The 122,878-nt window shown below is 40.2% G+C and overlaps 7 protein-coding genes across 9 annotated transcripts in view; 5 read left to right on the top strand and 2 right to left on the bottom strand.

The window, feature by feature from the left end:
- Nucleotides 1-3,369, top strand: part of bin2b (bridging integrator 2b) — a 13,657-nt gene extending 10,288 nt beyond the window's left edge. For 2 of the 3 annotated variants that reach the window (XM_039797341.1, XM_039797340.1), the window contains 3 exons: nucleotides 1-648; nucleotides 1,587-1,679; nucleotides 2,858-3,369. The exon at nucleotides 1-648 is cut by the window's left edge and continues 52 nt beyond it. In XM_039797341.1, coding sequence (XP_039653275.1) covers nucleotides 1-648; nucleotides 1,587-1,679; nucleotides 2,858-2,971 — 855 coding nt within the window. In that variant the 3' untranslated portion in view covers nucleotides 2,972-3,369. The remainder of the gene's footprint in view (nucleotides 649-1,586; nucleotides 1,680-2,857) is intronic. The other variant, XM_039797342.1, reaches the window with a different exon arrangement.
- A 6,740-nt stretch (nucleotides 3,370-10,109) lies between these two features.
- On the bottom strand, nucleotides 10,110-12,576 carry LOC120558218 (sensor for unfolded proteins in the ER ire1-like). Its single transcript, XM_039799179.1, has 4 exons — nucleotides 12,428-12,576; nucleotides 12,120-12,343; nucleotides 10,544-10,673; nucleotides 10,110-10,470 (listed from the first exon to the last, which is right to left on the bottom strand). The coding sequence occupies exons 1-4, from the start codon at nucleotides 12,494-12,496 to the stop codon at nucleotides 10,369-10,371; spliced, it is 525 nt and encodes a 174-aa protein (XP_039655113.1). The 5' UTR covers nucleotides 12,497-12,576; the 3' UTR covers nucleotides 10,110-10,368.
- Nucleotides 12,577-30,606: 18,030 nt separating this feature from the next.
- Nucleotides 30,607-78,465, top strand: LOC120557988 (integrin alpha-5-like). Its single transcript, XM_039798756.1, has 30 exons — nucleotides 30,607-30,952; nucleotides 40,387-40,511; nucleotides 42,642-42,742; nucleotides 44,722-44,845; nucleotides 45,441-45,502; nucleotides 45,690-45,735; nucleotides 45,885-46,010; nucleotides 48,425-48,469; nucleotides 48,760-48,803; nucleotides 48,910-48,966; nucleotides 52,235-52,287; nucleotides 53,513-53,721; nucleotides 54,642-54,833; nucleotides 54,920-54,965; nucleotides 55,055-55,168; nucleotides 57,499-57,554; nucleotides 58,150-58,307; nucleotides 59,609-59,746; nucleotides 63,326-63,393; nucleotides 67,397-67,547; nucleotides 70,542-70,634; nucleotides 71,054-71,133; nucleotides 72,244-72,324; nucleotides 72,453-72,558; nucleotides 72,926-73,084; nucleotides 73,672-73,779; nucleotides 76,003-76,116; nucleotides 76,836-76,937; nucleotides 77,041-77,163; nucleotides 77,696-78,465. Exons 1-30 carry the CDS (start codon nucleotides 30,759-30,761, stop codon nucleotides 77,777-77,779), a joined length of 3,159 nt encoding a protein of 1,052 aa, XP_039654690.1. The 5' UTR covers nucleotides 30,607-30,758; the 3' UTR covers nucleotides 77,780-78,465.
- Nucleotides 78,466-81,374: 2,909 nt separating this feature from the next.
- On the top strand, nucleotides 81,375-88,782 carry LOC120556673 (F-box only protein 2-like). Its single transcript, XM_039796318.1, has 6 exons — nucleotides 81,375-81,511; nucleotides 82,855-82,920; nucleotides 83,757-83,883; nucleotides 84,374-84,466; nucleotides 84,545-84,683; nucleotides 88,220-88,782. The coding sequence occupies exons 2-6, from the start codon at nucleotides 82,884-82,886 to the stop codon at nucleotides 88,352-88,354; spliced, it is 531 nt and encodes a 176-aa protein (XP_039652252.1). The 5' UTR covers nucleotides 81,375-81,511; nucleotides 82,855-82,883; the 3' UTR covers nucleotides 88,355-88,782.
- A 1,177-nt stretch (nucleotides 88,783-89,959) lies between these two features.
- LOC120556780 (histone H4) lies at nucleotides 89,960-90,336 on the top strand. Its single transcript, XM_039796505.1, has one exon. The coding sequence runs from the start codon at nucleotides 89,975-89,977 to the stop codon at nucleotides 90,284-90,286; it is 312 nt and encodes a 103-aa protein (XP_039652439.1). The 5' UTR covers nucleotides 89,960-89,974; the 3' UTR covers nucleotides 90,287-90,336.
- Nucleotides 90,337-109,096: 18,760 nt separating this feature from the next.
- Nucleotides 109,097-110,125, bottom strand: LOC120557508 (lectin-like). Its single transcript, XM_039797904.1, has 3 exons — nucleotides 110,011-110,125; nucleotides 109,559-109,649; nucleotides 109,097-109,470 (listed from the first exon to the last, which is right to left on the bottom strand). Exons 2-3 carry the CDS (start codon nucleotides 109,643-109,645, stop codon nucleotides 109,222-109,224), a joined length of 336 nt encoding a protein of 111 aa, XP_039653838.1. The 5' UTR covers nucleotides 109,646-109,649; nucleotides 110,011-110,125; the 3' UTR covers nucleotides 109,097-109,221.
- Nucleotides 110,126-115,246: 5,121 nt separating this feature from the next.
- On the top strand, nucleotides 115,247-116,295 carry LOC120557507 (lectin-like). The gene is made up of 3 exons (XM_039797903.1): nucleotides 115,247-115,362; nucleotides 115,721-115,811; nucleotides 115,900-116,295. Exons 2-3 carry the CDS (start codon nucleotides 115,725-115,727, stop codon nucleotides 116,146-116,148), a joined length of 336 nt encoding a protein of 111 aa, XP_039653837.1. The 5' UTR covers nucleotides 115,247-115,362; nucleotides 115,721-115,724; the 3' UTR covers nucleotides 116,149-116,295.
- The last annotated feature ends 6,583 nt before the right edge of the window (nucleotides 116,296-122,878 follow it).

Raw genomic sequence — 122,878 nt, 5'->3', positions numbered from 1 at the left:
CCTTGCAACACGGCCTTCCCAACCGACCACGTCTCCGTGCATTCTTCCACCGAAAATGGAAAAGACGCCGTTCCCTCTTCCCCCGTCAAACGAACTGAAAGCATCTCCGAAGAAACCGGCCCGCCAGAAGAAAGTAGCGTCTCATCCAAAGACGTCAACTCGTCCGACTCCGATCTCAGCTCCAGCGGCGCCAACACGCCTAAGAGGCGGTCGGTATGTGACGATGACAACAGCGACCGGAGCACAGGGAGTCAAAGTCCAGAGGAGGTGGAGGCAGCGCCAGACGCAGACGCAGACGCAGACGCTGAAGCTGAAGCTGAATTTGCGACAAACCAATCAGATGACTCCGGGGTGAGCGTACCAAAGTCAGAGGCGGGAAGTCAGGAAGTGTCCAATCCCTCGGATTCTGCAGATAGTGCCCCACAGAGTCCAGAGCAGGAGAATGTGAGTGATCCACCCTCCGAGAAGGCACAGCCCAAACCTGCACCGGTTCCTGCCCCTCGCGTCTCCTTCCACTCCAAAGATAGACCCCCCCTCTTACACGCTAAGGTGCAGGAGGAGACTGACGAGGAAGCATCAGTCAACCAGGGGACAGCTGACTCAGGCCATGACTCCAGTTCCCACAATCCACCAGACTTCCTATACAAGGTACATGCTTTTGATTTAAGGAAGACAATTCGGTAATTTAAGTTTATTAGCTTGCTTTCTGATGCTGCGATGAGAAGATCCATCTCGTGTCGTGTCTTAAAGGAGTGCTCCGCCAATTTAGCATTGCACTCCCATACTGTATAAGAGTCTGACTGATGGACTGTTGGGAGGAAAACGGGACCAAAATCAGAGATTTCGTCTTTTATTCAATGCATTATTAGTTGTCAAAACCTGCCTACGTTACCCACAATGTAAAAAATTCACTTCTTTCTAACTCCACACCCACAGATTATTTTTCATTTTCAAACTTGTAGTTTGCACAACATTTTTTCTCAAGTGCAGTAGTACTCCCCAAAACCTGTAAACACACTTTGATGTGTACGATTGGTGGAGTTCCCCTTTAAGTACAGAGCTGGAGTCAGTATGCTGGCTTAATGTAAAGACTGGCCCCCCGGGGGGGGGGGAGAGAAACAACTAGCTAGGCTAAAGTTTAACAGCTAGGCCTACCAGCACCTTTTTAAATTAAATGTTTTTTTTTGTGCATGATGATAATGATGATGATGAGCTTCTGAAATATCTGTTGATTTCTTCCTCCACTCCAAAACAAAGGATGTGAAAACCATTGCCTTTGTAGTTGCTCGCAATATTTAAAAAAACGGCTGTACTGAAAAATAGCCCATATGTGTTTTTTGTTTTTTTTCTCTGTGTATTTGTATGTATCCATATTCTCAGGGATACTGTGTCTGCAAAGACTAGTTGCTGTTGAAAATTTTATTCAATTATTTTTTTTTTTTTCAAAATCTCTGACCACCACTAACAGAATATGTTTACCTCCATTGTATCGAGTTGGATCAAATCTCAGATATCTCCAAACCTGGAAACTGTTATTTAATCCTTTAGGCAAACTGACGTTTAAAAAATTATTTTTTTTACACCAGGGGGTGGCATTAGAGAGCCATGCAGCGTCTGAAGACGGCCTGCTCCAGTTTGAACAGGGAGACATCATCCTGGTGCTTGCTGACACTCAAGAGGTTTGTGTAATTTTGATTTATTTATTTGAACAGGGACAGTGCACAAAAAACATTAATAGATGTCTTATGCCAGGTTGTAGCAAACTGCTAATTTCCGCCCGTAGTCCCTGGGCAGGTAGATGGCACATTAAAATACAAAGTATTTACAGTATACAATACAGATACATCAAATCACAAAAATCTACAGACATTATTGTCCCCCAATCCCACCCCCAAAAACACACAGTAATTCTAGCACATTAATTTACTGGTGGGAGCAAGTCAAGTGCAAATTAGTGCATGAAGTTAGCTCTGTAGAAAGAGTATTCCACTGATTTCGAGCCAAAAAGGAGAATGTGTGCGTTCTTGTACAGCCGCGCTCACTTTCCTTTGGAGCCTGCTCCTTTTTTGTGTGAACCTGAATATGTTGTTTGGACCAGTATAATGTGAGGATTTGTTTATTTTCTGTTTGAGCCATGTATGCATCCTGCTGGTGATGCACTTTTTCATCACGTCTGTGTTCTTTTTCCTTGTTGAGTGATGCATTTTTAGCAGTGTCAGTGGTCTGAAAGTAGGAAATGTTTCAGATGTTGAAATTATATCTCACCCAAACATCAGGGGCCATATTCACAAAAGGCTTTTGAGAAACTCCTAAAAAAATAAGCCGCATGTCCTTCTCAGTCCAGCTAATAAGGATCCAATCGGCTCACCAACAAATCAAAACATAAAATGCTAATTTAATTTAATTTTTACATTTTTATTTGATTCCATTTTCTATTTGAGTAGTTTTTTTTTTTTTATATTTTGATCTGATCCAATCTAGTTCCTTTTCAAGCTCGTATGTGTTGATGAATTATTATTTTTTTCTCACATTGACCGACACAGACCAGTCACATGTCAACCCACTGAGCAACAGGGTCAACCCCGTCCCCTCCCTTAGCTTTAGGGGTCCTCTCTGGCTCTCAGTAAAAGTGTCTCTCAGCAGCTTTGTGAAAGGGAACTATCTGAACTTTTAGTGCCATTCTGACTTCTAATGCTACTAAAAAGACAGTTTGTGAATACAACCCCAGAATTTATTGTCGCTCCTCTAGAAAGCAGGAAATCGCACCAAAAGTAAACACTCGTTCGCAAATTATCTGATCAGAGGGTGGATTTTGTTTCCTCAAAATCTTACATGTGTTATATGTGGTGTCTCGCAGCAGGAAGGCCTGGTGAAGGGGATCAGGGAGGAGAGCTGGAACCAGCACAGGGACCTACAAAACCACTCTGGGATCTTCTCGGAAAAACTCCTCCGGCCTGTTCAGCCAGAGTGAGGCAATAGTTGCTCCTCGGTCTGTAATTCTGTCTTCTTCCTTTGAGCAGTTGGTGACTCACGTACTTCCTTCTCTCTCACACACACACCCACACCCACACACACACACACACACACACAGAGAGGGAGTGAACCCATCTGTTGTGGGTGCAGAAGCTGTACAAACAGATGAGCACAAGTCCCACGTGGTGCATCACATGCTATGATGTTGCAACATGTGGAACAAAAGTGACTGTGCTTTAGAACGTTTTGCAAGAGATGTTTGGATTGTTAAATGTTACAGTATTTTGCTCTTTTTTGTATTTTCAAAGTCTTTCTGTGAAACACTGATGCAAAAAAATGTTTTTATGCAGATGATGCAATGATCTTGTGTCAAATTTAATAAAGTTCTAAAATAAAGAGAAGATGTGATTCTTATATGAAATTCTGCAGATGTGAATACAGCAAGGTTTAAATTGTGCCATTTATTTAGCTGATGTGGGAATTTACTAATCTAGAAGAAGTGGGTGTTGGGATTTGCATTTTGTAAATAAAGGAAATTGTTGCTGCAAGACTGCAGATAAACAGCCTGAGTTTGGGGAAAAAACTACAATGATTCACCACAATGGAATGTGAAAATATTGTCAAGACCTGGTAACGGATTGACCGTGAGGAGAAAGGCAGGCCTGTCTTGTATAAAAACATACTGAGCTGGGCCTCACTTCTAGTTTGGCAGTTCTACTGTGTGGAAATCAGAACCTAAAGTGTGTTGGAGTTTCTACATAGCACCAGATGGCCAACAGGTTGCTAATAATAGTAAATTTATTAATTTAGCAAGGGAAATTTTACTCTGTTAGAACACACATTACACCAGTGGTATAGTCTACGTGATACGCAGGTATATGCAGTATACCCACTAAGAACTCTCCAGGATTTCCATATACTCACCTAAAAATGTGCAATGCTACCCAACAACACCGTTTTGTGACAGAACTTTCACTTCAGATATTTGTGTTCACAAATGTGGGGTCGAGTAATATGACAGCAAACTAAACTAACACTGCAGAACATGCAGAGAGACTTTTCTCATCTTTCATCCTCCCTTGGCGCAGTGCAGAGTGCGTGCGTAGCGACTGGGCCCAAATGCTCCGCCTACACTAACGCCAGCATCCTCCCTTCACCGCACATTTAAGACAAATATAAGTATCCTATAGGAAAAAAATATTTATATATATATAGCCTATACATATATGTGGTACAGTGTACCCACTACATTAGACTACACCACTGCATTACGCACATGCTCAGTACCTATACATGCACATAAGGGGGCTGACACACCAGGCCGATTATCGGCTGTGGGACAGTCTGGCGAGGTCAGTGACTCAAATCTGTTCGTTGTGTCCCGTGCCGTCGTCAATCTGGGGGGCTGTCGGCGTTCATTTTGGCCGACCTGACGTGTTCAGTTGGCGGCAGGGCAGTCGGGACTCACCCGGAAACGGGGAGCGGAATGAGGTGACTAGATTCTCTCAAAATCTGACGAAAATCTTTTAAACTGACCTTTGTTGATCTGAAATGAAGACAGATTCAGCAACTGCACGGCCTATTTCTCACTTAAAATGTTTTCAGAAACATGTTTCAGGTGAACTATTTTAGTACAATATGAGATCGTACTCTGAACGGCCGCCATGACAGTCTGGCTTTGAATTTCTGGAGAAAACAAACCCATGTGACGCGTTGTGCAACATTACAGATTAGCGCCGCCTGCTGTTATAGAGATGTATTATGTCTTGTCTCCTCTCGTCTTTCTGGTCTGTTCTGTGGCAGTTTTTCGGACCTCGGGGACGCGACTGATCACATCGACGGGGTTTTCTGTCAACGGTCGCCCGCCGGCTATATGTGTCTACACCTTTAAGATGCCTTGGCAGTACCCAGTAAGTGAATAAGTAACCTTTCCAGCCAGTCCACCACCGTATTTTGGTCCACATGTTAACTTGAACCAGAGACCCTTTGGTTCCCAGCCCAACTCCCGACAGACTGAGCTACAACCACCCAATGATGCGGTAACACCAAAAGGGGGAGTTGGAGGGCAGGAAACGGATAAACGTAGCTAGAAGGCAGCTGTCTATCATGGGCTGTGATTGGCCGGTTGGGTTTAGGCTTGGGTTTGGTATGGTTACGCTTACGGTCAAAGAGCTGGGACTGTGAACACTTAACAGTCCCCCCACTTAACCAACATCACAATATCGCACAAGACTAAGACGGGTTGATGACCATTCCGGTGGCGCTTTACACCACTCGACTGTTGAGTGAACGGCATGCAGGGTGTTAGAACACCGATTATGGTTGATGGTTATTGTGGAGTCTCCTCTAGAACATATAAAAGTCCCAAGAGATCCAAGTGGTGGAAAGTATTGAAAAATACTGAAATTGGTGATGCCAATGTCCCAATGCAGCCCATGTTAAGGGAAGACACTACACCACTACTATACCTCAAAATAAAGAAATTACATGAATTCTGCATACATTATTGTCATTGCAGGTAATTGTAATTTAAGTCAACGCAAATTGGGAGATGTTGATGTCTGTGGGTATTTCAGTAAGTGCGATGAACAGCGGCAACTGCTTTTTTTTAAGGTTAAGAATGAACTTGGAACTTGGATTCTGCTGACTGAGTAGCGCATGCAGGACATATATGAAGCGTTGTAAAATAATAGCTAAGAAATAAGGACTAGGTATGGTGACTGAGAGCTAGAAACCAAGTGTGTGTGTATGTGTGTGTGTATCAAAATGTGGAGTAGAGGAATACTGTTACTAGTAGGAGTTGTACTCTGATTGAAGTATGCCATTACACAGTATGCTGGTATATGTATTACTTCTTGATGGAAAAAAAATAAATAACTTGGAATCTCAAATTTTCAACAGATTGAAACATTCGTATTCACTGATAGATATAACTGCATAGAAAACGTCAAGGATGCAAGGTGGAGGCCACTTTCTACCAATGATCTTATCTCTCATGCAGTGTTGTAATATAACGAAGTACAAATACTTTGTTACTGTACTTAAGTAGAATTTTCACGTATCTGCACTTTACTTAGTTATTTATATTTCTGGAAACTTTCACTTCTACTCCACTACTTTTCCTAAATAAAATGTATACTTTTACTTCACTACATTTCCCCGAAGCGTCTTCATTACTTGTTACTTGCAAGAAATTTTCGTACATTGGAGTGAAAGATTCTTCCTGACAAAAAAAAAGAAAAAATCAGATACTTTAACACTTTTACTCAAGTATTATTCTTAACCCTCCTGTTGTCCTCGGGTCAAATTTGACCCATTTTCTAAAAGTTTCTATATCAGAAATTTGGGTTTCTTTCAACCAAATTGTCAAAAAAGACAACGTGGATGGTTCCATACAATGCTCTTCACAAGTAAAGTAAATAATCAGTTCACTACTGTTATTAAATTTGAGTGTTTTATTTAATTTTATAGCATTTAAAAAAAAAGGAAAAGATAAAAGAACATAAAAAAGTGACAAAAATGTCAAAAAAGTGCAGAAGAAAATCGGAAAAAACTTGGAAAAAAGTGACCCAAATGTTGAAAAAACGTTTTAATTTAAAATTTTGAAAAACTAAAAGTTGTCAACGGGAAGACAACACAAGGGTTAAAGGTGTCTTTAACTTCTACCAAAGTCGTTTTCTTGTAAGATACTTGTACTTTTACTCAAGTATTGCTTTCAAGTACTTTCTAAAAGTTTCTATATCAGAAATTTGGGTTTCTTTCAACCAAATTGTCAAAAAAGACAACGTGGATGGTTCCATACAATGCTCTTCACAAGTAAAGTAAATAATCAGTTCACTACTGTTATTAAATTTGAGTGTTTTATTTAATTTTATAGCATTTAAAAAAAAGAAAAAGATAAAAGAACATAAAAAAGTGACAAAAATGTCAAAAAAGTGCAGAAGAAAATCGGAAAAAACTTGGAAAAAAGTGACCCAAATGTTGAAAAAACGTTTTAATTTAAAATGTTGAAAAACTAAAAGTTGTCAACGGGAAGACAACACAAGGGTTAAAGGTGTCTTTAACTTCTACCAAAGTCGTTTTCTTGTAAGATACTTGTACTTTTACTCAAGTATAGCTTTCAAGTACTTTATATAAGATTTCTCTCATGACCTCAGGTGATCAATGAGACAAACTTCTGCAAAGTGGGAACCACTTTTGAAAAAGGTGCATTTCAAGGTAGTCAGTAACTTTAATGCAAAAGCTGGGATTGATGGCCTGGAGGCAGGAATACAGATTGGAGTGTAAGCATGCCTGGGGTCTCTTCTGTTATCAGATGTTCCAGATATACTGCTACATGAATCTGTCAAAGTCTCTATTACTGGAGTAAACCTCATTCTGCACCATTCCTGCTATATAAAGTCACCCCAGTGACACAGGGACTTAGTGTAATACTGGCCTAACTCAGTTTAAATAGCAAAGTTAGAGTTTTTATGTGATTTCGCTTATGAAATAACATCTGGACATGAAGTGGTTTACAGCATACACGGCCTCTGATTTACAGCTGTTGTTTTCGCCAATGAAGCGGAGAACATTTTTTTCTTTCTCTGGACATTTTACTTAACACAATCTTAAGATATTTACCATAATCACTAAGAGTTTACTCACAGCTCACACATTTTCAGGTTTATGTCGGCATGGTCATGGGTTGATATTTCCTTGGTGCCTCTTATCAAAAACAGAATATCGAAGTAGTTATGTTGCACTTCCTTTCTGAGCATACTCCATTCTCAACTTCCTTAGCAAAAACATTCTTTCTGTTGCAGTGAAAATGTGCCAGTGACTGATGTCTGACAGAGATACCAGACATTACTATAATTTACTGTGGACACTTTACAGGGGAATATTTTTCAGACAACCTGTGGGAATAGACAGTGAAAGATCAGGACAAGGGCAACAACACACAAGTCTCCCCTTCTGATAAAAATCCAACAGTAACTGAGATTGTGTTATTTATAGAGTTGCTCTGTCACTGAGAGGTTAATATTGAAAAGTGATATTCACAGTGGTAGACTCCGGGCTGTGCTCCAATATGAATATAATGCGTTGTTACTTGTCTTCTTCTCAATGAGAGGCCTTTATCCCAGAGTCCTGTTTCCTCTCCGCTGGCCTCTTGCTGCACGGCTTATTTGCAGCGTGAGAATGGTTTTCATTCAATAAATGATGTTCAAAAAACACATTGTTTCTCATACGCCCATTACGAGAAGCCCCTCATTGCAGTGCACGATATCATTAACCTCAAATGCAAAAAGTTATTGCATTATTATTATTGTTATTATAAACCCTAATACCAGTGTGAGTTGTAACATTAGCTACCATGGATTAAAGCTATAGTGCGTAGTTTCTGTCGCCCCCATGACTAATTCTAAGTAATGACAACAAAACTGTCAGCGCGTCCACATGATACAAGCCTTACGTAATTGCCACCGCCCCCCCTCCTCCACCACACTTGCTAGTAGCCAAGGAGGACACGGAAGATTTAATAAACATGATGCACTCTTCAGAAGACGTTATTATCTTCACTCGAGTTTCTGCGGACGGAGAGATGGAATCTAAAACAAAAATCCAGAAAATCACATTGTATGATTTTTAAATAATTAGGTCATGTGGTCTGATGCGACAAAAATAGAGCTTTTTGGTCTAAACTTCTAAACATCATTCACATCATTCTTTGGGGATGCTTTTCTGCAAAGGGGACAGCACGACTGCACCGTATTGAGGGGAGGATGGATGGGGCCATGTGTCGCAAGATCTTGGCCAACAACCTCCTTCCCTCAGTAAGAGCATTGAAGATGGGTCGTGGCTGGGTCTTCCAGCATGACAAGAACCCGAAACACAGCCAGGGCAACTAAGGAGTGGCTCCATAAGAAGCATCTCAAGATCCTGGAGTGGCCTAGCCAGTCTCCAGACCTGAACCCAATAGAAAATCTTTGGAGGGAGCTGAAAGTCCATATTGCCCAGCGACAGCCCTGAAACCTGTAGGATCTGGAGAAGTATTAAGGCCAAAATCCCTGCTGCAGTGTGTGCAAACCTGGTCAAGAACTACAGGAAACGTATGATCTCTGTAATTGCAAACAAAGGTTTCTGTACCATATATTAAGTCCTGCTTTTCTGATGTATCAAATAATTATGTCATGCAATAAAATGCAAATGAATTACTTAAAAATCATAAAATGTGATTTTCTGGATTTTTGTTTTAGATTTCGTCACTCACAGTTGAAGAGTACCTATGATAAAAATTACAGACTTCTACATGCTTTGTAAGTGGGAAAACCTGGAAAATCGGCAGTGTATCAAATACTTGTTCTCCCCACTGTAGATGGAAATGTAACCCATGAGCCAAGTAAAGTGGCAGCTGCATTTCATTATTTTAAATGCACTCTCAGAATTTTGCTAGATCAGATTACTCTCTTACTCATTTAAATACAGATGCCCCCATTATGAATTTTAGAGGAGTGACAACTTCAAAGTAAATTCAATCATCTCTTCTCTTAATGGTTTAAAGGCAAAGTATATACTGTATATGGGATGGACACTGCACTTATAAAACCCATAAGGAAGCACTCATCCCATCTATTAGAAAATAATAATAGTAATAATTGGTAGATTAATGAAGGAGTGTTTCCCAGTTCTTGGAAGACTTCAATAATAACACCAGTATTCAAATCAGGTAATCAGTGTCATCAGCAACTATTGACCAATAAGCGCTCTTCCAGCAGTTTCCAAAATTGCAGAAAAATGGATATCTGAACAAATTACAATGTATTTAACTACAGGTTCAAAAATAGATTACATACTATTACATACATACATACATTACATACTATGCAATTTGGATTTAGAAAACATCATTCTACAGAAACGGCTAATGTCTTTCTGTTGGAAAATATAAAGGCTAAACTGGATAAGGGAGGAGTGGTCGAAGCCGTTTTTCTTGATTTAAAGAAAGCTTTCGATTTGGTTAATCATGAGGTTTTAATTAACAAGTTATCAAAGTTTAATTTTCATCAGATGTCATTTAAATGAAAAAAATAAAATAAAATAACATGTTACAGACAGAAAACAATGTGGTCGTGTGGATAATAACATCTCCGAAATAACTGACATTCATTTGGGTGTTCCCCAAGGTTCCATTTTGGGTCCCCCGTTATTCAGTTTATATATCAATGATCTACCTGAGGTCTGTCAACCTACTGTCACCTGCCAGATGTATGCTGATCATATACAGTATCTACATGCTACAAACAAGAAGCAAGCCGCAGAAGAGCTAGCAGCTACAATGATCAATATCCACAATTGGCTAGCAAACTCGTGGATTTTTAGTGACATCTCAAGGCCATGTATCACTTTCACTCACTAGTGCTCGTGGAGGTTTCGTATGAAGCGCAGTAATCCCAGTGTGTTGTCAGGGTAGGCTTTGTTCTTGGCATCCATCTTCTGGACCAACTCTGGTGGACACTGCAACAACACCAACAATAATTAATCATACAGTGGATTTTAGGAATACAGAAGTTAGTTATGTTGCAGTTACCTTATTTTTCCACTGTTTGAAGGATACATCTCCAGCACATTTTTCCAATGAACAAACCAGTTCCTTGTCAGCCTTTCTACAGTTTGCCACCTCATCCCTGTTGCCAGTCCTTCTCAAGTATTCAACTTTCCTGAAAAAAAAAAATGTATAAACAGAACCTTATATAATCTCATATGATACTAACTAAAAATGGTGTTCGAGACAATGCCGCACCAATCAGCTTCCTCCTCCAGGAACTGGGCGGGACTTCCTTTGTCCATCAAATCCTCAGCATGGGATGACACAGTCTGCTTTGCATCTCACATATCACACTCAATTAAACATACACATGAGGGTGCCGACGGCAGCCGTAACACTTATCCTTTACCTATGTATGCTTATAAGTAGAGATGCACCGATTACAATTTCCGATTCCGATTTCTCATTGAGTTTGACCTGCCGATACCACATTTAGCAGATTCCGTTTTAATTTTTTCTAACCACTTTACAGCACACACAAATATTAATTTTCTATCTTTTTTTTAATAGAACATTTTACATAGAACATTTTTTGAACAGATAATCACTATAAAATAGAACTATATATATATATTATATATATATATATATATATATATATATATGACTCCTGGTGTGGGAAATTCACACACATCTAAAGTGCAATGTTATGAAAGAACCATTTCCTTCTTTTCACATCCAATATCCAACAAAAAGAATTTGATATATTTAACAAACTAAACAGTCTATAAGCAGTGATTGTTAGAGTGCATGTCGGATAATAGCGCAGACGCGCTTAACACCGCACGCCACCCGGTGGAAAAGGTAGAGAAAGGAAAAAAAGAGACTTGCTGTCCGGAGCATAACTAGCCAGTGGAGATTGCGTGTGTGCGTGCTTGAGAACTGTAAGTCGTATAAAGTCATTGTTAGCTGGTGATTTTGTTGCTTGTGTTCTTCACCTGCTAGCTAGGTTGCACGTGGCTGTTGATTCGATATAATGGCGATTGTTGAACGCCCTTGCTCAGATTTGTATTTTATGTGCATTATACTGCATTAAGATAATGTAATTAACAGTGGATTTATTGTTATTATTTTCTAGACTATATATAATTTCTATGGATTGTGTATGGCAGCCTTTACAATGTTATTTATTTACAGCATTTGACGGGCATAAAATCGGCATATATGTCAGACTGACTGGCCGGTCGCCGGTCATGGGCGATCACGTGAAAATCGGCCAATTCTGGTCACGAGCCCGTCAATCGGTGCATCTCTAACTGTAACCCATGACCTGCCTGCCTTTGAGTATGGCTATTCAGAATAGCTATGAACTCATTTCATACTGAACCAAAAATGTCAACCTGTTACTAGGCTAAATGAGAAGACGATCACCAGTCATTAAGACACATTATCTGGGAACCATGAACGTTTGTACCACATTTTGTCCCATTCCATCCAGTAGAGATATTTCACTCTAGACCAAAATTATAGAACAACCAAATGACTGACAACACCATAGAAGATAGACCATTGATTAAAATTGTATTATTGATCAATTAGTAGGCTATTTCTTTCTTACCTTTCAGGTGTCCAGAAGAAGGGATGCCTCAAGCATTCTTCCACTTTAGGTCTGTTCATTGGTTCTTTATTGATCATCCACTCAATGAGATCCTTTGCCACCACATCTTCAACATGGTCCAAAGTGTACTTTCCTTCATAAATGTTGCCCTCACATTTATAGGATTTGTCGCCGAAAGGATGGTGTCCCCCAGAAAGGATATAATAACTGAGCATACCTGCCACCTTAAGAATTAACAGAACATTTAGCAATAAAGGAAGTGTTTTTCAATTAGTCATCAATTAAGTTTGTAAGGCAGAAAAACTGACCTGTACATCAGTGTTCGCCTTGTATGGTATGTCAGTGTCACCTTCGTGGGCTAAAGTCTCCCTGGCCATCCAGCATTTAGTTCCTGCACTGGCTGTGCGATAAGTTGTTTGGCCTTTGCGTAACCGTCTACTTATGCCAAAATCTGCTAATCTTGCCCTCCCATTAATATCTGTAGGACAGATCAAGTAGAAAAACTCAAGAAAGATAAATATGCATGATATATTCAAATACTGTTTTTTCCTGAATTTTAAAATCCCATCATTTCAGTATATTTTCTAAACTTGTCTTACCGATAAAGACATTCTGTGGTTTCAGATCCCGGTGGAGAATTGGAGGAATTTGACAATGAAGCACCCTTAAACTCTCCAGAATCTGATAGACAAGTGTTTTTTATCAGCAGACTCCTATCCTTACTACTGATGTACTCTTCCAAGGTGTTTTCACAAAGTTGAAGTCCAAGATATAAGTTCTCATCCTCCGCAACATCAACATATCGTACAATATATTGATGATCAAGCTCTGGAAGTCGCAGAAATCCTTCCTCGTTCTTTAGCACTTGATAGTTGCATTTAGACATTCTCTTAATAGCAACTTCAGTGGCATCGTTTCTCAGCCCCAAGAAGACTTCAGTACCATCACTTCCCTTCGCTATGCGGAATTCTGCATCATTCACATAAATCATGCTCCCAATTCTGGTTACTTTACTTTCATCAGTGCTCAGAAGCTTCTCTAGTTTTCCTCTCCACCTCTTGCTGATTGTTGGCGATTTGTGTTTTATTAATGATGATACAGTGGTGTTGAGTTGGAATGGCTTCACATTTGAATGTGACCCCATAGTAGGAGCTGCTGTTAGATCAGTTGCAGAAGTACAAATTTCATCATTTGTGTTGTCTTGCTTTTCTGACTTTTCCTTCTTTTTCTTGGATCCAGGTAGGTCCTCGCGTTCCACCTTTGGTTTGCTGAAATTATTTTTCAGTCGTCTGAGCACTTCTTTCAGGTATTTTGGCATCTGCATACCTGCAGATGTCAGAATCTCCTCAGGCACTAAAGTTATCCCCACTGATGTAAAGAAGTTGGCCGCATGTTCAAATTAATGCAAGTTTCCAAATATGCTGTAGGTGATGACTCTAATGTTAATAGAGTATTCTTCTTTCACAAAAGGAGCAACTGTTGTGCAGAACTTCTCAAGAAAGTCGGGATCCCAGCCATTTGTACCTTTTGTTTTCTGTGTTATCACATAAAGTGTTTGCAGAACAGTTTCACATGTATCATGTTCATCTTCGGAGCAAAGCCGGTCCAGCAGTTGGGGGATCATGGCACATGCTTGCTCATTTGATATGTCTTCCACAGTACACAAAACTGCATATAAACTATCAACTAACTGATCTAAAAACGTCTGAGGAACGTTTGGAAGGCGACTGACTGCACCCGTAATGTAGGTGTTCAGATCTGTGTGTCTTTTAGCCATTGGATACATCCATGGCGGTACTTTACTGCATCTTTCACAGGTACATTAAAAAGTCTTTCAATCATGGTCAGATTGGTCTGAGGATCAGAGGGAGCCAACATAGTTGCCAGTGCATCGGCAGAGATGAGCACTTTCAAGACATCCTTCCTGTCATTGTTGGCAGCACTTTGCAGCGGTGTGTATGTGGGATTGCATCCATTTGGATTAGCTTTTGCTTCAAGCAGTTTCTGCACAAAATAAATTGGTGCTTTGGATATTGAGACATAATGCAAAGGTGGTAAGAAATGTTTCCAAGCCTTGTTTGGGTCTGCACCCTGATGCAAAAGGAAAGTAAGAATATCCCTATTGTGACTTACAACAGCAGCAATCAGTGGTGTTATATAGCCATTCCTTATTATAGGATGTGTTTCTGTGCGGTTGTTACTTCGATAGTTGGAAAGATATTCATTTCTTTGCATCAGAGGGACTGTAAAAAGACACTAAATAATTTTGTTAGTGTACCAACATTTGGTGCCATTTTAAATTTTGACATCCAAAAGCTGTCATTAGAATTAAAGGTTCATTATGTTTATTTAATTTTCAAGATCCATTTTTATTGCTTTTAAAAGCGCAAACGAAATTCCCTTTACAACCATTGTATTAAGGTGGGTGCCATGGGTACAGATCGGAGATACTTCAAACCAGAGGGCAACCACATCGGAAACTGTCTACATGCTTACATACAGCCCTATGAAACTAAAGGTGACCTTTGTCACCAACACAAAAAAAAAATAATTTAATAAACAAAGCCCTTGGCCAAAACAGTTTGATCCTACAACTTGTAAACCTTCCCATCTTTACCGGGGTGAAGATTGAAGTTTGACATTCGTAGTTTTTTTCACGGATGTTACTTTCAACAGGCCCTTGTCAAAACCTCAATTTCACTCAGCTTCAGGGTATGTTGGAGAGCTAATTTAGGCCGATGTTTCAGTTATTTAAACTCAAAATCACCAAAAATTACGATGAACTTAAGAGCGCAAAGAACTGAATGTCTGTCCAACTCGCCCGTCACAATAGACGGGCGAGTTATACTTTGGGACCGTCGTAACATTGCAATACTAACTATTTCAATCTTTTTTGTTGTTCAACATAGAAATCTCAAACCACTTCCATTATAGAGAGGGAGAGTTAGGGCTTTGACTTTTGCCCAAAAATCATATTCAAAGTATGTTTGTTTATTAATATTCAAATATTTATTAATACTATTTTGACCAAATGCCTTCATTAATGTGCCCATATTATGAAAAAATCACTTTTTCTGGGATTTGGGGTGTTATTTTGTGTCTCTGGTGCTTCAACACGCATACAAACTTTGAAACAAATCCGTCCATGGTGTTCTGAGTGAGATATGGTTTCTGAATGTGTCCTGCCTTCAGTCTCCTGGTGAGCTGTTCAAAATCTGCACGGCTTGTGACGTCACAAGCTGAAACGAGCTGGCTAACCGCAACCGTTAGCTCGTAGCGTTAGCATGCTAACGCTAATGCTAACGCTAGCATGCTACCTTGTTCTCAATAGCAAAGCACTGCTACAACACACACAAGTTCACCATAATCTACAAAAGAACTACTTACATGTGCGCCCTCGTTTAGAAGAAGTCTCCCAGCTAATGCTGACTTGTAACTGACTGAAGTTGGAGAAACAGCCTTTCTTTTACGGTCTATGGAGCTAGCTCACATGATCTACATCTGAGCTACTGAGCATGTGCCAGTGCAATCAAAGATAGTACAGAAGAAGAAGAAACAAGGTCTCACTCTGTAGCTAAAACAGAGACCTGAACACAGGGTGAAACGAGGAGCTGCAGCAGTGAGAGAGAGCTGTGCAGTACAACAAAAATATGGGCTGGGCTGCTCCTCACTCAACACACAACAGAAGAGAGAGGTGACTGTTTTGCGGCCACAGGCGAGAAATACCTTCCGTGCTCGCTGGACAATACTGGCGACCTTTTTTCGCAACACACACACACACACACACACACACACACACACACACACACACACACACACACACACACACACACACACACACCTTACGTAGGCTACGGTGAAAGCTCTGAACTTCCTGTCGAAAGTATAAATTCAAGTGTATCGATTTTTTCTTACACCCCTAGTCTTAAATTACAAATCAAGCATTTATTTCAAGGGCTACTTTTCAGGTTTATTGTTTTCTTAAATTATTTAAATGTGTTGACAAAGGACATTTGTGATGACCTGATTATATCTGTCTTATAATATGTCAGCAAGCAGTGCATCATCAAGGCTGTGTTGTAGATGCTGATGAAAGCCGGTCACCCTTGCACAGTTAACCATATGCAGTGCACCCATCCATATCGTGCAGATTGCACACATAATTTGGGTGCTATAAATGTAAGATGATTGCAGAAGTGACCCTGATCTGTGTTTTGTTTATCATTTTTAAAGAAATGGCAGAGCAGATTCCGAAAACAAATCCAGTGTGGCAGGGTTTTACATTTTTATGATGTAAATTGAGGGAGCAAAAGCAGCATCGGCAGAAGAAAATCGCCAGCCCGTATCGGTCATCGGCTAAGGCTGATGAAAACAAATCGGTATTTGATGTAAATATATTCAGAAATAAGAAAATTACAATCTTGAAATGTGCACAAACCATTATTTGGTGTATTTTTTCTATTTTAAAAAGGTTCTTTCTACTACCTTACAAGTGTGAAATGTTTAAGGGCAACTTTCTATAATGGAAGTGGTTTGAGATTTTTATGTGGTAAAACTAAAAAGTGAGTGGTTACCGCGTTGGACAGACATTCAGTTCTTTGCGCCCTAAACTGCATCGTCATTTTTGGTGATTTTGAGTTACCTAAAACCGTGAAACGTCTATCTAAATAAGTTCTCCAACATACCCTGAAAGTGGAGGAACTCTAAGTATTGACACGGAGCTACTGAAGGTAAAATCCGCGAAAACCGACGAATGTCAAACATTAAACTTCTAAACGTCTTTTACCATAATGTTTGGTTTAGGAGATAAGACAAAATTCCTTTTGCTTCGTTTCTGAAAATGTTCACAAGGCCCCAAACTGTAAGTGTATCAAGGTATACACGTCACCCAGGAAAATGCATCGTCGCAAGGCTGAAAGCAAGGATGTTTTTCTGACACCATGAAAAGCTGACTTTTTCTCACATCTCACTCACCGCTCAGCAGCTCCACTTCTGTTATCAAACTTCGTGTCTTCAGAACTTTACAACCAAGCTCCCTTACAGAACTAACAGATAATGGAGAAGACACGTTTTCTTCAAACTGCGACCGGGACGTTGTAAATTTCCCGCTAACCGTGTAGACCCGCCCTTCAATCACTACTATTGGCCAGGCGTCCATGTTTATGCAAGGTAACGTAACCGGATTTGTACAGGTCCTATCCCCTGACCAATCGGCTATCGTCTTCTCCTTCTTCTTCTTTGGGATTTTACGGCAGCCGGCATCCAATAAGTTGCATTACTGCCATCTACGGAACTAGCCCCTTAGTGCACTATATCCGGTTATACAGTCCAGTGTCTATTAAAAAATTGAAAAAACAACGTTTTCCCCTCCCGCTCCCGATCCTACTTCTAAAATACTTTTCAGAGGCACTTCTTCCAAGCCAATTTCTTGCAATTCTCTGAGTATTGTGTCGTTGGCGGTCATAATTTCTACATGGAATCAAAACATGTTGCGCTGTCTCCGGCTCCTGACATGAACACAAACCACTCTGGTGCTTTCCTAAAATAAATAAAGTGCTGTTCAGAAACGTGTGACCAATCCTCATTCTAGAAATAATAACCTCTTCCCTATGTCTATCCTCCCTTCTTTTACAAACATTAACTGAGTCAGTGACCAGATTGAGAATAAGTGCCTCCCTTTGTGTTCTTGCTCCCAGAGCTGTTGCCATTTTAAAATTGTTCCCTGCTACACAATACTTTTACCCTCTGTCTTGGATAGATTAATGGTGACATCTATAGCCTCCTTTTGAGCAGCTTCCTTGGCCAATTTATCAGCCTGTTCATTTGAGGCAATACCTACATGAGCTGGGACCCATACGAATGATATTTCTACCCCTCTCCTTGTCACATCTCTAATTGCCAGAGATCTTGTCGACTCTTTGATAACCCTTTCCCAATACTATTAATAGCTGACACAGAGTCACTGTCAACACTTTTTGGTTCTGAATCTGTTCAGTCCATCGCACTGCCATCAAAATTGCATACAACTCCACTGTGAACACACTTAGGAAATTCAAGGTTCTTTTAAAAGCTTGGGCATTCCACCGCTGAACAACAAAAGCTGCTCCTGTAGCACCTGTTTCTTGATCCTTTGAACCATCAGTAAAAATTAGTATGTGTTCCTGATATCTGATATCTAATCCCAAGCATCTCTAAATCAGTCTTTGGGACCTCCAATTGCCATAAAGGAACTGATGACCACAGTACTCCTGGACAAAAGGTCTTGTCATGTATAGACATTCCCTGTGCTACTGTCTCCCCTGTCCATCCAAATCTTGGAAGTCTTGTCACCTCTCTCTCCCAGCTTGCCTGAATAGTTATTTTAAGTGGGTGATCACACCTTTGACCCATCAAGTTGACCCAATAGTTAGCCTGAAGTTGCTTTCTTCGCAGACAGAGTGGCATTTCTCCTGTTTCTACCTGCAATGAACACCAATCGGCTATCCTTAACCACTCAAGATCAAATGCCTAACCCCAACCAATCGAGCTGCTATTGAAGGGCGGGTCTTGGCGTGGACATAGTAGGATTCAGCAAAACTGGATACAGCTGCAGTGGAGTCAAAAATTAGAAAATTACTGGGAGGATACAATATTATACAGTACGGAACATATGCACTGTTTCCGCAATGTGCGGAGAGCAGGCGCACTAGAGACTTTGGCTGGCTGAGCCATAGAAATAGGCCTACATGCGTATGTCTATGGGCAAAACTTTATATTTTTTATAGTCTATGATATTACCTCATAAATATGTACTTCTAAAAAAAATTTAAGATTTTTTACTATAGATTTACTATAGATTTTTTACTATTGTGTTTGCTGATTGATTTCATGCTACTTCTTTATGGTTTGATTAATAGAAGGACCTTTCAAAATTATTTTAAAACATCTAAAGAAACTTGATATATTACTTATTTTTAGCAACCCCATTTTTCTCAGCTGAGGAAATTTACATAAACCTAATAAACCTTATTAATAATGATTTAAAATTCCATAAAATTATTCAGCTTACAAAATTACCCTGCTTTCTATTTTTAAAAATACAAATTTGATTTGATTTGATTTGACCACCATAGAAAACATAAAACTCAGAAACTCTAAATTGGCAAAACTATTAAAATATTTAGACATTTCAAATTGATTTCAAACTAGGTTGCAACTAGTTTTTATTTTATTTTATTACATTTTTGTATGTTTTCTTATGTTTTGTTTGTTTATCTTTACATTCATTTGATGTAAAACATACTGTACTGTATTTCTTGACTTTAGTAATTTATATAGTGGTGATCATTGTGTACATTGTAATATGTTTTCTTGCTGTACTGCTCATCTGTTTACAATTTTTTTTTTTTATAAAGCAACAAAAAATGTCTATGGGCTGAGCAGGCTACTTCCGGTTTGGGGATTAACAGATTGAATCAGTTAATAGTCCTGAACCAAGCTGCAGTTGCTCAATGTAACCTCTGTGAGTTTTTTTTTTTTAGCCATTTGGGCAACAGGGCTCATATGCCATGTCACTCAGATCCAGTGTTGTAATGTAACAAAGTGTATCCAGTGTAAATTTGTTACACTGGATACGAGAATAAAAGTTACAGTGCAGTATAAGAAATTAAACATTAAAGAGAAGTTAAAAACAGTTTAACATTTTTAAACAATTATTTAAAAGAAAGGCAACATCAAAAAGAAAGGTCTTCAGCCTTGATTTAAAAGAACTGATAGTTGCAGCGGACCTGCAGTTATCTGGGAGTTTGTTCCAGATATGTGGAGCATAAAAACTGAACCCTGCTTCTCCCTGTTTAGTTCTGACTCTGGGGACAGTTAACAGCCCTGTCCCAGATGACCTGAGAGGTCTGGGTGGGTCATAGTTTACTAGCAGATCAGAAATGTATTTTGGCCCTAAACCGTTTAGTGATTTATAAACTAGCAGAAGTATTTTGAAATCAATTCTTTGAGGCACAGCAAGCCAACGTAAAGACTTCAGAACTGGAGTGATGTGATCCACATGCTTGGTCTTAGTGAGGACTTGAACCAGCAGCGTTCTGAATCAGCTGCAGCTCTCTGATTTTTTAAGGAGACCTGTAAAAACACTGTTACAGTAGTCTAGTCTACTGAAGATAAAAGCATGGACAAGTTTTTCCAAGTCTTGCTGAGACATAAGTCCTTTAACCCTTGAAATATTCTTAAGGTGGTAATAGGCTGACTTTGTAATTGTCTTAAAGGACTATTTCACCATTGGAAAGATGAACAGATATTTAAATTGGGTCACTTATGTAGTAGAAATGTGAAATTCTTTTAGAAATTGGTGGCTTCTAGGCCGAGAAAAGCCAGAAAATGTGTTTTTGGCTCATGTGGATGAAAGACACCAAATCCCAGAATGCACTTGCTTCGCTGCTTTAGTGTCTACTCCCAAGCCACGCCTACCTTTTACAGACAGACAGTGAGGCGATGAACTCAACAAGTGTGTTTTATTGTCATTTCAACCATATACATGAAAAAACTTTTCACCGTGGCTCAAGTGGTGTTACACATTTAAAACGTATACTTTTTTGCCACAGCTGATACATTATCCGGACTTCTTTCAGCGGATTGATTGATAGCTCCAGAGTGAACAGAACTGTGTCCATGGCAACGCTCTTTTATGCATGGCAACGGTGTGTTATCCTTAGCAGCGGTCTGTTATCAAGAAATAACAGACGGTCTGTTATCAAGAAATAACAGACCGCATTCTACATTAGAACTCAACCAAGCCATGTAATAAAAGAAGGCTAACACATAGCTACTAGCATTAGCTCTTGGTGGGCTGTGGTATAAACATCGAGTATAAACACAGCCGTACATTTGCGTGGGATGTAGCTAGAATTGTCGGCATTTTACAGTCACAAACTCCACCAGCAGTTAGCAGTTAGTTGGATACAAATCACCCCATTTCTGCAACAGGCAGTCCGGGGTAACACAGCCCACCTCCACTAGTAGTCTTACCCGGTGACCGAGCAGCAGGCTGGATTGTCCACAGCAATATTTCCACAACAACAAAAACACAGCAGTCTCTGAACTCACGTTGGGAGTTTCGTTGAAGTTGGATGTTGTCCAGTTTGTTTAATGAGCGGACACTTGCAAGAAGGATTGGTGGAACAGGTGGCTGGCTAGCGTTAGCTTTCCACCGGCACACTCGTTCAATGCTCCCCGCTGATGAGGTCCGTTTACCGGCCAGAGGCATCGAGCTCCACCGCTGGTCTCCATGCAGGCGAAGCTCGTGTAGTGTGTCGAGTATTGCGTCTGTAATAAAGTGTCCTGCATATTCTCCGATGTGTACCAATGTATCCCGGTGGTACACGTGTGAGGTAGTTTGAATGCACATAATTGTTGTACTAAAATTTCCGTCGGGATGAACAGTTTCTGCTCCTGCTGAGAAGCTAAGCGAGGATTCAAGATGGCTGACACTCGTTTTTTCCTTGGCAATCTCCAGAAAAAGCCGACAGTCCAACCCCCTATGGGCTATGCGGAAGTGGCTCCTAAAACTGGCTGTAGTCTTTTGCCTCTGGGCAAAAAAGCCTCAGATGACGCAAAAATCGTCATTTTGCGTCATCTGAGGCTTTTTTCCAGACCCACAATACAGAGATCTCCCCTCTCAGGGGGACATGAGGGAGGGAAGCATGGTCATTCAAAAATACTACCAGGTTTCTACTGATACAAAGCTTAATGCTAAATCGGTGAAGTTTCCCTTTAATGTGGCTGTTTGGAATTCAGTGCTGAGTCCATGACTACACCAAGATTTCTGGCTTTGTCTGTTTGTTTTTAACATTGTCGTTTGAAGCTGAGTGCTGACTTTTAATTGTTCCTCTTTTGCTCCAAAAACAACCACCTCAGTTTTTTCTTCATTTAATTTAAGAAAGTTCTGGCACATCCAGTTGTTACTTTGTTTACTTACTCAGTTTTTGTATTAGACTATAGTGCCCAGGCGATAAGGTTATGTAAATTTGTGTGTCATCCGCATAACTGTGGTAACTTATTTTGTTGTTTTCCATAATTTGAGCCGGTGGAAGCATGTAGATGTTAAACAGAAGAGGCCCCAGAACTGAGCCTTGGGGTACTCCACACATTATATTTGTATGGTCAGATGTATAATTACCTATAGATACAAAGTAGTCCCTATTCTTTAAATAGAATTCAAACCAGTTTAGTACTGAGCCAGAAAGGCCAACCCAGTTTTCCAATTGGTCTAGTAATATGTCATGGTCGACCGTGTAAAATGCAGCACTGAGATCTAGTAATACTAAGACTGAAATTTTGCCACTGTCTGTGTTTAAGTGGATGTCATTAAAGACTTTAACAAGAGCCGTCTCAGTGCTGTGGTGTGCTCGAAAACCCGACTGGAAGGCATCAAAACCATTGTTTAGTGACAAGAAAAGGTTGAGTTGTTGAAAAAAACGCTTTTTCAATGATTTTACTTAAAAACGGAACGTTTGATATTGGCCTATAGTTGCTCATTAGTGCCTAGTGTCTAGATTGTTCTTTTTTAAGAGTGACTTGATGACCAGTGGGAAGATACCTGAGAGAAGAGACGTGTTTACAATCTGTAGAAGATGAAAAGACAAACAATTTGAAACCTTTTTGAAAAGGCCCGTTAACTAACTAACTAACTTCTACCAAAGTCCTTTTCTGGTAAGATACTTGTACTTTTACTCAAGTATTGCTTTCAAGTACTTTATACAAGACTGCTCAGATCTGACCCTGGTTGGAAATGGAAACATGAACAGAAAGACTGCTTTTGCAGTTTTAAAACATACAAAGTGACAATGAAACAACTGATGCAGAACTGAGATATTACATACTAAATACCTAATTTGTTGATGTCATCAGGCTGAAATAAAATGATTATGGGCTGGTAACAACAATGTGCATTTGCTGCAATAATAAAATGTTCAACAGTTGTTCCTCAGTTTGCTTAAATTAAATGATCACCCTATCAGATATTTATGTCACAGTAGTGGCACATTTTAAATAAGAAACTTATATTCATTCTTTTATAATCAATAATAATTGACATGTCTTTGAGTTGCCACTTATCTTTTTCTCAATGCTTGTTTTTGCAGTGTGAGTTTCCCTCTTGGGAATAGGTACGTAAGTCACACAGGGCTAACTGCTGTAGGAGCTCAGGTCTTTTAATGAGTAATGCTGTGATGACGTGGCGGATGAAAGATAAACTTGGATAAGATCCCCTGGAGAGCTATAGAGTTTCAACCACTGCTCCGTCACATTCCTCGCCAGCCGAACTTTCACTGCTGTATGCTACGCAAATGCATAAGTTTCTAGTTCTACAGTTCATACCACTCTGTACGTATGAATATTCTCAAAATTGAAAGTTCACACAGACTGTGACAGTCTACATAGATCCATTAATGAATAAGTTACTTTATGTGGAATAGAAGAGGGGGAAACTGGTACATTAATTGTCTTCCTGTAATGATATTCTCTTTCCTCGTTCAAAATACGAGAAGATTAGAGGTCAGGGAAAAGTCAGAGGTCAGCAACACAAAACCTTCTTGGAGCTGGCCTTGCTCAACTACACTTCAGCATGGTGGATGCTTGCTGTGACATGAGTTTGATCACAGGTCCTTTAGTATTCCAATTAGGGAATTAACGGTATCAAAATGTAACCTCACGGTTATAGTGACCAAAATGATCATGGTTTTTGGTATTATCGCGGTATTTTTAAGTGTGTTCAATATGTTCAGAAAGCACTGATAGGCCTACACAAACTGAAATAGTTTCAAAAAGTGTAACAGTGCTTATTATATTAATAAAATATAGGCAACAGGCGGATAAATGTCCTGAGCGCTGTCATCTCCTCTTCCGCCATGATTCCAACTTCAAGAAACGCACGTTGTAGTCTACGCAGTGCGTTGTAGTCTACGCAGTGCGTTGTAGTCTACGCAGTGCGTTGTAGTCTACGCAGTGCGCCTGCGCAGAAACTTCAGGAGACTCGGATGAAGCTGGGAAGGATTAAACACTGTGGTAATCTACCGTGATAATAATGATATTTTAAATGAAAACGGTAATTGTTATCGTCAATATTTTTATCGTGATTTACCGTTACACGGGTAATTGTTACATCACTAATTCCAACCAATGACACCGCCACCTTTTCGGGCATTGAATGGCATTGTCCTTAAACAGTACAGTTTTTAGGTCACACACAGCTGTTTTGTATTTGCTACCAGTTTTGAAAAATGTATTAATAAACCTTAGTTGAAGATCTTTTTGGGGGGCTATTTGGGGGCAGTGCAACAACCTGTAAACATTGACATACTGTATTATCACCATGAAGTTGTTTTGGCAAATAGCTAACAGCTGACTATATGATAGATAACATTAGCATTGATTTAGAGTTGTCTTTGTCTTCTAGAGTGCGGATCGGGCCGCAATTTTCTGTCCGAGCCCAGCCCGCGTCCGACAGGGCAGTAACCGAACCTGAGCCCGACAGGCAATAACATATTTATGTCCGAGCCCGACCCGAGCCCGACACAGTTAAAATCTAATTTCTTTGTAGGCCTACGTGTGTTTGTGTGGAAAGCTTTTATTAAGCAGCTGTAGGAAGGCATTCAGAAATGTCAACAGATGAGCGCATCAGCGCACACGGGGCAACAAGCGCACGTTAACACAGACACGCACAAGAGGTGCACTGATGTGACCGAGCCCGACCCAAACCCGAACATCATTTCTAAATATCTGTCCGAAGCCGGCCCGGCGCGGAAATGAGGTTGATGACGGTAAGGGTGAACCAAAACATTTAAGTTGTGGGTCAAAAAACCTAAAAAATGAGCTACAACATGCTAAAAGTTTTTTTTTTTAAATGAAGGAAATGCATTCATCACATTTGTTAGGCCTCGGTGATTCACATAATGCATTTTGGTGAGAAACACTTAATGTAAACACAAGTTTTGTCATCCACAGACATTGATCCCTTAGCCCCCCCTAAGCCAGCATAGTTGCATTAAATCATGATCCTAGTATCTGAACCTCTGGAGGCACATGTTAGTAGCCATGTTGTTTTAATTGTGGTAATCCTGTGGCTTCCTGTGTGTGTAGGTGGCCTCTGTGCATGTATGTGTCTGGATGGAAAAGTGCTCTTTCCTCCATCTTTCAGTGCTCGAGACAACATGCAGACACTGCTAGGTGTGTGTTATGTCTCTTATCACCTTTACTCTGACATAATGTAGGCCGTCTGTGTGAGTGATTGTGTGTGGGGGTTGGGAGGTAGATTTGGCTGTGAAAGGACATAAATAAAATCCCCCACATGGCTGGCAAGTTGACCAGTGGAAAATGAAACCCTTTAAACTTACCACGCCTCCACATAGCAAAATAATTGCAGAAACGCTGAAATAGGTGTTCCAGTGTACTTCTTTACTCAGACTTTTCCAATTAGTGTGCAGATGTAACTATAGCTCAGCAGCTTTCTGAGCTTTTGCAGTTTCAGCCGGCTCCTTGTAGCTTGGAACATGCTCTTTTTCCACAATTTTGAGCCAAATCAGTAAAGGTCACCCGTTTTCACTTTTTCTTCTTTTTTATCCTCAATAACAAGACTCCATGCATCAGACAATATTAAATTCCTTAGAAATCTGATTGATCTTTACATTTGCCAAGGAGGTCATGTTTTTGGATTATTTGGTCTCTTTGTCTGTCTGTCTGTCTGTCTGTCTGTCAGCAGAATTACGGAATAACAACTGGCCTGATCTTTGTGAAACTTCACGTGAACACCCACCCAGTTGGAACGTTAACATTGCGAGCAAGGGCATGCCTTGGCACAGGTCTGTGCTCTCTGATTACCCTTCTAGTTCTTAAATGTGATAACTGCCTTTGGTTTGTGAGCAAATGTTCACTGTGAAGTAGGCTAAATTTAGAGAGACAACACTGTACAGACTCCATGTCTAGTTCCACTGTTTTACCCTCTGTGACTTTATAGCTGTCCATCCAACCAGTCAAACCCAAAGCTTCCTCTGCGCTGAGTCTCCATTTACAATTGTTAATGCTTAGTAAAAACCGGGTGCTTGATTTGGACCAGGGAAAGTATTTGTATCTGACAAGTACATTTAAATACACAGCCAGGGTTTAAAAGTCATAAGGAAACAGCAATTTCATGGTGTATTGAGACATAAGCAGGAAGACATGGCTCAAAGGTTCTGTAAATGATCTGTAAGTGGCCGTTGAAAAATAGAAACAGTTATTAGGAGTGAAAAGACAACACCTACAGTGCCTTGCCGAAAGTATTCGCCCTTTTGACGCGTTTCGACCTTTTGCCACATTTCAGGCCTCAAACATAAAGATATAAAACTGTAATTTTTGTGAAGAATCAACAACAAGTGGGTCCCAATTATGAAGTGGAACAAAATTCATTGGCTATTTCAAACTTTTTTAACAAATAAAAACTGAAAAAGTGGGGCGTGCAAAATTATTCAGCCCCTTTACTTTCAGTGCAGCAAATCTCTCTCCAGAAGTTCAGTGAGGATCTCTGAATGATCCAATGTTGACCTAAATGACTAATGATGATAAATAGAATCCAGCTGTGTGTAATCAAGTCTCCGTATAAATGCACCTGCTCTGTGATAGTCTCAGAGGTCCGTGTAAAGCGCAGAGAGCATCATGAAGAACAAGGAACACACCAGGCAGGTCCGAGATACTGTTGTGGAGAAGTTTAAAGCCGGATTTGGATACAAAAAGATTTCCCAAGCTTTAAACATCCCAAGGAGCACTGTGCAAGCGATAATATTGAAATGGAAGGAGTATCAGACCACTACAAATCTACGAAGACCCGGCCGTCCCTCTAAACTTTCAGCTCATACAATGAGAAGACTGATCAGAGATGCAGCCAAGAGGCCCATGATCACTCTGGATGAACTGCAGAGATTTACAGCTGAGGTGGGAGACTCTGTCGCATAGGACAACAATCAGTCGTATACTGCACAAATCTGGCCTTTATGGAAGAGTGGCAAGAAGAAAGCCATTTCTTAAAGATATCCATAAAAATGTGTCGTTTAAAGTTTGCCAAAAGCCACCTGAGAGACACACCAAACATGTGGAAGAAGGTGCTGTGGTCAGATGAAACCAAAATCGAACTTTTTGGCAACAATGCAAAACGTTATGTTTGGGTAAAAGCAACACAGCTCATCACCCTGAACACACCATCCCCACTGTCAAACATGGTGGTGGCAGCATCATGGTTTGGGCCTGCTTTTCTTCAGCAGGGACAGGGAAGATGGTTAAAATTGATGGGAAGATGGATGGAGCCAAATACAGGACCATTCTGGAAGAAAACCTGATGGAGTCTGCAAAAGACCTGAGACTGGGGCGCAGATTTGTCTTCCAACAAGACAATGATCCAAAACATAAAGCAAAATCTACAATGGAATGGTTCACAAATAAACATATCCAGGTGTTAGAATGGCCAAGTCAAAGTCCAGACCTGAATCCAATCGAGAATCTGTGGAAAGAACTGAAAACTGCTGTTCCACCGCTCTCCATCCAACCTCACTGAGCTCGAGCTGTTTTGCAAGGAGGAATGGGCAAAAATGTCAGTCTCGATGTGCAAAACTGATAGAGACATACCCCAAGCGACTTACAGCTTGTAATCGCCGCAAAGGTGGCGCTACAAAGTATTAACTTAAAGGGGGCTGAATAATTTTGCGCGCCCAATATTTCAGTTTTTATTTGTTTAAAAGGTTTGAAATATCCAATAAATTTCGTTCCACTTCATGATTGTGTCCCACTTGTTGTTGATTCTTCACAAAAAATTACAGTTTTATATCTTTATGTTTGAGGCCTGAAATGTGGCAAAAGGTCGAAAAGTTCAAGAGGGCCGAATACTTTCGCAAGGCACTGTATATTGCTCTGGCTACATTTGTTGTTGAAGTTACAGTGACGCTGCAATATTGAAAACCAGGAAGAACCAAAAGTTAATTTTTAATTAGACTGTTGACCATTACATGTGTCTTTATTATTGCAGGTTGTAGCCCAGTCCATTCACTTTGAACTTGCGTTATTTTTAGGCCACTGGAGACAGTGACCGGACCTAAGACTTGAGACTTATACATGTGACTTTGTCTCTTGTGTGCCAATTGTAGTCAATCATCAGTCAATGGTATGCCTTGGAACGGTTTAAATGAGACTCGTTGGTTTAAATTAACGCTAAGCGTACGTGGTTTTTGAAAAAGAAATTACATACTTTACTTGTTTTTTGCTGTCCCAGGTGGCAAGAACCCATCAATAAAACAGTGTTAGGTCTAAATGCAGCTGGAGACCATCTAAAAAACCTGGGGCAGCACAACAGACTGTAAAAAACTAAGCATTAAGAACTTGTAAGGAACAGTTGTTTAATGTTGCAGTTCATATTTCATGCCAATAGAGGTCAATAAACGTAACAGATTGCTTGATCTCTTTTTAATCAGACTTAAATAGGTGATTTATTCGGCATATGGTAAAGTATTTCCTTATCTGTGTAGTTGTGTCACAACTTTGGCACTAACTGTAATCCAACATTTATGACCTGAAGCTTTTGATTGGTGGAGGCGGGTGAAGGCTGGAATCAAGACATTCATTCAAGTTAAAATGATTGGTTGGATTACAGATAACAAATATAACATCTGTGCTGTTTATAATAACTTCTCGAAATATGAGGAAGTGTCCATTTAAATCAGCTAGAAATGTTGCTATATTTTAACCTATTCATGAAATAAACTAAAGTAACACCCGGCATCCACCACATTACCACATCAGCTGGCATTTGTTAATTTATGAGGGGAACTTACTGATGTATTGTTAGCTGCAACAAGGCACAGTGTACTGCCTCTGTATCATGTGAAAGTCTGTTTTTACAGCGAAAAAACTCTCTTTGGCTACGTTCCTGTTGCATTTGGCAGGTAAAGTATCCTGACTCACAGCCCTTCAAATGTGGGACCCCCCCCCTTTTCCTATAAGCTACACACACACACACACACACACACACACACACACACACACACACACACACACACACACACACACACACACACACACAAAACAATGAGGCAAATGATCACGTACTGTATGCTTGCCTGTCTGTCTGCCATGACTGCAAGTTGAGTTCCAACAAAGTGATGAGAGACAGAGCTGAAGATGGATGTCTGTGTTTCCAGGTTTAGTCACACTAAATTCTGTCTTGACTTGTAGAGTATGTTAGAAGAAAACCAGGAGACTTTTCTTGTCTTTTCAAAAATGCGGCCGAATCATTACAATCATCACTGTTTCTGCAACTAAGTTCTTATTCTACCTCTATTAAACAGACACAACATGTAAAACATGTGACTACATGACCTTAATGCCAATTGCTCAGAGTATCAAAAGTCAAATCTTTCATTGCTGCTGGCTTAATCACAGATCATCTGATGGGAATCTGCGATGGAAAGTAGCAAGCTATACACAACTATTGGCACACGAGACAAAGTCACACGTGTAAGTCTCAAGTTTTGGCTATAAATCCGGAGTGAAGTCCCATGTCAAGTCTAAGTTCTAAACCCTGTGTTTTGAGTCCTAAAAAGTTACTAAAATGAATGCAATTTCAATGTTCAAATGCAGCAATAAGAAATGCTTTTCAAAATGTGTGTTTATTACGTTCAAACTACCAGGTATATAACATGTTGATGAGGTGTATGTGTATTGCTGTCCATTTAGATTTTACAACATCATTGTTACATTCAAATGTGATAATCAGGTATCATGTGACATGCACCTTTTTCCTCCGGCTCCTGTAAAATGACTGGCTGCTGTCAGACTGACTCAAAATGTATAAAGAATGACTTGGTTCTTCTTGGAAAAGAAGACTTTTTTTTTTTGTAATCTTTGAACTCGGGGAGGTCAATTCCATGTCAAAAGGGTAAAGTCCAAATAAAGTTAGGAGTCACTGGTATTAGTCGAGATTGAGAAGCAAGTCTGTTTGGATTTTGTCAGTCATGTGTAAATAAGTCATGTATTAATTGACACACTGTTACTTCAAAGCAGCAATAATCAATATTTGTTTTAACATGGTATCAAATAACAATGTGAAATCAATTTGTAGGGTGAAAGGTGTTTCTGATAGTGATGAAACTACAGAGAATTTAAAGTGAGTTGCAGCCCATTGTTTAGCTGTATAGCTGCAATTTACTTGGCGGTATATTCAGTGTCATGAACACATGGGCTGTAATGAATACAATCAAAAGAAAATGCATAAATAGTAGAATTTAAAATGTATTTGTAATATAATGGGTTGGGATTGGGTTTTACGACATTACCACAGTCTTGCTTCTTCAGGGGACCAGTCCAGCTGCCTGGTAATATAAAGCTCCACCCCAAATGAGGTTGCAATCATCCCCCCGCCCCCCCCCCTCCTTTCCTCTTTTTCCCTCTCTCTGACTCTGTCTTGCCTTTCTTTACATTTCACTATGCACTCTGGATCAGTACACCGGACCTGCTGGAGCTGAAGGGATTATTCAGGATACCAGTGGATGATCACTACATAAGGAACAGTAGGCTACGGAGGATGCGTTTTGCGCTTCAGCTATTCAATGAAAGAAGAAACGCGCAACAGAAGAGATGGGCACCGTTCCTGGACTTTCACCTACCCGAGGAAAATGTTGTCATTACGCCGTGTTGGCTGTACCTGTAGTGGTGGTTTTGGTCCAGCTTTGCGCTGCTTTTAACTTGGACACGGAGGAGCTCGTCGTTTTCACCGGACCACGGGGAAGTTACTTCGGCTATTCAGTAGAGTTCTTCAGTAACTCATCCAGGTAAAGTCTTTAAATGCAGCATCACAGAGCTTGATGTTCTCATTTACTTTGGCAAGTCAGTTTGACAAAAAGTTAATTTATCTTCAGTTCAAAATCACTGATGTATTATTGCTTAATAGGCTACTATAGTAGGCCTATTATACGGAGTAGATAGACTAACTGGCCTCTACAGTGGGAGTGGAATCACACTTTTCTACAGTCTTACCGGGTCTTTATGACTACTGACACCGTCACCTCTCATGTTATTCTCTCTCTTATGGTATCCTTGTGATATTATAGCCTACTAGGCTACATGGTACAATTGTCTAGTTGAGTCGTTGCTGCTAAAGAGTCAGTTATGTTCTTCTTTTCAGCATTCAGTTAAGTGATCTTGTCATTAGGGCTGCACGATATGAGGAAAATGTCACATTACGATCATTCTGACTGATGTTGCGATTGCGATATGATTCACGATATTGGAGGGAATGATACATTTTTTGGATCATCATTCTGATTTTCATTGAAACACAAATAAAAATGTACTATAGTCATGTAGTGTGATTTTTGCAAGAATCTGTACCAAACAAAGATGTTTTCCTTTAGTCTGTAGGATGGGATTTGTTGGCCAGGACGTCTCTGCAGCTCCACAACACTTCATTCAGAAGGGTTAGACATTGACTCAGATATTGCGCTCCCCCTGCGATTTAGATATATTGCACTAGTCCATATTGCGATTTTGATAAAATTGCGATTAATTTTGCAGCCCTACTTGTCATGGTAGTCATTTATGAGTTTATCATACTATAAGCCTTCATTTAGGGACTAAAGTGTAAGAGAAGTCTGTTAAAAATATTTCATTCTAATGGAAATGTTAAGGCATAGGCTAAAGTCAAATATCACTCATATAAGCATACATCTCTCTCTCTCTCTCTCTCACACACACACACACACACACACACACACACACACACACACACACACACACACACACACACACACACACACACACACACACACACACACACACACACACACACACACACACACACACACACACACACACACACACACAAACACACGCTGGATTCCAGCCCAAGTGTGATTGGAAACAGACATACAAGTCTGCGTGTGATTCAGAGTAGAGGGGGTTAACCTATGAGCAAAGTAAGACACATGCCGGTCTTCTTCTAAATATATACTAAAAGGACAGTTGAGGTTTTTTGCTGTTGTTGACAGATAAGGAACTGCTAAGTGAGAATACGTCAAAGATCAAACATGTTCTTCTTCCTTTACACACATCATGTACTATCACCTGCTTTTGCACATTGAGAAAACCCTCCTCTGGGCACTAGTGTGGAACACACAGTCATAATCCAAAAGTAAATTGAATATGAATAAAGTACTGAATATCAAGCTGATGGCTTTATGGTTCTCCGTAATTGGCTGCTCATAGACATTTTGTGCACCTCATGTAGGCTATTATTACCATTACATTCGAGTCAAGGGAGCTATTTGATAGGACAAAAAATATACTATATGTGATCTACTAATTTTATTGGTATATGTATATTGATGTTACATTCCAGTATTTTACATTTTAATACAAAATAACACCTTGGTTTGGGCTTGTGTTTTAAGAAAGGACATAAAGGAAACAAGCAACTTTAGAAATAGGTTACATTTAGTTTTATGGTGCGGCAGACTTCTGTTAAATTCTCCACTCTGAATTGAGGCTTAGAGAAAACGTCATGGTTAAAGTGAGACTATATTATTTAAAAAAAAGATACACTATTGTTCCTCTTTAAACACATTCATAAGCAACACAAAGCACATTTGCTCACTTCAGTACACTCTGGGGTTTTAATGCCTTGGTCTGGTAAGAAGATTTTGGTGGCTAATGTTAGCAAACAGTAGTTGACTTCAGATAGATAATGCTATGAGATTGTTAGCTGATTTTACTACTTTTCTGTCCTTGATTTTTATACTACTGTTACCTTTAAGCTATGTTTTGCTTTTTACCATCTTTCCATAAATTATCACTTGCTGCCACAGTAGCCTAGCCTGACAAGCCAGACCCACATCCAGATGTTGGGTCTGGGAACTCACCATTGGCAGGGCTCAATCCGAGGGGCGGGATAAATGGTTGTCTTTCAAATTCACTCTGCACGCAATAGGATAGCGCTACAACCAACCAGAGCAACGCTAGTTGATAGATTAAACTTTTGCCGTATCCGGTCGGCAAAACTCCGAACACATCTTCCTTTTTTAAGAATGACTTCAGTGCCGTTCTTTGTTCTTTTCTCAAAGAAAAGCTGAACTCCAAGTCTTCCAGAGTCGTGGCCAAAGCCGATTCCAAAGATCGCTGTTCGCCAGCAATAGCAGCCATCTTCTTTGTTTTCAAGTTGCGGGGAATTCACGCGGAACCGTCGCAACCATTGACTGTGGTCGCAACTCTGCCGTCATTATGTTAAGCCCGCCCACAGACTCTATACACGATGTGATTGGCCTATAGAGTTTGGTTTTTCCAGCTGGCCAATGGAGAGTTGACCCAAATTACATTTGCTGCCACTAGGGTGCGTCTAGATTTCTAGGCTAACAGTAGCCATTATTCAGCAAAAAACTACAATAATCTTACTTTAAAAGTTATAGTGTGTAGTTTCTGTCACCCCCATGAGGAATTCTAAGTAATGACAACAAAACTGTCTGCGCGTCCACATGATACAAGCCTTCCGTGATTGCGCACTCCCCCACCCCTCCTCCTCCACACAGTTGCTAGTAGCCAAGGAGGACACGGAGGATTAAAAAAACACAATGGACTCTTCAGAAGAGATCATTATGTTCACTCGAGTTTTTGCACGTGAAAGTTGCCGGATGCCACAATCTTCTGAACATAGCCATACTGAGAAATACAGAGAGAGTTGTTGTGTAGATCCACTACCCAATCTGGCAAACTTGCAAAATGTAATGTAATGGACAATTCCGCTTCCAACCTGTAGGGGGACCAAAGCGTTGAAGTCATCAAACTGTTATCTAGCTAGCCAGCAGGCTCACTTAGCTAACAACTATAAAGTACAGTTCAACTCAATTATATTGATAGTGTCAAATCATTTACTCCCACTATCTCTCACTATCATCCTTGAGGGCTTACAGAGTAAAAAAATTGTTGGTTTAGTGAATGTAGAAATTTTCCTGTGAGGAAATTGGTTAAGATTCTCAGAGTTTGCTTTACTAAGCTTCTGGCAGTTAGAGGGCATGTTGTTGAGTCATTACTGAGATGTTGATTTAGACCAATGTATTTGAACAGACTAGGCCTCCCTTTGCCTGCAATAGTTTTGTTTACACTGAACAATTTAACATTTGTTTTTGACCAAATTCTTATATTTTGACAGCTGCTTACGGCTGAACATCTTCAAGTGAATTTAGCAGATCTTGTTTCGTGGTAGGTAAACAACGCAGCAGGAAAAGGATGCTTTCCTGAATGAGATCCATGTTTTCTTTCTGCTGATGGGATGGTTTCTGCTGGTTGTCATGCATTCGGACAATAACTACACTGTTCAGCTTTAGGGAGCCTTGCTAAGAGAGTTGCTCCTGTTGCTCACAATGCCATCTCTGTTTTCACTGTCTCAGCACACATATCCAGTATATGAATAAGTATAGTTTAGCAGGCAGGCATCAAGTGTGTTGGTAGAGATGGTTCAATAGTGTACCCTCACTTCATGGCTCTACACTCTTAGAAATACATCCGTAAAATAACAGAAAAGGTTCTGGCAGCTCATTACCCGGACTTTGTACCGTAATTAAAAAAAGAAAATGTTGTGTATCTACAGTAGAAATATACAGAACTTTTTCTGTTATTTAAAATTCTCTCATACAATAATGGCTCGATAAAAAGAAATTGACAAAAACAAGCACAGACAAAGGTCCCATAATGCAATTTGAAATGTAAATAAACAGAAATACAACTGTGAAATTTTTTTTTGTTAAAATATACAGACATACAACTGTTAATACACAGATATTTCTCAGAGTGTAGGGATGGCAATGTTGGTTGGTTGGCCCACTGCTCTTGGCAAGACTGAAATATTGTGACAAAATTGGATGAATTGCCATAAAATATTGTACCTAGACATTTATGGTTTCCAGAGTATGAAAACTTCTGACTTTTTTGGATTCAGAGTGAAATGTCTGGACAGTTATTGGATGGATTGCCATGAAAGTTCTTGTACATATATTTATGTCCCCCTCGGGTTGAATCCTACTCACTTTGGTGATATCCCTGACTTTTCGTCAGCCACATGAATAAGCGGAAGTGAAGTAGCGTATGATTTTAACCCAAATCACAATCTTTTTCTAGACTTAAAGGACAATTCCGGCACAAAATGAACCTAGAGGTTAATAACATACGTGTACGACCGTTCTCTGGGATATGTTTTATGTTTTGTAAACCAAAGCATTGAGAACTTTGTAAGTGTACAGACAGTTTATTAAAAAGATAGATTATAAAGACAGAAGCGTTCATGTATACATGCGGGCGCCATCTTGCGAAAACAGTCATGACCAGTCGAACGACCGCCTGCATGTATACATGAACGCTACTGTCTTTATAATCTATCTTTTTAATAAACTGTGCATTTACAAAGTTCTCAATGGGGACCCTCATTATGCTACCGTGGAAGTGTGGTGCTATTTTGAGCCTTGTTAGTGGTGTAGAAATAGCAATTTACCCTCTGCCCCGAAGGCTAGTGTTATAAGCTAATCATCTATTCGCGCTAGCTTGTTTCAAGCTAGAGACACATTTGATTAGCATGAAAACATATCCCAGAGAACGGTTGACTCAGTACACATATGTTATTAACCCCTAGGTTAATTTTGCACTGGAATTGTCCTTTAACTAAGTAATTAGCGTGGGTGCCTAAACATAACCAAGTAGTTTTTGTGCCTAAACCTGACACAAATATGTTGTATTAGAGGGTAGGAATAAATGACAGATATCGTCGTATGGTTTGGAGGACTTGTTGGACTTGAACGTGTGAGCATGGAAGCCTGGCCAATCCTGGCACCTGTATGCTAAGCAGGGCGTATCTTGCCTAGAAAAGTAGTGGGGATTCATAATTACACTTAGTCCTGTTTGAGTGTATGTGATTTTGTCACTTTCCACCTTGTGAACACACTGCACACCCAAAACATCTATAGAATTAGTCTCTAGTATGGACATGGGACACAGCTGTTGAAATCCTGTGACCTGATGTCAGTGAACTTCTTTATGTTTACCAACTTGTCTGTGAGCTCTACATTAAAGGCCACCACATGTTGCTAGCTTAATTTTACTGAACAGCCAGTCCTACTCAGTGCTGTGTTGGGTTTTACTCTTGATCTGGTACTTGTTTTGATATAAGAACCAGATTTAATTTAGTCAGTTGAGCAAATGTACAGTCTAGAGCAGTGGAGATTTTTCTACAGCAGCCTATGTTTTAGCGCAGCTTTAATGTCGGTTTAATCAACATTACACATTTGACTAAAGCACTTTAAGATAACACACTAATTGAGTATTGTGTAAGATTATTCTGGGCCACCCACATCTGTGTGTTTAATGAATGCATTTACATGCTAACCAAACACATTTTTTGGCTTGGGGGTCTGGCTCATATAAGCATCATATCCTGTTTATTATAACAACCCAGATAAAATCTTGTGGAAACCTGAACAGGGTTCAGGGACACAGTGTTGGTTCCACTGACATATGTAAAGTAAGGTAATATCTTTATACTCAGTGGTTATTAACCTGTTTGGCTTGTGCCTCTTAAAATCAAGTTTAATTCAGCTATACGTTGTGAGTCATTGTGCTTTCTTAAAGTGCTCATATTATGCTCATTTTCAGGTTCATAATTGTATTTAGAGGTTGTACCAGAATAGGTTTATATGGTTTAATTTTCATAAAACACCATATTTTTGTTGTACTACACTTTGCTGCAGCTCCTCTTTTCACCCTATGTGTTGAGCTCTCTGTTTTAGCTACAGAGTGAGACATCTCACTTCTGTACCATCTTTGTTGGGAGTCGCACATGCTCAGTAAGTACTGCTATCTTGTCAGTTGCAGAGTATGAGGGCGTGTCCTGACAGTACCTAGGTAAGGACTACTAGCCAGTCAGAAGCAGAGGACGAGGGTGTGCCAGGCTAGCAGCTAGGCAAGCATTATAACGTGTGTTACAAAGTGACCACGTTTGTCTTTGAAGTAAAAGGCTGGACTACAATAGAGCTGTTTGGAGCAGTTGGTGAACAGAGTTTTCTGTTGGAGATGGTAAGTCCCTTTGGGGTGGACTTTGGACTTTTTCACTTTGTAAACCTATAATGTGCACAAAAAGATATATAATACAATAAAGGAAAGGGGAAAAGCCAAAAAGCATAATATGAGCACTTTAAATTGCTTCATTGAAATACATTTTAGAGGCCTGAAAGGGTAACACTATCAGGATTTTAGAGAAACTTAGAAAAATCAACATTATTATGCGTAAAAGAAATGTTTTGATTAGGTTATGATGCATGGGGACCGTAAAACTGAGTGAGGATATCCTACCATTAGGATATGACTAGTTTCAGAATAATGTGGCTATGTAAATGCATTTACTGGAGCTCATAAATCCTATAGTGAAAAAATTATATGTTGCGTCTTTGACCTGGCCATGCCTCAAAGCCATTCCCCTGTTGGCAGATGTTCCTGTTGAACGTGAGTTAAAAGAAAGGAATCTTTATTTCAGGTCTCAACAGAAGCATCCATCATCCCACTGATACACGTCATGCTGTGGAGGAGGCTATTGTTGGCTGTTAAGTGTTCATTACAAGTGCTTTTAATTGACTCTTACAAATCCACACGTGCAGAGACCACAGAGGGTGGCAGTGGGTTAAAAGTCCTGTACCTTTTGTAAGAGAAGACCATTGAAAGCCTGCACCCTGGTTGGCTGAGTGGCTGTGGAGTGAGTGGTTTATAAGGAAAGCTTATCCAGCCATGTAAATATTCCTCTTGTGCTCTCCAGACATTTTGGGGGATGGGAGGAGTACAGAGTCTGTCTGATCTCTGCTAATGTCATCAGTCACCAATGTCTTAAGTTGTGCCCTTCGCTCTGGGCCAGGCCTTTTTAGCAGGGCTGTCTGAAAACCTTGAAGTGTAGCTGATTTGTAACAAACACTTACATTACACACACATTCACTTGCACATGTAAATTTGCATTTGGGAGTGCGTGCATGATATTTACACATACATCTCGCTCTATCTCTCTAACTTTTTGGAGATAGGGATACATGCTTAAAACCACCTTCCTAGTCAACTTGCAGTAGCTAGCATGGCAATAGCAGTTATGACATTTAAAAAAACGTGACAAATTTGATATAGGACTGTGTACTTTTACTGCAGTTGCAGAACTACCTTTCACTCGAAAGAGCCGCTTTTCATTACAAGAAAAACACACAAACGATCACATCTTTGTCTGGACGACGGTGTAAACTCAACAAAAACCAACCAAACAAGGAGTTCCAATCAGTAATTTTCGGTGCAACTTTGTAGCAAGCTAACTTTAAAGCTGCAATATTTGTACAGCAATAATGAATAATGAATAACTACTGATAATGTAAAAGGGGTTGAAAGTGACGAACGCACAGAGAATTATCACCTGGCACTGCAGTCCGCCGTAGCTCAATTCCGCGGGGACCAATCACAAACTGGCTTATCCACCTGGCGCGCTATTGGCGGGTTTAACATGTTGACGATAGAGAAGTGACCAAGCAGCTTCTTGTTTACATTCAACGTGGCGGCCACCGAAGCGCAGCAACCCGTTGATGCCGCTGTCACTGCTACGTCACCCAGACCGTTGCTCTGATTGGTTGAAGGGCTATCCAATTGCGTACAGAGTAATTTGAACTATACACGTTAGGGGAGTAAGAAAAAATCGATACACTTGAGTATCGCAATATTTTATTTTGCAATACTGTATTGATTTTCAAAAAGGCAATATCGGGTTTTTTTTTGGTTTTTTTTAAACGTTCAAAAATATTCATGTAAGACAGTGGTTCACGTTTATGTTGTGTTTAAACCCCCTACTGCTAGATGGCTATGCTGAGACGCACCACTAGTGTCCTTGCCTAACAGTGCCTAGCAGCGCCTGACTTTTTGCTAGAAGCTAACAACGGTTAACCTGACTCCGCCAGATGGATCGCTTCGCATTAGCTCGGCATATCCATCTGGGAACTTTCCGTTGGAGAACTTTTGGGAAGGGGCGAAAATCCTGGTTAGCTGATTGGATAAACCATCTGTCTATCACCTATGTTGGTGATAGACGGGTCAAATCAACCAATCAGATCAAACTCTTGCCAAAACCAGTCGGGAGAAGAGCAAAAACATCTTTTCTTCAGAGAAAAGCCTCCAGTGCCGTTTTTTGCTCTTCTTTCAATGAAGGAATACTTTCTAAATCGGATAAAACTTGCTGCGATAGCTACGCTCATCTCATCCGTGGAAGCGGCCACGTTGTTTAGACTAACAGTCGCTTCTCGTTGCGTCACACCTAAACCCGCCTCATAACCAACGCTGATTGGTCGGTCGTTTGGCGAACGGCTCCAAATTTTCTCTATCTCAAGATGCGAGACTGATCTGCGAGTGGAAAACTGGAGCTCACGAGATCAGGACACCGTTTAGCTCACGAGGCTAAACAACGTAGCTATGGCTGAACTTTGGCCTACTTTAGCATATAAACATTATCTCACTAAGAACCTGTGAACCACAATCCCAAACTGGCAGTTTGAGTTTCTGTGTACTGAATTGTTTACCTAAAGTAAACGTCTTTGACTTTTATGAACATCATGTCTTTTTTTTAAATATTAGTTTTTCTAAAATTATACTTAAAAAAAATCCCAATATATCGCCTTATGCACAGTATTGCAATATATTGAATCATGACCCATGCATTGTGATACGTATCGTATCGCCAAATTCTTGCCAATACACAGCCCTAATGCCCGTTGATCACGCCTCTTGTGCAGTAGAAAATACAGAGCGCACTAACATTAGTCTGGGGAGTCTTAAAAGCTTGAGCTTGGTCAGGTGATAGCCAGACTAGTTTCCAGCAGCGGACAGCTGTTTTTTTTAGCAAACAAGCCCGGAAAAAACACTCTGTACACAACCTGCTCAGCACCAAACAGCAGACAGACACAGTTAGAGACTGGCTGGTAAACATCTGCTAAATTAACTTCATGAGGTGATAATATGTCAGCGGTGTTTACAACTTGTTGCGTTGCCCAGATTATAACTTATTTCATCAGCCGTGTGTATGACGAAACGTTATTCATAAGACAAGTTAAATGCATATGAGTTTCGACCAAAACAAATGTTTCTTTGTGTAATCTTGGGCTTTTCCTGGACACAGCCCGTCACCACAATGTAAGATTCTGTTTTCCTTTCTGCTGTCTAGTATCAGTGTTTTGATTGGCGCTCCGAAAGCCAACACCAGCCAACCCAACATCACTGAAGGAGGAGCGGTGTACTTGTGCCCGTGGGGCGAACCTGACTGCAGGATGATCGACTTTGACAAGCAAGGTAGGGTGTCTTGTTAAGTCTAAATTGACGGCCGGCCTCTCTGTAGATAAAAATCTGATCTGTGAAAAATACAAGCTCAATATTCAAAATCCAAGGGGGTACATTTTCCTTCCATCATAATCACAGCAGTAGTAGGTAACTCACATTGTTCCAGGATATAAAAATGTCACTTTCCCAACACTACTGTTGAACAGTTGCAACAGAACTGTCTAGTAAACTCTCAGCTGTCTCTAACCAGCCATAAAAGTGGCTGAGAGAACTTATAGGTAGTTAAGCACCACTATGCTTGACCTTGAGGTCAGTCAGTGGGACTCCCTGCCATCATACAGCTCCTAATCTAACGCTTCTCTGTTTTGATTGAAACAAGCCTTTAATATCTGTCTGGTGTTTTAATGGTGACTGGGGCTTTCCTCCACAGCACCCCTCACTATGGTCTCCAGTTTGGGACATGGGCTGTATTTTGCAGTGTTTTCACAGGGCTTTGATTTCCTGCTGGACTCGGGCTCAGTGTTGTAAGCGCTCTTTAATTAGGGCAGAGTCATTACGGGGACAAGGACCCCAGAGGACCTGGGTTGCCCCCGGCTCTGCCAGAAAAATAATCACCCCCCATCAGAAATGCAGGAAGCGATAAGGACCACCGTTTGAGGATCACAGCGTCTACTTATCGTACGCTCTTGCGTGCTGATATAGAATGGCGTTTTACACAGACTGAGAGCTGTGACCAAGCAAACTCTGCGTACACAAATACACACCTACAAACTGTTTACAAACGGTCTCTGCAGACAGCCTCTGAAATATGATGCAGCTTAGAAGAAAAATAAACATGCAAAACCCCATTTATGTTCACACAAACACACAGACACACACGGCCACACACACACACACACACACACACGCACACACACACACACACACACACGGCCACACACACACACACACACACACACACACACACACACGCACACACACACACACACACACACACACACACACACACACACACACACACACAAACACATGCTCATGCATTTACAAAGTACATTCAGTAGTCTTGTATTTCCCATTACAGGCCTCAGGATTCACGGTGTGTTTAAGGACACAGCCCAGACTCCATTAACCAAACAGGCACACTAAGTTACAGCCTGGAGAGTTTAATGTCAGCACGCCTTTACAGTCAGCAGGCACATATATCTGAAAATATACCTCCAAAGCTTACACAGTTACAGGCATATTTAAGTGTGATTTAAGACATTTGGAAAATGACCTTTCAAAGATGCTGAATGGAAAACATGTTTTTTTCACTGTAGGTTTGACAAAAATTCTGCATTTAGAAGAAATGGAAAACGATGTGAACAGTATTTCAAAGTCAAGAACTTGTTTTTTTTCAATGTTCTAATTAATGCAACCTGGCTCACCTACCTGAATCAAACGTTTTGTGGACAAGGAGTCACAATCCAATTTTTTCAAATTAATTATTATACGTAATAAGTAAGTTGTTGATGAAAGCAAAAATAATGGAGGTGTAATGCTGCTGAGGCTGCAAAAGTAAAACATTTGGCAGGAAACTACACACACACACACGCACGCACGCACGCACGCACGCACGCGCCACACACACACACACACACACACACACACACACACACACACACACACACACACACACTTCCAGCACTTCACCACCCCCTCCCTCATCCCTGTTCCTTGCCTTCATACTGCCAGGGCCTCTTCTTAAAACAGATCCTGACAATGAAGTACAGCCGTTTGGGTTACAGTAACAACAAGGTCCAAGTCCCTTTGAGCTGTTTGATATCTGCCATAGCATGAAGGATGGATTAAGACTGCAGACCCCAGGAACAAGGCCATAAAATATCCATGTAAAAAGCCAAGAATATGTGGGGAGCGCTCTCAAATGAAGCCCTTACAGCACAAAAATCAAACACTGTTGACAGGGGGATCTTTGACTAAGCACCACCTAAAGTAGCACCTCCTAACATGACTTAAGTTTCTTCCATGTCCCAATTTCTGAGGAAAGTGTAGCAGCTTTAAGTTATTCCGTCATAAAAGAGCTGTGCACAAGTCTGTGTAAATATGCCCCTTAATATGTTTTTCTCCTCTATGTTCTTCTAGGTGATCGATACTTTTATATAAATAATGTGAACACTCAGGTTGAGTTCAAGTCCCAGCAGTGGTTTGGAGCTACTGTGCGTTCCCATGGCAACAGCATCCTGGTAAGAATGGGTCAGAGTTGGTTGTTCTGTTTGGATAATTTAACTACATTATGCTGTGTGATTACATGGTTTGCAAACAAGTGTTTGTTTAAATAATCCATATTTATTGTTGGTGCGCTAAAAGGGACTTCATAATTTGGCCTTTTGGGACTCCATGTGGGGACCCTTGATATACTGTGTACAGACCAATGTACTGAATGCCAACAGTAACGATAATGGCTATATTCATGATATCCTGCTAACTTAGCTTGATGCAAAAACAGAAAAAATGTACAGGTCTCAGGCAAAAAGTTAGCCACCTCACCAGTTGATAATTCATGTAGAAGACATGGAAACAAAGGAGCAGTTTTGTTGTTGTATTGCAGGGTAGACTAGTTGGTGCTAAATTTAACCTACAGTAATTGCCTCAGATACTGGATGGATACATAAGGATGAGTGTTAACCCATGAGTATTCAAAATTACATCAAATACATTTCCGCAAATGAAATACAGAGCAGCACACAGCTGCTGCTTTAAAATTGTAAACATTTATGACTTTGATACATTCCTGAGCAATGCTGTTTCTACCTGTTATTTCACAAAGTCTAGTTGACTAATAAAATGTGACCTATTGGAAGTACCTTACAGCACACATTGCTTCATCCAGAACTTCCACATGCTCTTTTGTTTTTAGTTTTAGCCCCAAAAAATGACCCAACCCTCCAAATTTTAACAATATCAAGTATCGTTCTTACTGGTTTCCCGTCATTTCGAAGACTCTTAGGCTTGACAGACTTTCTGTGTGTAGTTACAGTTGCTAAGCTATGATTTTGCAATTGATGTTTGAGGGAAGAGTTCAGGGTCAATTTAAAGTGCTCATATTATGCTCATTTTCAGGTTCATAATTGTATTTAGAGGTTATATCAAAATAGGTTTAGATGGTTTAATTTTCAAAAAACACCATATATTTTAGTTGTACTGCACATTGCTGCAGCTCCTCTTTTCACCCTGTGTGTTGAGCTCTCTGTTTTAGCTACAGAGTGAGACATCTCACTTCTCTACCATCTTTGTTGGGAGTTGCACATGCGCAGTAGGTAGGTAAGGACTACTAGCCAGTCAGAAGCAGAGTAGTGTGATCCAAAACAAACCTGCTTCAGCCGGTAACCGGTGTCTCCTGGACATGGCGATACAACTATCTGAACTCTTCGGGCCTCCGCTTTAACTTGCTTGGTATGAGGGCGTGCCACGCCAGCAGCTAGGCGAGCATTATAACGTGTGTTACAAAGTGATGCGTGTTTGTCTCTGAAGTAAAGGTTGGACTACAATAGAGCTGTTTGGAGCAGTTGGTGAACAGTGTTTTCTGTTGGAGATGGTAAGTCCCTTTGGGGGGGACTTTGGGCTTTTTCACTTTGTAAACCTATAACGTGCACAAAAAAAGATATATAACACTATAAAGGAAAGGGAAAAAGCCAAAAACCATAATATGAGCACTTTAAGATTTCAGTCCTGGTTGATTTGAAGACACCTGTGTCCACGGTGGTAACAGCAACTGTGGTTTTATACTATAACCATAGAAATGAAATGGATAGAAAGGACTTTCCCATTCAAATCAACATGTATGAGGGCGTGCTCTGACAGTACCTAGGTAAGGACTACTAGCCAGTCAGAAGCAGAGTATGAGGGCGTGCCACGCTAGCAGCTAGGCGAGCATTATAAGCGTTACAAAGTGACCACGTTTGTCTCTGAAGTAAAGGCTGGACTACAATAGTGCTGTTTGGAGCAGTTTGTGAACAGAGTTTTCTGTTGGAGATGGTAAGTCCCTTTGGGGTGGACTTTGGACTTTTTCACTTTGTAAACCTATAATATGCACAAAAAGATATATAACACAATAAAGGAAAGGGGAAAAGCCAAAAAGCATAATATGAGCACTTTAAGACTTCTTTACCACCAAATGAGGTCACGTTCTTTTGTCATTGAGCCATCTGTCTGTGCTTGCCAGGCTTGTGCTCCCAGGTATTACTGGAGGACAGAACATGACGCACCTTTCGCCGATGTCACAGGAACCTGCTACCTCTCTGTAGACAGTCTCAAAACGTTTGTGGAGTACGCTCCCTGCCGAACAGGTGAGTTACTGTTACTGTTACCCTAACCATTCTTACTCCTCATGCCTAAACCTAACCAATCCAACCAATGAAGGCAACACGTACTGGCCAATCAGAGGTCATTGATTATAGGAAATGCAAATTCGACCAGGCTGGGTATGGCCAGCATGTTAGCAAACATATGTTAATCCAACAGACACAGAGCAAAATTAGCATTCATTTGTTATCATGTTTCTATCCACCTGATCAATGTAAGACAAATTATTTAATCTCCTTTTATCTCTGTTTTGGATTGGAATTTTTACAGCTGGTATAATATGTGTGTGTTGAATATTCACAATACAGCATACATAGTGCCTATCCTATGAAGAGTCCTGTCTACTATTGAGGTCAGCTCTTACAGTAAAACTCATCAACTGAACCAGATAGCCAAAACTTTTCTTCTGTTGTTTATAAGTGTCTGGAATCCAGTTGTGGGTCATTGAACAATTTAAATCTGACAAAAAATCACACTGGAGAATTCTTCCCTTAACAGAACAAAATGTTTAGTTTAGTTTTGTTTTCATGAAAGAGAACGATTATTAGTGTTTCCCATGTTCTGTGCTGTTCATTGCAGAAAGACATGGACCTGTTGGACAGGGCTATTGCCAGGGGGGATTTAGTGCAGACTTCACCAAGGTAAGAGAAATATTTGTTGGGAGTTTTTGCTGGTTTTTACATAATCACATAGTTACAGTGTCTCTGTTTGGGCTGATGTAAGCAGTGTGGATTTTGCAGTGTACATCAGATTTGCAGAGTTTGTTTGAAATTCATGATGAAACTGGTGACTCCTCTCCTCAGCTCTGGCAACTGTTGTGTGTTACAGGATGGGAGGGTTGTGCTTGGAGGACCAGGCAGCTTTTACTGGCAAGGTGAGCTCTAAAGAATGTGGAGCAGCATGGATTTAGATTGATTTTGAATGAACAAACTTCAATGGAACAATTCAGGAGCCAGAGTCCAAAAGTCAGACATATTATTTTAACCTCTGGCCTTAACCCTTTGTTACCCATCCCTCCCATAGGCCAGCTGATCTCAGCCACCACAGAGGAGATTGTTAAGGCCTACTACCCCTCGTACTTTCTGCTGTCAGTCGCTGGGCAGATTCAGACACGACAGGTGCAGGGGAGCTATGATGACAGTTACCTGGGTGAGGAAGTACACTAATACAAATAGTATTATTAAAATGAGACGTATTACTAATAAAATGTACTAACCCTAACAGTACTGCTACTGACATGACAAAGACTACTTGTACTACTACTCTTGCCTCTGTCATCAGACTGCAACAACTCTATGTTTAATTCTGTTGTATAATTTACACCTGCCAGTAGCAGGACCTCATGATTCAAGTTGGTTGCTTTTTCTGAATGTCCTTCTTAAAGGAGACATATCATGCTCAGGTTGATAGTTGTATTATGGGTTTCTACTACAACACATTTAAATGCTCTAAAGTATGTCTAAAACTCTCTGTTGTCTCTTTAAAAGAAAAGCCCAGTCTGCTCTGATTGGCTTATGAAAAAAATATGGCAGCCCTTTGCAAAGGTAGCGTAGGGGGGATGGTATCTTCTAATGAACCTGCATGTGACATAGGAAAGGGAGCCAGATCTGAATGGCTTGTTTAATCCAATCCATTCGTTTTCTGATCTAGGTAGCTCACAAAAACTGACTGGGTTGTCTTATTTCACAGTTTGTTGTCCAGAAACCCAAATGTATGTGCACAAGTACTGAAAAAGTGAGTTGTTTTTTTTAATGATATCTCACCTTTAACAATTTGGTTGAGAGCAACATATCTCAACAGCAGAATGCCATGCCATTTTAATATGGATGTTCATGGTTCCCAGAGGTTAATACCTGAGGATTTAATCACCCCCTGACCTTTTGTCTAGCAGCACCATTAAGTCCACATTTTTTAACTTCTCTCATCACATTCATATTCCCCGGAGGAAGAATTATTTCCCGTTTGGACACTACATGAGCTCTTCACTAACCCCCTAACGCCCTCATATAAAAAATTGTCAACTTTGTACACAGAAAACGCTTTTGGATTGCAATAAATGAGCTGTCAATATTCAGTCTCTTGACCTTTCCTCTTGTTTCACTATCCTGCCAAAATTTCAGCGAAAACATGACTCATGACATGACATAAGATACTGTATGTCACAATCTAATTGGCAGATTGCCATTAAATATACTGAGCACAATCATGCTCCCAAGGGGATATCAATTTTTTATTGCAACTTGATGACCTTTCTCTGGTGTTTTCCTTATTTTCCCCATTTTTTTGCCCCACTTTAAGTAGTAAAATCAACAATCTGTCATTTAACTTCTTCCAAACATTAAACGTGCTGTAAGTAGGACTGTAAAGATCCAGGACTTAGCCAAAAAATTCAGATTGTGTGACGTTACACCTCAACTCTTCAAGTTTTAGTTAGTCTTAGTTTTTGAAAGACTACCCCATCAATTTAGCATTGCACTCCAATAAAGCTAAACCTGGTGCCTATTTTACCCACAATGCAACTCAACCGCCAGTAGTGTAGGGTGTGGAGTTAGAAAGAAATGTGAGCTTACCAAAACTCTGTTGCATTAAGGCCAATTTAAGTGCCAGGTTTTGAAAAGCAGCATTTCAATCCGTCTATTGTAAATAAGTAAAGGTTATAGGCACTGGAAGATGTTCAGTCAGTGAAGTACTCTTTTAAAGGCGCTGACACACTAACCCGATAATCGGCCGTTGGATAGTCTGGCGAGGTCGGGGACTCGAGTCTGTTCTGTGTGTTCCGTGCCGTCGTCCGTCTGAGGGACTGTCGGCCTTCATTTTGGCCGACCTGACTGGCAGTCGGACTCAATGACCCATCTGATTGGTGGAGCGCTAACACGGAAATGACGAGCGGGATGAGCGTGACTAGAGTCTCTCAAAATCTGAGGAAAATCTCTTGAATTGACCTTTGTCGATCTGAAATGAAGACAGATTCAGCAACTGCACGGCCTATTTCTCTCTTCAAATGTTTCCAGAAACAGGATTCAGTGAACTATTTTAGTACAACATGAGATCGTATTCTGAACGAGCCGCCATGACAGTCTGTCTTTGAATGTCCGGAGAAACCAGACCCACGTGACACGTTCGTCCAATCAGCTGCCGGTTTTCATTTTTTGGGTGACAATACAGATTAGCGCCGCCTGCTGTCATGGAGACGTATTACGTCTCGTCTCTTCGGTGTGTTCTGAGGCACTTTTTTGACCAACTTGGGACTGATCAACCCAACTGCCTTTTCTGCCGACAGTTGGCCGTCTGGTTGGTGTGTAACCGCCTTAAGATTGCCAGTTGATGTGATCAAAATGATGAAGCGCTGCGTGACACCGCCAATGTGTGAAGCCTTTTCTTTTAACAGTAATCCCAAATACTACAACAAAAATACACTAGTGCTACATGTTATTACTTCGAATAACTATCATTATAACCCCTCTAAGATCAAACTGTTTCGGTGTTGTATCTTTCATTATATCCTCCTATCCTATTGTTTTCTCTCATTCAGACTGCATCTTTAATCTTAATTTGTCCTGCAGGTTACTCTGTGGCTGGTGGCGAGTTCAGTGGGGATGATGAGGAAGGTAAGGGTCATATTTACAGTACAGAGAGACAAAATGCATGGCTGGGTACAGGGTTTTGCTGACCCCCACCTCAAGTTCTGTCTAATATTTAACTACTCGGTCTCAACACACTAATTCTGTTTTGATGGATTATTAAGTCTTTCAGGAAGCAAGAACATTTAGAGACCCAAAGAATAAAAAGGAATGTGTGTAAACGGTGTTTTTGTTGGTCACAGTTCAACAGTTCTTAGTTATCAGTGTTTTGAATTGATCCCATCCTAACCTTTTGCGCCTTCCTTTTCTTGTTGCAGATTTCATCACAGGAGTTCCAAAAGGACTCATGCTGTATGGTATAGTAAGGAGTCCCCACATTTTAATTTTCCAGTGCAAACAGTCTACAAAACACAAAAGTATATACTCGCAGGATACTCAGATAATTGCTTTTGTCTATCTCAATATAGGTCTCCATACTAAATGGAAGGGATCTGAAGTCTCTGCTCAACTTGACAGGGGAGCAGGTATGTGAACATCTGGCTGGAGATTTTCTGTAATAGCCTGGCCCCTATTTTCATATGCGGGTCCACATTAAGAGTGGCATGTGTAAAGGAGGGCTGGAGATGAAGGAATGTGCCCCGTTATGAGAAGGCCTGTACCAGGGTCAGAGGTCTAGCTTACAGTACGCACAGCTCATGGTTTCTTAAAGCTGTAAATCAAACCCAGAAGCAGCAGACCAGGATGGTGTTCATGTTGCCACTGTAATAATTCAGCATGGGCTTTTAAAATTGGGAAGTACAGAAGAGTGGCAGCATTTGTCAGTTGACACTAGCTGAGCTTTTAGTCACATTTCTTAAAATAGTCTTTAAAGCTTTAGGGTCCTATTTTAACCATCTAAGCGCACAGAGTGAAGCGCCTGACGCAGGTGCGTTTAGGGTGTGTCCAAATCAACTTTTGCTAGTTTGACGGCGGCAAAAAACGGTCCGTGCACCGGGCTATTTTGCTTCCATAACATCTTCCTTCAGGCTAGTGGAAAGAAATCATCCAAAATACACATATAGGTTTTAAATTTTACTTCACTTTGTCTATTTGTGTCTTCAGATTTCCCCTAAATTCACCAAAGGTTAGCATTAGATAATGCCTCATTTCCCGAAACTTGTCATACAACAAAAATAACTGTCTTGCCTTAAGTAATCAACTGGGGAAGTAGTTGCACTTATATGCACCAAACGTTTACATTCTGAAGTTTACAGGGGGGTTGTTTCATATATTACTCATAGCCTGATTTGTATGACATTTTATTGATTTCATGGCTGTTACTATTTTCTGATTTATGGAGTGATAAGAAGAAGAAGAGGGCGCAATGACCTGACACTAAAACAGTACCAGCCAAACATCAAACTGTGGGAAACAATGTTGAAAACAAGATGGAAAGTTACATTCTCATCATTACTCCACACACACACACACACACACACACACACACACACACACACACACACACACACACACACACACACACACACACACACACACACACACACACACACACACACACACACACACTTTAGGCTTCATTGTGTGTGTGTGTGTGTGTGTGTGTGTGTTTGTGTTCAATGTGGGAAGTCATCAGTGACTGCTCAGAGGTGTCAGGCTCAGGGCGGAGGGCTCTGAGTAAACTGTTAAGTCAAAGTGAGAGTGATCTGAGGTAAACTCCTGGCTAATGGACTCTCTGCTCTCTGTGGGTGTGTGGACTGTGCAGTCAAAGTCAGCTGCAAAAACACACCAGAGGGTCTTTGTGCAAGAGGCCCTGTTGTTTTGGTGAATGAAACCACAAATTTTGGCATTTGTTATGCCAGTAAACAATGTTTTCTCTGTTCTGCCATTTTCCATTTATTTAACATTCCATGTTGTGTTCAAATTGCAGACTTTATACTCAGGTTGAGCGATATGATATGTATATATATATGAAAAGAAAAATGTCCCGCAGATGATCATAGGCAAAGTAGCAAATCAACGAGCCAAACTGTTCTGATTCTGTTGGATTTGAGGATTTTTTATGTGTAGTATCTTCACTTTCAAGGTATTTAATTACCATTTCCATTTGGTTAATTTATCTATAAGTCTTTTCTCAGTAAAAAAGTGTTTGACGCTGGCCAATTTCCTCGTATTATAAAATTATACATTACACTCATTTTTCTTTTCTTTTTTAAGATTATTTTTTGGGCATTTTAGGCCTTTATTTCTATAGGACATCTTATAAATGAAAGGGGAGAGAGAGGGGGAATGAAATGCAGCAAAGGGCCTATATATGGGCGCCGGCTCTACCAGGTGAGCTACCCAGGCACCCATCTTTTAGAGTGTAGATCGGGCTCAGGTCGGGTATCCATCCTCTACCATCATTATGGTAATTTAAAAATAGTGTGTCATTAATATACTTTACAGAGGTTGCAATTAATTTAATATTCTGGCACAATGGCACTTGAATAGATACAGTTACACCAGGGACTGTCTTTGCCTCAGTTTTGAACTCAGAAATATGGATTTTTCAGTGCTTTGGGATTACTTTTCATAATGTTGGAGGTTTCTGTTAGCACAGTTAGCACAATCGGGTAAATATGAAGTAGGGCTGGGTTAAAATAAGTGATTCTCCAATTAAAATCGATCTTTGTTTGAGTGATATGATATTGATGAATAAAATCCCAAAAATCAATCTTTTAATATATGGCATCACGTGACGGGCCGGGAGTTTCAATTTCACATTTTTATTAGGTTCAATTTCACTTCGGATTCAAGGGTTGCTTCTTGCTTTTTTATATCCAAGCAAAATTAGTATTCTAACTTAAATTACCCGATCTAATTCATATTGTATCGAATCAGAAACCTTGTTGAAACCTCGGGACCTTGTGAATCCGAATTGAATCGATTTCGGAAATTATTGACGATACCCAGCCCTAATTTGAGGCTGCAATAACTACTTTTTTGGCAACGTAGGAGCAGCAGAATAGGCTAACACAACATTTACATATTTTAACCCTATAAAGCTGATGTGGCGATTATGTTAGCACTTATTGCAGGCTTAAACACTTATACTGCTATTACTACTACTTTCATAAAAAAAGCAGTCACTTCCTAAATATGGCTCATGACTGTTTAAATTGGTCTGTGGGGCGACATTTCTTAGCTTGCTGATCTCACCTCAGGTGAACATTCCCGGTGGTTAAGCTCTATAGCAAGTGTTGATCGTATTTCTAAGAGTGTGAATGTATCTGGCAAAGCAGGAAATTTGAACTTTGTCCTGAGCCTCAGTTTGATTTATGTTGATGTGAGCTGTTTTGCATGTGCGATGTATGAAGACAACCCCAATATTCTTGTTTTCTCCAAACTCCTTTCTGCAAAAGCTACGAATCACTTTGAAGTGAGAGTCACCCAAGGATGTAACGTGACCCTAATTTATCGTACATGCTCTGAAATTAAACCGGAAAAACCCAAGCCCCATGAGTATTTCATCTAAATGAGTTTTAAAGGAGTTTAAGGTCCACGAACCCCAGACCCCCTACCTCTCTCCTCAAGCTTACAGAAGCTCTAAGACTGAGCTCCGTGAAAAGGGAGAAGAGGACACCCCAGGGGATTGTGGGATTGAGAGATTGAAGAGGAAAGCTTCTGGGGGTGGTGGTGTAGGGTACAAAAGAGAAAAAGGACGTGAAAAAAAGAAAATGACAGAAAAGAAATGGATCAATGCACTGTGGTGTGATTACAGGCTAACTGGGTCTTGTTTGTAATGTGTTCCAGATGGGGTCCTACTTCGGCTACGCAGTGGCAGCCACCGACATCAACAACGATGGGTGAGTGGATGGGGTGACGGTGAGACAGATGATGGCAAAGAAAAAATGGGGAAAGGGAGACAAAATGGGTGAAATGACAAGAGAAGGGAGAGACGTGTAAGCTAAAACAAGAGACTAAAAATGAAGGATGAGTTCACTGAAACAACGTGTGACTTTTTGGAAGTTCCCCATGCTTCAGTTCAGTCACCCTGTCACTCTCTAATGTGTCATGGGAATGTCTGAAAATACTCCGTACTCTCATTCTGTCTGAAGTTGCTCTCAGCGTGAAGTGCTCCATTGGTCAGTTTCACTTCCCTAAACCTGGCAGAGGCACAACATTAAAAAAAGAAAGTGCATCAGTGTACAGTAGCCTTTAAAAATAATTATTTCAAGAGATTTCTTTATTTGCCATTTGTGCATACACCAAACAGTCCAGGCACATAGGAGTTCTTGCACAGGCTCTATGGGTCATGTAAAAAGAGTTAGGGCCAAAGAAAAGAAAAGCACACCCACTAAAATAGTAAAAGATTATACATTAGAATAAAATAAGACAAAAAAAAAAACCTTAGATACTATACAATAATGCAAAAGTGCAAAAAATATAAGACATGAATACTGTAACTGGAGGATACAACTATGGGGGATATTGCATTTGTAACGAGGCATAAATATTGCAAATGTTGCACTGTAGTATTTCACAGTAGAGTGAGGTAGTGAGGATAATTGGACATTTAATCACAGTGAAAATGCAAATGCAGTGGTTGAGTTCAAGTTCCTGTGTGTTCCACTGTGGTTCGTGATTGCGTGTCTATGCTATAATTTAGCCTTTTTTATATTGCTATTTATTTAGTATCAGTGAGTCAGATGGACACACATGAGATTTAGCCACTTTCATCTTTCTAACGTACAGAACCTTCAACAGGAAACATTCACTTCTTTTTTTTCACAATCATGATGTGTGATTAAATTTTAACCTCTAAAACCTCTCTGAGATGCCGGTGGTTATTACAGACTCGTGCTGTGCAGCTGAACATTATTTTACAGTAAATACTAGTGGAGATCATTACAGGTCCCATGGCATGAACATTTCACAAATGACAGCTTTATCATTCTTATTGGTAGAAAAGATTTGTGACCTAATAAATTCCCATGTTCTTGTGTCTATGTCTTTAGTAGTTCCCCTTCTCCTTCCATCTTCACCTCCATGATTTGTCTCATGCCTTTGCTTGCCCCCCCACCCCCCCAGGTTGGATGACCTGGTGGTGGGAGCACCGATGTTCATGCGTCGAGGGTTCAGTGGGCGTCTGGAGGAGCTGGGTAAGGTGTATGTGTACCTCCAGAGAGGCCCTCTGCTACTGGAGCCAAGCCAGTCCCACCTCCTGGGTCGACAGGCCTTCAGCAGGTTCGGCACCTCGCTCGCTCCGCTGGGGGATCTCGACCAGGATGGATTCAACGGTAGGTGTGCCACATTCATTTATGGGATAGTTCTGGTGCCGCCGGAGGTATGGCTACTAATGGGGGAAATTAAGAGGGGAAAACAGAAAGATATTCAATTTACAATGATATAAAGCAGTGAAAAGCAAATCTTCAAATTGGAGAAGCTTAAACTAGCAAATGTTTTGCTTTTTAAAAAATTTGATAAATGACTGAATCAAAGATCAAAATGGTTTTTGATTAAAGATGCAGTAGGTAAGCCTAATAAAACAAATAAATTTCTGTTGTTTTTGCTGAAACTGACCCTATGTTCCAGTAGAACTACATGAAGCAGGTCATTTAAAAAGAAATCCAGCTCCTCTAGCACCACCTATAGCCTGTAGTGCGATTTGCAAAAATCCACCGCTCCCTGTTCAGATGCACCAATCAGGCCCGGGTGAGTGCGTGTCAATCACTGCTCATGCACACGCATTCATTGTCCCTTGTGGGGGGAGGGGCTTAGGAGACTGTTTGGGCTTTAGCAGAAAGGGGGGAGGGACAGAGAAGTTGTCAACGTTCACTTTGTTTGGCTAAGTCCTGGATCTTCACAATCCTACCTACAGCACCTTTAAATGTTTCAGCAAGTTTAAACCAGCTTATATACTATTCTAACCTACTGATGTACTGAAAGAGTCTGTTTTTCTGTGTTTTCTTCAATCATGAAGCCAAAGTCTAAAGAAGTAAATCATCTTAAAAGAAAGCTGGCCCGCAAAACCACTAATCCCACCATGGCCTGCGACGGTTGTTGTTTATGAGGACTTTCAGTACATTGTGCTGGACTCACTGGGGTTATATGGCTTATATATATATATATATATATATATATATATATATATATATATATATATATATATATATATATATAGTATTTACAGTGGTGTGTTGTTGCTGTTTACAATCAGACATGGCCATCGGCTGTCCTTATGGAGGAGATGAGCAGCATGGATTGGTTCTCATTTATAATGGTCATGCCGGAGGACTGATGGACACGCCCTCCCAGACTCTCACTGGCCAATGGGCTTCCAGCTCTTTCCCAGCCAGTTTTGGCTTCGCCCTGCGAGGCAACAAAGATCTGGATCAAAACGGCTATCCAGGTAGATAATTGTCCGTCACCAGGCGTCTATTAACACTTTATCCTCTTCTCTGATATCTTCATTAAACTTACTTTCCCCTCATGCAGATCTGATTGTTGGTGCTTTTGGGGTTGATAAAGCAGTGCTGTACAGGTATGTTAAAGCATGTAGGAGTGTATTAAGAAATGCATTAGCCCTTTACTTTTTATTCTTATTCTTTCATGGTCTGTCTCTTGGATTAGGGCTCGGCCAATCGTGAGTGCCAGTGCGTCTCTGACAGTGCAGCCGACCATGTTCAACCAGGAGGAGAAGACTTGTGAGCTGATCACAGAAAAGGAAACCATTGCTGTCTCTTGGTATGGATGTCAACAAGTTTCCTTAAAAAAATTCAGATCCACTTTACATCTTAATAGGAAGATTATACACCGTTTTGAGCCAACACACAGTATTTGTCCTTGTAGCGGAACTATCTTTAATGGTTTAATGAAAAGCTTAGGAGTTTACGAGTAGATAAAGAGCTCACGACAATAACAGAACATGGAAAGTCTTGCAAATGTTATGTAACACACACATTAGTTCAGTTTCAGCTTTCCAAACTGTGCCTCACGAGAATGTCAAATGACTTCATGTTTGCCAGTTTCCTGTCCAAGCCGCTCTGAACTACACAGTATTCTTAGATTCAGTGGGAAAAAAAGGGAAAATTTGCCCCGCTTTCCATTTCAATGAAGCCATTTCCACAAGTTTAACCGTCGTATTAAATGTGGAACATTTTTAGACTGCCGTAAGAGGGATTTGCCTAACTGGCTGCCATTTAAGTATCTGCCCTGTAGTTTGATACAAGTAATGTTTTCATGTTTATTGGTGTTTTCGCTGCCTTGGTAACAAAAAGGAGATGAAGGGAGCGGAGAAAGGTGAAGTAGTCATATGGAAAGATGACACGGTGGAGTGTTGAGTGCAGTTATTAACATTGAAAAGGTTGGAAAAGGGTTGTAACTTTTTTTTTTCTCGATATGAATGAGATATTGTTGATATGTTGCGTCAACAAGACTCCTTACACGGCATGAGGTGTACCCTCCCTTCATGCGAGCGTTTATACGGCCGCCCACAAATTGACATGTATAGCTTTTTTAAGCATCTAATACTTTAAAGTTGTAAACCTTAAATACCTAATATTATGCTCATTTTTAGGTTCATTATTGTATTTAGAGGTTGTACCAGAATAGGTTTACATGGTTTCATTTTCAGAAAAAAACATATTTTTGTTGTACTGCACATTGCTGCAGCTCCTCTTTTCACCCTGTGTGTTGAGCTCTCTGTTTTAGCTACAGAGTGAGACATCTCACTTCTATTCCATCTTTGTTGGGAGTTGCACATGCGCAGTAGGTAGGTAAGGACTACTAGCCAGTCAGAAGCAGAGTAGTGTGATCCAAAACAAACCTGCTTCAGCCGGTAACCGGTGTCTCCTGGACATGGCGATACAACTATCTGAACTCTTCGGGCCTCCGCTTTAACTTGCTTGGTATGAGGGGCGTGCCGCACGGCAAGGCCGGAAGCATTATAACGTGTGTTACAAAGTGATGCGTGTTTGTCTCTGAAGTAAAGGCTGGACTACAATAGAGCTGTTTGGAGCAGTTGGTGAACAGTGTTTTCTGTTGGAGATGGTAAGTCCCTTTGGGGGGGACTTTGGGCTTTTTCACTTTGTAAACCTATAACGTGCACAAAAAAAGATATATAACACTATAAAGGAAAGGGAAAAAGCCAAAAACCATAATATGAGCACTTTAAGATTTCAGTCCTGGTTGATTTGAAGACACCTGTGTCCACGGTGGTAACAGCAACTGTGGTTTTATACTATAACCATAGAAATGAAATGGATAGAAAGGACTTTCCCATTCAAATCAACATGTGGCAGAATGGTCAAAGTGGCGGCCATAAACTTCCATATAAACTTCCGTATAATCTGTGGTCAAGAGGGTATGCGTGGCGTGGGTCTTGCAGATGTAATTTTCATCATCTGCCCATGTCTGAGAAGGTCAGCACAGGGGTGACCACATGGACTTTGAGAAACTACTGTACAGTTGCGCCGACTGACTGCCCATAAGCTCGAAAAAGCAAACAGGACATGACAGACACATTGTTTCGTGTACCACTGTACTCCACATCCTCTTATTCTTGTTAAGTGGTCACACACACACTATTTTCTGTTTTTCTTTTTAACTTTTTTTAAAGTTGTTCGTCGCAAAGTCACGATCTTTTCTTCCAGCGTGCATGTGTGTTACACGTTCGTAGCGGTACACATCCACGTCTGTCTAGAAGTATGAACAAAGCTTCAACGAGAGTCAACAGTGAGGCTGATATCAGTGAGATGAAATGATAAACAATAACGCTGGATTACATGCTACGTGGTTTTTCAACAGTATGGGAATGGCGCACCCTGCCACTACCAATAAAAACTTCTATATAGAAAGGTAATTACTGAGTGTAAATACACTGAATGGCTATTGCAGAAAAAATGTCAACCGTAAATTGTATCAAACATGGGGTTGGATTTTATGAAAATCTTAAAGATTATACATTTTAATGAAATTGAATATACAGAAATACCTCAAATGAGTGTTAACACATCTGTATAAGCTCAATGCTCAAGTTTTTTTCCTCCATATTTTTGTCTGTGTTTAATTTCCAGTGTCAGTGTCGGTTTCTGCCTGCTGGCTAATGGGAAGCACCACCCCTCTCGTCTAGGTGAGACACACACACACACACACACACACACACACACACACACACACACACACACACACACACACACACACACACACACACACACACACACACACACACACACACACACACACACACATGGTACCTATTACCTTGCTTTCTTTGTGCAGCCAAGTATTCTGGACTCCACTGTGGTCAATTTGGCAGTTAAGATCAAGATAAAAGAACAATCCTGTAAACACAGGGTAACTTGGTGGGCTCCGACAGTTTAGAAAAGTGTGTGTGTGTTTATTTTAAGCGCGCGGGTGTGTATTGTCTGTGTTCTCTGCATAGTTGTTGTCATGTGGGCAGCAGCAATGCCCTCTTTCTGTATACTGCACAGAGAGCAAAGGTGCTTTAACATAACACATTTTACTACTGTATGTGTGAGCATTTGCATGTGGTGAGGCATGCATATATACATATGTCTGTGCAAATATGCGTTTGTGTGCCTACGCATACATTTCACACACATTGTTTTGTTCATTACAGCCACAGACGATGTACATATTCACTGTTTCTTACCCTGTGTGTGTGTGTGTGTGTGTGTGTGTGTGTGTATCTTTATGTTTTCAAGGCTTCGTGGTGGAGGTTCAGTTGGACAGTGTGAAGCAGAACCAGAAGGAGTCCATTAGGAGGACTCTGTTCCTGGACAGCCAGCAGCCCAGTCTGCTTAAAACCCTCAGCCTCGCCAATGGAGAACGCTCGTGCCATGAAGCCAAGATCTATCTGCGGGTCAGTTCCACTAGCGGTCTCTCATTCCTCTATTTTCCTATAATTTCTGTCAAATTTTTACTGACATAAACATATTGTGCACTAACTATTTCTTAGGCCAATCATCTCAAGACTAGGCCTTATATATCTTTCACAAATTTTCCGGTGCTTAATCTTGGCCCTCAGGAGCCAGAGCCCCACCGGTTTTCATTCAAGCCATCTAATCAGAGACTATGTTGCATCTGCAGCACCAGGTGAATGTAATTAACTCGCCGGCAGGACAGAGGTTAAAGTCATTTCCTAATAGACAGGGTTTGAAGTTGCTGTTTAAAGTGCTATTTGAGGGGAAACTAGTACAGTGCCAATCTTCTCATCACTCAGTGGTGGCTTGATCAAAGTGAATTCTTGCCAAAAACACTTAGGTCATATGTATAAATGTTCATTGTAAGGGCATAATGATCAGACCACTTTGCTCTTTGACAGCATAAGAGATGGTTTGAGTAAAAACTGCAAACCATTCCACTAACCTGTCAGTCAACACTTATCTGTTTGTACACCATTTCTTCCTTTTAGTCTTTCTTTAAAGAGGCCACATCATGGTGGCTGGTTAAACAGAATTCATGTCACATCTTAGAGAAACTGAAAACAGACTTAATCCTGCATCTAGGCCAATAGTTGCTGTGAAATCTGCTTTTGATTTTGTTAAAGCTATAGTGCGTAGTTTCTGTCTCCTGCATGAGGAATTATAAGTAATGACAACAACACTGTCGGCGCGTCCACAATACACAAGCTTTCCGTGATTGCGCACCACCCCCACCCCTCCTTCACACAGTTGGTAGTAGCCAAGGAGGACACGGAGGATTGAAAAAACAGGATGGACTTTTCAGAAGAGGTCATTATCTTAGCTCGATTTTCTGCGCACGAAAGTCGCCGGACGCCACAATCTTCTGCACATAGCCATACTGAGAAATACAGAGAGAGTTGTGTGGAGCTGATAGTCTTAATTAGCTTTGTAGCAACTCATTTGGCAACGGCTTGAATGTACCGGATCTTCATTAATATCAAAAAGTTACGCACAAAAGCTTTAATCTGACATTTTTCTTGTACATTTACATGAAAGAGTGTTTCACAATAATCGGCTGGAAATTCCTACGCCGACAACAAATTTCTAACTATATTTTGCCCCTCATCGGAAGTATCAGCTTGTTTTTCCCAATATTTTATATCTGTATTGAGAACAGATATTGATACACCAGACAACAGACAACACATGGATTCGTGTCATTCACGTCAGTTACTCACATCATCTTTCTCTGTTGCAGGGTGAAGAAGAGTTTCGGGATTTACTTTCTCCCATTTTCATCAGCCTTAACTTCAGTCTGGATCCTCATGCCCCAGTGGACCAGCATGGCCTCAGACCAATCCTGAATTATGAGACGGAACAGCGTATAGAGCAGAAGGTATGTACATTAACTCAGGCTACAAAATAATTCACAAAACCTTAGTCACATAAAGGGTCCGCAGTTCGTTTTGTCATGTACTGTAGATCAGTGTTCTCCAAATGTTTCACAAACATTTCATAAAGATTGTTTTTCATGGCATAGTTGACGTTTTCATTATTTTCCACTATTTTCTAACTTTTGCATTACATTTAGCCAGAAGTATACTGTTATGTGATCTATTATTACAGTGACATTACTTACTTACATCACCTGCTGTGAACCTGGAAAAAAAAGCATATTGTGTTACTATGACAACCAGCAAGTGTGAGATACTATATCAGTACTGTAATCTTAGCTTTGGTGAGTTCGATGATATTGTTCATGTCATTCGTTCCTACATGTTTGAGAATAAAGAATAGAATAAATAATAAAGGAAACAAAACAGGTCATCCGCCATAAACATGTTTTCGATTTGAATTTCCATTTCCTGCGTTTCTACATACATTTATATATATTTTCTATCTTGATACAATATTAAGGAAATAATGAAGTTGATCATAATGATACATTCAGCTAGAAAGAATAGTAGTAAACTATGTATAAGAAAAAAATGTATTACTTTTTTATATAGTATAAAGCAGATGACCGAGATTTGAATTTGAAAATTTAGGGGGGGACACAAAAAAGATTTTGAAAAGTGGGGGGGGACATGCCCCCTCTGTCCCCAGTGGAAATTACACCCTAGCCTGTAGGTGAAACAAAATGATAGATTCAGGTATTGCTTTATTTCTTTTATATTTAAACATTTACTGTGTATCCTGCGTAAACATGATGTGCAATAAATGCATGTCAGAAATATCCAGGTTGAGAAATTTCCCCTAAATGTCTAACCTGGAAATCCATGAAGCACTGTCCTCTTTCAATTCTTCTTGGGAGTTCAACTCCCGAATATATGAAGTATATATCTGTGTAGAGTTGCAAACTGTATCCATATATTACATTACCACACTGAACATCTCTAGACCGCTACACTTATATAGCCACACGCCTTGCATGTCATGAACTAAACATGTAGTCACCACAGTGATTACCAGTGGAGAGTGAGCATAACAGATGGCATTTTCATAAAACGGTACCAAACTATCTAAAATCATGTTCGAATGGCGATTACTTACACAGTGTTTTTGTGTATTACACAAGTTTAACTTCCCCCTCCAAACCACAGCACTTCTCCAACTGTTTACATTTTGCATGCAGGACATTTATTTGTATGGCGAAGACAGAGGTTATAGGCCGCCATTTTAAAACTGACATCAAATGTAAAAGGCCCATCTAAAGTGCCGAACCCCATATGGTTAGAGGTTGAGGGTCAGCCCTGGTAGAGCATGATCTGATTACTGCCCTCTGGTTCCAGTGGTAGTGTTTTTTGTGTCCTGTGTGAAGAGTTGGAAGCTTTATGGAGGACTGGCGAGTCATGCCTCTGCAAAAACACAGAGGGAGGACTGACAGCTCCGTTTGGGTGGGGCGGCGCTCGGCTCGCAGACATCTGGTTGTGGTTTGTTTATGTATGTTGCCAGTGGTCTCCTCCACCAGGCAAGAGCCAGAGCCCAAAAACGTGCGCATGTTTATGTGAGTGATATAAGGTGAAGTGAGTGTGATGTGGCTGCGGGAGTGTGTGCATCATGTACTTGTTTTTAACAGAATACACCAACTTCTTTCAGCCTTAAAGGCAACACTTTGAATTGTATCTGTTGTTGTTCTCCCTTCTCCTTCTAGTATGTGAAGGGACTCAACAGGATTTTCATCCATTGATCAGTTAGCTTAAAGGACAAATACCTAGGGGTAAATAACACGTGTACCGAGTCGACCGTTCTCTGAGATATGTTTTCATGCTAATCGAATGTGATCAGTTTTAGCAGCAAACTGCTAATTAGCTTATAATGCTAGTCGTCGGGGCATGGTTAAAGTAAAAAGAAATCACTATTTTTACACCACTAACAAGGCTCAAAATAGCACCACACTTCCACGGTAGCATAATGAGGGTCCCTACATGTAGACCCAAGCATAGAGAACTTTGTAAGTGTACAGACAGTTTATTAAAAACAGGCAGGCGCCATCTTGGGAAAACGGTCACGACCAGTCGAACGACGAACGCCGTGCAATCAGTAACCAGTAACGTAGCTCAAGCACGGCGTTCGTTGTTCGACTGGTATATGGTAATATTTTTAATTCATTTTAATCACAAAAACGAACCTTTGCATCAAGTGAAACAGGCCCATTGGCTACTTACATAATAAGCTGTTTTAAATTTAAAATGTTCAATGCCTTATCGCGCTGATTTGACCGAGCCCAACACGAACACGAACATCATTTCTAAATATCTGTCCGAACCCGGCCCGGCACATCGGGTCCCGTCGGTCTCGGATCGGGTATCCATCCTCTAGTTCATTAATATCAAAAAGTTACGCACTAAAGCTTTAACACATTTGAACACTCAATGCCATAGTCAGTGGTCTGCCAGGAATGATTCTGATGCCTCTGTTTTCAGCATTTCATATGTTGAAGTTGACCAACAGGCCAGCAGTGGGAAGTATTCCCTTAAGAGCTGGAGGGAAACATGGATCACATGGATCAAACGTATGGGCAGATGAGGAGATGAAAGTGAAAAAGAGATTAAAAGTTGCTGTGGTTAGAAGGGAGGGAAGATAAGTTTGGAGTCATCACTTGATCTTAGTAAGTCTATTACAGAGTGTGTGCGCGCGTGTATGTCTGGTGTTAAATGAGCGATAGCCTCTTGAGTCCTGAGGAGATGTAAAACCATGGGACTTGAATGAGGAATCTCCACTGAGACACTGTTAACCATTGCCAGGCTGATTCTTTGCTCTCTGTAGCATTCTTTTGGAATCTAATGTTTCCCATATGTTGGAGAGATGAGGGTATGGCAACAATGACACTATATGGAGCTACATGGGAGAAATGGTGAAGACAGAAAAGAACAAAACAGAGAATAAAGCAAAAAGCTGTAGGGACACACTGGAAAAGACAATGCCGCCAAATCAAATCACATTTATCTTTTACTGTGGTTTTCACCAAATCATCTTTCATGAAAGACTAAAGAGCAGATTAAGCCCTGCTCTCTTTTAAATGTGAGGTTTTCACTCTTTGTGAACGAGGCTTATCCACAAAAATGTAATACTTGTTTGAAGGGAATTCATCATCCTTTCATTCTCATAAACCTTCACCATGTTTTCTTTATTCTTCCTTTTCTTCGTTCCCACATGTGAAGCACATACAGTATTACTCCAGCAAACATGAAAGGATGCTGCTTTCACACAACTTCTTGGCATCTGGTTGTTGCAAATATTGTTACAGTTTTGTGCATACATGGAGGCGATGTATAGTCTATATCCTCTCACATCCTTTCATTAAATCATGAATCTAGTGTGCTGGCTTCTGTAAACATCCTGTTCCTCAAAGGCTTTTCTCTCTCCTTACCTTTGGACTCTGTTCCCAAGATACCCTTCTCTCTTTCACCTATCATAACCATCCCTCACTCCTCCCTCTTGCCTCCATTTATCTTTTATCTTTCTTTCTCAGGCCCAGATTCAACTGGATTGTGGAGAGGACAACATCTGCGTCCCTGACCTCAAGCTGGCTGTTTATGGGTGAGGGGAAATCCCGGTTCTATTACTTTACCTGATTCAACAAACAAAAACTTAAACCTTCCAGTCATGCTTTGCTATCTGCTACAGTCTTTTGTCCCGTCTGTGACTGATAAAACACAACAGAAATTCAACCTATAAGGAAGAAAGCTACTACATTTGCCATGTGTCTGGTGGGTCTTTCCTCTGCTGTACTTGATAAGTGATGCATTTTATGTTTCTGGTTTTCTTCAAGAAGAACTGCATATTTAGCATTAGCAGGAGTTGCAGTCTTGGCTGGATGCACAAAGTAAATACCACAACTTACTGGTACCACGAACAAAAGTATTGCCACAGCATAGGCTATACTGTTTAAACCAGTGTTAACTGAGTTATTTTGGCCACTTGAGGGAGACAGAACAAGCTGTAATCTTGAAATTCATTAGGAGGCATGTTTCATAAACATGACAGTAAGTCCAATATTCACTCTCCTTTTAGCTCTGTTTTTGGTCTCCACCACCTGTTGAGGAAAATGTCTGCCTCTATAGCTGCTAAATGCTTCAGTACAAGCAGGGGTGCAGCACAAAGTCCTGGGCATTCTCTATGGGCCCCTCCCCACATCCACAGCTATTCATTCTAACATCTTTTTGGGCCCTCCTCACATGAGGGCCCTGGGTATTCAGTCCACTTTCCACCCGTCTGACACCCCTGAGTTCACTTTCATGTAGTTTTGAACTCTGAAATATTTTCTAACACAGTTTGATAATCTTTTGGACTGATGATTCAACTGGGAGAGCTTCAAGCCCATCCGTCGAAGTGCTCCAACTGTGAGTCACATAACATTGTCTTTGGAAAAAAAAAATCAATGGCACTTGGGAAACTTCTGGGAAACTTCTGGGACACAAGCGACACGAAAAACAATTCTGTTGATGGTTCCATATTATTCCACTGATCATTATGGCTTGCACAATAAATAAATGCAAACACAAAAAACTCAGCTTTACAAAGGTTTTATGAGGAAGTAAATGCATTCAAACATACAGTATGTTTTAATATTTTTATACAGGATAAGGATACATACATTGCGTTTTGGTGAGAAAAACTGAAAGTAAACATTCCTGTTGTTGCTTACAGAACACCACACAGTACCAGGGTCAGTTTCTTCTGTGAGTTAACTATTGAAAAATGAATGAAGCATAAGTATTGTTGCCATAGCTGCCTGCCTTATCTGCAGGGAGAGACAGTGAGTTTGGTGAAAGATAATCAAAGGGAAGAAGCGTTGAAACGATATTCAAAGGAAGAAACATGACTCTGTGTCTCAGAGCATCTCTGAGACACAGAATCATAAATCTGTGTTTACAGCTCATAATATATAGAGGACTGATTCACACATGTTATTATTAATTGATCATGTATACTTGTTCGTGAAAGGAAGTCTCTATTCAGAAAGTGAACACGCACACACACACGCGCTCAGACTCTCTCTCTCGCCTCCCAACGCTGACTCGCTCTGTTATGAGGAGTGTTTTGCATTACATGGCCATGTGATTTCTCTTAGCTGCAGAAATACAATCAGTGCATGCAAAAAGTCTCCCACGAAAACTCAAAGATCCGCATTTGTCGTTGCCAGGGGACCAAACTCTAATGATTCAGCACTTTCACTAAACCGAATTTCCCTTCACCGACATACTATAAGACACAGCATTTTTGTCTTGCTAGCCAAGAACTCACAAACGGTGGGAAGTTTAACATTGAGAACCATGCGTCCCTGTCACTCGTGTTTGAGTTGTATCCTCTGACTTTAATTATGCTTTTGAAACTCAGTGTTGTTAACATCTCAACCAAACTCTGCAGACTTCTGTCTGTTCTCAGGATCTGCTGAGTGTTGGTGTTAGGGTATCAGCGCTGCTTCCTCTGCATTCGCTAAACTTGCCTGGGCCTAATTAAAATCATCTGGTGGTTGTCTTATACCTAGCGAGGGGTCACTGCGTCCAGACCCTCTGAAGACGGGGGGCGGGGGGGGGAGGAAACAGGGAATGAAAGAAGAACCCTGATTATGAGCCTCCACCAGACGCCTTTCTCCCCTTTCTGCTCAATAGAAACATGGATTTACTACCACAAAGTGAAGCTGTTGGGGGAGGGCTGGTGTCGGAGAGTGTCGAGAGGATTTATCACTGCACTGAAAGTGTGTTTGCACACAGGGGCGTCACTGTGAACATGCGTAATAAGGTGGGGGGTTGGTTTCCTGAGACAAATCACAGTGATCAGATTTGGGTCATTTCCCAGGTCAGTCATGGACAGATATGCAGGAGAAAATGGCCTTTGGGGACTGTCTAACAGAGATGCATTGTCTGGAAAAGACTTCCTGTCCCTGCTTTTCATTAAGTTTTACAATTGCTTCTTGGGCATTTTGGTCATGCCCTGAACCGAGTCACTTCAGAAAAACACAGCAGTAGAGGTAGCACAAACTAACCTGAGCCAGCAAATAGAGGCTGTAAATGTTCATTTTGATTGCAGTAGATAAAAATGGCCTTTTCACGACTCACACAAACTTGTATCATGGGAAATACCACTTTTAATACCCCCCTACACACACACACAAAAAAAGAGTCTACAGCTATGTACAAATACAGACTCTGTGATATGATATCTTAATGACCATTACATTAGAGGTGTTGATGAAGTTCTTGAACTACTAACTATTCTTTTCCACTTGCTGTGTTTGGAACAAAATCATCCACACCGGAGTCTCAAGATACGTCTCTGAACCCCTCTGTCTCATTTCCAGTTTTTGTTTTTATATTAGCCCTGGATCAAATGACTTTGTGTAACAAGGAACGGGTCCCTCGTAGTGATGAACCCACATAGAAGTATCAACAGATTCTGCAGTTTTTCTCTAGCCTGACAAGCCAGACCCACATCCAGATGTTGGGTCTGGGAACTCACCATTGGCAGGGCTCAATCCGAGGGGCATGATAAACGGTTGTCTTTCAAATTCTCTCTGCACGCAATAGGATAGCACTACAACCAATCAGAGCAACGAAGATGGTAGCGGAGCTAGTTGATAGATTAAACTTTTGCCGTATCCGGTCGGCAAATCCTCCTTTTTTAAGAATGACTTCAGTGCCGTTCTTTGTTCTTTTCTCAAAGAAAAGCTGAACTCCAAGTCTTCCAGAGTCGCGGCCAAAGCCGATTCGAAAGACCGCTGTTCGCCAGCAGCAGCAGCAGCCATCTTCTTTGTTTTCAAGTAGCAGGGACTTCACGCGGAACCGTCGTAACTCTGCCGTCATTATGTTAAGCCCCGCCCACCGACTCTATACACAACGTGATTGGCTCGGTTAGAGTTTGGCTTTTCCAGCTCGCAAGCCAACGGAGAGTTGCTAGACAACCCTGGCTGCAAATTACATTTATAGTTACACGATAGGGTGCGTCTAGATTTCTAGGCTAGTTTTCCCCAGCTTAACGCAGCATTTAGCAAACTTTAGCTCATTATTTTGTTTATATGGTCCTCGTTTTTACTGTTTTGGTTCAGTGTCATTGCAAAAACTCTGAACAAATAAAAAAAAACACCATCCACTCCCTGCCCAGCACCAAACAGCAGACATTCAGAGTTAGCAACTAGCTGGTGAACAAAGCGCAGCACTTAGTAGCTAAAGAGCCAGACAAATTTATCATAGGAGTTGATGGAGACCAAAACTGGGCAAAGAACATAAGTGAATATTGAACTTACATTTCTCAGGTGCACAAAAAAGCTAGTAGTTCTCTGTGTAAATACGCAGTTGTTTAACTTATCCCTGCTTTTTCACATATTGGACATTAGTAGACTGGGAGGATGCTGAGGTTTTACTGGACTCACTAACTGGACTTACAATTACATTTTCTGTGCTTTCTGGCACAGAGCAATACATCATTGTGCAAACATTACTGCAATTTGCACACTTGTATGCATGGACATGCTCAAAATACTTCTCAAACTTTTTTTTTTGTCAACAAAATTGTGATTGTGCTTGTGGTTCTCCTCTCCCAGTGACAGAGCAGAGGTTTACCTGGGTGATGAAAACTCCTTGAGCCTGACGTTCAATGCCAGGAACGAGGGAGAGGGAGGGGCGTACGAGGCCGAGCTCTACGTGGTGCTTCCCCCAGAGGCCGACTACAGCGGGATAGCACGCAACAATGTGGTGAGGCACACAACTCTCACTGTAACTATAACTTTAGCTTTGGTTTTTTTTCAGGTGTGCATAAATATATACCATATTCAAGTCCAAGGCAGATAAAAGTGGCTCATCTTTCAAACAGAAAACAAATGCTGGAGTACCATGATAAAATCAAGCAGCGTCTTGCTTTTTTGTACAGGGGCCAGTAAAAATTACTTTGGACAAGTAGAAATCTTAAGTGAAAAATGTTGAACTGGTACTTTGTTTATTTATTCATTTACTTACTTATTACTGAATTATTATTATTCTCCAACATAAGTACGAATTACACATCTCTGGATTTTCCTAACAATGTCCGTTTTTTTTGTCAGTCCTTCCAGAAAAATGCGTTTTTTTGTGATTTTTGAAGGCAAAAATCCTTGATTATGCGGCACGTTTTATTAAAAAATGCGATGGAATATGCTATATGATATTTATGCAATTTTATGCGATGGGGGAACTTGCAAAAACTGCGGTTTGATGAAAAAGAGAAAAAAAAGCTATTCCCCCAACACCTGCTTTTCCATGATGTTCACGTCGCGTAATTACGTCACTTCATAACGTTCCCATGGCAACAGGGGAAAATGGCTGCTCTTGTGTGAAGTAAACGCAACATTTTTTCAACTTTCTGCTAAGATATATTATGGGACTTTTTTGCAACGAAAATGCGGGGATTATAAAATCATGCAAGCCCTGCATATTTTGCGCGGAAATCGGCAATTTGGAAAAAATGCGGCCCCCACATAAATATGCGGACTTTGGCTGATTGAATTGAACATTGAATCACGTTTTTCTGGAGGGAATGGTTTGTATGTTTGCTCATCATTTGGTTTTTGTTTCCAACAAAGTAGCACAGCAAGTGCTGTGGAAAACCCACACTGTGGACATTACCACCAGTATCTGAGCAGAATAAAAACACAGCATAAGAAAATATGCCAAAAAACAAACAAAACGCATCACAATCTTTGTCATAAAAATGACATAACCTATTGAGATATCTAAAAAAACTGAAGGCAAACTATTTTAGGTTATGTGTTTAGTCTAATCTAGTAAACTTTTTATTTATAAATGTTTTTTTTTCACATTTTACGGAAAGTAAGCAAAACGCAAATAAGAAGCAAAAACAGAACAGCAAACAAATATTAGGGTTATGGATGATCAGTAAATCAACTGACACGGTACATACAATAGTTATGAAAGATCTGTCTCATTGGCTAAATAAAGGCGGCGTTTTTCCAAACGTCGTATGGAGTAGGTCATCTGTTCTAGAAGATGTAGGTGTTTAACAATATCATGAAAGGCCAGCAGTGGGACAGCTTTAACACTATTTTGTAATTGTCTTTTAATTTGCTGCCAGCAAGATCTATAAGAGGTTGGTATCATCTTTACTTAGCCTGTCAGTGATATGTCCGAGAAAGAGGGATGTGAATGTTTTACTCAGGGATGCACCGAATCCAGGATTCGGTTTCGGCCGAATATTGGGCTTTTTGACGGGGTTCGGTTTCTGCCTAACCTTAGAATTCTTTTCCACCGAACCGAACCCTACGCTTGCACTACACGCGCTACGCTGGTCGACGTTGATTACGGGAAGGTGTTTACGTAGGTGGAGCGTTCAATGCAGTAGGCTGTGAGAAAGTGAAAATGGAACTTGTGAGCAGAAAGTGTTGTTTGGCAGTACTTTCAGTCAAAAGAAGGCCATTCAAGTCCAGCTACATGTTCAATCTGCAATGCCGATTTGTCTTGTGGTGGCGAGGACCCTAAACTATACACAACATGGCCGCTGTTATAACATTTGGTCTGAAACATCCGAAAGAATACGAGTTGTGCACGAAGGAATCTACAGACAGCAGCAAAATGCAGCAAGTTTACGTTGTTTACTTCATTAATGTTTACTGTTTACTGTGTTAATGGACTGAGGATGAGAGTAGGATTCGGAATTCGGATTTGGATTCAGCAGAATCTTAACCAGTGGATTCGGGATTCGGTATTCGGCCGAACCCCAAAAATCTGGATTCGGTACATCCCTAGTTGTACTGATATTAAAAACCTAGGGTTTTTGAGATGATTGTTGCTACTTCCTTCCAGAACGTCTGAATAGAGGGAACAGACCAGAAAACATGAGCATGACCAACCATGATTTCTCCACATTCCCTCCAGCAGCCTAGCAGAGCGCCAGTTTGTTTAGACTTGAAAAGTGAATCATATTTTTCCAACAGAAGTATCTCCAGGTCCAGGAGTTGGTATAGAGGACTTTTGTGTTTCCCAGGCATTCAGCCACATGTCTTCAGTTATTTAAATGTCCACCTCTCTTTCCCATTGTTGTTTCACTTATAGTGTCCTTATTACCTCCGCCAAGGATGGTATGTTTTCAGTTCGGTTTGTCTGTTTGTTGGTTTGTCAGCAGGATTACGGAAAAACGTCTGGCCCGATTTTCGTTACAATTTGGCGGAAGGGTGTATAGGCCAAGGAAGAACCTATTGAATTTTGGAGAGGATCTGAATCACGAGATGGATACATAATTTACTTTTCACTTTCATTAACATTGCCAGACATCAATACATATATAAAGTAGAAGGGTACTCGGGGAGTGAGGACCTCTGCCAAGGCAAGCACTATCTCACAATGTTAATGCATCATGAATTCTCCCTGTCAGCAACTATTTTTTTCTGATTATTCCTACATTACATGAATGCAGCACAAATGCCCTATTTCGCAATGTTATGAAAGGGAAAAATTATTTGTGTATCCACTCCATGATTTGGAATCGCTTCAAAATGTATTAGGTTCTTTCTTCAATCAATCAATCAAACTTTATTTATAGAGCACTTTGAAACAGCCCAAAGTGCTGTACTTGGCCCATTTTACACACTTCCACCAACTTTTAGGAAAATCGGGCCAGTAGTTTTTTCACAGTCCTGATCTTAGTCCTAATCTTAATATCCGAGTTGACAGTATTTTATGTTTTTGTGTCCTCTTCAGAGCTTGACTCAGCTGACGTGCAGCTATGAGGCCGAGAATCAGACCCGCTACCTCGTGTGTGATCTGGGTAACCCCATGAAGTCTGGTACCAGTGTAAGAGCCGACAAAGCCCACATGTTGTCTTTGGCCTTGTTCAGGTTTTGTGTCTCAGTACAATTAAGTCAAGTCAAATCGTTCTGGCATAGCGTTAATCATACACAAACCCCAAACAGTTTTTGAATTCACCTGATAAAACATACAAAATGTAAGTCAAACTTTCATGTTGAAAGATTATCCCTAGTTTCCAAAAGCGGGGGGGATATTTCAGACAAGAATTCAGGCTCTGTTTGACTATTTACTATCTGTTCATGGTGAGGCCATAACAGAGCAAAATTTAGAAAAGTATTGAGTGTGTGGTGAAAAACAAAATATCTGAACTAAGTCAAATGCAAGACATCTTTTTCATTTTTATATTATTCCTTTTTCATGTTCCTTGGATTAATTGTAAACATTTTCTGTGGGTCATTTCCTAGTTATGGGCTGGCCTTCGCTTCACTGTGCCCAGACTGAAGGACACTCACAATACTGTACAGTTTGAGCTCCAAATACGAAGGTAGGTCACTTTTCAGACAGTACTGTATGGTGAGATAGGTTCACTTGCTATCTGCAAGTCCTTAAATGTCAGAACATGTCTTGATGTTACCACAATGTTATGCAGATATATATATATATATATATATATATATATATATGTTAATAAGTTTACACACCCATGCTAAAGTTGAGTAAAAAAAGGAATTAAAAAAAACATCTTTTGGAAATTGATCTTAATGCCTTAATTTATAAAATGAAGAAAAATCCAACCTTTAAGGACACCAATTTTCTTTGTGAATGAATAATGTATCGTAAATAAATAAATGTTCTTCCTTAAAATACAGGGGGCATAAGTCAGTACACCCCTATGTTAAATTCCCATAGAGGAAGGCAGATTTTTATTTTGAAAGGCCAGTTATTTCATGGATCCAGGATACTATGCATCCTGATAAAGTTCCCTTGGCCTTTGGAATTAAAATAGCCCCCCCCCCCCACATCATCACATACCCTTCACCATACCTAGAGATTGGCATGGTTTTATTTCAGTTAACCTAATAGCTGGTTTGATTTGCATTGAGAGATGATCTTATGGAAAATACCCCATGCCAATCTCCATGAAATAATGAAAAATAAACATCTGCCTGCCTCTATGGGAATTTAACATAGGGGTGTACTGACTTATGCCCACTGTATTTTAAGGAAGAACATTTATTTATTTACGATACATTATTCATTCACAAAGAAAAATGGTGTCCTTAAATTAAGGCATTAAGATCAATTTCCAAAAGATGTTTTTTTATTCCTCCTTTTAGTTAACTTTAGCATGGGTGTGTAAACGTATGCTTAGCACTGTAGCAGCACTGTGCAGCCACAATTTCTTTTTAAGGCTTACAATCCAGTTACTTTATATATATATATATATATATATATATATATATATATGTGTGTGTGTGTGTATATATGTGTATATATATATATTGTTTTTGTAGGTATTAATATTAGGTATATTCTGTTAAAAATAATTCCAGAATAAATGAAATCTTTACAAGAATCTAGAGCAGTTTTACAGTGTTTAGTAAGGTGATGAATAAATGATGTTTCTGAAAGAACTTTTTGCCTTTTGTGGTAGTAAAAATGCAAATAACTCAGAGAGTGAAGTGGTGTTGTTGGAGCTGGAGGTGGCTGCTGTGGCTGACGTCATTCTGCAAGGGTGAGGCTTCATTGCCAACTTTTCCACTACATCATCACATTACCATTATATAATCATTCATATCAGTGTGGTCCCTGCCAAGTTAACTGCCAAAAAAAATAAAAAAATCCCATTTTTTTCTGTTGCAGTGTTTCTCGCCCTGACAAAGTCATCTTCCCTCCCCCCAACTGGGGTATTAGTCAGAGTCTGAGGGACGAGCGGGACATTGGCCCTGAGCTTCAGCAGGTCTATGAGGTATGTTAACATTTCTTTAATGCATGTTTACAATTTAAAAAAACATTTGGGTTGCTTATTAAGGGATTGCACTAAAATGATTATTATTATTATTACATTATTTTATTTTTGCTGAATGGGGTTCTAAAATGTTCTAAAACGGTCTCGTCTCGCTGCAAATCTTGGGTCTGAACTGGGCTTAAGGCAAACACAAATCTGTTATATTATGAGAAAATGTGATCTTTATATATCCTGCATCAAGACATGCAATGCGGCTGCCCTTCATGAAGATTTATTTCACCCACAAAAAGCCCTTGGTGTCTCTTAAGCAGGTGTTTGCAAAAACAGCAAACAAAGCAAAAGTTCAAACTCAATCCCTCTCTTTCAGTTGGTGAATAATGGTCCCAGCGTGGTCAGCCAGTCCACATTAGAGGTGAGATGTCCTCTGCGGGCGCACGGCCACGAGCTGCTCTACCCTGTGGAGGTGGTCACTGAGGGGCCACTCAGCTGTTCCTCCAAACACACCTTCAATGCACTGAAACTCAAGGTGAGGACACACACACACACACACACTAAGACACAACTTGGTTGCCATGGTGTAGTCTATATCCACAACCTTCCACTTCCGGGATTGCTCCGTTGGCGCCGGAAATTCCACCGAATGTTCTTCTTTTCGGCCGGATGTCCGCTTTCTCTGTGTTGGCGTTCTAACCTCCGGTGGATTTGTGAGGACTATGGTTAACTGCTCCTCAGATCTCTGCAGGGTAAATCCAGACAGCTAGCTAGACTATCTGTCCAATCTGAGTTTGCTGTTGCACGACTAAAACAACTTTTGAACGTACACATGTTCCATCAAAACAAGTTCCTTCCTGAGACTATTACGGGGCTCCGTACCGCGCTCAGCGCCGCCCGTGACGATTGTGATTGGTATAAGAAATGCCAATAAACCAGAGCACGTTTTTCTCCCATCCCGGAATGCTGTGTGGACTAGCCAGACCTTCCTCCGCAGCATCGTGGAGGAAGGTCTGACAAAGCGAGACTACCATGGTGAGATCATTACCCTTGGTCTATTCTTGGCCTTAAACATTTGATTGTGTTTGTTAATGACTCTGTCTATGTCTCTTATGTATACAGCTCCAGTCTGCAGCAGCAGAGGGGATCACGTCACTGAAATCCGGCACTGAGCACCACATCCGGAGGAGGGAGGTGTACAGAGATCTCCTGGCTGAACAAGGAAACCTGGTGAGACAACATGGAAAGAAATAAAAGACAATATCTTAGCTGTCTGGCAAAAACCTTGTATCTCCCTTATTTTTTAAACCGTGGTGAGGCGGTTTAAAAAAGACTTCGTCTGAGGTAAAAAGCTCAATCAGATGTTTTCAAATTAGCCTATTTTCATTTCCTGGTTGTGGACATACAAGGTTGTCACCCAACAGCGACGATATGTTTTTTGCCAAGTCGTTTTAAAGCTGGCCCAGTTCATTTACAGGTGTGCACACACACATTATACATAATATACTTTTCGACAAAAGAATACTCCACTGATACAGCATTGTACAAAACCTGTTCCCTACATTACCCACAATGCAATTTGACTGCCGCCAGTTCAGTTAGAGATTCAGGTGTTGTGCTGTAATCTGCTAATGCAGCCTCAAGCAGAGATAAGGCTCGGGCTACAGAGGCTTTTATACATTTTCGTCTTTCTTTAGAAATAAACAGTGGACAAATAGAGTCTTTAAACGCTTCAGATGTAAAGTTATTCGCTGTCAAAGTGATGAATGGCAGTCAATGGAATGCTAACGGCAGGTGATGGCTTGTTAGCATCAGGTCAGGTGATGCGTTATAAATTAGCCCGAAAATGGATGCTGAGGAGGGGAAACGGAGGCTGGCCTCTGGAGGACTTATTTTATTTCTTTGTTCCAACGTGGACGATAGCCTACGTTAGTCATTAATAAATTATGTTAAAACATGTATAAATGACTCATTCTTGACAAAAGGCAAAAGAGCTGTGAGAACTTTTAAGGCCCGATTACAGCTCTAGTCCACAAATTGTTGTGTTTAGCCTAGCTTAGCACACAGACTTGGAGCAAGGTGAAACTGTTAGCCATAGCTAAGGCAACCATGTGTTTTCCAGCAACTCAAAAACTGCAGTATTTTTTGAGCTGTCTTTTCACTTGATGACCTAGCCAATTCAGAAATGTAAACTGGCAGAATTTGAAGATTTACCGTTCCTTCCTGAGAACAGTTGTTCCTCATCCACGTAGAAGAGTTGGCTCCATGTGACCCATGAAGACCACAGGAAGTGTTTGTTTTTCTCTTTCTCTTTCCTTCTTAAATTGAGTCAATGGCTCTCGTGTTGCGTGTTCAGCCCCATAAGGTTTCTGATGGGAGAATGTTTTCATTAGTGTGTGGCTCTTTACTGAAGTGTATTGTGTCTTTTTTTTCAGTCTCCTGTGTGAGCTTTTCACATTCATGTAGTGCATTCAAACCAAACTAGTCCAATCAGATTGTAGGAAGGGGTACAGTAGCACTGGCCCCTGAACTTGAAAAAGATTTGAATTATAATGAGATTTTCTCTTTCAACAGAGGAAATGGAAATAGATATAATGAGTTCTGGTCAACATCTCCTGCTGCTTGCTGTAATTGTTTGTGAGAGGAAGTTAATTAGTTTGGTGATTTACTGGGTTGCTTTTGTGCGGCTTGCGTCACTGACTGTAATGTTTGACAGCTAATCTGTTATGTTATTCAAATGAACCATCTTTAAATCTAACCATATGTTGACGATGTTTTTTCAAACATCAATGCTTCACTGTTTGGAAGTTGAATGTTTGTTTAAGTGCTGAAATTACTTTTGAATTAGTATTAACCTCGCATTGCCAGGCCTTCCTCCACAGCGCTGCGGAGGAGGGTCTGGCTAGTCCACACAGCATTCTGAGATGGGAGATGAACGTGCTCTGGTTAATTGGCATTTCTTCAAACCAATCACAATTGTGTTGGGGGGCGCTAAGCACCGTACGGAGCAGCAGCGCCTCTGCAAAATAGCCTCGGCAAGGAACTTGTTTTGGTGGAAAATGTGTACATTCAAAAGTTGATTTAGATTTACCCTGCAGAGATCTGAGGAGCAGTTAACCATAGTCCTCAGAAATCCATCAACACAAAGAAAATGGAAGGTAACAGACATCCGGCTGAATCCGGCACCGGAGCAATCCCGAAAGTGGAACGTCGTGGATATAGACTAGTATTAACCTAAAGGGGTAAATTGTTGACAGACTCCAAGGTTGCAACCAGAGCCTAATATGCAAAATAAACACTCAAAACATGTCAATCATAAAATATAATTATTTCATATTTTATCATTCGGTAACAAATCATTGTGGTTGGAGACTTCTAGGCCAATATCAGCCAATCCAATCATAAGTTTTAGCTGTGTGCTGTGTGTTTGACTGTGGCTCTGTCCCTTCTTAGACGTGCTCTACAGTGGAGTGCTGGCAACTGCAGTGTAATGTTGGGCTGCTGGAGAGAGGTGCCAGCGTTATCCTGAGTTTACGCTCCAGACTGTGGGCTGAAACCTTCATCGAGGTACAACTACAGGACACACTGCTCTACAGTGCAGCACGGTTGTTCATCTGTAATCTGTTAAGTACAGGAAACGAAATCCAAGAGGAAATCCCAGACTGGATCAGAAAAGAACCATGAAGTCAGACAATCATGTGTTCATATTGCCCTCTGTCGGGCAGATCATCAAACACCAATTACAGATGTGTGTCCACTCCATACATGCAAATTCTATACAGTATACAACATTATATACCCATTTTCATAGTATATTTTATTTGTTAAAATACAAGCAAACAATACAGCATGCCCACTGACTGTCTTCAACCATTTAACAAGGACAAAATGGTTTCCCAAAGATATCAGTTTTAGTTAACTGGCATCTTCCTGGGTAGAATTAGTTTGTAGTCAACAGTATGGGGCCTTAGATATATTTGGAATAACTGATAAATTATACACTGTAGTTCTACCATTGTGTCAGGGAAGGTATCACACTGAACTCACCTGTACATTGTTGCATAAGTAGCATTCTGGGTTTCCTAGTTTCAGTAGTGTTTTAAAGTCTGAATTCTATTTTATGTTTTTCAAAATGTGGGTTGAATCAGTGACTCTGGTCTGATCTGCTTGATACGGGTACATTTTTACCATGAGATACTGAGAAGTGACACAAAATATATCAGATATTGGCAGCATTCAAGCCTATTAGTCCAGCCCTTATTAAACAGTTTTCTGTTTGTCCACAGAGGGCCTATAAGCAGTATGTTCTGGAGTGCTCTATTGAGTACAAGGTGGACAGGATGCCTTATTCTATTCCTCCCAAATTCAAGCCATCAGGATCCAAAAAGGTGACTTAATCAGAAGTTTTATTGGGCAGATTTGTTCGTATTTACAAAGCTGCGTACAAGTCTGCAGAGGCTCATCTGAATGCTGTGGTTTCCTGTTGTTCAGGTGGTGACAGCAGTGATGTGGAACAAGCCGGACAATCCGTTCCCTGTTCCAGTGTGGATCATCATCCTGGCTATTCTAGCTGGGCTGCTATTACTCTCCCTGCTCATATATCTACTATACAAGGTAACAAGCCGATACATAACACAGCTTATACAAGAAAATAACCGTTTCTGACTGGCTGGCATGTGTTCAAATGTAATATCCGAACATCTCAGGTACCGTTTAAATGGGGGTGTCTTGCTCCTATTTAGCATGGCCGGTGGACCTTTAACATGTTTGTGCCAAGGGGCCCATTGTCTCACACTTGTACTTGCGATATGGGATATTTAACAATTTCTCTATAAAATATGTTTTAGCTTAAAAAGAGTTAAATATGGAAGCAACACACTTCTTCTTCTGTCTATGATGGTGTCACAAGGCCTAGGGGTACTTTTTGGATGTGATCGTACAATGTGTGTGACTGAAACCAACTTTTTATATCATAACCCAGCCATGCTCAGATTTTTCTTCTGAAGGCCAAACAGAAAACTGTACAAATTGTACTATAAACAAGTGTGTGTATTCATTTCCACGGATACACCCCCAGCCCTTACAGTCCAGACTTTGTGTCAGATTCATTTGTATCTCATCTTCCTCTCTCCATGTGTCCCTCCAGATGGGCTTCTTCAAAAGGTCAGATCCGTACGGTACAACTATGGAGAAGGCCCAGCTCAAACCCCAGGCGTCCTCTGAAGCTTAGAGCCGAGAAGGAGCCTCCCCTGCAGCTGTTCCAAAGAACTGGAAATATCGTCACATTCCCAAACAAAAGAGGAAACTTGCTAATGATAAGCAGGCAACCCAGTTATGAAGGGACAGTTATGGGTGCTGTATCACTGGACCTGCACTAAAATGCCAAAGCAGGAAAGACTACAATTGTCATGCAGTTAAATATGCACTGCTGTTTTGGAAATCATACATTTGTATAATCAGAGCAAGGTTTATGAAGCTCGTCTTTGTGGGAAAATGGTCAGTTGGAAAATAATCAATACTCAATGTGTTGACCAGGACGAGATTAGAACTTCACAGCCCAAATCAGTACAGGAAAAGAATGCACCTCCAACAAAAGGCACTAACGCTACAGTATTTCTTCATTCCTAAAAGGTGTGTTTTAACTCATGTTTGCAATCCCAGTGTTTGATATTTCTTGAAATGCCTGCCTTCGTATGGTTTACACACCACTCTTTATTTATGGCACCGTGTTTCTCCTCTCCTTGGTTGTTGAATGTTGAACTGTACTGTCTGCAGGACAATCTTGATGAAACTGCGATGTTTAACTTGACTTATTCCTCTCCCATATTGGGAGGTATTTTTTGTATGTTGTAATGAGTTATGACCCATTGGTGTTGTGGCCCAGAATAAAACCTAATTTTGTATACCCACCCAAAATGTTTGGATGTGTTAGTCATGAGTATGTTCATGTCATGGAAGTGAAAAGTGCAATAACTATTAGGAAACGATTCAGTTTCATCATGTAGATTTTTGGACTGGATATTTGTCACCAGTTGCCATTAAACAACAGTATTGTTTTCACCCGTTTTCACCCGTTTTCACCCGTTTTCTAAAGGTCTATATCAGAAATATGGGTTTCTTTGTTACTGCCTAATTGTAATTACCCAAAAATAATGCAGATGATTCCATACAACGCGCATCGCAAGTACGACAAAAGATCGCATCTCTACTTTCATTGAATTTTGTGTTGTATTTTGTTCAATTTTTTAGCATTTTGAAAGAAACTCAAAATGTTTCGAAACAGTACCCATACTGAACGTTGACATATACCCTTCTGTGATTATCCTACCTTTATTATTATTCCGAATGATTTCGGAATTTTTTTTTTATCTCAAGGATTAGGTATAATTTCCTATAAATAAGGTTTATTGACCATGCATTCCAAAAATAAGTGTAAAACTAGTAATGTGTTAGTGGTGTTCATACATGGTAGTAGGAAGTGTAAAACGGGGGGGCCTTAAACATTGAAAAAAGCACCAAAAGGTTAAAAAAAAGAGACAAAAACGTGAAAATGTGCAGTTTTGACCCGGGAGGACGACAAGTGCGTGGTCCAATGGAAGATAACACAAGGGTTAAGGAGGAGGCTTCAATTTCTGAGATTGGTGTTGGTTAGAATGCATGAGCCCGGAGACGTCAGTCCAATTAACCAAGATTTATTTCCACTCAAAAATGGTAAGGACAACCAAAAACACACAAGGGCTGGCGAATCAGCAGCCGCCCCATGTGAAGGTGAAAACCTTGAGTGTCTCAAATAAGGAGTGACCACGTGAACTCAATCAGGTAATTAGGGGTGACCGCTGGAAGCACAAAACCAATCAGTGATGAAGAAAGGAGAGGAAAGGAAGATAGGTAAGTAAGTCCCAATGTAAGAGAAAATAGGGATCTTCACCACAAGTATAATAGTCTAAAATGAACACCCCAGATTTTCTTATCTCGGGTTTTTGAGATAATGTTATAATGTAATAATAATTATTATAATATCTTTGCATTTCATATGTGCATTTATCAGTTGACTGCAAAAACTGCATTACACCACTCAGCCACATGTTTTGGTGGTCCATGACTTCCCTCTGCAGGTGATATGTGTTACTTGCCCCATCACAAATATCAGTATTTTAAAGCTTTAGTGCTTAACTTTTTATATTCATGAACGTCTGTTACCTTCAAGCCGTTGCCAAATGAGTTGCTCCACACAACTCTCTCTGTATTTCTCAGTATGGCTATGTTCAGAAACTTACACTATAGCTTTAGGGTGGCTGCGAGTAATGAATATGACCCAGATGCAAGATGTGACATTCAGAGAACACTGATACATGGTTAAGGGTGATTTCAGTGCAAGTAAATAGCATTGTTTTAATATCACAGTACTGTAAATATATTCTGCCTGGTGCGTATGTACACCTTTAGGGTCTACTGAAGCAGTAGAATATGATTGTTAAATCAACACAAGACACCAACAAAGTTATGTTACTGTATCCATCTTTACATTTTTCTGCTTCCCTGTGGCACGCGTATAGGTCAATGAAAGCACGCGCGCCAGACTAACAAACAGCTTTCTCCCCTGGGCCATACGTTCACTGAACAAACAATAACCCTGTGCAATAATGGCCATTTCCCACCCCAACCCATCCCCCATCCCCTGTCATGACCAACCACACTACCCCTGGACATTATTTCATTTGTGAACTTTCTTTCATATGCTGAAACCTGCTGCTGTCTTACACATATGTGTGCGGGAGGGTGTGTGTTGTCAGGGAGGGATGGGAGGGTGTCAGTCAGTTGTCTGTATCCCATAATACATGTGCTGTATATGTGGGTGGGTGAGTGTTAAACTGATCTGGAGTGGCACCTTGAATTCCGTTGTGTTAATACACTGTATTCATGCAATGACAAATAAAGCTTGATCTGAATCTTGATTTGATTAGACTTTCAACATGTCCTGTATATGCATAGGCAGCATTAAGTGATTTCCATTCTTGACGATCAATCCTAGACTTCTATGAACTGTAGCTGTTTTTTAACTGGTCTAGATTGTGTACCTTTCCATGCTTTGCATAGAATTCAAAAAAGAGAGACCAATTGCAATGTGAGCAGAACTCGGCTCGGAGCAATGCAAATTTAAAACTCAATGTAGCAGTAAGAATGAAAAAGGGTGAGTTGTTGTCACACCTTGAAAGTGTGTTCAGAAAGAACGTGAAAGTGAAATTCTAGGATTGGTGTCATGCATACACACTTCATCGTTTACCTCGTCAATAAAAAAACAAGTGAGATTAGATGCCCAGGCAGTGCAACGAGGCAAATACAGTAACTAATGGTATATTTGTTTGTTATTGTTACTATCTGTTGCCATATTTTGTTGTCGTTAGGAGGATACAAAGGCATTTTTTCAACGTTTCTGTCACTTTTTGTCGCTTTTTGTAACCTTCTGCATGACCTGGAAAGGTTGGACTGATGTACCTTTTTTGATATTGTTTCATGCATTTGTTTTAGATTTAGGTATTGGCCCTTAACCCATCTCCTAAACCCCTCCCTGTGCATTTGACATCTTTCTACTGTATTCGTTTGTATTTATTCCTTTTGTTAACTTGTGCAACATAAACTCTGACCTTTAAAGAAGAGCATGGATGTTTTATTCCACTGTTGGTATTGATGGGTTTGCTCTAACTGACATTTGTGCTGAGTGTGTGCGTGTGTGGTTCTGCTGGATGGATGCTTTCCCAACCTGCAGATTGGGTGTTTTATGTCTCTCCTCCTCCTTTCCCTCCCTCCCCTCTCTCTCTCTCTCACTGCATGTGTGTGTGTGTGTGTGCTTCCTGGCTATATAAACCACACAGTGACGAGGGAGGTACCCTGCAGAAGAGCTCAAGTTTAGTGAGAGAAAGAGACAGACAAAACAGAAGACTGCACTCGCCTTCCCCTGGCTGTGAGTAACACATTCGCTGTCTTACGTGTTTAGACCGAGCAGAGCGTGTCATTTAGAGTTGAGAATGACATCTGGTGCATGTTCTGCATTGTTTATGCATATGCCTTTGAGTCTGCAGGGGCAGATGACTCAGCTGTTTTTGTGTGGAGCCTCAGTGAGCTGCGAAATGCAGGAAAAGTGTGGTTTAATGCATACAAATCTGGTAGAATAAAGTATTTTCTGTTCTCTGTGCATCTCTTACAAACAGCCAAACACATAGTTAACATTGTTTGTGTTGTGACTTATTTTAATGTTACAAACTCTGAACAAACAGGCAGGTAGTACCCATTTCCACTAGAGAACAAAGATTAACTGCAGTACAGCTTGTAATCCACTCAATGAGGATAACAAGAAACCTCTCTCAGTCTACGTTCATGCAGTCGTACACACCTCTTGAAGAAAATTCAAATCCTGTCTGACAGAGAGAGATCATATTTGAGTGAGTAATAATAGATGGCTGAGAAATTGCCTGATCCTGTTCTTCCCGACAGTCACGTGGTAGCCTGGCAATGGATAAGAAACCTGTCGACTAAGCTCACCTGTCTCCACAAGCCTGGTCGACAGGTTTCTTATCAAAAAATAAATAAAAAAGAATTACAAGGAATGTTTTGGGCTTTCTGATCTGTTATGTACAGTAGTCAATAGTGGTTAGAAAAAGTTAAAATAGTATATTACTAGTCATTCCTATACATTTTAGTGTCACTCGGGCATCGGGACACCTTCAAAACTGTCCTAAAACAGGCCCTTGAACCACTGATTTGTACAGTCGGCAACATGCAATCCCAGGTTGTTTTCCTGCTGACTTGATGTCTGTTTGATGACGGGTTGATCCTCTGTGATAGCTTCTATTCAGCATGTAAAGAGGGTGGCTTTTCGCCCATCTGTTGTGCTGTGAGTCAGCAGATAGGGTATTAGTGTTTGGAATCTGCGGAGATGACCTGGGTCCACCTTCATATGGGCTGTTTTTGTTTTTAACCTTTTCAATACTGGTGGACCCAACACCGTGTCTCTCGGTACTTACATATTTACATATTTGTGTCTAAAGAAATATATTTAAAGTTCTACTTAAGATCACAAACAATGCAGTCAGTCTAAAGCAGTCAATCGATCCTTGAATGTGTGTGCGTGTTTGGGACAATAACATGAGGATATGGCAGCATACGTCTGGAGAGGACGCCGATGCAGTTTGGAACAAAAATCAGTGTCTGATTCGGGCAGGTTGGATGGGATCCGGGCAGCCCGATTGAAACTGCAGCACAGACAAATATTGATCTGAGTTTGTGTTTCCTGTTTCTCCTGTGCAGGCCCTGCCTACTCTGTATAAGCTGTAATCATGGTCAACAACCTGCTAAAGAATCCCAGCGGGGAAGGTAAGAGGTCATTTTCTTCATAGAGGATCTGCAACTATGTAGTGTGGTTAACCAGATGTGCAGTGCAGCTTCAGCTATCTATTTTACTAGGGCACCGTTGATGCATCTGGGGCTTAGCCAAGGAATATAATAATAACGTTTTTAAAGATTCCATGGGCTAAGCGCCGCCCAAGACGATTGTGATTGGTTTAAAGAGCCACATCTTTGGGTTCGTTACCTAGTTTCTTTGTGTTGGATTTTAAACTCTGGTGGATTTGTGGGACTATGTTAACTGCTCCTCAGATCTCTGCAGGGTAAATCTGTCCAATCAGAGTTTTCTGTTGCACGACTAAAACGTTTGAACGCATATACGTTCCACCAAAACAAGTTCCTTCCCGAGGCTATTCAGCAGGGTCATGGCTCTGTCCCGTTTAGACCGCTCAAGACGATTGTGATTGGTTTAAAGAAATGCCAATAAACCAGAGCAAATATTTCACCAATCCCAGAATGCTGTGTGGACTAGCCAGACCTTCCTTCGCAGCGCTGTGGAGGAAGGTCTGGCAAAACGAGACTAAAGAAATACAAACAACCCAGAGTTTTTTTTCCCCCTATCCCAGAATGTTAACTGTATCTCATGGTCTTCATCAGCAGCCCCTTGAGATGTTGTTGATTCTTCAAACAAAGCCAGTAAATGGGTCTTGTGTTTTGTCAAAGTACCACTTCCTTTTGTTGTTGGTCAAACTTATCTAAACCTGCTCTTGTAATTGAACTTGACTCAGTAAAAACTTGATAGTGTACATGGTAGAAAGCAGGCAATACTGCTATTGGCAGCCTGAGACTGTGCATTTCCCTCCCAGAACAGCTGGACTTCTGGGAGCTGACAGAGAACGGTGGGAGTCAGTGGAAAGTGGAGGACATGCCGGGAGACTGTGGCCACGACTTCTGCCTCGACGGAGTGACCAAATACTTTGTAACCTCCTTTGAGTGAGTGTTTATTACTGTATGTATAGTCATGTGGCTGTATTTAAATACTACAAATGCAATGCACTGGTCAACACAGCTGCAGTCTGTATCTACTAGTTAGTTAGTCCAAAAATCCAACTACAAACATGTATACCATTTTAGAATAGATGTAAGATGAATATGTACAAACTACAAAAAGATGGGAAAAAGGTCTGGGAATATGCGTAACTATCAACAAATGGGAGAGATACTGTATGTAGAAAAACACATACAACTTCTGCATCCAGTTTCTGGAGAGAATGCCCACACGAAAATATATTCTATCACTCTAATTCAACAAACTCTAATTTATTAGTGAGAGGATGTGGGGGAAACTATGCTTCATATAATCATTATTTGTTTTTTGTTAAAGACATTCTGGGGAAAATATAATTGAATTACTTATTGGAAAGCCACTTATTTTTGATGCAAAATCCTCCTGCTTTCTGAAAAAAAAAAACGTGTGTCCTAGGCTGTGTCTGAAGAGACAGGTGATTGACTTGTTAGCGGAGGATTTCTCTGGCGAACAGTTGGACGCTCAGCCTCCCGTTACAGTGGAAGACTGGTAAGACAGAGTTACATGCATGTATGCACCTTCTCTAAGTGCTTAGTGCCACTGACTAATGGTCGGCTCATCCCGCAGGTACTGCGGGAGGACGGATTGTGGCTGCACCTACCAAATGTCCGCGAGTCTGCTGGACGAGAATCAAGAGGTCATACAGGAGTTCAAACCTGATCATGTGACTCTTGACCCCGACTCTGACGACTGCTCGTGGAAACAGGTACACAGAGAGGGGAACACTCTGTACATTCAGTAGCCTACAGGGACAAGCATGACAGTCAGAGAGATTCTACAAATACATTAAACAAACTAAGGTCGCAGAAGTCCCCATTCATTACTTCCTGGCGCTGCGTTGGTAGTGGCGTCTAGTTTAAGACCAGCCTGGCTGACACCAGACCCTTCTCAGTTGTAACTGAGAGTGGGTCTTGGGGAAGGTTCATTGACAGTTCATTTCCAAAGGGGCGTCACCAACGGACGCCGCTCAAATGCCTCTGGGCGCGTTGGATAGTCCAACCAATCAGACCAACGATCTGGGTGACGCTGCGCTTCGGTAGCCGTCATGTTGAATGTAAACAAAAAGCTGCTCGTCGTCGCGTAAAGCCCGCCTCAACGGTTGTGATTGGTGTAAAGCCTGCCTAAGCGGTTGTGATTGGTGCCTCGATTTTGGGGACATTGGAAATGGGTTTCAATGGGCTCTTCGCCAGATTAACTTGCAGAGCAAATCTCAAATTTGCCGGAAGTTCGTCAGGGTTTACCCAGGCTAGTTTAAGACACCGGTTAGACAACAAAATACAATCCAAGAAGTCAACAGATTTATGTGTTTAATGGCTCATCAGACACTAAAACACAACTTTTACTCACAGACAGTTTTTCAAACCTGGAAAGTTATCATGGCAGCAACTATTTATCTTTCCTCACTACAATCGCGAGGTAAACGGTAGAAATTTGGCATTCTCGTTACTAAGTAATCCTACAGGAATGTGATGTTGCGTTTCGGCAAAAATTGAGCCAGGTTCAACTATTTTGCCAGATGACCCCTCTTCCACTAGGTGCTGCTTTGCTCTTTGTCTCGAAGGATCCGGGCCAAGGCAAAGGCTCGTTATCTTCATGAGCTACGCTATTCAAATTTGGCTCCCCTTCCTACCTCACATGCAGGCTTATTAAAGCAACACTGAAGCACTTTTCCCGCTTCAGTCCCCTTACAGGTTGGAAGCGGAATTGTCCATTACCGCTGTCGTATCATATATAATATATATAATGTCTCATTATGTCTCATTCGAACTACAGATCCGCTACCCGATCGAGTACGCCCTGACTGCAGTACGCAGATCGAGGAGTGGCTCGACGTGGGTGGAGCTAAACGTTTGACTCCGCACACTTGCCCAATAGCAACCGGAAGAGGAAGAATGTGTGTCTGAGGGAAAAACACAGGACAATCACCCCGGAGACCGAAGATCGTTTCCGCGTGTGACGTTTGCTGTCCCCGTTGTTCTTTTCCTTTTTTATAATTCAAATATCATTTTTTATTATAATCTATATATATCTAATATATATCATATTATAATCTGCCGTTTAAGAATGTGCTGCCTGATCTCCGCCACCAGATGGCGCCCGCGCGGAGTCAAACGTTTAGCTCCGCCCACATTAAAGCGTGTTTTACAGTAACCGCAGCCCAGCTGGCGCGTGCATATGTGACGTCATGAAATAGCCGTGACTATTTATACCTGCGCTGGTGCTCGCGACACTAGTTGCAGTCTTCTCCTGAACAGAGGTGGTGCTAACGAGCAAAGGCTACCGATGTTGCTCTTTCTACAGACTAGAAGAAGAAAAAGGTAAACATGATGACCTACTTAGTCAGATCAAGCCTTTCATTCACTATAAAAGAACTCATCTTAACCCAGTAAGTTTACCAGAGAGACTTGCAGTCACTCTGAGAGTCCTGGCATCTGGTTGTCGACGAACTCGTTCAGGCCACCTGTTTCCGTTTTGTCGCGCGCTGCTGAAAAAAAAGAGCTATGCACGACCTCGCCATAAATCGGGCGCGCCGGCAGGATATTATGTCATTTTGACGTTACGATGGCGCGCGCCATCTTGGATGCGGCTAGTATAATTCACCTTTTAGCCCAACCCCCATCTTCTGAAACCTGACAGTTTACAGCAATTTGACTAGACGAGATGGTGTATCATCTTCATAGCAACCAGTCTCTGTACTTCCGTTCTAACCTCCGACTTTTCCGGGCTTTTTTGTAGCTGGATATAATTTGTAGCATCTTAAAATATGAATGAGGATAGTGAGATACTTGCTACAGTTGCTTGCTAGTAGTTCTGAAACGGCAAAAAGATTTTATTTTTCTCATTCAACGCTTTGTTATAAGTCCCTCTCTTCACTTTCTAGCTCGCTTGACCGCTCACTCATGCTTGCAGGTGCTCCTTGATCCTCTGTCCAAAACAGCCATTTCCACCAGCTGACTTTGCTATGAGTTTATTGGCTGTTAAAACATGTGACGTCCCTTACATTCTAAAACCAGCCACTGGCTACTTGACAAGCTGAGTCGCAGGTAATCAAGATGGCTTGATTCGAGCTGAGATGGGTCAGTTCAGGCTGCTGCAACTTTTCCCTGCAACGTTCTAAAACGTTTTTGTCTCATCGCGACTCTTTGGTCTGAACTGGGCTTTATAATATACGATATATATGAGCATTAAAGCATGTTCTAGTAGAATCCCAAAATACAAGTATGAAAATGAAAATGACCATAATATGTCTCCTTCAAGGGTTGGGAATGATCGTGGTCATGTTGAACAGGGTCTTTAGTGTTAAAAGTGCAGTATTTTGTTCACCAATCCACCCCGACCTAATCCCGATGTGGACTTTGTCGCTCAATATTTGTCACCTGACTTCCTCCTTCCCTCCCATCATAATTTCTGCAGCCACTAGAGGGCACTGGCTGTGTCTCATTCCGCATACTTCCGTCAGTACACTGCTAATGTGCACTGACCACTTCCTGCCGTAGTGCCCACTTTCAATGGTTAGTATTGTCCCAAAAGGAACACTTGTGTTAAAACACTTACTGGAAATGAGTGGGATGTGTGTGACGAACGCGACGAAGGCAACACATGTGAACGCAATTTTCCAGCCCGCCAAAAATACGGGCTTTCCTGTATGCAAGTTAGTAGCGGTCGCTCGGCACGCCTCCTCTCAAAATCTGACGAAAATCTTTTAAACTGAGCGTTGTCGATCTGAAATGAAGACAGATTCAGCAGCTGCACGGCCTATTTCTCGCTTAAAATGTTTTCAGAAACGCGTTTCGGTGAACTATTTTCGTAAAATACGTGATCGTATTCCGAACGAGCCGCCATAATGGGCGGTTTTGAAATTCGGGAGAAGCCAGACCCACGTGACGCGTTCGTCCAATCAGCTGCCGGTCAAGGGTGTTGGTCCCTCCCCTTCCGCTTTTAAGTGGAGATGGGGCCCGTTTAGTGCGAGTAGGGTCCATCGTTCCACACTGAACTTTATGACCGTTTTTAGGGGGTCATCAGGGTACTTTCAGTGCACTGGCTTTTTGCGTCATCTACACTTAAAACTAAGTGTTTGAAGTGTGCAAATAGGCGGTTTGGGACACAACCACTGTCTCTTGAACGTAAAGATGTTTTTGGGCACTAAATGAATCGACTGATACTGTTGTTCTTCTCATCTACACACTCACCAGACTGTACAGATCACAGTATTTTTTGATTTTTATTTTGTTTGAACTCCAGATCAAACATACATTTTCTGACTACGGCCCTGGACTGCGTTTCATCACCTTTGAACATGGAGGACAAGACACCAAGTTCTGGGACGGTTGGTTTGGAGTCCGGGTCACTGGGAGCTCCGTTACCGTCGAGGTCTGAAAGAGAGGAAAAGAAAGAGAAATGAGGATGGAGGGGACAGATAACTAGAGTAATTTAACAACTCTAGAGTGGAGTGTAGGTTTCCAGGTTTCAAGAGGACCATGCTTTGCCTTGTGCACACCTCTGTATATCACAATGCTGTTCATGCTGTGGAAACATAATGCTGCTATGAAACATTACAGATCTGTAAAAAACAAAACCCCATCATGTTCCCACAGCGGCTTTACTAACTTTGAAATATTAAAATTACTGCTTGCAACACAGTCATTAATATGATCTGTTAACGATATAGGGCTACCTCTGCACAGTGACTTACCCTGGTGTTGAACTGGTGTTGGGTGGAGGTGTTGTAAGCAATCAAGTGGTTTAACGTTCCAGTTCGACTTAAAATTATGAAATAAAAACTACATTGATGCCTGTTTTGTCAAGTTGAACTTTCATTCAAAGATCTAATCAACTGAACGTGATCCCTCATCCCAAGGTGATTGAATTGTTAGCATAAACGTAGATTTCAATGAGGGTTTTTTTTGTCTTCATTTACAAGTAATGGGCAGTAGATAGAATACAAAATATTGTCAAAAATTCAGTTTTTGAGATTAAATGTTGACATTTACCACACTGGGCCTACTTCTAATCTGCCATCCATGTAACTCTCTGATGCATTGACATATCTTACTTAGTGACAAACGGTTAAACACTTCTTTTCCAGAGTAGAGAATAGAAGATAGATAAGGAATAGATAGCTAGAGATTGTACATTTCACATTTCATTACATCATTACAATCCCCAAATTTCATTGACCTAAATGCCCCTTATGTGAACTGTTGACAGTAGTAGCCTATATATTGTGTTTGTAGGCTAACACTTCAGATCTGTTTTCCTGATGTTGCTGATCAGGCTCATGTTTAAACATATACAGAGAGAGTACCTGTCTGTGATTTGTGCCATTTGGAAATGACGCCCTCACAGCTCACCATGATGTTATGTCCTGCTGCAATCTTGTGTTCGTTGTTTCATCTAACACAATACATTGGAGCGTTCATGAACCTCTGTGTGATCTGGATAACATCAATAAATAACAAGATGTTTTTTTAAACTGATTGATTACCAATGGTAAAGGGGTTAGCAAAGTAAAGTCTTTATCCTGAAACTAGACTGAAGAAGGTAGGTCACTGTGAAATTAAGTCAAGAAAAATAAAGGTTGATTTTAGAAAATACCAAACAATTCAAACTGTTATTATCAGGACTTTATTTACAGAGAAAGATGACCTGACAGGAAGGAGATGTTTCACACAAACTTTTGTTCATAAGTAATTATTTAGGAATTTCGAACAAATGACATAGGCCTATGAATGTTAATAAATATGAGGCTCTAAACCTAGAGTCAGACTACAGAGGCAGGAAGACAAGAAGGCTTAAAGTACATGAATAAATTATAATCAAAAGGAAAGAAAACGGTAAGTTATGAAAGAGAATGTGGGAAGGGCGCGAGTTTGGCTGCGCCCACCGAGTTGGTCTGACATCTGTTTCACTTACGTCCGCAGATCAGATGTAAATAGAGCCGGTCTGCTGCTGGGGAACTCATTCGTTTCTAACGATCCAACATCGACTGATCTCAGGATGAGCGGAAGAGGCAAGGGCGGCAAAGGACTCGGTAAAGGGGGCGCTAAGCGTCACCGTAAAGTTCTCCGTGATAACATCCAGGGCATCACCAAGCCCGCCATCCGCCGTCTGGCTCGCCGCGGCGGAGTGAAGCGTATCTCCGGTCTGATCTACGAGGAGACCCGCGGTGTGCTCAAGGTCTTCCTGGAGAACGTGATCCGCGATGCCGTCACCTACACCGAGCACGCCAAGAGGAAGACTGTGACCGCCATGGATGTGGTCTACGCTCTGAAGAGGCAGGGCCGCACCCTGTACGGCTTCGGAGGTTAAACCTGATCCCGAGAAACTACAACAACACAACGGCTCTTTTAAGAGCCACCCACTTCATCTAAAGCTCCTTTTCCTATTGTCATAATGACAAAATTATTTCACAGTAGCCTAGGCATATTATAAAATATGTGCCATTTTTTACTAGTTTTGTTTAAATCTATGCAGGTGGGTTAAACCACTGCCAGTTAATAATTTGAACATTAATAAGTGATAATGCATAACAAGTCATTTTTATAACTTCTGCAAATATATTTCTAACCTTACTGCCAAACCAATGAAGGCCTTGAAGCTCTTCGTTTAAAGTAAAAGCCCAGTTTACAGTATGATACATGCTACTGTATATTTTTACAAACTGAGTCGTTCGTGCCAAAAGTGCATGTAGTCCATGGTTCAGTATAAAGTGCTGGTCTATAGCTGTGTAGCCTACAGCACCTGAAAGCTGGGAACCTGAAACTTAATGTGGGATGCAGCTCAGTGTCAAGTCACCAGTCAGTAAAAAACATTGTTTTGCTAAGGTGCAGATTAAAATGTTAAAAGTGTACAACAGTTTAGGACATTACGTAAATGTGTGATTGATCTGATGTGGGCGTTGATCCCGGATTAGGTGCTAAATGAACCCATTTTGTGGCACATTACATTACATGTCATTTAGCTGACGCTTTTATCCAAAGCGACTTCCAATTACTATATACATCAGAGGTAACATGCCTCTGGAGCAACTAGGGGTTAAGTGTCTTGCTCAGGGACACGTTGGTTGATGTATCGCAGTGGGAATTGAACCCGGGTCTCCTACATCAAAGGCATGTGACAGATCCACTGCGCCATCACCACCCGGGACCCCACATTAGTACACTGAGACTTTGAGGAACACCATAGAAAACCAAATAGAAAAGTTCTCTGTCATGTGCACAACAATACTGACAACCTATTTTGTTGGCAATGAAAATGTTAAGTCTCAGGCATCTCCAACAATGCTCAATATCTAACTGCATAGGAAACTTCTTCAAAATCTTTAAGACAACAGAATAATGTACTGCAAATTAAGATACAGGACTAAATATTAACAAATGAAATACAAAAAAGGGAAATTACATAATAAATACATTTGTGTATTTATTAGATGATTGAAGAAGTGTATATATGCATGATGAGAAGCATGAGGAGTTCAATGGCCTGTGGGATGAAGCGGTGCCTGAGCCTGGAGGTGCAGTTCCTAATAGATTCATGTGGATTAAATGTGATACCATGGAGGTGATGCTACAGAACTCCACTGCCAGGTAATGGCTCTACAAATGTAAGATCATGAATGAGGAAAAGTGCTGAAAGCATCAGCTACTTTAACAAATGTCTGTATATACATATATGTTTTTACCAAACCTGAGGGATTCTTCTTTTTTTCTGTTCATTACATTTATGTTTAATCAAGCTTTTATAAAATGGTAATGAAACGTGGAATTTTCTCAACTTATTTATTACCGCTTTTAAAAGTGCAAATACAAAAACAATACACGTTATACGCTATATTCTGACAAAAACTTAAAAGCGTAGCCAGTGAATGAAGTGCAAAAATAAAGTGCATCATGTATAAAGTGCCGTCAGTTTATAGGATGAGTTTGTTCTGTAATTTAACTAAATGTATGTTTACTCCTCCACTACATTCAACCTTCTGTTGAACATGAATATGACTGCTGCTTCGCGCGCATTTTATAACCATTTAAAATCTTTTTCTGTAAAGTGGGTCTAGTTTTTTTTTGGGCTTGTTTCTAAAGTGTAGTTGCTTTTTTGGGCTTGTTCCCAGCTCCATAATAAGTTGTCAAGCAGATATTTTCTATATGTTATTTAAACGTAGGAGTTTGTCTTGCCTGTTCCTTCTGTCCCTCCCCTTTCCCCATACACACAGGAGACAGCAGAGTTTTTCCCCACCCAGATGGCAACGAGTACTAGCCAATCAGAGGCAGAGCAGGGCAATCTGTTTTTTTTCTGTTTAGGAAAACGTCAGTGAGTGATGAGAAAGATAATGGGGGTGTTATTCTTCATATATATGAGGCTAAAGTGTTAAGAGTCTTAAGAAAAATGTTTTAGACCAAGCCTCATCCTCACCTGTTCAAATGGTTTTGACTGGAATGGGTTTTAAACCAGTTTAGTTTATTTAAGTCTTTTCTAACTTACTCATTTGTTTATCAGAGCAGGAGCCACTTTATTGCTGCACACTAAGATTATCAATAATTTCTCCTGTTTCTGGGTTATAGTTATTTAAAAATGGGATCTTCTGCAGTCCCTGCAATAATAAATAACAAATTTGTCAATTCAGGATATTTATTTGTGTGTGCAAATTTTAATTATCAGAGGTTTACTGTGTATATAATGTACTTGGTACATCAGTCTATATTTGATACCCCACACACACACACACACACACACACACACACACACAGAACAGTGGTCTGGGTCTCCACCAACCAATTGCTGGTAAAATATGCAAGGAACTGGTAGATTTGCAATCGTCATGCACCATGGTGGGGGCCAGGACCCTGTGGTTGGGAACCACTTATGTAGCCAATTTACTACAACAGACAAAGTCTCAATACTAGAACATGGTAAACATGCTTGCTAAACATCATTACGTTAGCCTTATAATTGTGAGCATGTTAGCATAGTGACGTTAGCGCTTCGGTTAGCATTACACATTTCGTAGGCCGCCTTTAGGCTGACTTAAATAAAATAAAGTGTTTTTAAACCATTAAAACATCTAAACATGTTCTAGTAGAAACACAAGGTCTCCTTTAATTGAGGATGACTGGAAAGCTGAGACTCTTGTGGATTCAATGAGATCATTTGCATTCATGTGTGAGGATGTTGGTCCCAGTAGTAGCCATGTCATTGTAGTTGACCTCGCGGTATAAATTGACCTGTTGTGACCTCAAGGATTATCACAGCCTCCTAAAACTTTACATCCCCAACCTAGAGACCTAGGACATTTAGAAAATGGCTTTCACTCTGTAAGTGTATTGCAGTTAGCACAGCCCACATTATTTTGGGATAGATTCAAATGCAGCAGTTTGTCAGCATTCTTTGGGTAAACTGTAAAATTCCTAAAGTCTGTCTGTTGTCTGTTTGGTCCTGGGTGGGTACTGTAACTAGACATGTTTTCTATTTCATACGGCTCGACCCTATAATGGACTTTGCTGTTGTTTACTTGATCAAGGCCCTTCATTGCCATTTTCCATCCATCCACCAGATGCCCTAAGTCCCCGTTTACACGAAGGGAAGACATTTACATGAAAACCCCGTTTTTATCACAGAAAACGATTATTTCTAAAAACTCCGGCCAAAGTGGAGATTTTGGAAAACTTTGTTTGCACGTTTGCATGTAAACTGAGACAAACGGAGGTTTAGGCAGCCGAGAGAGAGAAAGAGGACGTGATTGGTTGCTGTTGTTGCTATTGTCGGGATTCTGATTGGCTAACGTGGGCTTGAGCTTCTCGTTACACCGCCACCTACAGGTCTGCATATATACACGGGTACATGTAAACGAACACTTTTCTGAAAACCGAGAGGTTGAAATGTCCGTTTATGAAAATATCTGTTGCATAACGTTGCATAAGACTTTCCCTCCTTTCCCCATCACACGACTGCCTTAACAATCCACACACACCTGCTCCCACCTCACTCATCTGCTGTGCAGTCGCCTGCCTTGACTTGCCAAATTTCTCCAATTGAACCTGACTGCAGAACGCAGATCGGTGTTGGGCTAAATGTGGGCGGAGCTAAACTTTTGACTCCGCCCCACGTTTGACTCCGCGCCGGCGCCATCTGGTGGCAGAAATCAGGCTGCACATTCTGAAATGTCAATGCAGCACCTACGGACAGCGATTATAATATAATATATATATATATATATATATATATATATATATATATATATATATATATAGATATATAGATTATAATAAATAATGATATTTTAATTATTAAAATTGAAAGGAACAATGGGGTTGGGTGGGGTGAAAGCATTGATGTATTACGAGGTGAAAGTCCTGTGTTTTTCCCTCAGACACACATTCTCCCTCTTCGGTTGCTATTGGGCAAATGGGCGAAGTCAAACGTTTAGCTCCACCCACATTGAGCCATTCCTTGATCTGCGTACTGCAGTCAGGGCTTACTCAATCTCCCAGTGCCAGTTCTTTAGAAGTCACACAATGATTTACACACAGTTCTTTGGAAGTCACACAACAAATGATTCAGAAACATGCCCTGTGTGCCAAAATGCATGGAGCTTAATGATATAAGGTCACTACGCTAACATGCTCACAACGACAAGGCTAAGTGTTTTGATCAGTTTTTTGGAAGTAAGTAAGTATGGATTAAGAAAAAAAAAAAGCTTAATGCACACACACACACACACACACACACACACACACACACACACACACACACACAGTACATACACTCAAACAGCAGTCTCAAAAAAGAATTTCAAAATAACTGCATGAACTTTCATCATGTAACATTACTGGTTTCGAAACTGATAATACATTTACAACAATGCGAAAAAGATAACGAAGCATTAGCTTTTACATTGTGATTTTGAATTTGCCGGGTGGTATTGCACCAATAAAGGGAAAAAAGAAAAAAATAGTTATGTGATTATTCATACCTTGGCGTTTAATTCTAACAAAACATTTTCCTCTAAAAGCAAAAGAAAAAAACAAAAATCCTAACACTTAACTCTCTTGTCGTTGCAAGAGGATGAATAATTTACAAAAACCCGACACAACACACTTTCGTAGGCTACATGGACATAAACACATAAAATACTCCCACCAACAAAAACAACTAAAGGGGTTTATAAATCCACTTCTCTTGGACGACAGAGTTTTTTTGGGATCTTTGGGTCTCATGTCAACACGGTGTGTAAGAAAGCCAACCAGTGCTTGTATTTCTTTTGTAAGCTCCGAAGTTTTAACATTGATGTGACTCTGATGGAAATGTTTTATTGTTGTTTCAATTAATCACTTCTTACTTTTACCTTTTCTTTAAGTTGGTACAGTTTACTGAGCCAAAAAGATAAGAACTGACGACAGGGGATTGTCAAAGTGTTTGGAAAAATTGCAGAGGCACTGCTCTGAGCGATCTCTCCAATTTATTAAAGGGGTGATAGAATGATTATATAGGGTATTTTACACTGTTCCTTAAAGGAACACGCCGACTTATTGGGAATTTAGCTTATTCACCGTAACCCCCAGAGTTAGACAAGTCGATACATACCCTTCTCATCTCCGTGCGGGCTGTAACGCTGTCTGACGGCTCCAGCATTAGCTTAGCCCAGCACAGATCCTGCAGGTAACTGGTTCCAAGACAGGCTTGCTGAAAGCATATCACTCCGCCCAAGTACTATATTCTTCCGTCTGAGAATATAGTTCCCGGTTTGTTTACGGTTAGAAGATGGCTGTGTCTCATGTTACGTTGTTTTTTTGTACACGCTGTGACTCTACAAATCACAACATGTAAATAGGAACATGTTGGCGTTATTTTGTCACTTATTCGGAGCAGTAGGATTACTGGAACCATTCACCTGCCTGTTCTGTTATGGGCTGATGCCGCTGGAGCCGTCAGACAGCTTTACAGCACGCACGGAGATGAGAAGGGTATGTATCGACTTGTCTAACTCTGGGGGTTATGGTAAATAAGCTAAATTCCCAATAAGTCGGCGTGTTCCTTAAGGTCTCCTAATAGGGTATGTAACATTGGTTGGGCTGAAAATTGCCCGAATGCTATTTTATTGGGCCCTTAACTACCCTGTGAATATGGCTCTATTTGGAACAAGAGCTTTTCTTCCAAATATGGTATGCTCATGAATATTCAGAATGAGCTACGCGCTGATTGGTTTGAGCAAACTACATAGAAACACATGGGAGACTCTCATATTTCAGACACTGCAAAGTTATACATTGTTTATCGTGCTATTCCATTAAAAAATTCACCTCTGAGACTTTTTTAAGCGATAAATCAACTATATAAAGCTCAAATATGGGCTGTTTTACTAAAATTGATGGCCAATTGCAAATTTGGTAAGACTGTGTGTTGGAGTTCAGCGGCCGGTGCTGCCTGTGTTGCTGCCTCGCCGCCCGGCCTGCCTTCCTTCACAGACCCCGGCCTGCTATGAGGTACTTGGAGCTCCGTCGCGGCTGGCAGCCAACAGCACTCCATACCCGCGCAAAGTCACCGTCTTTTGGGCTAATGGACAACGAAATGCCGCTGCCCTGACAGAGCTCCAGGGCCTGTAACTCCCCTCTTACTGCTAGCTAAATGGCCCGTGTGTGAGAATGAGAGTGCGATCAGCGAGCTTGTTACACCAGCAATCTCTTACCACATGTTACACACATGTCACGCCACTTATACAACATCTACCAACGGTGTCCGATTTCAAATTAATGAATATTTGTGAAGACTAGGTGTTTTGTTAGCTGCGGCTGTCCCTTCAATCCTAGCTAGCTATGTGTAGCTACAAATCACAGATAGTTAGCTTCATTTTCATTTAATTCAAGTATATTTACAGTTTGAATTTTGTCACACCACTTATACAACATCTAACTAAATGTTTTGTTTTCAAGTTAATGGATATTTGTGAATTTCAGAGGAATTCTAAGAGGAGGCTAGCTAGCTAGCTCTCATTGATAGAGATACATCCAGCAGCAGGCTCTATCAATGAGACTCGCGGACAATCTGCGTTTATTTCCCCAATCGTTAGTTTAAATAACTCAACACATTATAATTACACACATTAAAAGATTAACAGAAACCTGTGGTAAGAGATTGCTGGCGTAACAAGCTCGCTGACCGTGCTCTCACTCACATACACTGGGCATTTAGCTAGCAGGAAGAGGGGAGTTGCAGGCCCTGGAGCTCTGTCAGGGCAGGGGCATTTGGTTGCCAATTAGCCCAAAAACGGTGACTTTGCGCCAGACCCGTCGCCAGACCTCAGTCTTAAGGGGGGCATATGAAATACATGGGAGGGCACAATTATTATTAGGGTACAGTACGTATATATTTATAATAATCATATACTATTGTTATACTATTCGCACGTAATCATCACGTTAAACATAACCAACAGCAATATGACCAGGTAGCCTATATAGCCTACAACACATTACATAGAAGCAATGTTATGAATATCCATAAAACACTTGACTATACAACATATTAGATGTAACACCAGAAGCATCTCTCAAACATTGCATTTTAAAGCAGTCAACAGAAGGATATGCATTGCTATGCATGTGCCATGAGGCACACACACACACACACACACACACGCACAGAGACTTTGAACCTACCGGTACTTTGAGTGGAGGCAGCATGTCCTCTCTTCAGTCCCTCCTGTCATTTGAAGCTGCATGCTTATTTAAGCCCTTGTCTGTAAATCTTAAACCCCTTAATGAAGAAGGTCGCGTCCGATGATACAAATGTGAATTTCCTGCAGGCATAACAAAATGCGGAGTCCTTTTCCACCGAGTAGCCTACGCAAGCCAGTCCCTGTTCAAATACCAGCTAGAGGAACTTTTTTTAACCAAACATTTTGACTGGATATTTCCTCAACACAACCTGTTTGGGTTTGTCCGTCACACCCCCTGATTCAACAGTTAGTTGTGGCCCAAATGCTGCCCCAGTCGCAGTTGCACTTGACCTGCAGGTCCTGCCAGGCCCAGGGTCGGGCTCCACGGAGCTACTAGCATCAGGCTCAGACTGTCGTCCAGGGGCTCCTTCTCCAACGACAACATCAGGAGGCGTCGGTGTCGTATCCAGTTTGGCAGAGGAGAATGTTGGTGGGCTTTTCAACCACTCACGGATATCCATGACGAACTGAAGCGAGTAAGCCGGCGAAAACTCAACCAGCTTTCAAAAATGTGCGGTAACTGTTGAGCGGCTACACTGATGTAGGCTACGTCACGTCGTAGCCATCTTTCTTTTTAGTAAGGCCGTGATAGGCTGTTGCAGTGTAGATTCCCATCAATCAAACAAAAATCACACCATTGTTTATTTATATTTTTAATGTTTTAATGATAAAGAATGCAACATTAATGCAACACAAAATTAGCAACTATGATAATATAAAATTAAAGTAATTTTTTTAAGAGGTCTGTGCCTCAAGTGGGGGGGCACAAGCATTTTGGGGGGCGGGCCCAGCCCCCTATGGCCCGCCCATAGCGACGGGTGTGCTTTGCGCGGGTATGGAGTGCTGTGGGCTGCCAGCCGTAACGGAGCTCAATCGAGCTCACAGCAGGCCGGGTTCTGTGAAGGAGGGCAGGCCAGGTGGCGAGGCAACAACCCAGGCAGCACCGGCGCTGAACTCCGACACACAGTCCGACAAAATTTGCCATCCATTTTTGTAAAACAGCCCATATTTGAGCTTTAGATAGTTGATTTCTCGCATAAAAAAGTTTCAGAAGTGAATTTTGTAATGGAATAGCAGAGATCTGCGTGACCTAGATTCAGAAGACTACCTGATCTCAGGTCAGTTGTGTAGCCTATGTAAATGTTGGGGCGTGACCGTTCTCTTAATACACCCATGGGCGTGACAAAGGTACAGGTCTGGGGAGGTTGACGTCAACTTCCTGCTTTGTTGAGATTCGCCCGTTTTCAGCGGCAGTTTCAAAATATAAGATTTTCATAGTAAAGGGGTGTCAATGGGATTTTGAGCTTCTTTGTATGTTCTATTTACCCACCGAACTGTCGTTATTCAACTATGACAGAGTAAAATTGGTTTTGCATTCTATCACCCCTTTAAAGCAAGAGTTTTTAAGAAGGCGGAGTCAGTCTTGGCAGACCACAACCACCCTCTGTCACAGGTATTTCAGTTGCTCCCGTCTGGTCGCAGGTACAGCTTTCCCAGGTGCAGGATGAAGAAAGGGGATTTCGGCGAAAAAGACACAGGCCCAATGACTCTAATTCCCGCGTATTTGTTAGGACTTATGGATACCAAAACTCAAAGATCAACTCTGAGACGATAGATTCAGGTTAAGAAAAGTTTACTGAGTCCAGCAGTTAAGTTGTAATCACATATGTGGGTTCACAAAAGACACTAAGTATTCCTAGCTACAGACAAAACAGTCGGAGGTCAGGTTAGCAAAGTATCCCTCAACCTTTATCCTTTTCCTCGATGGGTGTATTCTTCTGTTGCCACACACACACACACTCACAGGGTGGAGTCCTCTGTCTGGTGCAACTTCCTCTTCTTGTTCTCGTAACCTTTAAACAATTAAACAAATATTTGTACTGAGTACTTTTAACCACTTCCTCAATTCGACTGCACACAGCTCTTTTGCAACTAGCACATACACACTCTTTATAAAACATTCCTACAAGGACTAAGATTAAAAAACTAATTTGTTGCTGCTGCTATACGTGCACTTAACGGTTAATCCTTACTGTATTGTTGTTGTTGCTGTTTTGTAATGATTGTAGCTCCTGGCTGTTCCACAAATTGCCCCTCGGGGGTAATGAAGACTACCATGACCTTGACCTTGAACACTGGTGGGGGCACACATGAAGCGGGGGTCTGGGGTTAGGGTTAGGATATTCTGAGCTTTAAACACTTCATTGCCTGCATTCTGCTGAATTGTTCTGCATCAATTAAAGATGCAGTAGGTAAGTCTTATAAAACTAACTTTCTGTCATATTTGCTGAAACTGACAAAATTGGCAAAATTCCACCGCTCCCGGTCGATTTTCTCCAATCAGGGCCACAGGGGTGGTCTATCTGCCTGTCAATCACTGCTCAGGCACGTACACGCATATATAGCGTTCTCCCCTCCCCCCTCCCCGCGCACGAGCTGCAGAAAAGTTTTCCAAAACTCCGTGAATAATGGAGTGAATAATCAGAGGTGGCGTGGCTGCAGGATTTTAAAGATCTGAAGAACGATGCAGATGTAGCCACATTTCCTCTCAACAGGTAACATAATTACCATGAATGATTTATCTTTCACTTGGTTATTAGTAGTCAAAAGTCCACAAAGCTACTTTGTGACGATGATAGTAACGTTAGCACAGTGGTCGGTCTGATATGATGCTGAAATGGCTAACGGTAGCCTGCTAGTTAGTGTGGTGGAAGTTTTTTCTTGAAGCAGCAGCGTCTAGAAATATCAATGATCAAAATGAAAACGAATAACGACTGTTTGAGAATTAAACCAAAGTTTGGTCTTTGAGTATTTATTTACATTTGCAAATGGAGAAAACACAGTTTCAAAGGTCCACGCAGCACAACTGAAAATGTCTTTCTAACCTAAAGTCTAAACATCCACACATCATATAGTGAAAACCTCTGTTAAGCCAACCCTGCAAACATATCTCTTAGCATGGCCATAGTTGAAAAGAAGACATCATTACAGTCACACTATTGTCTCACCTTCCCCTCTGCTCCTGTTCTTTTCATTAGCCTAAACAACAGTTTACCTCAGGAGACAGAATCCTACGTAGTTCTCACTGTCGTAAACAGTCATCGGCCTTCTCCACTTCTATCTAAGCAAAAGACAACAATGTGAGAAGGTTCAGGCTAGTAAAACTAAATAACTCTAGTAGGCTATAGTTGAGGGCTGTAGCTGTTTCCCTCTCTGGTGCTTTAAAAGTCTACAGGAAGGAGCAGGATTTTGTGGAGGTTTAAAACAATCTTTAAGCGAATGGTTAATATCATTAAACAAATGGTTAAAATAAAATTTGCCACCACAGTTCACCCTTTTGATTGCAAAATAATCACAAAAATAAATTTTACTTTTTAAAGATTAAACCCTTATTATAGAATGAATCATATAACCAAACTTTACTTCTTAATATTCAACCTTATGGATATTCATGTCTGTTTCTTACATGTTAAATGGAAAGGTACAAAAAAAAAAAAACTCTTTTAAATAGTAGCAAGCATTCAAGTCAAAGTAAAATAATAAAACAAAATGAATCAATCTCACACAGTATCAGAGACGGTTATTATTATCTCATTCAGAAAGACGGAATACGTCAGAAGGCTCAATCATATTTACCATAAGAATGAAGTGAACTCTTTTTCTTGATTAGGGTAACGACATAACAAACAAAAAAACAAATCCTAAGACCAAACATAATCTGCTAAAAACCCTAGACCTGAATGTCACTGGTTAATGTCACATCAGACTACCGCCTTATAATTTGTGTAAAGAGTGTGTTATGTATTTAAACATTAAAATAACCTGGTGTGAAGTGTGAACATTTACTAATTTCATATCTACCCATGCGTATGTCCATTGACAACCCATGGTTAAACACCAAGTACTGCAAACCCATACGGCGAAGTCAAATTTTCCATAAAGCTGATAATTAAATTATCCAATGCCATCAAATGCTTCCCTCCTATTTGGTTATTTTAATATAAATCAATTGAAACACGCTCGGTGCAATTATCAAAGCTCTCACAGAGTGAAAGTTGAGAAGAATCAGAATCAAACTGACCCCCCCTTGTCTCTAACATTAAGTGCTGTCAGAGCACAAATAAAATTCTGTTATTCTATGTGTGGTTTTACTGAAAATAGCTTACTTCTGTAAGCGAAGGAATAGTGAACAATCATAACAAGAATCATTATAACCTACATCACGCATACATTTCTTAACTATACCAAGTCATGCATTAGTAGAAAATGTATCTATTAGATAATCTTTCAAAAGTCTTGTCAAACATGGTGTCCGTGTGTCGTCAATGTGGAAAGTGATCCACAAGGAACTTTTCCTAAGTTCTAAAACACACAACAAAATGGCCTAGGTCTTTATACTTAACTTTGTTCAATATTAACAATATTTCTGTTTAGGAATAATTTACTTTCTTTATCAATAATCTATCAGTTAGATTTGTGTGGTCATGAGGAACCACATAAGGTACAAAACCCCTAATTAGCCCCAATTTAGTAGCATTCGTACCAACCATCCTAATGCCTGTTATTGGAACATAAGAGTGGACGTAAGTTAATCATTACAGTAATATTAGCTCTGTACTAGTACTTATTGTATTCCAACCACCATTTTCTCCTTGACATGGAAAGTAGTGAACGCATCACTCACCTTTTCTTCCAGTCTTCCTAGTGTGTTGGTGTATGTAAATGTTGTGAGAAATGGTTACACGTGATTTATCATACAAAAAAATCAAAAAACATAAATGCAATAGAAAATCAGAAATGCAGTAATGAAGAATAAACACACTACAAATGTGGAAAACCCCCCATGTTCTTCTTGAAGGGTACCTGTTGCAGTCCTATATGTCAATCTGCTCCTGTGTGTGTGTGTGTGTGTGTGTCAGAGCACTCTGCTCCTGTGTGTGTGTGTGTGTGTGTGTGTGTGTGTGTGTGTGTGTGTGTGTGTGTGTGTGTGTGTGTGTGTGTGTGTGTGTGTGTGTGTCAGAGCACTCTGCTCCTGTGTGTGTGTTCAGAGAGAGAGGTGGTGTGTCCTCTACAATTGTGAAGTGTATTTTGCTGTCACTGCTCTGAAATGTGCTGTGATTTTCAGAGAAGACATCAGTATCACTGCTGTCTTCTGAAAAGATTTTAAGCAGCAGGCTACAATACCAATATGTAGCTTCTGGTGTTTCCTCCTTGGAAAAACTTCTCGTTTTTCTCCTCTCTAAACGTGTTGCAAACAGTGAGAAAAACTCCAGTTTTCCCGATTGATTTCAGAGATAGCACAGAAACGCCGTCTGTCAGGCTGATCTCTCAATCGATTTCCCTCGTAGGTGACTCAGCAGAGGATCTGCTCGTCACTTGTTGCAGGTTGTAGAAAAAACCTCTCCTCCACATCTGGAACCTTTTGTAGTGATGCGTGTATCCAGGTGACTCTCCGTGGAACCTTCACTGCCCCGTATGTCACTGGAACGATCCCGATGGTCACCGTCTATTTGCCAATCCTTCCCCCTGAAGTTGTTATCACCACAGAATCCCCAGGCTTGACACCTGGATTCTTACGGCCAAAAGAGCAGAAGAAAATTCTCACGCAATAACCAACCCTAACCTATCATTTCCCTTATACTGCCGTGGAAGAAATAGATGTTTTTGTTTATGGGCCTCTCCCTACGTATGTCTAAATAAAGAAAATCTTTAGAGCAAAATTCTTTGGAGCAGATCAGAATCAACAAAACAAAAACAATTACTATTGCATCCCCTTACACTACTGTGTCAATCAGGGGGTAGATGATCCTTTTGATTACAGTTGAACTATCAATTTTGTTCTCAGCTTGTTCTAGCACTTTGGTTATTCAAGATCTTTTAAACTGGAGCTACAGTGATGTCACAACAAATGTTTTAAACGTCTTTAGAAAAATTATTATTTAACACTAAAATCATTTAACACTATTTATTTCCCTTGCTACTTTTCTCTTTCTCTTTATTAAACCCCTTATTTATCATTGCTATACTATATCCCTACTATTTGAGACATGACAAAGCTCATGACTCAAAAGCAATATAAATAATCTGTTTAATATTGTAGCCATTGACATTGTTCTAGGTTTTACAGCAAAACTTGCTTATCAGTTAACAAAAGTTCAATGAATAATTTCTTTAGGGGAATTTTCACCTCAGTAAAGTTTTCAACGTCAACATCAACTAATGTAGTTAAAACAATTTGTGATACAGCAACTCAAAAACTCATTAGAGTACGATATGAAATGTACTGCTTTTAGGATTAAATCTCATTTAAACCTTCATTTATTCAATATCACCATTAAACTAAGATGAATTACCCAAAATACATTGTTTATTTCCTTTTTTTTATCTATAGTTTACAAATTAAAGTAACACTAATTACCATCTGCTAGTTCCAAGTCTCATTACAAATTAAAGTTTTTAGCCTTCTAAAGCACACCGAATCACGTGTACTTTGAACATCTATTTATCCAAATCGTTACCTGTTATAGGAAACATCATATCATATAACATTCAACAAAAATGTATATCAAAATAATTTCTTTAAACCAAAATTTCACTTGTACTACTCATGTTTGGTTTTAGCTTGTGTCTTATCTTTGTGTGGTGTGTGTGTGTGTGTGTGTGTGTGTGTGTGTGTGTGTGTGTGTGTGTGTCTCCTCCTCTGGCTGTCCTCCGTCAAAGAAAGAAGGATTTCTCCAGGGTACATTTAAACACACTGTTATTCTTTTTGTAATTTATGGCATCATTAATTAACAACTCAATGTATTTCTCACAAAGGTGTGTCAAGGTGTACAGCTTACCATCACCCAGAACTATAAAACGATATTTATCTTTTCTACTGGAACACTGAGGAAAGAAAAACGTTAGACGAGACAACAGAGAATCAAAACATGTAACATTCCCTGCAGAATGTTTAGCTGTGGGAGACATTAGGTGCTCGAGCATAGACCCACTGCATTTACTGCTTGAAGGTCCTGAATGAAACAAAACTTTAACAATCATAATAAAAATGATTTTTCTTATTTATGTTACTTGAGAAAATAAGAGTACGTGCTGGAGAATCTAAACATGGAACTATAAACCCCATCCGTCAATAAAGAGTTAAAAACACGGTCGGATTTCTGTCGATTACTTCCTGTTTTAGCGTGTACTGATGTTTCTGGGGCCTGTAGTCCGAACGCAGCTTGATGACTACAGGTCGACAATTTGTCTATCAATCCACGTCACATTTGTGTGTTTTGCCCAGAGATAACGCTGTACCTGAGACAAAAAGTGGTGAAACATTAGTAAATAAAAATATCCTTTTTACCGTGTGAATATGCCTGTTTGTAGTCACACTTTCACTGAATATGTGAACACTGTGAATACAAGGCCTACGCTGTTGTATGGGTTTTCTATAGTCTCCTTTCGATGGAGAGAAATAAACACATTATCAGTAGTGTCAGTCCAGTCAGTCAATTTTTACAAATAGTCAAAAGGTGTCCTAGGTCTGTCTCCTCTTCTGTTGGAAACAAAGAAACATGAATGTGAGCTTTTGAGTCAGAATTTCTGAAAAACTTATGTAGTTTATCAGTCAAGGTAACAACCACTGGACATGCGTATATGCCAGTAGACAAAAGAAAACTCATGCTCGTCCTTTGATTTCTTCAAAAAAAACTTTTCAACGTAATCTTCATCAGGGTCAAAAGGTGACAAAAGGAATGCATGTAATATTTGTGATTCCTTAAACTTAACTACAGGTGTCCCAATTTATGTTACCGTAATCAGGAGATTAACAGACTGACATGGTACGTGTTCCATTATAATTTGTAACAAATGCATACTTTTAGGCTGCAACAAAAATATGTCAGCCAAAGAGTGATTTTTATCAAGTCGCACAACTTTCTTTTAAACTGGAGCAAAATTTGCCACCACATTAGCATCGTTTTACTTTTGGTGAGTAAAGTTAACGTTGTGTTGGTGTTTAGTTATTGAACATGTTGTCTGACATGCCGGCAGTCCTGTCAAACTCCGTTGTGTGGGAGGGGCTTAGGAGACGGTTTGGGCTGCAGCAGAAAGGGAGGAGGGACTGAGAAGTTGTCGATGTTCAAATTTGTTGGCAAAGTCCTGGCTCTTCACAATCTTACCTACTGCAGTTTTAATGGTGGAAATGTCTTTATTTATGCAAAGGAAAACACAGGTGGCAATTCAAAATTTAAAAAACATAATGGGATATAATGCAGTCAGGCGTTCTGTAGCACTTTCAAATATTTATTCTTCTAACTTTTTTCATTTAATGTTATCTCTGCTGAGTCAACGCACACATGTAGGCATTAATTACTCTTTCTCTTCTTTGTGTGTTTTGTTTGTAGAAGTAACCTCTTTACTACTATTTACAGATATAACTATATGTAAAAAAAAATGCAATTTGTAAACAGTTGCACAATAGTACAATGGAGCAGAGTGCAAAGGCTGCTGAATAAATATGAAATGATTACTGTAACCTGTGCTCTGTCTTTGTTACTGTAAGGCACAATTTGCAATTCTAGGGAAATGTGAGTCAGGACTTGTAGAGTCAGGACTTTTAGAGTCAGGACTTCTAGATAAGAATGTCACGTCATCTGTCACTCCCTTTCCATCCCCAGATCAGATGATATAAAGAAGATGTGAATTTCACCTCCTTCACTTCTGCTCACAGACTGACTGGTGTGACACTCAAGACTGTAAGTACTGTTGAAGTTAAAAAAGTTAAAACCATGTTTACATTTTGAAAACAATGTACTTTTGGTTATGCAGCTTGCAGGTAGATCTAATCAAATAACTACACTAATCAGCATTTGACTGCCTCACCCAAAACCTAGCTTCTAAAGAATTAATCAGGTCATGTCTGACATTTAGCATATGACGAAGACTCATTGTCCCCACGGAAAGGTAACTATTGTTTCTGCTTTTGGGGAGCCATCCCCTGTTGAGCTAGACGTGATTAGAACAATGAATGGGTATTCATATAGTTGGATTGATTGGGAACGTACACCTTTCTTTTGAGAGACATCTGACCAATAGGGGAAGATTTCATTTGAGGAACGACCCAGGTTTAGGGAATAAATGTGTGATCCGGGGAATGTCTCAGGGCCACAAGCCTGGGACCCGACAAGGAAACAGGTTCTGTGGTCCGCTGTCAGCTGCAGTGTATTATTTTTTCATGTCGCATGGCTGCAATCTCTGTCTCGACAAGGGGAAGCATGTTTGTAGTCTGCTGCTGACAGTGTTTTCATGTTTTATGTTTAATTGTGTTTTGACTGTCGTTTTCATGTTGTTTTATTAAACCTTTTGCATAATCTTTCAATTCGACCCCAGCCTCTCCTTCGTCCTCAGAAATCAGAACGAACACGTCTTTTAGAGAATTCTAACAGTACTCTGACACACACAGGAGTACTTTTTTTTTCTGAGAATGTTTTTATGTTACATATTGTCTGTGTTGTGAAGCAACGGATGTGGCACTGTGTCCAAGACAAATTTCCCCTCGGGGACAATAAAGTGTATTCTATTCTATTCTATTCATATGTAGATTACTGAGCAAGAGTAGCTTAACTCAGAGTCGTTGCACGATGCTGTTAAATCTGCTTATAATAGGTACATCAGGCTTATTGTGGTGATGAACTGAGGTAGACAAATTAAATTTTAATTTTCAATGTAATAAGCAAAAGTAGAGTTACTATTCAGTTACAAATTACTGGTGCAGCACAAAAGAAATGCCAAAACGCACACATGGTGTCAATGCAACATCACCGATTTAGTTGTTTGTCTCTTTTAGAATCATGAAGAACTTCTTGTCTACAAATGAGCAGCTCTGTAAGAACCAATGTCTGATGTCCCTCAGCGGAAGGTATAAGGCTATCTTTCAGGTGAGTAACTCTCTAAAAAGAAATGCTCACTCTATATTTTGGTATGATATTGTTTGGATATCAGTTGAATGTCTCTGTTTCTGCCTGCAGTGTGATGGGAACTTTGTCGTCTATGACTGTACCTGTTGCCCAAACAAGGCTGTGTGGGCCTCAGGCACTAATGGATCAGGCGCTGTCCGCGTGATCATGCAGGCTGACGGCAACCTGGTCATTTACAACCAATGTAACCAACCCAAGTGGAGCTCAGGGACGTACATCTCGGGATCGTGCAACGTGTGCCGTCTTGCACTGACGGATTGCGGCAAACTGGTGTTGACCAGAAACTGTCAACAAGTTTGGTGCTCATGCTGAAATTATGTCTTCACATGGAATCCCAAAGCTTTGTTAAATTGAATGCTTTGCAAGTACAAGTCATCTTTGAATGTCAGTGTGAATTACAATAAATCTGCCTGCTGGAATCAAATAAAAGCAAATTTTCACACTGTTTAAATGTGTTTTTCTTTTCTTTGTGGCTTCGTAGTGACATAAACAGCTCTATTTGTAATGCAGATATCTCGGTAAAGAGCACTGGAAGTTGTATCAAAGTAATAAGAAACACCAATATTTTGGTCAGTCAGGTGTTCTAATAACTGAGCTGAAAACATTAAGTAGGCCTACACAATTTCCTGAGATATATATATATATATATATATATATGGAGTTGATTCCCTAATTAATGTTTTTATGAGCTCATCCCTAGTGAAAGAGCTCAAAACAGCAAAAACAGAATTAACAATAAAAACAAGACAAAACAATGTGCACCAAGTTGCCACAAGTACAGCTTTCCCTGTAAGTCCTGACAACTCATTTTAATTATTTACCACTCTGCCCCCTTTCCTCACTGTCCTTGCCGTCTCCTAGTCCCCAGCTGTTCTGATGAACCTCAGTACCATCTTCCACCTGAAAGGGAGACTTCCCAAAGCAGCTGCTTGAACCTCGAACTAAGGCATGCATTAAAATAATACATAACCATTGCCATTAAGCTGTGCAACTTAACTTCAAGAACTACATTTCACGCTGAGAGTGATCTGTATGTATAGGCTTATATGTATATATATATATAACTTATTCTCAACCCATTTTCATTTATATATTTGATTACAATATTACAACACACAGCTCAGTTACACTTTAGGCTAGTAGATCATTGATCATCGGTTTCTCCGTGAAGGGGAGAGACAGTGAGATAGAGAAAAAGAGGTGCTCAACAATCAGCTGTTTTTCCAAAGTCAGCTCTTTAGATAAAATTGTGGTCACCACTACGTTCTTTCCTTGCCTTTGATTTTGGTGTGATGTATGTTTTTAAGCTCAGTTCTTTGAACTGATGGATCAAAATATTGGCATTTCTTACCAAGACTTACTTTCGTACAACTGCCATTATTCTTTGATATTTGCATTACAAATAAAACAGTCACAAAAAAGAAAATAATTTACAGTGAGAAAACATGTTTTTGATTCCAGATTACATAGCAGGTAGTTTTATTGTAATTCACACTGACATTCAAAGATGACTTTTACTTGCAAACCATTCAATTTAACAAAGCTTTGTGAGGTCATGTGAAGACATAATTTCATCATGAGCTCCAAACTCTTTGAAAGTTTCTGGTCAACTCCAGTTTGCCGCCATCGGTCAGCTCAAGACGGCACATTTCGCACGGACTATTGATGTACGTCCCTGAGCTCCACTTGGCTTGGCCATGCTGGTTGTAAACGACCAGGTTGCCGTCAGCCTGCATGAGCACGTGGACAGCACCTGATCCATCAGTGCCTGAGGCCCACACAGGCCGGTTGCCAGAGTCATAGACGACAAAGTTACCATCTCCCTGCAGGCAGAAACAGAGACATTTAACTGATATCCAAACAATCACACCAAAATATAGAGTGAGCATTTCATTTTAGAGGGTTACTCACCTGAAAGATAGCCTTAAACTGCCCGTTGTTGGAAGTCAGAAATTGGTCCTGATGGAGCTGATCATTTATAGACAAGAAGTTCTTCATGATTCTGAGAGAGACAAACCACTAACTCTGTGATGTTGCATTGACAGGGTGGGTTTTTGGCATTTCTTTTGTACTGAACCAGTAATCTGTAACTGAATAATAGCTCTACTTTTGATACCGACATTGAAATAAAATAAAAATACATTTGTAATGATCCACCTCAGTTCATAACTACAATGAGCATGACGTACCAATTATGAACAGATTTAAGCATCCTGTAATGACTCTGCATCAAACTATTATTGCACAGTTATGTATACTATTATGAACAGATAAATAAACATATAAACAAATTACACAAATAATTAAATTAAACACATAAACTACTCCTGCTCAGTAATGTATGACTCCATCAGCATACTTACAGTCTTGAATATCACACCAGTCTGTCTGTGAGAAGAAGTGAAGGAGGTGAAATTCAGGTCTTTATATCTGGTAGGCCCGCTGCCCCTAGGTAGCTTCTCCTAATTGCAGGATTGGAGTCTGGTGTGTGGGAGTCAGGGTTCCAGCTGCCTCTCATCTACCACCATCAACCTCTGCTTCATTTACCCGTCATTCCTCCACTCTGCGTCACAGTTCAATCACACTCCTGAATGAAATTCTTATTCATGTATTCAAGGTCTGTGAGATGATTTATAGATAACAAAGTTATTGTGTGTGTGGGTATGTGTGTAAAGAGTTGTGATGTAATGAGAATAATGTCACAATATTTAAAAAAAATCATAATAAAAACAAATAATTACATGATTTGTAGACTTTAGTTAAAGTAAAATCAGCATTTTAGGGGTTAGGCTCTGGCTGGCTTGCCATGGGCTTTAATGGAAATGGGGACCTATGTGGCAGAGCTGTTGTACTGGACTGCATTAAAACGAGGGAGTGTAGATTCTCAGGATGAATGCACGTTCACACTTTTTTGTAAGCAGACTGCATTTACTCAAAGTCCGAAATTAGACAGGAAGACAGGTGACTGAAGGTGAGGGAGGTGGGAACACGTGTGTGTGGATGGTTAATGCAGTCGTGTGATGGGGAAAGAAGAAAAAGTCTTAGGGCATCTGGAGGATGGATGGAAAATGGCAATGAAGGGCCTTGATCAAGTAAACAACAGCAAAGTCCATTATAGGGTCGAGCCGTATGAAATAGAAAACATGTCTAGTTACAGTACCCACCCAGGACCAAACAGACAACAGACAGACTTTAGGAATTTTTATACCTATTTATGTTACTATTGGAGTAAAGTTCACACAATGAATGCTGACAAACTGCTGCATTTGAATCTATCCCAAAATAATGTGGGTTTTGCTAACTGCAATACGCTTACAGAGTGAAAGCCATTTTCTGAATGTCCTAGGTCTCTAGGTTGGGGATGTAAAGTTTTAGGAGGCTGTGATAATCCTTGAGGTCACAACAGGTCAATTTATACCACGAGGCCAAGTTTCATAAAATGCTCTCACTACAATGACTTTCATTGAATCCACAAGAGTCTCAGCTTTCCAGTCATCCTCAATTAAAGGAGACCTTGTGTTTCTACTAGAACATGTTTAGATGTTTTAATGTTAAAAAACAAAACTTTATTTTTCTCATACTGCCCATGGCTACTGCACCTGTATCTCTCAGTTGTCTCTCAATTTTGGTTCAATGATCTGATACATCCTGTTCTGCAACCACCCCTCCTTTATCAGCTGGTTTTATAATGAGATTATTGTCTGATTGCAAGTCTTTCAAAGCGTCTCTCTTCACCTTTGTCAAGTCATCATGCATTGAGTGTAGAGGTCAACCGATTAATCGGTAGGCCGATTTTTTGGCATTTTTTACATAATCGGCATCGGCCAATATCAAGCCGATTAATAGGCAGGCGCATCTGCGGGCAGCCTGGTGTTGTTGTTGTTGGGAACACGTGTCCGATGCACGCTGCCCCTAGAGTCAATTACCAGCAGAGTGAGCAGGCTCATCCAGTGCCAAAGGAAGGAGCGGTTTGTGGTGGCAAATTTTATTTTAACCATTTGTTTAATGATATTAACCATTCGTTTAAAGATTGTTTTAAACCTCCACAAAATCCTGCTCCTTCCTGTAGACTTTTAAAGCACCAGAGAGGGAAACAGCTACAGCCCTCAACTATAGCCTACTAGAGTTATTTAGTTTTACTAGCCTGAACCTTCTCACATTGTTGTCTTTTGCTTAGATAGAAGTGGAGAAGGCCGATGACTGTTTACGACAGTGAGAACTACGTAGGATTCTGTCTCCTGAGGTAAACTGTTGTTTAGGCTAATGAAAAGAACAGGAGCAGAGGGGAAGGTGAGACAATGGTGTGACTGTAATGATGTCTTCTTTTCAACTATGGCCATGCTAAGAGATATGTTTGCAGGGTTGGCTTAACAGAGGTTTTCACTATATGATGTGTGGATGTTTAGACTTTAGGTTAGAAAGACATTTTCAGTTGTGCTGCGTGGACCTTTGAAACTGTGTTTTCTCCATTTGCAAATGTAAATAAATACTCAAAGACCAAACTTTGGTTTAATTCTCAAACAGTTGTTATTCGTTTTGATTTTATCATGAATATCACTAACTCTGCTGCTGAGAAGAAAACTTCCACGACAGGTTCCTCGGAGAAAACGGTAAGGATTAAATTCTTATAAGTCCTATATATTTAATGAAAAACGTATGACATGTTACTGCCAACTTCGAGAAAAAACATGAATAGGCGACATGACGTTCGGCTACTTTGGATATTGATAGCTGTCATGTCACAATAATTAAGCTAGAATTTTGCAATCACAGACAGTGGATCTGAGACTTTTATTATTTGTTCTGTTTGTGTGTCTATATTTGAGAGGGTTGTCAACTCAATGCAGAGAAAGAAGTTGTAGTTAAAAGAGACCACCTGTAAGATTTTATTCTAAAATGTGACCGATGACCGGTCTGGCCCTAAAAAGGCCAGACTTAATCTGACTCCAATTCTATGGTCACTGAATAGTGTTCATTTACTGGTAGATCAGAGGAAAAGACTCAGGATTCAAATTAAGACTCAAGATTCGTCCAGTTAAAGTTAATAACAAGCTTTAGTGAATGATATTGCAAAATACAAAAGCGTATGCATACGGATCAGATTACTTCAAGACAAAACAGCCTATCGCTAAAACCTAGCAGACAGACAGAGATTCCCCCAGCATCTGATGCCGGCTAACCCAGGACCTTTACTTTTTATTCCCTCTCTCTGCTTCATCCGTCTAACGATATGTATCACATTGTATAAACGAATGACCTCGACTTCTCATTCCCAGCTCATAAAGACAGACTGCTATTGTTAAATTTGAACCTCTGTGTTTTTTTAATCTCCTTCAAACTTACGGAGTTCTCCAAGAGTCAGGTCATTCCACTATACTTTGTGTCACATATCACGCGCTTACAAAACACTGACCTTGTTGCCTGTTCCCCCTTTGATCAGAGAAGACCTTTTCATTTCAGGCATTATCTCACCCTACTTTTGTAATGTCAAATCACTGTAGAACCAGATGGCCTCTCAAAACCCAGGGAAACGAGACAACAAGGTCAAAATCATGAACTCTACAATCCTGTTAGCTTACTCTCACAAATATATTCTAACACACCGCACCATAGGCTAGTGAAGGACTGGCTTTGCTTTGCTAGCGTCGTTGCTAGGGTTGGTACAGAGTAGACCCGCTGCTAATATGGCACCTGTGCCTTAACGACCCGTATCTACCGGACCGAATAGCAACGCGGATTTCTGTGACTCATTTCGGCGCCACTGATATGCCTGCGTTGCTCTCTGATGCTCCGAAAACGAATGTTAGAATAACAGAAACATCGCAGCATGTGACGCTAGTTAACATTACACTCGTCGGCAGCTAACGTTAGCCTACCGTTAGCTAGCTGATGGATTAAACACGATTAAAATGCTGAGAGCTAAACGGTGTAAAGTGTGATTTATTTCACTGTATAGGATCCAACAGCAGCATGTTAAGCAGTGTGCTGCTGCCGTTGTTTAGCTACTTGTCTGAAGAACAACACAGACGGTGCGTCGCGGTGCATTCAAAGTTGTTGTAAAATACGCTTTTGCCATGGTGGTTGTTTTTGTCGTTCAACAGCAATTTACTGGTGAAATACGTTATTGTTATAAGTTATAGTTATTACATTATTATTAAATCATTTAATTTTGACCATATGGCCTAAAGTTGTTTTCCCCCCTTAATTAGGTTTTGTCCATTTGGCTTTGTCTGTCAACAAACAAAACAAACCAAAAATACATATTTCAGGACAGTTTTTAGGAAGATGATAGAAACATTTTTAGCCTTTTATCACTTACAATGCACTGAATTATTAGCTGATTTATAAAACAAATGTTAGATTTTATATCTATACCTATCTCTAAAATGATTTGAAGAAGATACTATACAAAAATACTAGCTTAACCTTGTATTTTCCCCCTTTTTTAGTCATTAAGTATGATGGCTGAAAAGAAAACCACCCCCTTATGGCAGCACTTCACCCAGCCAACACCAAAACAAAGAAATGCTGCTGGTTGCTACTGTGTGTCAGCACTACTATTGTTAAAATGGTCAATTTATTTTATTGTTCTCAGATGTTTAATAAATGCTGCTAAGTGCACTAAACTTTATCTTTTCATTGAAAAGTTTATTTGACAAAGTTACGTTTTTTTTCTTTCTTCTTACCCGTTTTGTTTATTTATACAATATATGTTTTTACATTATACATGTTTAATGTAAGTATACAAGTGCAGATTGGTGTTCAATAAATGTTTTTGTTGAGAAATTTTGTGTATCTTAAATACTTATTAGTGTTAAATTTTATCTTTCAAATAGAGGTTAAAAACAAGCAAATATCGGCCAAAAATAATCGGCAGCATATATCGGCCATCAGCCGACCCTGATATCAAAAGATCAGCATCGGCCTGAGAAAACCCATATCGGTCGACCTCTAATTGAGTGTTTTCTTTGTTTTTGAAATCTTTTTAATTTTGGTGTTAACAAGTCTGCAAAATGTGTCTAAGGAGGGATTTAGCCTGTTGGCATTAAAAGCTGACATTTCAAAGTCTCCGTCCAGAAAATTAGCATGGAGAGAAGCATTATTTAATATTAAAAGAGCATGTTAACAGTATTTTTATATGCAGTTGTTCCATGTAACCATACACAGGAATATCCATGCAAGGTGAAGAATACAGACTGCAGTAAGATTAGTGTGACGTCTTGTGGCGTAACCGTAACTCAAAAAGTTTGGTGCTCATTTCAGAGCCTAACCCCTAAAATGCTGATTTTACTTTAACTAAAGCCTACAAATCATGTAGTTATTTGTTTTTATTATGACTTTTTTTTTTTAAATATTGTGACGTTATTCTCATTAAATCACAACTCTTTACACACACACACACAAACTTTGTTGCAGTAAAGAAGGTTTATTTTTGCTTTCCCCATCTATAAATCAGCTGACAGCGAATACATGAATAAGAATTTCATTCAGGAGTGTGATTGAACTGTGACGCAGAGTGGAGGAATGACGGGTAAATGAAGCAGAGGTTGATTGTGGTAGATGAGAGGCAGCTGGAACCCTGACTCCCACACACCAGACTCCAATCCTGCAATTAGGAGAAGCTACCTAGGGGCAGCGGGCCTACCAGATATAAAGACCTGAATTTCACCTCCTTCACTTCTTCTCACAGACAGACTGGTGTGATATTCAAGACTGTAAGTATGCTGATGGAGTTATACATTACTGACCAGGAGTAGTTTGTGTTTAATGCAATTACTTGTGTAATTTATTATAGGTTTATTTATTTGTAATAAAGAATACATTACTGAGAATTAATAGTTTGATGCAGAGTTATTAAAGGATGCTTAAATTTGTTCATAAGTTGTAAATCATGCTCATTGTAGTTATGAACCGAGGTGGATCATTACAAATCATTATTTTTCTTTTATTATTTCAATGTCTGAATCAAAAATAGAACTATTCAGTTACAAATTACTGGTGCAGCACAAAAGAAATGCCAAAAACGCACCCTGTCAATGCAACATCACAGATTTAGTTGTTTGTCTCTTTCAGAATCATGAAGAACTTCTTGTCTATAAATGATCAGCTCCATCAGGACCAATTTCTGACTTCCAACAACGGGCAGTTTAAGGCTATCTTTCAGGTGAGTAACCCTCTAAAATGAAATGCTCACTCTATATTTTGGTGTAATTGTTTGGATGTCAGTTAAATGTCTCTGTTTCTGCCTGCAGGGAGATGGTAACTTTGTCGTCTATGACTCTGGCAACCGGCCTGTGTGGGCCTCAGGCACTGATGGATCAGGTGCTGTCCACGTGCTCATGCAGGCTGACGGCAACCTGGTCGTTTACAACCAGCATGGCCAAGCCAAGTGGAGCTCAGGGACGTACGTCAATAGTCCGTGCGAAATGTGCCGCCTTGAGCTGACCGATGGCGGCAAACTGGAGTTGACCAGAAACTTTCAAAGAGTTTGGAGCTCATGATGAAATTATGTCTTCACATGACCTCACAAAGCTTTGTTAAATTGAATGGTTTGCAAGTACAAGTCTTCTTTGAATGTTAGTGCGAATTACAATAAACCTGCCTATGTAATCTGGAATCCAATAAAAGCATGTTTTTCTCACTGTAAATGTTTTTCTTTTCTTTGTGAAACTTATTTTTAATGCAAATATCTTGTTAAAGAATACTGGAAGTTGTATCACAGTAAGTCTTGGTAAGAAACCCTATTATTTTGGTCCGTCATCCGTTCAAATAACTGAGCTAGAAACATTCTACACATTTTGTTATAAAATATATTTTACAGAATTATTTTTTTTATATATATATATAGTTTGTTTCTGAGCATATCTCGTGAAAGAGCTCTAGGTACCGCAGCAAGGACAGTTAACTATTGTGTAAAAGGAACTATAGTTGGATGGAAGACTCACAAGTTCAAATAAACGTGGAATGCACAGCTCTTGGTGTCTTTAGTTATGAATAGACAACTTAACGTGGTGTCAGAAATGAGATCGAGTGGAGGACCGAAAAAGAGGCGAACTAAACCTGATTAAGAAAAGTAATTGTCCGAGGAAGCATAAACTATGAGGGAGTGAGGCTACAACCTGCGTTAAGCGCAACTCCCCTTAAAACACTTTGGCCCTTGATAAAACTGAGTGGTGGACAAACTGTTGATAAAACTACAACAATAAAAAAGAAATGCTTTACTGTATGATTGCATTAGTAGCCTATATAAACGTTGCACATGCAAACGTTCTTAACGAGAATTGATCTATCTGCACTGACAGACAAAAACTCATGATAGACCTCTTCAAATTATAGCATAGGGTCTCTTGAAATGATATATATATATATATATATATATATATAATATAGCTTGTTTTATGATTTATTAGGAGTATATAGTTTTATTGTATTAATAAATGGCACTTTGTTGAAGTATTTAATGTGTAGTTTTAGGAATAGGAGTTGGTATACATATTCAGGGGAGCGCAAGGATGGGTACAGCTTTATCAATACTAGTTAAACAGTTGTACAGTTTTATTCCCAACTTGTATATATTTTAAATTATTTGTTCTTATATTTTATCCTATTATTATTTCATGTATATTGTATCCTATTACTTCATTTATATTCTGTGTGTGCTGTGTGTCTGATATTGTACTGCTTCAATCATTCATAATTGTTTTGGGATCAATAAAAATCTGTCTGTCTATCTATCCATCTATCTATCTATCTATCTATTTGTGATCTTATGTGGTGGGCCGGTCTGGGTCAAAATGCCAGGGCTGATTTTTGGTCCCAGTCCATCCCTGTCAGTCACTGTGGCTCAAGCAGAGAGGAGCTTTTCCAAACTAAAGTTGATCAAGTCATACCTGAGGTCAACCATGTCCCAGGAACGGTTCACTGGCCAGGAAGGTCAGGTTTTAGTTTTAGTTTGTGTTTTCTGTTCTTAGTGCTATAGTATAATCATTAGATTCTCTTTAGTGTGTCTTCACATTTGTGTGATGAAGGATTGTGCTATTTTGAATATTTATTCTACACTGTTAAATGTTTCTGTAAATTTACACCCAAATTTCAACATGATTAACCTGTTATATTTAATAACTGCGCCTTACTGTCAATTTTTAGGGAATATTTGTTAAATAACACCAAATGTTTGTTATTTTACATCTCATTGTTAAATAACACTCATTTTTGTTATTTAACCGCACATCTATCTGAAATAACATGTTCATACAGTATTTTTTGGATTCTGGGAAGGAGCGTAGAAGAAGGCATTTGAACCTGCAACAAACACACGGAGATCCATGTCGGAAGATCGCGGTTGTAATATCGACCAAAATCTCAATAATCAGGTGAGATAAACTCGAATTTCTTTAAAGTCATGTATAGTTTTAACATCAGTGATGTTGATGTATACTAAATGCCACGGACTTGCATGACATGAAATGAACCTTTTATATATGTCAATGAAATTAACTAACTTAGCTAGCTAGCTGCTAGGTGATTCCAGCTAGCAAGATTTCGATAGTTTGTCCATTAATCTTAGAAAACAATTTATTTCAATGTCCATTCATGTATACGATCTAAATCTATAAATAATAGGCTAACGTTATGCCTAAGTAGCATTCCCGTGGTCAAGTTTGTGTGCCATTCTTGCCATGTCTTTCATTCATTGCCACGTCTGGTTAAAGCAGGTTCATCCTGAAAATCAAACGGCTAAATACATTTACTGATAGCTGTTAATGATGCTAGATAGTTGGTCTAAGACTGTATTTGATGATTTCATGTCAGCTGCTCATCTTTGATGGATTATAGCAGTTTGGGCTACAAACTGTCCAATCCAGCAAAAACAGCTACTACTGATTGGGCTAGTGCTGTATCTATGTGAACAGCTATTCTCTTTTAATTGCATTGGGATAGTGCACCCGGTTTTGTGCTTTTTTGCTGTTTGGATTATCATTGACTTGTAGATAAATGTGTACATTTGTTTTTGTTTTAAATTACAGATGCAGATGCAGGGTACCATCCCTGATCACACTGCTGATCAAGATGATCTCCCATATCTTGTATGTAGTGAATTCAATGTTATCAAACTAAACTCTGTATTCAAAATGAAAACTAAAACAGAAATTGCTTCCAGCTGGATGCTCAGCATTGAGGGCCAAATTATTGTGCGAAGGGACCCAGTCCACCTTTGTGACAGAACTGGCGCGTCTTTTTTTCTTCCTGTTTTTACATCTTTAACCTACAGTACCAAGAGGAGGCAGCCTGCACGCTTGAATTCATCCAGAGGTAAGATATTGTCTGTTAAAACCTGCATTTGTTCTGGCCTAGCTGTGGCTCAAGCATGGTTTTAACAGGTCTGGTGATGGGATTTAGCAATTAACTTTGCTTTAGAAAGTTTGAGTGCAACTTACAATATTCATAGAGGCAAGAAAATAGTGCATGTTGAGTATAGTTCATGTACTAGTTCATGTATTTGTTGACTTTGTTGTGCTGTTAGTCTGTGTGAATTACTAGATTTTCAACTAGTGTATAATTTTTTCAGATGCTTTGTGGGTATAAACCCAGAAAAAAGGACAAAGGTTGCAAAGAGGAAAAAAACGAAGAACAGTCAATTCCACGTCACCATCCTCTTTGCGTAGGCTCATGGACTTTCAGTGGGATTTCATTTGAAAATGGTGAGTTAGATGTATACATTACACATATGTTCAAACAGCAATGATTCAGGAGGCGGGGGAAATTCATTCTCAACTCCCTTTCAAAGTTAGAATGCTGAACTCCTCTTCCATGCTCTTTTGTCATTCTGTTTTTGTTCTTTCAGTTACTTTTACTCATCACACTTTCTATTATTTTATGTTATTCTGTCTGTTTTGTGCTCTGTTCCTGAAATTAGCTTTTGGTAAAGCCATGTGATTTAATTTTGGATCAAAATGAAATTCATGGATCTCTCCCTCTCTCTCTCTCTTAGAACCAAGACGTTCCAAAGGATCCTCATTGTGTGCTTTGTTTTACAAAATGGTTAGTGGTCTAAGCAGTGACAGTGTTATTATTGTTTATTGCTCTTTACAGTATTGACCAGGAGTTCCATGAATTTAAGTTAAGTCTTAGCTTGAATGTATTCATCCACGTTGAATTTAAGTGGTTTGGGTAACATTAAGTGTTGAGGTTCAGTATTTTGTTATATTGAACAATGTATTTGGGTTTAAAAATGTATTTGCTACAACTATTTTTAAGCCATAAACATGAGATTTGTTTGTCATTAATCTCAGCCTATGTGTAACATTTTTGAGTGACCAGGAGTTTGAGTCTTACAGGGAGGTGTGTTCAGGTGCATTCTGGGTGTGCTGGTCTTACAGGGAGGTGTGTTCAGGTGCATTCTGGGTGTATTGCTATCTTGAGGCAGTGGGAAGTGATGGCACCATTGACCAACACAAACCTGGTCTAAAGTCAATAACGCAGCATTTCATTGTTATTTTAACAGAGCATTAGTAAAATGCTCCTAGGCTCGGTGCGCACAGCATTCATACACACTATGCTTCGCTTACACAAACACAAAAAAGACAAAAAAAATGCAGAAGATTACAGATAAATCCTCCATCATAATAGCAATGCTCCAAACGCACCTGGCTTTTAAAGGGAATGGGAGATGATCTCTGATTGGTTGATTGCATGTTACGCCCAAAACACACCTCTGATTAATGAAGACACTAAGAACAACCCTTTAGGACCAGGCTCGTTTGACCTAGCAAAAGTGGATTTGGACATGCTCTAAACACACCTGCGCGCTTGCGCCGTACTTAGATCCTTAAAATAGGGGCCCACAGTGTTGTAGATGTCAGCAATGAACATGATGTATTTTTCTGTGATTGATCCAATCTATGTGTGCTTACATTTGTAAGTATTTACCTTTCAGTGTTTGTATTACAATAAAAAAGTTAATTTCAACACGGAACTAGATAGTTTTCTTTCACTTAACAAATGTATTATGCTTATTTTTGTATTAACTCATGCTAGAATATGTCTATTACAATCAGTGGTGACACATAAAATAATTAAAATTACATTTAAAAGCAATATTTAATGGAAACAAAATAAATGGTGATTTAACATCAATTTCCTGTAAAAAAACATTAACAGGAATAAACTGTTAAAATAACAGGAAAATAATGGTAACACTGCTGCCAGTAATTTCCTGTTTTTTCTATGATTTACAGTAAAGTCCTGTTAAAAACATTACGGGGAGTGCACTCGTAAAAAACATTAACAAGAATAAACTGTTAAAATAACAGGAAAATAATGGTAACCCTGCTGCCAGTAATTTCCTGTTATTTAACAGGGAAATATTTAACAGTGTATATTGTGTCTTTTGGCAATGTTGGAGGTAAAGATTGGGCACCTTAACAAAATAAATTGTTGGGGGGCGCTCGGAGGGGGTCTTGCCCGGGGCGTCATTCAATGTAGAATCGCCCCTGCTTCAACAGACGGAGCCAAGAGCCCGGTGAGAGTGTTGAGTCCTTTATAACTGCGGTACACACACTGGCTGAGCATTGTGAATTCGGGGCCCTGAGAGAACCGTTAATAAGGGACCGAATTGTGGTTGGCATCAGAGATGCTAAACTGTCAGAAAGTTGTATTCGCTATAACAACCGCCTCGCTCTACGTTATCCCTTACGTACATTGAAGCGATACAGGCGTTAAAGACCCGCTGATCGCTGTCTGATTCAGTGAATGAATGCCCGCATTGCATCGTGGGACATCGGCTTTGAATGCACCCGGCTCGGCTCATATCGTAAAGCTACTGTTCTGTCTTATTTACTGTAATATTTCACCGGTAATAAGACCGAAATAAGATTATTAAAATAAAGAAATGCATACCATGATAACAGCTAAATAAATGTTGATAGATGTAGCGTTATAGTTTTAAAAAACATCAATAAACAACAAAGCAATCCAGCTTCCCTGGCCCGAAATAGGCCGAATTAATAACATTAAAAGAAATTCATATAAACCGTGATAAGATCTGGTGAATAAATGTTGATTAAAACAGCGGTTATTGGGCTAAAAATATCAATAATATCAAAGCTGTATCCAGCTTCTCTGCTGCAGCCCGACTGGCAGAAAGATTCGTGCTGCGATCACGTAAGATGCTACCCATTGAAATACATTAGTTTAAAAAACGCGACCCCAACATGTAAATCTTCACAATATCGTGATGGTATCATGTTCTAATAGATTTATTTTCGTGATGCCATCACGAACTGACGTGAGATGGTGTGGATGAAGACCAGTGTAGGGGAAAAGTACACTCTGATTATAAATACTTAGAGATTGTTTTGTGTAGTATTGTAGTGTATGTCTAATAGTGAGTTATGATCAAGAAACCAGATAGTTGTTACCTCACTATGTAGTCATACCAGATCATTCACGTGTCCCACACACATTCACTTTTCTTTCTGTAAGTTTAATGATATTCACTATCAATCATGTATCAAGATGGGTGTTTATTTAATACACATTTTGTTCGTGTTGTGATTTAGTGTATCATGTTTTAGGCACAAATTAGGCCCAGCTGACTCAGAGAGGAGGCTCTTCTCTCTGTGTGAGGGAGACAGGAAGTGCCGGTCTAAAGCTGTCTTCAGTTTGAACGATGATGACGTGAAGGAGATGCGAGCGAGCAGGAACATGGAAGGTAGAATAGCCGATGTGCATCTTGTCTGTGAGGAGTTTTCTCTCTGAGACAAAGCTGAGATAGGCATATGATGTGTGTAAAACTATAAAACTCACTTGTACCTGGCTCCATTCCAAAGTAACATGATCAACCACACAGGAATAATTAAGATATTGCAACATGTATCCACTCGGTTTACTTGTAAACATGTAATTGTTTAAATAAATCTGCATGCAGTGAACTTCTGCAATCGACATGGAGTCGTCTGACTATTTATTCTGTACTGAGGCCGCTGTGGGGTCTCACGCAGTCAAGTAAATTACTTTACTTTCAGTTTCATAAATACGCCCTTGAAGTTTAATTAAATGAGTAAGATTGAACCGGCAAACCAAAAAAACCATCGCTACAGTTGCTGAGATATTTCAGTCTGGACCAAACAGGTGGACACACAGAAATCACCAAACATGACGAAGTGGGAAGGAAGCTCCAGCAGTGAAACATTAAAATAGAGACACCACAGTGTGACAGAGACGTATGAG

The sequence above is a fragment of the Perca fluviatilis genome, chromosome 4 (genome assembly GCF_010015445.1).
Source record: "Perca fluviatilis chromosome 4, GENO_Pfluv_1.0, whole genome shotgun sequence".
NCBI lineage: Eukaryota > Metazoa > Chordata > Actinopteri > Perciformes > Percidae > Perca > Perca fluviatilis.
Note: the sequence above shows the minus strand (reverse complement) of the source record. Positions and strands in the feature narration are given on the sequence as shown.

What these genes read in the sequence shown, in the direction of transcription:
- LOC120558218 (XM_039799179.1), bottom strand. Translation starts at nt 12,496, where the DNA reads ATGGCCAGGGAGACTTTAGCCCACGAAGGTGACACTGACATACCATAC. An exon ending in TTCTTCTGGACACCTGAAAG is followed by an intron (nt 10,674 to 12,119) that starts GTAAGAAAGAAA and finishes TTTTTTTTTCAG; the next exon opens with GAAAGTTGAATACTTGAGAA. An exon ending in TCAAACAGTGGAAAAATAAG is followed by an intron (nt 10,471 to 10,543) that starts GTAACTGCAACA and finishes GTGTTGTTGCAG; the next exon opens with TGTCCACCAGAGTTGGTCCA.
- LOC120557988 (XM_039798756.1), top strand. Translation starts at nt 30,759, where the DNA reads ATGGGCACCGTTCCTGGACTTTCACCTACCCGAGGAAAATGTTGTCAT. An exon ending in CCCATGGCAACAGCATCCTG is followed by an intron (nt 42,743 to 44,721) that starts GTAAGAATGGGT and finishes TGTGCTTGCCAG; the next exon opens with GCTTGTGCTCCCAGGTATTA. An exon ending in GATAAAGCAGTGCTGTACAG is followed by an intron (nt 54,966 to 55,054) that starts GTATGTTAAAGC and finishes CTCTTGGATTAG; the next exon opens with GGCTCGGCCAATCGTGAGTG.
- LOC120556673 (XM_039796318.1), top strand. Translation starts at nt 82,884, where the DNA reads ATGGTCAACAACCTGCTAAAGAATCCCAGCGGGGAAG. An exon ending in CCCGTTACAGTGGAAGACTG is followed by an intron (nt 84,467 to 84,544) that starts GTAAGACAGAGT and finishes CTCATCCCGCAG; the next exon opens with GTACTGCGGGAGGACGGATT. An exon ending in ACGACTGCTCGTGGAAACAG is followed by an intron (nt 84,684 to 88,219) that starts GTACACAGAGAG and finishes TTTGAACTCCAG; the next exon opens with ATCAAACATACATTTTCTGA.
- LOC120556780 (XM_039796505.1), top strand. Translation starts at nt 89,975, where the DNA reads ATGAGCGGAAGAGGCAAGGGCGGCAAAGGACTCGGTAAAGGGGGCGCT.
- LOC120557507 (XM_039797903.1), top strand. Translation starts at nt 115,725, where the DNA reads ATGAAGAACTTCTTGTCTATAAATGATCAGCTCCATCAGGACCAATTT. An exon ending in AGTTTAAGGCTATCTTTCAG is followed by an intron (nt 115,812 to 115,899) that starts GTGAGTAACCCT and finishes TTCTGCCTGCAG; the next exon opens with GGAGATGGTAACTTTGTCGT.
- LOC120557508 (XM_039797904.1), bottom strand. Translation starts at nt 109,645, where the DNA reads ATGAAGAACTTCTTGTCTATAAATGATCAGCTCCATCAGGACCAATTT. An exon ending in AGTTTAAGGCTATCTTTCAG is followed by an intron (nt 109,471 to 109,558) that starts GTGAGTAACCCT and finishes TTCTGCCTGCAG; the next exon opens with GGAGATGGTAACTTTGTCGT.